This window comes from Sphaerodactylus townsendi, linkage group LG15, assembly GCF_021028975.2.
Source record: "Sphaerodactylus townsendi isolate TG3544 linkage group LG15, MPM_Stown_v2.3, whole genome shotgun sequence".
Taxonomy (NCBI): domain Eukaryota; kingdom Metazoa; phylum Chordata; class Lepidosauria; order Squamata; family Sphaerodactylidae; genus Sphaerodactylus; species Sphaerodactylus townsendi.
The window spans coordinates 28,739,033-28,879,945 of NC_059439.1; the positions used below are offsets into that span (position 1 = coordinate 28,739,033).

Below are 140,913 nucleotides of genomic sequence, written 5' to 3' on the forward strand. Positions count from 1 at the left end.
CTCTGTCCCAATCCATTACAACACACTGACATTTTTGTGGGGGCAGCATTCAAAATGGCATTCCCCCATCCGCAGTCTGAATGTCGCAAGTCTCAGTGCAGGATTCTACCACCCCATTCTGCTGCTTGTGCAGAGAAGAGGACCCAACAGGCTCCATCATTCCAGTGGGCTGCATTTCCAAGAAAGATGGTCAAGATTGGAATGGAAGTGAGATTTCCTGAATCCCACTGGAATGCTATTGATTCCCAGGGGATGACTCTGGCTGACCTCACTTCCTGTGGATGGCACATGGGAATGGGATTGGCTGGCTAGGATACTTCCATGATGGTGATGAGTTCTCTTGGTCATTGGAGACTGTGGTCAGGCGGTGGGATGGTCTTTTCATCCCCTAAGGGTGCCCTGCAGGGACAAACAGCAGCCCTTGTGGGTACAAAGGGCAGATGTGCCAAGTTTATCACCTCAACAATGGGTTGCTAAACAGCAAGTAGCCTGAGATCTATTCCTACGGTGTTGGATTTGGAGAGGTCAGAGTAAGGGACATGGAAAGGGAGAATGGGTTGAGGGGGAGAAGCAGTCAGTTTCAAGGAGGTTTGAAAAATCCAGACCGGTGTGGAGTTGCCCATGTCTCTGTGGGTCTTTTCGCACAGCGTTCCTGCAGTTCGGCTGCTAAACTGCAGCGTTTTGTTCTCTGAGCTTCCTCACTCCTCTGTCGTCCGTTGTCTTTCTGTGGTTTCCTTATCATTCTTAAGATTTTTTTTCCAGATTGGATCAAAGGTAGTTCGAGAAAGCACGGAGAAATGGCAGGAAGACACTGATGGAAAGCAAGTCAGCTCAGAGGGGAAAAGTGGGGAAATCTCTGTGTTAAAAGACCTCAAGTCGCTAGCTTAGAGCTGGTTCACAAATTCATCTGCATGGCTTGACTCTTGGATATGACATGACGTTTGAGGAATGGTAAATGACTGTGGAGAAGCTCCATTGAAAAGCCTTACCTGTGACCATTCATTTATATTTACAAGTCACATTGTCCTTCTTCAGTAATTAAACAAGCATGCGTGAACTTGGCCCCTTCCGTGCATGCAGAATAACGCACTTCCAATCCATTTTCACAATTGTTTGCAAGCGGATTTTGCTATCCCACACAGCAAAGTGCATTGAAAGTGGATTGAAAGTGCATTATTCTGCAGGTACGGAAGGGGCCTCAGCCTTTACTGACTTGGAGGTGAATGTGTGAATAGTCCCCGCTGAAAACGATTGTGTTTGAGGTTGTGTCGAAGGATAAGAAAAGCATTCTATTGGTGTATGATCCGCAATGGTTGTTTCACATGTTCGTGCCGTCACTTGCCACAGTCAGTGATGGACGTGGATGTGAAAACATGCTCTCAATTCCCTGTTAATGGGGTAACATGGGTTGAGGGAGGGGGGGCGGGACTTATAATTCTTAAATTCTTTGGGCATGCAATAGTTCCTGAAATATTGCTGTGGACTGCTGGTAGTCTACAAACTTCTCTGAAGACCCACACTTAGCATGTGGGGCTTCTTCCGGTCTTCTGTAGAAATGTCTACGTGGAAAGCGCAGTATTCACCTAACCCACTTCGATGCAACATAAGCCACAAATTTCGATCCTGGTTTACTTTGTAATTTATAGAGATCTTTTTTTTTGGTAGTGTATTTAACCAGAACCTTATTACTAGGTTATATGGTGGGCTATAAGAAATTTAGAGACTGCACTATGTCCCCAAATGTTGGGGAATGTGTAGCCCAATTGGTTATAGGCCGAAAAGCCAGGAGCCCGGATTCCTGCATCCTCTGGAAGGTAGCAGATTAGAGCAAAGCAGTTGATACGTTATACAGTAATTTGAGTTTGTTCATTTGTTTAATTTCAGTTGATGACGTCAGTAATTTTTTTAAAAGTGTCCTCGTTGGGTGGCAACCAAAACGCAGGCGTTTTGGTCAAAATCCCAAATTGAGTAATTCAGCTATAAAATCTCATCCTGAACAATGGAAATATTTTTTTCTCTTTGAGGAAAGGGCAGGCTGAGCCCCCTGCCTCCACTTTATCCCATCGTTCCCTGGAAGAAATAGCCCACCAATGAAAGTGTGGGGTTGCTTTCCCAGCTGGCACAATGTGCCATTATAAAGTCCTAGGCTAGTCCTGGTTGCACGGATTCTGGTTCTTGGCCTGGTTTTGAGTTGATTTTGTCCATGTTTTGGACAAATGAATCCAGAGGCTGAGGAGAGGTGACCCCCCCTCTAGGAATGAGTTGTAATTTGTATCTCGCCATCGTATGTCTTGGGATAACCAATCATAAAAGTGAGAACGGGGTTGTTACCTCTGTGTGCGGCTCTCGGACTTGTAGTAGAATGATTGCCAGCCAACTATTTAGTCCAAATTCTGTCCCCTCACCAACCCAGTCCACAGTTGTTTTTAGAGAACATGAATGACATCTAGAGATCCAATTGCAAAACCCTTGTAGGCAGTGGTGGGATCCAAAAATTTTAGTAACAGGTTCCCTCGCCAGCCCCTCCCCCCCTCAGCAAAGGGGGCAGAGGTGTACCTAGGCAAACCTGAGCCTTGGGCAAAACCTGAGTTGGATGCCCCCCCCATGGGCAGCCACCCCACCACGACCCCGAAAAATTTTTTTTGCACCAGGTCATTTCTAAATCATCATCACATTATAGAAAATGCCCCAAGTCACAAATCTGAACACAGCAATGGTGAAGCCCACAGGTTCTTTGATAGAGACTGGTGAGATAAAAGGTACGAAAGGCTGAGAATCAATGAATTGCAGTACCTGAAAGGGATTAACCCAGTTCAGGGAGTTCCATTATCAGTCGCAATTGCTATATGGAGCCTTCACGTTCAAAGGCAGGATGCCTCTCGGGGAGGCGAAGGCGTGGAGATGGAAAAGTGGACCCAATTAGTAATCCCCTCTCGGCACACACAAATAATTAGTAACCCACTCTTGGGAACTGGTGAGAACCTGCTGGATCCCACCTCTGCTTGTAGGTGCACCCTCAGTACAGAACGGACCCCATTGGACGATTGTCAGTTTGCAGGACAAAACTGATACTGGGCTTTGGAAGATCAAATACTGATGGAGGGGTAAAGTCCACTGTGCAATTTCATTGTGGGAATATGGCGGCAAACATTTTATATCAAATAACCAGTCACTGCATTTTCTGTAACAGGTTTTGATTGCAATCTCTCTAAACGTTTATGTGTGCCTTATTAACAGGAAAGCCTAATTGAACCATCCTTTAGGGGTGGTACTAAAGATATATATGCTTTGTATGCATTTCCTGCCAATTTGCTAGAGAGAAATGACCCCAACCGCCATGTGTACGTATGTGTCTTTATGTACGTGTGTGCTTTATGTCTGCAATGTGTCACAGCGGGAGGTAAATTTGGTGAAGCCCTGGAGAGCAATCCAACCAGTTTACTAACAGGGTGCTTAGTTAATTATCACTTAATAAATAGTTTTCTGTATTTATCCAGCAGCTACCGGCGTTCATGTGCATATTCCGAGGAGTATGTGCTACTGATCATACCCTGATGTTTTGATAGAGTTATGAGATTCATGGGACAAACAGACCGTATACACACCTGGGTGCAGACACACACACACACATTAGTGGGTTTATGCTTAAGACACAAAGCATCAATGCATAGGGACACAGGTATCTATGGAGGTATGGGGGAGTCTCATTAGCTATGTATATATCCATCTGTTGATACTTCCCAGTGCTAATATTAATAAAGTTTAATATAAACCTGTCTGGATTTTCTTAGATTATACTATACCAAATTTCACCAAGGTGAGCGAGATGGGGCATATAGGCTAGTCACAGTTCTTCGGAGCTCTCTCGGCTCCACCCACCTGACAGAGTGTTTGTTTTGGGGAGGGGAAGGAAAGGAGATTGTAAGCCCCTTTGAGCCTCCTTACAGGAGAGAAAGGGGGGATATAAATCCAAACTCTTCTTCTTCTTTCTTTTCCTTTCACACCCGTCAGAGGCAAAACCCGTCCTTCACAATTGGAAAATTAGGCAAATTAATTCAATGTATGCAAATATGCACAATTTATTCATTGTAGAATCTGGAGATGTTCTGATACGTAAGCACTCTCCCCATCCCAGCATTCACTCCCACAACCCCCTCCACTGACGCATTCCCCCTCCTTCCAGGAACATCTCTTGACCATCCATTCCCTCTGAGTTACCAACACCCACCGTCTCCAATAATACAGCCTTTCTCGTTCATTTTCTCTCCCCGCTTCCACATTTTAAAATATTCTTATTCCCTTTTCCTTCCACCCATCCACCTTCTGACCCCTTTCAGCTCCATCCAAAGAAATCTATATTGAAAATTTGGGAGTTTTTTTTTAAAAAAAAAACCCACTCTTTCCTTTTGGCAGATCAAAAGTTTGGCACAATTTCCCCTCTCTTTACGTGGCATTTATGTAGAGGGGTTATAACACAACACTCATAGTCTCTTGTGTCCCTCGCTGTTGTCCAAAAAGGAGATTTGAAACTAGCGTGTAAACCATTATCATTGAACAAGGGTTGATGACAGTTCCACCTCCATCTGCAAAAACCTTAAATACAATCCATAAGGGCTGCCCTAACTCGGTCTTAATGGATCAGAGGTCACATTCTCTGGGAGAGAGGGAAATGCCTCAGGTGACAGGCATCACACTAGTCAGTCAAGGTTCCTCACGGCATGAAGCAGGCAGCCCACTGGAGGCGTCTAAAAGTGCAGCTTGGAAAAGGAAACAGAAGACTAGCCCAGCTTTGTTTGTGACTTCACAATGAGAAGTCCCTTCGCCGGGCAACTTCTCGAAGTCTTGGGTGAGTATTGCCAAAGCTTTGCCTTTCTTTACAATTACTTCCACCCGGGACGGAGTGGCGCGGCTTAATGCCTTGTAAGCAATCTACAGGACCCAGGGAAATGAAACGTTGCAATGACAACTAGCCAAAATGCCTTTGAGCCAGAAGTAGCTAAAGTCAGGCATCAAGAAACCTTGTGTCAGGGATTCTGACACCCAGACTCCCCACGTGCCTTTATTCTTACTCCAACTGCGGGCCTGTTCTCCGCTGTACGTGAGCTCTACTACTGAAGATGGCCAGAAGGCCACTGGGTCACCATGGCTCAGGTCTCTCAAAGGACAAACAGTTGTATAGCATCAGTGGCGTACCGCCCATTGGGCAAAGTGGGCAGTTGCCCAAGGCGCAGAAATTTTCCATTACATGGGGGCGCCTGATTTATAAGCCCTGCTCACTCTGCCCAAGCCATGCCCGCTCTGTACGGTGGCCCACAAGCCACCAGAGGCAGAGCAGGAGGACAGGGAGCGCCTCCTCCGGTGAACTTGGGCTGCTGGGGCCGTCTGGGAAGGGTGAGTGCCGCAGCCAGGCTGCTCCACCCATGGGGAGGGCATCAAACTCAGGTTTTGCCCAGGGCGCCAGTTTGCTTAGGTACGCCACTGTATAGCATCGGGTATAGACGTTAATGGGATTGCACTTTCTCGTTTCCTTTCCTCTCCGCCACAATCTAGGGATAAACAAGGTGATATTCCCATCGTGCCTTGCTGGGGACATCTGAATGGTCACTATCATTAGCCACTGGCATGAGCTAGCATGGTAATATTTACATTCCTATTTGTATTGGGATACTAGTAGAAGCTGCCAGATGAGTACCTTTTTCTCTCTGACCTATACGCTGGCAGGTTCAAATGGTCTTTTGTTGATCAGAGGCAACGGAGTGGGGCAGAGACCCTAAACCGCCTACCTGGATGGACAACCTCTTGTCACACTAAGTTCAACCTTCTTATTTAAAGCCGACCTCTTGCATTGTCGATTCAGTACAAGTCAGTAATGTAGCAAAGGCAAGTAGAAACCTTGTGGAACCTTCAGGACAAACGGATTTATTGTGGCATTAAATCTGTAGACTGGAGTCCTCTTCTTTAGATGTACAAATTCTCAGGTTTCCGTGCAAAACTGCACGCCTTGCATTTTGCCGGCTTTTTGGCGACTGTTGCCAATCTTGTCCCTCTAAATCAACGGGATGCATCCGGAAACTGAGGATAACATTTCGTGTATCTGATGCCGTCAGCTCTAGTTCGCAAAAGTTTACGCCAGCGTCCGCCTTTGAGGCACCACAAGGTTCTCTTTTTCCTTTTTTAACGCAACCAGCTTACTTGGACGCCCCTCTGGAATTTGTGAAAAACATGCTCTTTGTAGACTGTTCAATATTTTCCGCAGATAACTGATGTGAGGAGGGATCAGGTGGTGACCAACGGGCCTATTCCCCTGCTTGCTGTCAGGCAAGATCATTCACATATCAGCCCCTCCTCCCCAAGATGAACCCACATTATATCCATACCCCAATGGTCTTTTTCTTCCTCTCCAAATCTGGCCACAGCGCTCCACACCCCCTGAAACCAGGAATGACCCAGACCCATCATCTTAGAACTCCTGCTAGAGTTGCCAACTCCGGGTTGGGAAATAACTGGAGATTTGGGGTGGGTGGGGGCTGGGGAGGCCAGGATTCGGGGAGGAGAGAGACCTCGTCAGGGTTGATACCTTAGAGGTTATCCCCCAAAGCACCCATAGTCTCCAGGGAACTATTGATTTCTGTAGTCTGGAGATCAGTTGTCATTTCAAGAGATCGCCAGGTCCCACTCAGAGGTTGGCAACCCTAACTCCCCTCCAGCCAACAACCAGCACAGGATTCCGACCGTTTCTAATCTCCCTGTTAGCATTCCCCAAACAACTTGCCTCCTTTTGTACTGTGCTTTGAGTACAGCTGATCCAGTTTCTGGGAAGGCCCATCTTTCCCAACTGTTACCCAAGGTTGACCCGGAAGCCTCTGCTAGCCTCCCAGAAGGGATTGGGAAGGTTACGACAGGTCAACCCCGTGAAAAGCCGTTCCTCCCGAGCCCCTCTCAGTATGAACAATGGTCAATCACCAAGTAGGACGCACCAACAAAGGGTGACAAAATTCAAGGCTTTCCCATGAACCACAGCTGCCCCAGGTAAGCCCCCCCCCCACGGACAAGTGAGATGACCCATTCAGCATTCTCCCATGACACTCCTGTCTGTCTACCAACAGATACCAACAAATTCATATCATTTCCGAAAAACGATGCTTGGCGTCAAGTAAAGATGCCCACCCAAACAAATCATATCACCTGACGGGTCGAGTTCAGTCATCCCCTACTAAATCCAGGGGAATGGATCCAACGAGGTTGTTCCATCTTGCCAGCGAAGTTCGGTCCAAAGTTTAAATCAGCAGTCTTTTTTAAAAAATACAATGCTGGTTAAAAAGGGGAGGGTCCCCAGCCCCATTCGGTTCCATTTGGCACAGACAAGGTTACATCGGCAGTTCTCTTTCACATTCTGGGATGCACTGATGAGGTTCGAGGAGGCGCAGAGGGGGCTGGTTGTTTCGGTTCCTGGGCGTTTTGGTTCCCCGCCCCCATCCCTACCCTCTCAATTTTGGCACAGAGGGTCCTTATAAGGGACAACTCAGAGAGCGGAAGGGAGGCAAGGAGGGACAGGGGGTTATACATTCAATAGCCAGTGCCAGGCAAGAGCCTCTAAAACTGAAGCGATGCCTCCCCCCATCACTCGGTGGCCCACGATTGTTCGTAGAAAAAGTTCCGCATCTCACCACCCCCAAGCGGGACGCGTCGACGGGCCGGAGAGAGCGGAGGGCAAATGGTCTCTGTATCTCAGGCTCCAGTTCGGGATGACAGCCCCTACCCCATGCACGCAAACGCACACCACACGCACACAAATGCTTCTGTCTGTCCATCTGCCACAGGAATGCGCGTGCGGTTTCCTGGCAAGTCAATTGGATGACTGGCCGTTGTCCTCGCATGTTGGAATGACAGGCAGAGCTATCGCACCCCGACGCCATCTCAGTTCTCAACGGGGTCTGGAAGGGAAAAGAGGGGAAGTGTCTTTTAACTGGGGGGTGGGGGTTGGGGACTCTCTTGAGGCCTGACAGCAGTTGCGATTGGAAAGGCAATTTAGAAATCGGAGAAAGAAACGGGAAGAAAATGAAGCATTGAGAACCGAGTCAGCATCGTGAAAAGGGAGAGATTTTGAGATCTGTGTGCATGCAAGATTATCTTTTAGATTAAAAGATTATATTTTAGATTGTGTGCACAGAAGATTGTCTTCTCCCCCCCCCCACACACACACACCATCCCATCTTCTTGGGAAATAACACTTTCCACAAACTCAACAACAGTGCAGTTCTACACGCACTTACTCAAATTTGAGTCCCAATTAATTCAGTGGGGCTTACTTCTTACTAAATGTAAGAACCACACTGTAAATTTCGAATCATTTTCCGAATCATTTTCAAGGTGCTGGTGTTGACCTTTAAGGCCTTACGCGGCCTGGGACCCTCGTATCTTCAAGACCGCATCACCCCATATGTCCCTATACGGCCTCTCCGTTCGGCGGAGGCCAATCTGTTGGTGGTCCCCGGCCCCTCAATGATGCGGCTGGCCTCCACGCGGGCCAGGGCCTTTACGGCTCTGGCCCTGGCCTGGTGGAACACTCTTCCTCCAACTGTCCGGGCCCTGCGGGATCTTGGTGAGTTCCGCAGGGCCTGTAAGACGGAGTTGTTCCGCCGGGCCTTTGGAGGGACCAGCCGCTGATGGCACCCCCACCCCTGTTCCAACTAATGGGACTCGCCGTCCCTCCCTCCTAGGGAGGATTTTTAAAAGTGGGGTTGCCGGACGCCTCTTATGATTATCGCTGCTTTAAATTGTTTTAACTAGTGTTTTAGCTGTATTTTATGTTATACACCGCCCTGAGCCCCTTGGGGATGGGGCGGTATAAAAATCTAAATAATAAACAAACAAACAAACAAATAAATAAATAAATTTACTTGTGGGGGAAGCTCCCTATAATTAGAGACAGGGGTGGGGGTGCATGCGTGTGTTCCCACATCTAGGGAGGGTAACCACCTCTGCCTGCCTTCAATTGATTTTTTAAAAAATCCCACGGCCTCCCTCTAAAATCAGTTCCTAGAAATACAGGCTTTGAAATCTCAGAGAAGTCTGTCCTTTAATTGGCCAGAGATTCACATCTGCTTACCAGCCGTGGTTCCCAATTCAGTGTCACAGGCCGGAGACAGATGTGGCTCCAGGGCAGGAGAGACGGTGAAGCGAGAAAATCTCAGGGCATCGACGATGCTGGGGTCGGCCCTCTTGGCTGTTGGCAACAATGTGGGGGCCATGGGCACTGGTGAGGACAAGAGAGTGTGGGTCTTGGCAGAATTGGGGTCAGACACCATGGAGACGTAGGACGGGTTCTGGGCCATCAAGGGGAAATCATCATCCCACTCAAAACTGCCACCTGAGTGGTGAAGGAAGAACAGGAAAAGTAAACAAGATGGCGGAATATCTGAGGCTTCAGTCAGGCCTTGACCTGAGGCACAGCTCAGCTCGTCTTCTCCTTCAGGGAAAGGATTCTGAGCCTCCCTAAATATTCTCCTCAGGTCTGCAAACCTCACCCTGGCAACCTTCAGAGAGCTTTCCGGGATCAGACCAAAGATTCCCCCAACCCAGCATCCATTTTCCCACAGTGGTTAACTCAGCAAAGGACACAAATGGCATGAAGAAAACAGCCCTGCTCTGCCTCTTGTGCCGCCAACTAGCAACCGGCCTTGTGAGATATGCTCCATTTAGCTGCCACCACAAAGGGCCACTGACCAACTGTCCTCGCTACATCCTTTCTGGTTAAGTTATTAATTCTTAAGCTACTTAGTTGAGCTTCCCCATTGGTCAATTCAAGACTTCTCAGAAGAGTTGGATGAGCCCCATTTATTCTTTCCTTCCGGTTCCAATACTCACTGAAGCCATCCGCTGTTGGGAAGCTATCAAGTCCAGGTTCGGTGATTGCGCCAGGAGAAGGGGATTCACCATCTGGAGCTCCCTGTGAACTCAACTCATTGGTGGGTGTCTCCTACATACAGGAAATGATGGAATAATGGTAAAGCCCCGCCCCTTCACTTTGGGTTCCTCCCCAACAGTTTAACCCAGCGTTGCTGTTGATTTGTGAAGTCCAGCTATTGCTTGTCAACTGTGGAGAAGACCTCCCAGTAGAAGTTTCAGCAGCTTGTTACCGTGGGATAATCACAAAATGTTCTAGCTTCTCAGGAGAAAACTGTCACCCTCAGAATCCTGGCAAACAGTTTCCATGAGGAAACGGGAGGTCTGGATATGGGTGGGAGTCAACCAAGTCTAGTAGCATCCGTGTGTTATGTGGGCAAGCAAGGAAGTTGAAGTCTGAATGTCTGAGGTAAAGAGGACAGCCCAAGATATGTGGAACTAGAGCTAAGGTAACTGCAATGAGGACAGAGCAGGCAGCTGGCTTTAAAAAAGGCCCTCAGAGAATCCTCCCTCCCCCAGTGGAAACCCTCAGTGGCCATACCCTCTACCCTCAGTGGCCATACCCTCAGAACTTACCTGATCAAAGAGGTAGACAGTGACATCATCAAAGAAGGAGACCATTTTCCGCTTGCGGTCAAGCTCGGCAGCCGCCTCCTCAGCCGAGCGGGGTGACTTGAGGAGGCCGCGCAGATTACGGGCGTCGTCACTTTCGCTCACCACAATCGGGACGGTCCTCCCTACGCCCCCTGCCAATCCTCCTTCCTCTTCCTCGTCAGCGTCTTCTTCCTCCTCCTCTTCGGCTGCTACAGCAGCCTCTCTCCCTCCCAAAGTTGGTCCCTCCCCCAAAGCAGCCCCTTCCCAAAATGGCCCTTTCCGGCCCCCACCAGGCGGAGGGAATGTCTGCAAGGCCAGAGGGGGAAGAGAGAGAGACAACCTAGACAGCTTGGCTGGAGGCAGTGGTCCAAAGCCAAAGGGCGGCAGTGGGGAGGGATGAAAAGAGGTTCAGGTGTGTGAGAAAGATGAATGTCATGGAAGCAAGGGAAAGAGGAAAGGGTTGGAGTGAAAGAGACAGAAGGAGAGTTATTTCACTAAAAACTTGCCCCTAATTTTCCTGCATAGTACCTCTCCTACCTATACCCCAAAACCTGATTAGCTTTAGGGCAGAAAGATATAACGAGGGCTCTAGAGAACTAGACCAAGGGTAGATCTAATCCAGAATCTCCTCTTCACTGTGGCCAGAAATATGAAGTCAACTTCCTTTCCCCATCAATCCGTGAATCTGTATAATTCCTTGTTAATGCTACCTAAACCAACAGCAACCAATTCCAGAAATCGATTATCCGTTGTGTAACAAGATCTGCCCTGAATTCGTTGCCAAGCAATTTCATCAGGTCACCTTGAGTCCTAGAATTATGAGAGCAAGAAAAACATCTCTGTGCCATTCATGATTTTATAAATCTGTAACATATGCTGCTCTCTGAGCCCCCACCAAACACCAAAGCCCCAAACACTTAATTTTCCCCGGCATGGAAGATGCCCCAACCCCTTCAATCCCCTCAATGGCTCTTTTCTGCACTTGGGAAATCGGACAACCAGAACTGTATGCAGAATTTCAAAAGTAGTTGCACCATAGGATTGTGGGCTGGTCTTGTAGGGAGGGACTGTGGTAGTGGCCATGGCAGAATGTTTTGTTTTGTTTCTACTATGGAGACATCTCTGTCCTTTTAATTCACCATATACAGAGATGGAGGCAAAGCAACCCCTATTTGCCTTCTTCCTCTGTCCTTTCCCTCCCCTTTCCCAACGCTTTCAATCACTAGTTCTGGATTAAGCAACAGGATGGTTCCTTTCCACTTGGCTGTTTACCACCACCACCCCGCCCATAACTCCATCTTAGATAAGATTCCTACCTTTGATATCTTCTCCAGCTTGGGTTACTGGGACAACAGCTTCCTGCTCCTTTCTGGGGGGTTCAGCCACCCTGTAATGGTCTTCTTGTGCATCCTGAACGTCTTCCATATCAGACACAGTCACACTGGGGGGACCCATCTGGACTAGCTCCTCCCCTTCTTTCTCTTGCTCTTCCTCCCAATCTGGTTGCACCTCTTCAGGTTCTTGGCTTCCCGCTGATTGCTGATGCTCCTGCCGCTCTTCTTCCTCCTTCACATTATTCTCCACGCTCTCCAGGTGTTGAAACTCCATGGAGTCTTCGTTGGGGCTTTCCTTGACTTCCTCCTCCACGTCTGTCTCCTGCCCCTCCTCTGGCTCCATTGACCACAGCTTGATAATGGCCTGATCTTTCAATGGGGCCATGGGAGAAGATGCTGAGGTTGGTATTCCCTGACCGGAGAGCAGGTTGCGAGTGACATTCTCTTGCAACGTGACCAACAGTTGTTCCTTGCACACCTGTACCACAAACCCTCCATCCACAATGGTCTTCTCGGTGGGGTCATCCTCCTTGTGTCCAGCAGCTGGCGCCACACTGGGCTCTGCCTCACCATCAGAGAAGTAGGCCGAGTCTCGGTGAGGTGTTGCTAGTCCTAAGCGCCTCCCTACCTCTTCCTCGAGCTCCACACCTTCCTCACTCACAGACAGGGTAAGGTCACTGGTGGATTGGGAGATTGGAGTTGCTGGAAGCTTGTCTGAACCTTCCAGGTCTATTTCTTCCTCCTCTCCAGGAGTTGGTGGGGGCGGCTCCTCTTTGAATATGAACTCTGGGGAGAAGGTGCTTTCTGTTTCATAACCGCTATCACCAAATTTTTGCCCTGGAGAGGAGTAATGAGATGCTGGACTGCAGACATCTGAGGAGCTGGTGTTTGAAGGAATATCCAAGGAATCCACTGAGTCTAGGGTTCCCCTTTGCCGCTCTGGTGCTGCTGGAGAGAGGCTAAGGGTTGGAGGACCAACAGAGAATCCATCAATGGCTTCTGGGAGAATAGCAATAGTTTCCTCGTCATTGGTCTCTGCCAGAGTAGACAATGGTGGTATTTCGATGGGAACAATCACATTGCAACATCCAGAGGACATAGCCGGGAAGGGCGATCCTGGTGGACGGGCACTTCCTCCGCCTCTCTGTTTTGGGTAGTCCTGGAGTTCATATGTCTTCACAGCAGCACCCATAAGCGGGTCATAGAATTCACTGCGTTCTCCGCCATCACCATCGCCATCTCTAGGGGGCAGCATGGGACAGTCCGAGAGCGAGCCTCGCTCCACTTTCAGTGAGGAGTCATCCTCATTGCCATAGCTGTCACGATGAGGGAGCTGTAGGGGCGGGCCATGGTTGCTCCAACCACTCACCACATCTCCCCGAGGAACGGCACATGTGCAACACACCCGGCTGCACAGCGGACATGGCAAGAGGTTACGGCGCCCACCCCCAACGCTGCTCCCGCCATCGTCAGTGCTGCTGCCGGAGCTTTGGTCCTCCATCAGCGAAGGTTCCTGCTCCCACGAGGGTGATCCCTGGAACTCTGATGGATCCCCAGCCAGTGTCTCCCCTGCCCCTCGATCTTCCATCATTTCAGCATCCCAGCTACGCTGTTGGTCCTCCAGTTCTCGATACACAGTGAGGAGGGACTCCGCTAGGAACGTGTCACCTCCAGCAGTCGGCGTCTCTGTTAGTGACGTCTCTTGGATCTCACCATCCACCCGGAACGGGTTGCTGTCGGCACCACTGCCAGCCAAGAAGGGGTTCGTATTGGACTGCTCCTGTGGCCGATAGGGGGCGCCGTGGCAGTCCCAGTCTGAAGGAAAGAGGGACTGGGGAGGGGAGCCGGGGCTGGGGGTGCAGACGGGTCCCTCACCACCACCATGGTCTTCCAGGCGAATGTAATATTCACTGCTGACTGAGGGGCTGCGGGCGCTGATCACGGGCACCACACTGGGAGTCTCTAGGCTGTGCCCGCGCTGTGATGTTTGTTCATAGAACGGATTGCTCCCTGGTACCGCTAACCCACCATTGCTGGAGGGGTACTCCGGCGGTGCCGAGGCAGGCCCTTTCCATCTTCCCAGGCGGGCCTTCTCCCACATGTATTCAAAGTTCAGGCCCCCGCTGCTTTCCGTCACTGTTAGGATGTCATCCATGTCAGCGCCGTTGAACCCGTCTAGTAGTGGGTAGGCTGAGATCTCTTCTGACGGACGCCGATGGCGTGCAGAGGAAGAGGAGGCAGGCGGCGGCGAGGAGGAGCGCTTGGGTTTCAGGGCACTCCAACGCCACTCAAAGCTCTCCTCTGCCTGAGCGTTGGAGCGCTCGTTCAACAGGTAGCTCACCTGCAGGTGCAGCTCTTCCATAGTCGGGCGATGGGAAGCTGGGAGCCAGCAAGATTGCATCACCTCATACCTACAGCAGGGCAGGGATGGAGGAAGGATAGAGGAACAGTCGGAAAAAAAACAGGCAGAAACAGGAGAAAAAAAAACAGCTGGGGTGGGAGAAACAGCCTGAAAGAACAGTAGGGGGAAGGGAGGGAGAACACTGGGACCTTGAAAACGAACAGACAGGAATTTCAGAATGGCAGTCAGAAGGGAAGAAGCAGCAGAGGCAACGCCTGCGATCCCTAAAAGGACCAGCGGAGACAGTAAACAGGTGGAAAATAAAACGAGCTTGAAGACATTAACAAAAAGGGCAAGGGCAGGAACTATGTGTGGGGGATGTTAAACTGAACAGCTGGAAAGTCAGTGGGAAGCCACACAATTGAAAGGACAAGCAGAGATGAAAACCCAGAATAAAGGAAGAATCGCTGGAGCGGTGGAAGGAGCAAAAAGGCACAAATTGGCCATGGTGGCAGGGGCTGATGGGAATCGTCGTCCATAACATCTGGAGTGCCACAGGTTCGCCACCCCGGCCTTAGAAGAATATTTGCAAGTTCAGAAAGGGCACCGATAGCCAAAAGAAAGGGACAGTTTGGAAAACACAACACCCAGCGAGAAAATTCACAGACCGCTGGCTCAGAAGAACGGGGCAGGAGAAGGTCAAAAGGCACATTGCCAAGATCTGTCAGAATGACAGCAGAGGCAGAGAAACGGGTGATTGGTCAGAGGAACAGCAGGAGGAACAGAGAGAGGGAAGAATGGAATAACGTTAGGAGAAACCGGGACAACCTTAATGCATATCCTGGAGAGAAAAGAGGATCAGGCTACTCAGGAGACCGTCACAGACGTCCCCAATAGAGGAGATCCAGGAGGAAGATGTCTCAGCTCGTGGGTTTCGCCTTCTTCGCACCAACAGACCCCAGCAAGAGGTGATGGTGATTTGCAAGACTCACCAGTAGTCCGAGTAGGGAAGCTTAAGGCGTGGCTTGGCTAGCTTCATCTGCTGCTCTTTGATGACAAAAGTCAACACCTCCTCATCAGAGAGGTGCCTGTAAGGCTGGGAACCAAACTCAAAAAGCTCCCAGATGGTCACCCCCATCGACCTGCCAATAAAACAAAGGAGAGAAAGAATTAAGGGTTGCTATGCAGAGGAAGGCAATCACAAACCACCTCTGTCCATCTCTTGCCTTGAAAACCCTCCTGGGTTGCCGTTAAGTTGGCTGCAACTCCAACAGCACTTTACACAACACACATATTATTTACTATGTTGCATGACAGTAGTCCCTTACACATCGAAACGTTCCCAATTGCGGTTTCAGCATATTGCAGGTCGGCATAAGAAAGCACTGTAAATGGGAATTTTAATGACACAACCGTTTAATAAAACAAATGAACAGCCACACAATTTTTTTCCTTCAAATTAAATGTGTGGTAAAAGAACTGCGATTCAAAGCACGTTTACGGCAATCTCTCACATGACATCTTGCAGCGATTTTGCAAAAATCTTTGCGTCTCAAGTTTTACACAATTTTCCAGATTGTGGGGGATGCTGGGCCCCTAACCCCTCAATGTAGGAGGAACAATTGTACGTTATAGTATACGAGACACTATTAAAAAATGAAATGTTGTTTAGTTAGTCAGATGTCAATATTAATGTTGGTAACCAAATTCAAACAACAAGTTGAGGATCTTAAAGCCACCTCAGCTTCACCTTTGGCTAGAGGCATATCTAGGGGAAATGTAGCCTGCTGCAAAATCTGAGTTTTCCACCCCCCGCCCCACCCACCCCATATGGGGGCCACCCTCCCCCCCCACGACCAAACAACGGTTTTTTTGCACCAGGTCTTGAAGTCAGTGCAGGGACAAGGGGGGGGAGGAGGAGGGGTTTGACTAAATGGCTGCAGCCCAGGGACATCTGACCCCATAGGTCCTCCTGGGTGGTATGCCCCTGCCTTTGGTCCAGCTGCCTAGGGTTGTGAGAATTCCAAACATCCACAGGTTCCTACCATCCCGCCATCCACAGGTTCCTACCAGACATTGCTCTCCTTGGTTTGATCCACCACAATGAGGTTGTCATGCAGCTCATCCAGCAGCTCCGGGGCGACCCAGCGCAGAGGGATCCAGAGCCGGTCGGGCGTGATGTAATAGTCTTCCTACAAAACCAAAATAAGAGTCAACAGTGGATCAGATGACCTCTCGAGGAGCAACGTGGTACATATTATCTACTCTGATCCCATGCTGGTCCAGAGGACAGAGAGACTTCTTTTCCTTGGCGTAGTGGTTAAGAGTAGATGCACTCTAATCTGGACAACCGGGTTTGATTCCCCGCTCTGCCACTTGAGCTGTGGGGGCTTATCTGGTGAACCAGATTAGCTTGTGCACTCCAACACATGCCAGATGGATGACCTTGGGCTAGTCACAGTTCTTCAGAGCTCTCTCAGCCCCATCCACCTCACAGGGTTGTGGGGGGGGGAAGGGAAAGGAGATTGTAAGCCCCTATGAGTCTCCTTACAGGAGAGAAAGGGGGGATATAAATCCAAACTACTACTACTACTACTACTACTACTACTACTACTACTACTACTACTACTACTACTCCTGCTCCTCCTCCTCCTCTTCTTCTTGTTCTTGCTGCAACCATTAAGGCTGAGACAGCCAGAATCAGCACTGGCATCAACACAGCTAACTATCTAGTGGCACCATAAAGAGCATTTCCCTAAAATTGTACCCCCATATTAGCAAACCCATCACATAATATATTTTTTGCGTATCCCCAAATTCTCTGGCACGCATACCCCGGGTTGGCAACTACTGCTCTAGCTTGTCCGACCATTTCAACCTTGCTAAACAATTCTAGATGCTTTGAAATCTTTCGTCCTGAAAGAAGAATAAACAACCCAAGTGTAGACCACTTGGTCACAGCAGTCGTAAAACGTAAGAAAACCACCTCGAACTGCCTTGAGGATAAAGTGGCCCGCCCCTCACCTTGTAGTTGTTGTGTGAGAGGCCGTAGTCACCAACCCGCACTGTAAGGTCTGAGGTCAGCAAGCAGTTTCGAAGTGCCAGATCGCTGCATAGGGATAAAAATTCCCCCAGTCAGTTACACTGGGAAATACTTAACTTGGGCAGGAGGGGGAATGGAGGACGGGCATTCTCTTGTACAAACTTCCCTTATTAAAAAAATACTTCAATGAACAAGGAAGAATAGAGAAATAGACAGGAAAATCAGGCTAAATCGGCCATAGCATTGAGGCTGAAGGGATAACAGAGTTGAAGAGGGATGTCTGACAGAGGCCCCTTCCGCACATGAAGAATTATGCACTTTCGATCCACTTTGGAGCTGTGCAGAATAGCAAAATCCACTTGCAAGCAATTGAGAAAGTAGATTGAAAGCGCATTATTCTGCATGTGCGGAAGGGGCCTAGGTGTTGTGGAAGACTTCTGTTGGAGGCCCTGGTGAGATACTACCAGTCTGAGCAAATAACTTTCATCTCGATGGAGCAGTGGTCTAATTCAGGACAAGGCAGTTTCAAGTGTGCAGATCCTATACCCGTGGTGGCGAACCTTTGGCACTCCAGATGTTATGGACTACAATTCCCATCAGCCCCTGCCAGCATGACCAATTGGCCATGCTGGCAGGGGAATGATAATCCATAACATCAAGAACGGGATACGCCACCACTGTCCTATACCCTCCTGAGTTTTCAGACTCGTCCGCATTTCCTTCCTACAGTACCCAGGAGCCTCGTGTTCCAGACTCCGCCCCTACCTGTGGATGTAGTTGTTTTTATGCAGGTGCAGCACTCCCAGCGTAATCTCATAGGCCATGCGCTGTAGTGTGCTGATATCACGGGTGAGCAGGTCAGGGGTCATCCCATCCGCTTTGCGCTGCGCTCGAAGGTAGCGTTTGAGATCTCCCTGGAGGGATGGGGGAAGGGAATTAGGTGAAGTCAGGAAAACTAATGCAAAGCCACCAGTAGGTCCAGGAAGTCCATCCAAAAAACTTATCACGTTATAGTTTCTACACAGCACAACAACAGTGATAAACAAGTAATGCATGTCTTGTACCACTGCCCGCTGTACAGTCGAGTTAGGGCAAATATATTACTCCCTCTACTTGTGGGCACTGATTGTCTAACAGGGCAGCAAAAGAGACTTTTTTTTTTTTACTGAACAATGACAATTGGCATATCCTAGAAAATAATTCAAAGGTCAGATCCTGATTGGGCCCATAGTACAATGCGCTGAGGAACTCTAGAGCCAGGACAGTGTAGTGGTTAAGAGCAGGTTGATTCTTTAATTAGCAAGCCTTTATTGGCATAGACAACAGTACAGCAATAATAAAAAACGGATTAAAAAGCATATACAATACAGGAAATAAATGTTAGGTCGAAGGAAATCTACTGGCGTTTAGTAATTTCCAGGATAAAGTCTGCCACTATCATACAGAGAGAAGGATCAGGATTGTCCAACAAGTAGTGTAATCTAATTTAATCGGGGAGATCGGGTAAATGTAAAGGAGTAAGATTCACATACTTGGATCTGATTTCCTTGAATCCAGAGATTCAACTGAGCCATCGTTACATGGGCACAATCTTTTAGACTTTTCTTGCTTATTAAATCTGCCATGTAACAAGGCAGAAGGCATAACATTAAGCCTGGCGAGCATTATAGCTCTCCTTTGAGCAGGGACAGGTTGTTTCTAATCTGGACAACTTGGTTTGATTCCCAACTCCACCTGAGTGGCAGAGGCTTATATGGTGAATCAGATGTGTTTCCACTCTCCTGCATTCCTGCTGGGTGACCCTTGGACTAGTCACAGTTTTCTCTGAACTCTCTCGGCCCCACCTTCTGTTGTGGGGAGAAGAAGGGAAAGGAGCTTGTAAGCCACCTTGAGTCTCCTTACAGGAGAGAAAGGTGGGGTATAAATGCAAACTCTTCTCCTTCTCTTCTCCCCACCCTGTGCCTTTTCAAGAGATGAAACTGACGCACTGGCGTACCGACCTAGGGGACAAGGGGTCCCCTTTGTCCCAGGCGCCAACAATTTTTGGTCCGCGATGGGGGAAGCCAGGCAAAATTTCCTCCCCCCACAGACTTCACCATCATCATTGCACCGGCAGCCTGCTTTACACAGCAGCCATTACTATCAGGCAGCTCAGGCTGCCTTCCGCCCACTCTGGGCCGAGGTGGCCCCACTGGAGCCAGTTCCACCTCTCAGTCTATTGCTTGTGGTGAGCTCCGCCCTCTTGGAACCAGCGTGCCTTGCCTCTCAGGGGTGTGGTCAGCAAACAAAACCTCCTCCCCTGCTCAGAAGGAAGGGCGCCCGGGGAGAAGCAAGCAGCAGTAGCACGGGCACAGGGGAAAGGCGGGCCCTGTCTTTTTGACTCCTGAGTTCTGCCTGCGCTGCCGACCACCTAACAGCTCGTGTCCCTGCTTGGCAGCCATGGTAGCCTCGTCAGAGGGACAGAGAGGTTTGTTGCCAGTCTATCCACTACCCCCACACCCACCGCGTTACCCGGTGGGAAGTTTTGTTTTCCTCCCCAGCCCATACGTTCCCCCCCTCCCCAACAGGTGGTTTCACCCGGTTCCTTTCTATGGGTAGCCTCCCGCTGCTGGCCTACCATGAGCACTCATGGAGAGAGAGGCAGCAGAAGAGCGTGCAGGAGAGGCAGCCTCACCAGGTGTGCACGCGGAAACAGGCAGCAAGTGGCCCACAGGCGCCCGAGGCTCTGCCCCTCAACTGCTATTGTGTGCCAAAGCAAAGAGCAGAGTTTGCAGCTCATGCCTTTGCAAGAGGGAGGAAAAAATCCCCTCGTTTTAGAGCCACCAAATCTCTCCCAATCTTGAAACGCGATTTGCTTCTCAAGGTTTCCCATCGTTTTTCCCTGTGCACTCAGCTAAACTGCGTTTTCTTGCCCCGCCTCCGGACCTGGGAGGTGCTGCCCAGGCAGCTTGGAGGCAACCACGGAGTAGAGATTTCCCCAGCACCTCCCAGGTCGAGGTAAGCAGAAGCGCGAGTTTAGCTGGAAAGTGCACAGGAAAGAGCCAGGTTTATTCCTTTAACTGGCTCCTAAAAGCGAGGGGATTTTTCCTCCCTCTTCTGCAAAGCCGAGCTGCAAACAAAGCCTGGGAGTTGGAGGGAGCAAGCCGGTGTTCCAGGCCCATCGTTCCCCCTCACAGCTTTGCTCCTCCAACCCCAGGCTTCTGTTTGCGAAGCTCACGCCTTTGCAAAGAGGGAGGAAAATCCCCACTCGTTTTAGAGCCAGGAAGCTAAACTGTCCCTCCCAATCTTGGCTTGTTGCTTCTCCAGGTTTTCTCGGAAAGAACTTCGCGTGCAGCTTGCTGCCCTCTCCTGAGTAGCACCCACCATCACCCGGGAAGAGGAACTCCCCAGCCCCTCAGCCTCTGCTGGACTTCCCCCCCACCCCGGCCTCAGATTCAGAAGTGTAACCATGCAGCCAACTGGAGGTAAAAGCACTTCCCTTCTTACCCCCCTGCAGCCTGCCCGCGTCTCAAGCAGTCCTGACACCCCCACCGCTTACCAACCCACGAGGCCCAGGAATCCCCTGGCCTCTCCTCTCCCCGCGCCTGAATAGTCTGGCACAATCCCCTCAACTCCTCCTCGAGTGCACATTATTCAGTAGCTACTTTTCCACCTCCCAGTCCTGTGTTTTTCAACAATGACTAAATATCCCCCTCGCGGCCAGGGCTTGTGGTAGATATGTTACTGCTTTCAACACCACATATATCTTCGTTCCCCCTTGCTCTTTAAAAACCCCTTACTCTGTTCTGCAGACACCATCATTTTGTCTGTACACCTGCTTGATACTCCAAGATTGTTCCCCTCTGTATTAGTTTGCCTATTCGTCACTTACAATTAGCCAATGCCATGGTTAAGAGCCCCACTTTCTGGGCATGTCAGTGTGGATTCTAATCTGCATGAATGACTGTGTCTGGAAACAAGATTGCTCAGACCTGGTCCTCTCTAGTTAGATCTCAGAGCTAAGCAGGGTTAGCTCTCATTGGTACTTGGATGGAACTCTGTTAAAGAAATCCAGGGGTCATTGGGCAGAGGCAGGCAATGGCAAACCACCTTTGAACATATCTTCTTCTTAAAACCCAACAGTGTCACCATATAAATTGGCCATGACTTGAGTGGCACTTTCACTACCACCACTGGAAACAGGTGTATGAATTATAGGATGGCAGAGTACAGGATTTGATTTTGGGTATGTGTGTCAGGGGATCTGCCAAATAGTTCATGTTCCTTGAATAGATCGCTGAAGTCCAGCATAAAACTTGCCTGAGATCCTTGTATTTGAGACTAAAGGCTGTCAGACAAAAGTCTAGATAAGTGCTCAAGACCTTGCTGGATTTAATCACTGTTGAAATAAGATGTATGCTCATGAGGGACTGCTGTTTAGATAACACTAGTTTGTGTAACTAAACATAATGTAGTAACTAAACATGAAATGTAGTTCTTTGGAAAGATTCAGGTTGATTTATTCAAGTGCTTCAGTCTCCTGCAATGTAAGAAAGGAAAAGTCATTCTTATTCAGGGAGATTTGGTAAATTGCATCTTTCAGAGGTTTGTTCCTTTTAAGCATGAGGCTGAAAACAGGCATTCCTGCCTTTTGCAGCCCGAGGCCAATGAGGGTGGGGTGGGATCTCTTTATATTATTCAATTATTCTTAAAACTAAATTCCATTATTAAAGAGGGATGTAAAATCTTAGCTAAGGTATAAGTAGACTTAAAACTAATTTCTTAACTGATGTGTTCACACTTAACTAGAACTTTTCTTATTGCAAGGAAAATTTACCAGTGACATCTTATTTTACAAAACAAATTTCTTTTGTATTGTCAAGGCTTCCTGGCTGGATTCAACTGGTTGTTGTGGGGTTTCCAGGCTGTGTGGCTGTGGTCTGGTAGATCTTGTTCCTAGTTTCCACCAGCATCTGTGGCTGGCATCTTCAGAGAGAGAAGTGTATTACCTCCTAAGCCCAGTATTAATGATTTCATGATTTTACCTTGTTCTACTGTTAGTTTAGGTTTGAAATTTCTCCCAGTTTGTCCCCACCCCTGCTTTGTGGCTAGGCTGTTACTTGCTAACTTGCTTTGGTTCTACTTTTTTAAGTTTGTTGTCTTAGCTTTAAAAAAAAGAAAACAACCTTTTCTTTAGAAGTGGGTTGTTTTCCTGTAGTTCTTGCCGTCCCCGGGGCAAACCTGTGGGTCTCCCCACTTCAGTTTTGGGGGGGGGGGGACTTGTGTTCTGCTGTGGAGTGTAGTGCTGTGTGGATTTGGTAGGAGATTCAGGAGAAACACCAAATGTACTTATGATGTCCATAGTTCATTTAGGTGTTGGTAGAGTGGCTTCATTTTAAAGGGAGGTGTGTGGAAGGCAGTAGGGGAAGGGGTGTGTGTGCCTCTGTTCTTCTGGAGGGAAAAAAATGCTGCTATTCTCTAACTTGGAAGCAGTGAGAGGTGTGGGATTGGGTGAGGCTTGCTTTCTGTTATGCCAAGCTGTCCCTTTGGTAGAGATTTCAATGGTGCTCTGCTGGGGTCTTGCTCTGGGTAGGGGCACCAGAACACCTCAAGAGACTGCTGCTGAGTGTCCTGACAGGAACCAGTCCAACTTTGCTGAAGTTTGCTTTGGAGGGGCAAATGCTATGGGGCACCCAGTTGAAGGTGATGAAGCTGCTGCCCACAGAATGGAGTGCCCCAGACATCCAAACTTCAGCAAGCTGGCTTACCTTATAGGCTTTAAACATATTTCAGATGAAAGTTATTCAGGGTTATTCTAAGACTATGTTTCCTAAGTTAAGTTATTTTCGAAGACTGAGTTCATGTCCAGTTAGTGCCTTTGTCAGTATTAAAATTCAATGTATTGTGCAACTACTGTGGAAAACATGACTTGAAATTTGTCCCTGTCCTCTCCCTCTCTCCCTCCCTCCCAGCACTGTGCTGTGTTTTAATGCTGGGGTCCAATTGGGGGTGCTGGATAGAGAACACCGTGCTTGATTTTCACAGCAGTGATAAAACATTTTAGAAGCATTTTGAAAAAAAATTGGCTAAAGGTTGATTTCTGCTGGAGTGGGTATGGACTATTGCTGCATTGAGGCATGTTCTATAATGTGATGGTGATTAGAAATGACCTGGTGCAAAAGAATCATTGTTTGGTCATGGGTCATGGTATGAAGCTTCAAGTTTTGTCCCCGGGCTACAGTTTGCCTAGGTACGCCCCTGAACTGACGTGGTTGTGTGCAGCCTTATCAGCACTTGAAAAAATATTTGGGTGGAGGGAAATTATAGGAGTGTCTTTACAGTTGCCAACCTCCAGGTGGGACCTGGAAGTCTCTTGGAATTACATCTCTTAACAGCAGAGATCAATTCCCCTGGAGGAAATGGCAGCTTTGGAGGGTAGACTCTAAAGCATGATACCTCCCTGAGCTCCAGCCTCTTTCCAGGTTCTATCCAGTGGTGGGATCCAAAAATTTTAGTAACAGGTTCCCATGGTGGTGGGATTCAAACAGTAGTGAAGCGCCAATGGGGCTGGGCGGGGCACGACGGGGGCATGGCCAGGCATCCTGGGGGAAGGGCATTGCTGGGTGGGGCTGTGGCAAGGACGCAGCCGCTGCGCCGGTCCTTGGGCAGGAAACGAATGCACGCAGGCGCAGGCTGCCACACACGCCGGTGCACCTCCTGCTAGACTGCTTCAAGTTCTGCGTGCTACTGCTGAGGAGCGGAGGAGTGGCGTAACTAAGGCCAAAATCACGTGGCAAAATCACCCATTAGTAACCCCCTCTCGGCACACACAAATAATTAGTAACCTACTCTCGGGAACCTGTGAGAACCTGCTGGATCCCACCTCTGGTTCTACCCCAAAAGTCTCAGGAATTTCCCAACCTAGAGCTGGCAACCCCAAACACCTCAGACCACAGAGAACCAGGCCTGGTCCACTTTAAAATGGCAGCAGCACCCTTAGGTCGGGCCTGTGGATGCCATCCCACCTAGCTTGGCTCAGTGGCGTGAATGAGACGGCCAGAGGGGATTTTTACCTGAGAGCCAAGAGCAGCTCTCAGCAGCCTTTTCCAGAGAGAGATTACTCGCTTTCCGGAACACTCTAGTATTTAGCAAATCACAAGCCAAATTGCCACAGCTCTGTTTCTCCTCAGGAACGAAACAGCTCAGAATATTTCACAAGAAGGACTGGATGATAGAGAGCCAGAAAGGGTGACAACGTGAATGAATGAAGAAACAATTCATTGCTCAATCTGATAACCACAACAATAATGAATATTCAAATGTAACACTCAAATAGACAGAAACAGAAACATGTTTCAAAAGCTAGCCAGGCTATAATTCAAAAATATCAACCAAATATGACTGATGTACACTCCAGCCTTTCTTTATTTCATAACCAATTTCTCTCTCACCACAAAACAGAAAACTCATCGAAAATTCAAATTCTTGCCTCAGGTCTCAGCATATTTTGCAATCAATATCCTCGGTCTCCAAATTCAACATACAATTGTCTGGCAAGGTCTTTTCATACATGTATTCAGAACCTGGAGACTTTGAAGTGAGGGTTTCCCACCAAGAAATTCCAAATCAATATTTGGGATTCAGAGGAATTTCTGCAACAAGACGGGAAATCTAGATTCTGAGATGCAGGGTTTCCTCACAGAAATTCGGTAGCAGGTGTGTCAGAGAGGTAGTGGGAAATAATTGCCTCATTATAAATTTGGATTCAAATGGATAAAGAAGCTAAGTTATAATGTTCTTTAAAAGCAGTGACATAACATTGAAGGCCAGTTTGGATATGGGTTGTGGCACTAGGCTGGGAAATTAATTTTTAGTCTTTCAAACACACCAGTGGCGTAGAGCCCACGGGACGGGGAGTGTGATGCCTCGGGCAGCACCACGGTGGGGGCGTGGCCGGGCCATGAAGGGGGCTTGGAAGGGGCATTCCGAGGCGTTCTGGGGGCATTCCGGGGCAGGGTAAGGGCCGGCGGCACCATGGCAGGGCCGCAGGGGGGGCGCCTGTCCCCCGGGCACAGTTCCCCCTCAATCCACCCCTTACACACACACATACACTGACACACACAGAGAGTGATAACTGAACAGAAACCTCTCCTGATCCTAGGGGCTTCCTCAACAGAATGAATCACCATGGGGCAGAGATTTCCATCCAGAAAACGGCATGAAGGGAAGATTCTCCCATTCCAGTGCCGGCACTACTCCAAATGCCCTCCACACGCTGTTAAAATAAGCTGACCAGCCGTCCCGCTTTTGGCGGGACATTCACGCCTTGAAAGAACTTGTCCCACGTCCCGCGGGTTTTCCCCAATGTCCTGGGTTTTGGAAGGCTGCCGCACTGCCTTCTGGGGCACAAGGCAGTGCGGCAGCCTCCCGCGTGGCCGCAGGAGCACACTGCCTTTTGGGGCGCTGCCGTTTCCCACCCTGTCACAGGGCGGGAAATGGCAGCGCCCTAGAAGGCTGTGCGCTCCTGCGGCCGCATGCGCACGCGGCCGCAGGGGCATGGCCTTCTGGGGCACTGCCATTTCCCGCCCTGTGACAGGGTGGGAAACGGCAGCGCCCCAGAAGGCAGTGCGTTCCTGCGGCTGCGCAAGTGTGTGTGTCCCGGTTCACGAAGGTGGCCATCTGGTCATCTTATGTTAAAAGAAAAACAATGCCATTTGGCAATCCCGTTATCGATAGCCAACCTCTTATAGAGCTGAGCCATAAGTTTTTTTCCAAATATCCCCATGCAAAATCGATATCTGAGTTAGGGAGAGAGGCACAAGATGATATCATTTGCCCCAAACAAATCTGAAATCAGGGAACTGGAGTGCAACTGGTTTTGCCAGCTCAGATTCATCTGAGGGGTTTTCGTTTACTCACCAACTGACAGAATTCCATGATAAGCAAGAAGGGGATAGTCTCCGTACACAGACCGAGGCATTGCAGAATGTTTGGATGTTGGAGGCTTCTTGGTAGCAAGGGACAGACGGCAATAGGGACAGAAAGAGGGGGAAAGGGGGGAAAATGCTTGTGACATCTTCATTTCGAGTTGGTTTGTGTCATTCTCAGACACCTCCCTCCTTCCTGACAGGCCCCGGGTGACTTTTAGGGCTTGTGTTTTTGTATGATCACAAAAACTACACCCGAGGGCGTTTCCCCACTTACTCATAGCCCCCTATGCCGCACGCTACTCTCAGCGTGTGTCGCGTGCCCGGGCTTCCCCACGACGTCATCAAAAGGCACCGTTTTGAAGAGTGCCAGGAATGACGCACGCTGAGGGGGCGCGACAGCGGCAGCGTCGGGGCGGCTGCGTTGTCACCACCCCTGTAGTGGGGAGTGCCAGGGGACCCCGCGCTACTTGGCTACAGTAGCGCGGGGCAGAAGGTAAGTGGGAAAACGCCCCAACTTAATTTCTTCCTTATACAGAACCCAAATCCTAGGAAAACCTAACTATCAAGCAAATAAAACGACTTCTTTTCTGCCAGCAAAACAGGCAGAATCTTAGTACTCAACAATAACAAAATATGCATTAAACCAGGATTTTTTAAAAAAAGTAGTCTTGTGGTAACTTAAAGACTAGAAGTTATTTTCGACATAAACAGTTATAGGCATAAAGGCAAACCTCCTCAGAGGTCAGAAGGGCTTCATCAGTGGTCCAACACTTCTTATATATAACAAAGTGGCCTCGCGTTAGTTTTTAAGGTGCCACTAAGCTCCGTTTTATCTTTGCTGCCGCAAACTAAAATAGCTACCCTTCTTAAATTTGTTGCAGTGAAAAAATCAGGTGCATTTGAAGCTTATGATACAGAAGGGGAAGGTGTAAGGAAAACAATCCATAATTCAGGCCCGTTCTGCACATGCAGAATAATGCACATTCAGTCCACTTTCACAATTGTTTGGAAGTGGATTTTGCTATTCCGCACAGTAAAATCCAGCTTCAAAGTGGATTAAAAGTGCATTATTCTGCATGTGCGGAAGGGGCCTCAGAGATCTCTCCTTCGCCATACCTCGCTTTATGTGTGAGGTATGGGCAAATATTCATATGGGCATCCCACGCTACTTTTTATTTCATTTTCTCCCTCTCCTTACCGATATGGCTGGGCCTCTGATAAGAATTTCCTCTGCTCCAACGGTCCTGCGTTCACCCGTAATTCTTTTACTACCACCTGCGCAGGGGTGAAATCTGAGAATATTTCACCCAGAATAACCTGTGAAACAGAAAGAGATCATTGGGCTTTCCATGTTCAACAAAAAAATCCAACACGCTGGATTTCAGCTATAATCAATTATTAAAATATTACTTTGACAAAATCACTGTACATTTATAAAGGACTGAACAGTCACCACCCTTGAACATGGTAGTAGTTAAAGAGATGTATGTCCATAAATACACACAATCAGAAGTCACAGCCAAAGTCTTCTGAGCTACGCTGATGAATTACAGTTGTCAACAGAGTTAAAATCCAGGATCAGAGTCCAAAGTCCAAAGTCAACAATCAAGTCTGGATTGTCCAGATCGAGACTCATGTCAGACAGAACTTTCCCAGAGGTCTTCTCCATCTTTTCCAGATTACTGCTCCATTATCAACTTTGCACTCCAGAACAGCCAGGTAGAAGCCTTGGTTCAGGAGCAGAAGTGGTGTGGGAGGTTAAGAGCTCGTGTATCTAATCTGGAGGAACCGGGTTTGATTCCCAGCTCTGCCGCCTGAGCTGTGGAGGCTTATCTGGGGAATTCAGATTAGCCTGCGCACTCCCACACACGCCAGCTGGGTGACCTTGGGCTAGTCACAGTTCTTCTGAGCTCTCTCAGCCCCACCTACCTCACAGGGTGTTTGTTGTGAGGGGGGAAGGGCAAGGAGATTGTAAGCCCCTTTGAGTCTCCTGCAGGAGAGAAAGGGGGGATATAAATCCAAACTCTTCTTCTTCTTCTTCTTCTTCTTCTTCTTCTTCTTCTTCTTCTTCTTCAACAGGAAATGTGTAGTTTATAGCATGTTGAAATATCTATGAACTATAAATTTCACATGGAATCAAGGATGCTACCTGGCGGTTCTGAAATGCAAGGTATATCTCTTTAGCAATTACCAGGTTCAAAAGTGGTGTTTGTTCAGGTTCTTGCAAATGTACAGTGATTTTGTCAATGTAATATTGTCACAGTTGATTACAGTCAAAACTCACAGTGTTTTGGTTTTTTGTAGACTGTGAACCCGTTCACTTAGCTTTCCATAGTTCCTTACCATGCTCAGAGTCAGCCAGTTCTGGGATAAATCCAGGTCTGGCCAGCAGAAAAAAAATTCTGGATGCCCCTCCTTCAGCCCTTCACCCAGGAAGATCTGAAGAAGTTCTCCCCACCTTTCCAAACCAGCCATTTCCAATCTCCTGCAGGTAACTGAGGTGTTGTCTGCTGAGCCCCAGGTGTTTCACCAGATCTGAAAGGATGACAAAAGTTTTCCAGTTAAAGGAGCGCTGAGGACACCCAGCAGAGTCCGAAGGGCTACTTCAGGCCAGCCCCGAGCCCGAAAGCTGGTGGAGAAAATAGGGTGGTGACATTTATGAGGAGATTTACGTAGACCTTGAGAACCAAGGCTGTTTCCACACAAAGGCATGAAAAGATGTCCTTGCTGTGGAAGAAGCAGCAAATGGATGCTCACCCTGATCTCTTCCCGTCCCTTTGCCACGCTGAAGCTGAAGCAAAGAGAGGGGAAGACCAACGTCCACAGATATCTGCCCCACCACAACCCCACTTTCCCTGCTCAGCCATAGAAAGAAAACGAAGCAAGTAAAAAAAGTCTGTCAAAGAGCTGAAGGGAGGAGAGGACATGCAGAGCCATTTTGAAGGCAGTTCTAAAGCTACCTACCTTCTCACACTGTTTACAGTCAGAGCTTTCACATCAGTAAAAAAAGGTACAGTTTCCCCTTCAGTCGTGTCCGACCCTGGGGTACCACTGCAAGCAGTGATTTCATAGGCAAGCCGTTTTTGTGGGGTAGTTTGCCATTGCTTTCCCCGGCTATTCTTTACCCCCTAGCTATGTGCTAGGTGAATTCCGCAGGGCCTGTAAAATTCACCTATGTGCTAGGTGAATTCTTGGTGAATTCCGCAGGGCCTGTAAAACAGTTCTGTTCCACCGGGCCTTTGGTGAGGCCAGCCACGGATTCCCCCTCTAGGATGCCCTTGTGTTGCGTGCCATCATTGGCACGCCTGATATACTATCTAGTCAGTACTGTCCCCTCCCGGCCTTGGGATCGGGCGCCATATATTATTGCTGCTGCTGTGATCTATGGTTATAGATTTGTAAATTGTTTTAAATTACCTTCGTTTTTATGTGTAAAATGTTGTTTTTAGCCTGCTGTGTTTAATGTTATTATGTATTGTTGTTGCAGCCCTGCTACACGCCGCCCAGAGCCCTTTGGGGATGGGCGGCTTAAAATATAATACATACATACATACATACATACATACATACATACATACATACATACATACATACATACATACATACATACATACATGGATGGATGGATGGATGGATGGATGGATGGATGGATGGATGGATGGATGGATGGATGGAGGGATGGATGGAGGGAGGAATGGATGGATGGATGGATGGATGGAAGATGGATGGATGGATGGAAGATGGATGGATGGATGGATGGATGGATGGATGGATGGATGGATGGATGGATGGATGGATGACATTTGGATGCATGAATGGATGGATGGATGGATGGATTGGATGGATGGATGGATGGATGGATGGATGGATGGATGGATGGATGGATGGATGGATGGATGGATGGATGGATGGATGGATGGATGGATGGATGGATAGATAGATAGATAGATAGATAGATAGATAGATAGATAGGCAGGCACATTTACCGACCAAGGAATGGATGGATGGCTGAGTTGACCATGAGCCAGCTGCCAGGATATCTGACCCACAGGGGGCTTGAACTCCTGACCGTGTGAGTGGCAGTGCAAGCACTTAACCACTATGCCACACGGCTTTCACATCAGTATCCCACATTAAACAAGAACCTGCCCATTCTCCCCCCAATGAATCATCTAAAATCACATTTCTACAGCTTCCTGTGCCCACGGGCTAGTTTATGACATGTGGGGTTGCTACCTGTGGGTTGGGAAACACCTGGAGATTTGGGGAGTAGAATCTGGGGAAGGTGGGGTTTGGAGAAGGGAAGGACCTCAGCAGGGTATAATGCAGTACACACAAGCAAGCCTTTATTGGCATAGAGCAGTACAACAATAATAAAAACAGATTAAAAAGTATATACAATACAGGATATACATGTTAGGACGAAGGAAATCTACTGGCATTTAGTAATTTCCAGGAGAAAGTCTGCCACTATCATACAGAGAGAAGGATCAACAAGTAGTGTAATCTAATTAAATCGGGGAGATCAGGTAAATGTAAAGGAGTGAGATTCACATACTTGGATCTGATTTCCTTGAATCTGAGACAGTGAAGTAATTGGTGGGCCAGAGATTCAACTGAGCCATCGTTACATGGGCACAATCTTTTAGCCTTTTCTTGCTTATTAAATCTGCCAGGTAGCAAGGCAGAAGGCATAACATTAAACCTGGCGAGCATTATGGCTCTCCTTTGAACAGGGTTTATTAAGCAATACAGGTAGTATGCCAAGTGGCCCCGTTCAAATGGGAGAGAAAAATACACTGGGGAGCACATTTTCTTGGCTGCGGTGAGTAGGGTAGAGAACTCTCTATCCAATAGTTGACCTTTTAATTTCCTATAAGCTTCTGAATAGGCAGGGTATAATGCCATACAGTCCACCCTCCAAAGCAGCCATTTTCCAGGGGAGCTGATCTGGGTCAGCAGGAGGTCAACTGTGATGGCAGAAGATCTCTAGATGCTACTAGGAGGTAGGAACCTTAAAGCCTCACAAAGAACCATGAGGGAAATGCTTATCAGTTGCTAAAAAAAAATTCCCTCAGCTGGGACATGAAAGCAGAAGAAGGAGCAGAATTGTCAGCTCTGGGTTGAGAAACTTCTGGAAGTTTGAGGGTAGAATCTGGGAAGGGAAGGGTTTGGGAAGAGGGACCTCAACCGAGTATAATAATATAGAGTTGATCCTCCAAGGAAGCCATCTGCTCCACCTTGGAGGTTGACGAAGCTGAAGAGGAGTCATGCTGGGGATGCAAAAGGGAAAGAACGGAAGGAGAAACCGAGGCAGTCCTAATAGGGAGGAAAGCGCCCAGGATGGAAAACGGCGGCAAAAAGAACAGGACAAGAAAGAATCTTTCCCACCAGCAAGCGAAGAAAGGCAGGGTGTGCAGAAGAAGCTAAAGATGGACAGATGCTGACCAAGTGTTGGACCACCATCCCACATACACATACACAAGAAATCTCACCAGTCTTGGGCATCTGTTGGTTGAAAGATGGGAGTGAGACCTCAGACAGCGGCAAAATATAGACATCTGGGATAGACTGAGAGGAAGAGGTCTCCTCCGCAGGTGGTGTGTACTCTCCAGAATATTCCTCTCCATCAGGGTTCTCGAACTCCTACCAAGTGGAGAGAAGGTGGTTGTGAGAACGTCTGAGGCCATAAAGGAGGCCGAAGTCATGTTCACACACGGCCGGTTACGTGTTTATACTATGTACATCCTCTCCTGCCGTTTGAGGGTTCACACTCCCAAATTACTTTGTTCAGTAATACCCACAAGCTTTGGAATATTCCAGAATGTCAGTAGGTATAGTTCACCTAGTAAACATTATTCCTTTTATTCATCAGCGCCTAGTAAAGGTCCAAAAACAAAAAATACCTCAACCTTCCTCAGGCCACTATAGACGACGCACAGTTCCCCCCCCCCACCCACCCACCCCCATCCTTCCAACATGGCTTACCTTGAAGCCCACATCCCCTCGCTTACAGCATAGGCAGGTGAGGAGGAGGAAGATAAACGCCAGCAAACCGGAGCAAGAGATCAGGACCACAGCGTACGGAGGGGCCAGCGGGCTCCGGCCTTGAGATAGACCATCTAGGGAAAAACAAAAGAAGAGTGGGAATTCTTAAGAAACAGCAGCTCCCTTTGAGGTCCTTCGACGGGGTCACGATACAGCGGATGGAGAGCAGATTTAAGGGGCATGAGTTGCTAGCCCCTGTGGTATTGGTAGCCTTTTAAAGGGAACGGATTTCTGAAAAATAGTGTCAATAGGAAAAACTGTGTGGGAGTGAAGGGTTAAAACCAGTGGTGGGATCCAAAAATGTTAGTAACAGGTTCCCATGGTGGTGGATTCAAACTGTGGCATAGCACCAATGGGGCTGGGCGGGGCATGACAGGGGCGGGGCATTCCTGGGCGGGGCTGTGGCAAGGATGCAGCCACTGCACTGGTCCTTGGGCGAGAAACAAATGCACGCAGGTGCAGGCTGCCACACACGCCGGTGCACCTCCTGCTAAACTGCTTCAAGTTCCACGCGCTACTGCTGAGAGGAGGGGCGTAACTAAGGCCAAAATCACGTGGCAAAATCACCCATTAGTAACCCCCTCTCGGCACACACAAATAATTAGTAACCTACTCTCGGGAACCTGTGAGAACCTGCTGGATCCCACCTTTGGTTAAAACGCCTGCTCTCTTCCCTGGGAAAACCTGGTCCTAACTGGGATAGAAGAATATTTATATTTAAAGAATAACTGAAGCCCCTTGATGGGTTTTTTGGGGGCACATCTGTTTTGACCTAAGAGAGGCCTGAGAAAATAGTCTATGGCATAGGTGTCAAACTCAAGCCCTTCAGATGTTCAGGGACTACAGTTCCCAGCAGCCCCTGCTAGCATGGCCAATTGGCTCTGCTGGCATGGGCTGATGGGAATCGTAGTCCATGAACATCTGGAGGGCCTGAGTTTGACCCCAAGGTCTATGGGAACCAGTAGACTGTCCAGCTCTGTCGCAGTTTTCTACTTCCTCCTCTTGACTGCAACCTCAGCCTCTTCTGACAAGTGGAGGGGCCTGATTGACACTGGACATTTTGCTACACCCCTTTATTTAAGAACATAAGAACATAAGAACAAGCCAGCTGGATCAGACCAGAGTCCATCTAGTCCAGCATTCTGCTACTCGCAGTGGCCCACCAGATGCCTTTGGGAGCTCACATGCAGGATGTGAAAGCAATGGCCTTCTGCTGCTGCTGCTGCTGCTGCTGCTCCTGAGCACCTGGTCTGTTAAGGCATTTGCAATCTGAGATCAATGAGGATCAAGCTTGGTAGCCATAAATCGACTTCTCCTCCATAAATCTGTCCAAGCCCCTTTTAAAGCTATCCAGGTTAGTGGCCATCACCACCTCCTGTGGCAGCATATTCCAAACATCAATCACACGTTGCGTGAAGAAGTGTTTCCTTTTATTAGTCCTAATTCTTCCCCCCAGCATTTTCAATGAATGCCCCCTGGTTCTACTTGCTCTGTCAGGAGAGCAAAGCATTAGGGCAAGAAAGGTTCAAGGCTCTGCGAGGCTCTGGCCCCTTCCGCACGTGCGGAATAACGCACTTTCAATCCACTTTCACAATTGTTCGCGAGCAGGTTTGGCTAGTCCGCACAGTCAAATCCAGCTGCAAAGTGCATTAAACGCGGATCGAAAGTGGATTATTCTGCATGTGCGGAAGGGGCCTCCCTTAGCTATAGTTGGCATCAAAGCAAATAAGCCAATAGCTGTTAGAGATCGGTGGCACTTTCGCAAGCCCAGGCCTCATGATTGCACTGGATCAAATAAGCCAAGGCTAGACCATATTGGCCATGCTGGAAGGGGCTGATGGGAGTTGTAGTCCATAACATCTGGAGTGCCAAAGGTTCGCCACCACAGCCATATACTCATGTTAGCGCTCATAGAAAAGGGAAAACAAGAAGAAAGAACAGTTTGGAAGGACTGCACGTAACAGAGAGCAAAAAACAACAACAAAGATAGCTCTGATTTTAGTTTTGGGAATACCTGTCCAGCTGTGCAAATATTTGGGAATAACAGACAGGGCTCCGAAGCCTCCAGCTGATAATGAAAAAGGACTCATTAGCTATCTTGTCAGAAATAGGTTCGCACTTCTTTCATCCGAGGGGACGCGGTTCTGACAGGCTTTGTGGCATATTTAGCAATTGGCAGTTCTCCTAATCCGATAATGCTGGGAGGAACTAACATTTGTGATTATTTACACAGCTTTCCCCCCCCCCCCCCAAAAAAGCGGTGATTCCCAGCCTTCATGTCAGGCACGCAAACACGCTCGTGGGCGGGACCTCGACCGTCCCCATTTTACAGGTAGAAAGCTCGACCTCGGAGATGTGGCATAGCACGAAAATGCCCACGAAAAGGTTAAGGTGGAGCATAGGTGTCAAACTAGCGGCCCTCCAGATGTTATGGACTACAGTTCCCATCATCCCATGCTGGCAGGGGATGATGGGAACTGTAGCCCATAACATCTGGAGGGCCACAGGAAGTGACATTTTCAGAACCACCTCTGAGGCTGTGTCTAGCAGATGAGGTCACATTGCTTACTTTCGCCCATTTGTTCTCCCCAGTGTTTATACATTCATCTCCGCTTGTATGCATGCCGACATCTATTTGAGGACTGCCACGTCCCCCTGACTGCTGGAGCGGGGTAGGGTGGCCATATACAAGTTGGGAAACTCCTGGGGATCTGGAGGTGGGGGTTAGGCACTTCAGTGGGGTACAGTGGCACACGGCCCCCCATCCAAAGCATCCATTTTCTCTGTGAGGTGAGCTATAATTCCAGAGGATTCCCCAGGTCTCGCCAGGAGGCTGGCACCCTGAGCTCTTCTCCACACGCACACGCGTTTCACACCTTCTTTCTTGTTTTCACCCACCTCCAAACACCCTTCCACCCACCCAACCTTTTCCCCCCACCCGCCTCATCAAGCCACTTGCCTTCTCCCTCTCACACCCCGGCCTTCCCCGAGGCCTTGTACACACCCCTTCACGCACCCACAACATTCTCCCACCGCACCTCACGCAAATTGAGTCACGCCACTCTCCCCAGATGGCTGTCAGACCAAACACGGCTTCGTTGCTGTGTTTGGGATGCCACCAACCTCCCTCACACCCACAAGCACATTACGCACAATATTTAGAATACATCATCATCAATAACACACACACACCTGGCTTTCTTCACACACACACACGAGTATGAATTCCACAGATCTGAGTTCATGTGCTAATTATAGACCGTACCACATAGGAAAAATCCCCCCAAATCTTCGCCCCACCCATAACTTCTATTTTTGTTTCCCCTTTGGGTTCCAGGCTCCTAACCCTGCAGAGGGGAGAGTCGTAAAAGACCCCCGCCCGCCTGCCACCCTGGTTGCTGGCTCACACGTCTGATGCAAGCCAGCAATGATTTGCTCTGTACAGGAATCCCACCCTCCCAACCTCACCCCTTAAGGATGGAGTTTATAGCCCAGGCGCTGCCACTAATGTCTGGAAAGACCCCCGCCCCAAAGTCTACCACCGTACCCACATAAAAGTGATGTGGGGGGAAAGGGTGTCAGGTTTGGGCAGGTAACCCACACATCCACAAACAGGTGGTCACAGATGGAGGAGAGGTTGGCAGATGACGAGAGAAGGCAGAGGGATGGAAGGTGGTCCCCGGGCAGGCGGGAGGCCACGCCAGCTGCCAAGACTCACCGTTTTCCGAAGGCGCTGCCAAAGCTTTCTCCGGGTTGAAATACGACATGGACGCAGCCAGGAGGAGGAAGGGGCCTGGCCTTAGCATCTTAGGGGGAGTCTGGAATCATGGATGGGGGGAAGGCGGGGAGGGAGGCGGAGAGAGGGTTCGGATCAAGGATCGAGGCGCAGGTGTGGGGCTGGTGGGGAGAGGGGGGGGGAACAGCCACCCACCAAAGCGAGGAAAAGGAGAATCACGGTGGGCTTCAGTCACCAGAAATGATGGGATGGAGCAGGAGACGCGGAGAACAATGGTAGCCGGCACATCGGGGGCCCTGCATCCTTCAGAGGATGTGCAGCCGCTCGGCTAGAGGCTACCTGGGTGTCACTGCCTGGCATCTTCTGGCATTGCCCTGGGAAAAAGCAGGGTGAGCAAATAAAACCAATAATGCAGGGAGAGGGCAGATAGCAAAGGGGGCTCATGCAAAAACTGGCGAGAAGGAATGGGGGGGGGGGAGAGACAGAGATTGCAACAATAGGTGATCTCACATGGGGAGGGGGGAGGGAATGGAAAGCAAATATGGGGGGGACAGAGGGAGGGGTGGGAAAAGGATGAAGGAGAAGAAAACCTAAAAGCCCAATTGAAAGAAGGAAGGAAGGAAGGAGAGAAAAAAAGGGGGAAGAGAGAAATGGGAGGGAAAGGAGGCTGGGTTTTCTCTCCCCCCCAAGATCCTTGCTCTCTGGGTAGCAGGGAAATTGATGGAGAGAAAAGCCCGCCCACCCGAGCCGGGCTGCTGATTGGACAAAGGGCATGCCACTTAGGCTGAAGGGAGGAGGATGCAGGAATGGATGGAGGGGGGTGTTATCACCATGGAGACTGCTCCTGGGTAGCAGCAGCAGCAGCAATAGGGGGAGCTGGACAGAGAAGGTGGGGTGCAGGGAAAGATGGGGTGATTTGAGAGAGGGGTTTAGGGCAGAGAGCAGGATCGGCAGGAAGGAAGCTGTGCATTTGACGCACAGCGTCGCCCGGATTCGGCATTGTGTGGACACACACACGCATCAACAGAATCTTCCACACACACAAACATGTCTCGTAATAGGTCATGCACAATGGAAGCATCCTATACAGGCACACACTGTTTTGCCATTCAGCTGGTTCTGGGAACGCGATATGGTGGGTTTTATGCCACACTCTTTCATACTGTCGCTCAGAAGCCGTCCCTCAGGTACCCCAGAGAGCATATTTGAAGCTGAGAAGCCCGGATTTGGATCCCCACTCAGTCAAGGAGATGATATTGGGACGGCCTTTCATCGGTCGCATATTCTCAGCCCATAAGTATGTCACACGATTTTCTGAGCATAAAAGGTCATGCTAAGCCTCTTCTCTGTGTTTATATTTTGCTCGAGGTTTTCACACTGGTGGTTTCCATATGATAGAGGTTGTCCCTTCCCTTTTGGGGGGGGGGGGTTCCTAATAGTTCTCCTCTTTTTTAATACAACAACAACAACAACAACAACAACAACAACAACAACAACAACAACCTTTATTTGGCATCTAAAAATAGGTTCTAGAGCAGTGGTAATTTCGGTGACTCCAGATACTACATCAGTCTCTGCCAGCATGGCTCAATGGTCGTGCTGGGAGGGGCAAATGATGGGAATTGTGGGTCCATAACATCTGGAGTGCCAAAAGTTTGCCACCACGGTTCTAGAGCATTGCCAGACATTTTTGAAATACAAATCAAGAGTACAGTCAAAGCGCAGACAGGGAAGATCGTATAAGGAGCAGTATACATTACTTAGAAAGTTCTGTCACTTGTAAAAGAAATTTTGCTACTTTTTCCAAGAGCCTGACATCTGTGTTGTTTAACAGAAGCTCCACAACAGAACAGTCAGAGTCACTTTCAGATTTGTCTAGGGCCAGCCTGGGAGAGAAATTCCTAATGCCCACATATCTCAGACAGTCAAGAATAATGTGAGCAAGAGTCTCCACTTGATTTTTACAGTGTGGACAAACGCACTGGAAAGGGGGAAAATGTGATTACTGTCACGTGTGCCTTCATCAACTCCTCGGAGGCAGGATGAGGTACAGAGATGGCAGATAAACAAATACACACAAAAAGGCCAACAGCTTCTCAAGAGTATACAAATATTGTTCACATGTGACCTGTCTGGTGCAACTTTCTCAGAGTCCTCTTCAAATTGTTATTGATGACAACAGACACAGCAGGGAAGGAAGGCAGCATACTGTAGCCTGGGCTTGTCAGATCTCGGAAGCTGAGCAGGTTAGGTGCTTTGGAAGAGAGACCACCAAGGAAGGCTTTGCAGAGGAAAGCAATGGTGAACCAACCTCTGCTTAATTGCTTGCCTTGAAAGCCCTCTACTGGGGCCGCCATACATTGTTGTGACTTGACAGCATTTTACATACACGTACCAGGTTATGTTATTTCACACGGAGGCCCCTTCCGCACATGCAGAATAATGCATTTTCAATGCACTTTGAAGCTGGATTTTAGAAGAAGAGTTGGATTTATATCCCCCCTTTCTCTCCTGTAGGAGACTCAAAGGGGCTTACAATCTCCTTGCCCTTCCCCCTCACAACAAACACCCTGTGAGGTAGGTGGGGCTGAGAGAGCTCCGAAAAGCTGTGACTAGCCCAAGGTCACCCAGCTGGCATGTGTTGGAATGTTACAGGCTAATCTGAATTCCCCAGATAAGCCTCCACAGCTCAGGCGGCAGAGCGGGGAATCAAACCCGGTTCCTCCAGATTAGAATGCATCTGCTCTTAACAACTACGCCACTACTGTGCAGAATAGCAAGATCCACTTTCAAACAATTGTGAAAGTGGATTGGATGTGCATTATTCTGCATGTGCACCAGAGACACATGTAATGGTATTTCACAGAAGACTGTCTGAAGGTAGTTGGTCACTGCAAGCCAAGTACATCCACTGCCTTCTCCTACACCCCTGCTTGGGTTCCAGGTGAGCCCATGAGGCCATGGGTTTCCTCAGCCATGACGATTAAGGAGGGGACATTTGTCACTCCTGGCACCATCCATAGCTGGAAGTGAGCTGATCCCCTCTGGCAAATTGTGGTTTGACTCTAGAACCAGCCCTGATTTTTCACAGAAAAGACAACACACCGATACCCACTGCCAAGACTTGCACTGTTTGAAGCATGAACATACCCAGAGTGTAGCTTTAGAATACAAGATTCAGGGGACGTTCGATTTAGTGTTACCATCCACTACATGGGGCCTGGAGTTCTCCCAGAATACCATAGATGCTGAAAGAAGCAGAAGTCCTAGAGTGACATTAAATGCCTGCTGAGTTCCCCGCCCTCTACAAACTCTGCTAAGCCCCATCCCCAAACCTCTTGAAGCTGGCAACGTTGTATTCCATGGGGCCCGAATTGTGGACTTTCCACAGGAATTTCTTGTGGGCCATTTTTGGAAACAGGAAGTTGGACTAGGTGGAACCTTTAATCTAATTCTGCAAGGCATTTTGTACACTCGTAACTCGCATCTGTTCTCACACATGCGAAACGCCTCAAGGAGTCATCCATGCTCTGACACGTGTGCAGAAACAGAGATGGTGCTGAAACAACCGGAATGACTTGGCAAAACGTCTCAGGTGACACAGATTCTAGGCCACAAAAACACACTAGAGTAAGAATGTGCTCATATTTGAAGGTTGTTTTTTTAATTTCACCAACACACACATCACGTTGACAACGTCATCAGAAACTGCAGCATTTCAGATGCAAAGCCACCAAGCTAATATCTATACAGCAGGCTTTAACTGGTTTGAAACTGGCTGAACTCCCACAGTTTCCTTCAGTGAGCGGAGGGAATTATAATTGTGATGAGGCTGAGGAAATAGCACTCTGAATCCCTAACTCTTGTATGAAACTACAATACCCAGCATGCCTTGCCATGAGTCCTCAGCCAACTTAATAGTGCATTTGCCCTGATTCTTTTTCGATCGCCTATGTTTTTTGGAACTACTGCGAGCAGGTATTTGAAATGCCATGTGGCAAGCGAGGGCCGTGGAGTCCATAAAATCGCTTCCCTTTCCATTTCTCCACTGCCAATCACATCACACCCTCCTGAAGCTGTTTTTCTTTCCTTAAACAAACGACAGCCACCTGAACTCGGGTTGCCAGATCTGGGTGGGAAATCCTGGAGCTTTTGAGGATGGGGCTTTAAGAGGAAGGGGATTAGGAGATCAGGGACTTCGATAGGGTATGACGCCATTTTCCCCCAGGCGATCTATTTCTGCTGCCTGTAGATTAGTAGAAATCTCAGATCTACAGCCACCACCTGGAGGCTGGCAACCCAAATCTGGGCTCATATCCATACATGTGGCTTGTTGGGTATAGCAAGCCCTAAAGTAGCAAACAGGTTTGCTTTTCTGTACTGTGCGCAAAAGGGGTTGAGAGCCTAAGAATGCCTGAAGGCTTTGGAAAGGAACAAAATGTGGAATCAAAGGCCCCTTCCGCACATGCAGAATAATACACTTTCAAACTGTTTTCAGTGCTCTTTGAAGCTGCGCGGAATAGCAAAATCCACGTGCAAACAGTTGTGAAAGTGGATTGAAAACACATTATTCTGCGTGTGCGGAAGGGGCCAAAATGAAGGGAAAGACTTGAAGCCCAAACTAATGCTTATATTAAGGTTCCCAACCTCCAGGTGGCACCTGGAGATCTCCCGCTATTACGATTGATCTCTAGGAAGCCAAGAGCTGTAGAAAATGCCAGCTTTGGAGGGGGGGGGGGGCACTACAGAATTATAACATGTTGATGTTCTTCCCCTCCTGAAAACCTGCTTTCCTCAGCCCCCTCCCCTCCAGATCTCCAGATCTGAAAACTGTAGTTTACACAGACCCAGCTTTTTTCCACTTTAGAAGACACCCGGTAAATTAGAAGCTTCATTTAGCCAGCATTTTCTATGCTTTGGCACTTTATTGCTTACCAAATTAAAGTGTCTAGTGAAAAGGAGGTGATTTACAGGCCTTCTGCCTCCCCGAGCCAGGAGCGATTATCTGCATGCAAGAACGCAAAGCAGAAGAAAAGGAAATTCATGCCTGAGTCAAATTCAGCCACCCACAGACTGAAATGGGGGATTAATAAAACAGTGGATTTTGGTGTTGTCTAGCGTGAGGTTTGCGTTTTTGCACTGAACAGGGGTGGGATACTTCATGAGCTCAGGCCTGGAATGGAGAAGTTGTTTTCTATCCCGAAAGTATCCAAGGTTGATTCCATACAGAGGCGTTGCTCCAGTTTAGCATCCAAACCAAAGCAGGATTATTTAAGCGTATCCCCACTATGTTCCCTAGTCATCTCCTCCTTGTGTTCCCCCCTCCCCATTCGCTACCATCTTTCCCAAACCTGGTTTGTTGTGTTTGTTTGTTTGTTTGTTTATTTAAACATTTGTTAGCTGCAGAACTCAAAGTGGTTCACAATGTCAATAAAACAGCAATAATAAATAATACAGAGAAGAACACAATTTGAAATCACCAGTTAGGACTGCCAATAAATTGGGCAAATGCAGCCCTGTCTTAGAATCATAGAGTTGGAAGAGACTCCAAGGGCCATCAAGTCCAACCCCCTGCAATGCAGGAACACATAATCAAGGCACTCTTGACAGATGGCCACCCAGCCTCTGTTTAGAAACCTCCAAAGAAGGAGACTTTATCATATTATAGCCTTCAACTTCCTCCTGAAGATCGAAAGTGAGAGAGTGCTCTATAACCGTCGGCCTACCACCATATGCCCACCAGACGAAAAGTTTACAACCATGGTACGGAAAGATCACAACCATAGCACGCAAGTCCCCATGTATGAACAGAAAGTTGCACATTTTTGCCACCAGAGGGCTTTAAATTGTTTTAAATTAGAAAGTGACATATCCCGTGGGATTCAAATAATTTAACAACCGGTTCCGATGGTGGGATTCAAATCATTTAACAACTGGTTGTTTGCAAGCACCATTTTAACAACCGGTTCTGCCAAAGTGGTGCAAACCGGCTGAATCCCACACCTGATCATAGTGTCATTATAGTATACCTATTTTTTGCCATCAAATCACAGCTGATTATGACCACCCTGAAGGATTTTCAAAGCAAGGGATCTGGAAGTAGTTTGTCGTCGCCTGCCTTTACATCACACCCTGGTAGTCCTCGGTGGCCTCCCTTCCAAATATGGATCAGGGGTGACCCTGCAGGGCTCCTGAAATCTAATACGATCAGGCTAGCCTAGGGCTAACCAGACCAGGATCTCAACTACTAGCACTTCCTCTAAATTCCCAACTTTATTTTATATTTTAAGGCAAATATCTTTTCCCTTTCATTACAGAGATAAGGTGCCCCCAACAAACACTTTAAAAAAATACAAGCCAGTTATTATAATGTTATAAAGTGAGAAAAATATGTTTAATTTCCAGTGTTTTTTAAGCCCAAAGAATCCCTCCAGGATCAAGTAAGAGAAACCGTGGCCAGGATGGAAAGAAGGGGTAGGGGAAACTGCTCTGTGGTGCTCCGTTACCTCTAAAAATACCTCTGCCATTCTCCAGGTACCAGTCATGGGGGCAATTTTCCACACAAACTGTTTACAACATATCTTGAGGTCAAATGCTATGTTTTTCTCTTTTAATTCTACACATTTTTTTCCTATGTTTGATCTGGAAATGTTTTCCCTTCATTTTTCCTCCACTGTTTTCCCACGCACTGGCCTATTCTGCATGCACAACTTACCACAGATTTTTCCCAGTGGGCAAATCTTGTGTTTTGGAGATGTTTTCTGTGAAAACATTCCATAGACCTCCTTTCCCCCTGCCGTTTTAGGTTTCTCTCCCTTGTCTCTTCAGTTGCTTTTATTCCACATGCTACTACTGAAAAAATATTAATCCTGATGGTGGTGGGAAGTCATCTGTGACGCAGAAGAACTTGTATCGATTTTGCTCAGGCGCTCTAGCCTTACTGCACAGTTATACTTTGCAGCAGCAATTCAAGAATGTCTCAGCCTCTGTTTCTACCACTGAAAACTACCAACCCAAAATGAATGCCAAAACACTCTTGGAGCAGGGACCATTACCTGAAGGAACAGAAATCTCTCTCTCTCTCTCTCTCTCTCTCTCTCTCTCTCTCTCTCTCTCTCTCTCTCTCTCACACACACACACACACACACACACACACACAGAACCACATTTTTCTGCCACATTATAGCTTTAGTAACACGTGATAATTACAGCAGTACATGCAACGATTACTCTAAGTACTCTTTTCAATCACCCCTCACAACTGACTTATGCTGACCCCAGTAAGGGGCATTCAAGCCAAGGAAACAGAAGTAGTTTGTCACTGCCTTTCTCTGGAAAGCTTTCCTGATGGTCTCCCAACCAAGTACTTCACCTGCTCTGATGCGATCAGCGTACACTGAGCCACCTTGCTTCCCAAACAAACAATTACCTCGACCCATGTATCTTTGCAGTATTCCTCACTGTCAAACGTGTAGCCATCTTGCAAAGGCTACAGTGTGTTTGCTGTTGACTCAGACACACACAGATTTTTCTCTGCACAGACAGCAGGAAGTCCCTGCAGCAGAGTGTCCAAACGATATTGTGCCCAAACTGTATACTACTGTTCTGATCCGTCACCCTGCTTTCTCTGGAGAAAATATAAGCCTCGTTTTTTTCCTAAGAGTAACTGTGGGGCAGTTGTGGATGGAGCACCTGTGTTGTTGCAGAAATGCAACAGAAGAAGACAGAGAAGCAAGTGGGGGTAGGCAGCAGCAAGCTGCTCAAGAACAGAGGAGTGGGTGCTATTTCCATGCCCCTTGTTATTGCTGCTGTGGTGGAGTCACTTCCATGTGCCCATCCAGGAAATCCATATTTTGCCTCTTTTATACTATGGTAAATGCGGCAATCATTAATAAGGTCTGGAGGGGAATATTGTGCAGAAAGCCCAAAAATATTCTTGAAAAGCTGCGCTTCACTGTTGACTTTTTACTATTGATTTGGACCATTTTCCAAAAAGGCAAAGTCTTTAGAATAAGAGCAGCATTTCTCGAATCATATTGGCTGGAGACCCTGAGGGGAGAGGATGCTGACCTGTGGCTGGACAGTCTGAGGCTTCCAGCACCTTCCTGCGGTGTAATGCACACTTGCATTGAGCCAGATTAGCACGTTCCTCTGCACAGGGAGAAACAGTCAAACTAGACATAGGGCAGCAGAAAGGAAAGAGTAGAAGGGCAATTTCTAGTAAAAATCAAACACCACCATTGATTCTGCATAAGGGGGGGGGGACCCCTGTAACCTACGGAAAGCCAAAACTCTGTAGTGAAACTGTGGAGAAAAGCACTCAATAATTTTGCATGGCGGGGGGAACAAACTGGAAGTAAGGCTACTGTGTGCCACTCTAGGCTTTTTTATATTCTTTGCGATACAGAAGGCTAGGACAGTCAGGGCAATTTGGCGGAGGACAACTCTATGATTGTGAAAGTAAACGCTTCCAGGAACAGGGGAGGCAGCTGCTCCCAAAACAAAGCAGTGGAGCTGCCTGTCTTCTCGCCAGCACTAAACCACGGATGAGAGGGGGGGTGCGACAAACGCCATATTTCCCCCATTACAGCTCCGCAATGGCGACTTCCGTACAAGCCACATGAAGACGCCTTGACGGCTCTCTATTCCTCCGGAGCAAACGCTCATTGGCTGTCTCCATGCAAGAGGAGCCGGCATCTATAGGTCGGCGGCAAAGCGTCGTCATTCTATTGGCTTCGGTGGATGGAAGGCGGGACTATGCCAGGTTCTATATAAGCCGAGTTTGCGGATCGCTGCTCTCCTTTTCGGCCGCGGTAGCCGGTGCCGGTGTGAGGTACGGGTGTTATGTGGGGCGGGCCTGAGGCGTGAGCGTGGGGAAGTCCGTGTGGGTCAGCCGGGGGCCGAAGAAGACTTAACGGTCTTGCGGGGTGCGGTTGATAGATAGCCGTTGCAACCGGTTGGCGCTTTCGAGGCTTCAGGCCTGCCAAGCCTTTCCGTTGTGTGCGCAAGCGCGGGGACCCATACCTTGGTCATTTGCGCATGCGTAGCTTTCGAATCCCGTCGCGTGGCCCATGTGGGGCTCGTGCTTCTGGCTGGGTTTGAAGTGAGGGTTGCCCCGGGAAAGGCGCGCCTGGTTATGCTTTGCTCATGTCCCTAAAGGGACGACTTTTTGTTCCTTTTAGAAGCAAACACCCTTTTAAAATTCACGTTATATTGTGCTAGAAGGGCATTAGGATTTGGTCCTTGCAGACCCCACAGTTTCGTGTTTAGCCTTCGGAGGACCCTTCTGTCTTTCTTGCAAGATAAGTTGTTAGGATTTAGCCCTTTTAAAAACAAGCACTTTTTTTCATTCACGTTGTATTATGATAGAAGGACATTAAGACTTGTTCCTTACATGGCTTTTGCTGCTGCAGACCCCACATTTCCGTGTATAGCGTTGGGGGGACCCTTAAACTGGTAGGCTCCGACCCTAAGGTTAAAACAACAACTGATTTGCCATACTTTAAAAGCTTGTTTGTTGAAAAGGCTGCCTTGTGCCTATGTGGAAGGGGTGCATTGCTTGAATTAATTTTTTTTGTCCCTTGATTATTAAGTTTGTCTGATTATTTACGTAAGGGACTGCTATCAGCATAAGTTCTGGGGTATCTGGTTGTTGTGGGTTTTCCGGGCCGTGGTCTAGTAGATCTTGTTCCTAAAGTTTTGCCTGCATCTGTGGCTGGCATCTTCAGAGGTATATCACAGAGAGAAATCTGTTAACATCCCGTATCAGTGTGTAACAGACTTCTCTCTGTGATACACCTCTGAAGATGCCAGCCACAGATGCAGGCAAAACGTTAGGAACAAGATCTACCAGACCACCGCCACGCAGCCCGGAAAACCCACAATAACCAGTTGAATCTGGCTGTGAAAGCCTTCTGGGGTATCTCTTAAGCTTTCCTTGCAAAATCACATATAGGATATGTTTCTTGACTTTGGTGGTCGGGGTACTGAGGTTTCCCGTCTTTTTAATACTCAACTCACTGCTTGGTAGCTGGGAATGTTTTGGCTGTGTGAGAGTGAGAAACTGGGAAATTTTCTTATAGGAGTAGCAAGCTTGCTTTTGTTATAAAACGGTTGAGTATATAGATGAACATAGCGAAATATGGATTCTTGCTTGTTTTCCCATCCACAACTGTTCCAGCTTAAGATGTGTGTAGATCAGTGGTGGCGAACCTTTGGCACTCCAGAAGGTTTGGACTACAATTCCCATCAGCCCCTTCCAGCATGGCCAATTGGCCATGCTGGAAGGGGCTGATGGGAAGGTGTAGATCATTTAACTATTTTGCAGGACTGGGCTCAGTCTCCAGGCCAGAATGCCCGTTGCAAGGAGTTGGGTGTGTCGGAAGACGTACGTCACCCCCAGGAGGCCCTTTGAGAAATCACGACTTGATCAGGAATTGAAACTGATTGGTGAGTTTTCTGCTTTGAGGAGCAGGGTCCTTGTTTTAATCAAGTAAATTCTGGGTAAACGCCGTTTTTCAATCCTTCCCTCCCTGCCTCCTGTTAGGTGAATATGGACTGCGGAACAAGCGGGAAGTTTGGCGAGTGAAGTTCACCTTGGCCAAGATCCGTAAAGCTGCCCGGGAGCTGCTCACCCTGGATGAGAAGGATCAGAGGCGCCTTTTTGAGGGTAAGCAGTTTATTAGAACAAGGAATGAGTTGTGTATACTTATGACTCCCAATACCCACTGTCAGTTAGCTAAACCTACAACAGCTTTGTGATTTCAGTTCCCTTCATTTATGACTCTTAAAAGTCTGCATAGTGAACAGGAATCTCGAGTCTAGGCCACCTCAGTCATTATTTCAGTAATTCTGTTCTATTCTGAGTATGCCTGTGACATCCTTTTGCTTCTTGTGAGAGTGGTCTGGGCCACTATTTTGGAATTTTAGGTAGGCAAATTAGCATAGAGAGCACTTTTTGTGATAGAGACTACCACATTTTCTGAGCCAGTGTGGTGTAGTGGCTAAGAGTGCAGGTGCACTCTAATCTGGAGAACCGGGTTTGATTCCCCGCTCTGCCACTTGAACTGTAGAGGCTTATCTGGTGAACTAGATTAGCTTGTGCAGTCCAACATACGCCAGCTGTGTGACCTTGGGCTAGTCACAGTTCCTCGGAGCTCTCTCAGTTCCGCCCGCCTCACAGGGTGTTTGTTGTTGGGGAAGAGGAGATTGTAAACCCCTTTGAGTCTCCTTAGGGGAGAGAAAGGGGGATATAAATCCAAACTTCTCTTCTTTTCTGTGGTGGGATTTGAATGCTTGCGGTCCATTCCCAGACACACCAAATAATAGTGATGGTAGCAGCTGGGTACTCATAGCAGACTTTCAGTTGGAAGTTTTAGCATCCCAGCAACGTATTTTTTGTGTGCTTACTATACTTTATGCTCAGTCGCTCCTGAAAGGATGTCCCATGTCTTTCACCTGGTTAAGTAATCCTTCAAAACAAAATTAGATTTTTCCATTTACACCCAGCCTCTTACCCTGTGCAGAAATGAGTTTATGGGTGCCTTCAGTTTGCTTAAATATCCTCGACACAGGCAATGCCTTGCTACGTCGTCTCGTCAGAATCGGGGTGCTGGATGAGGGCAAGATGAAGCTGGATTACATCCTGGGCCTGAAAATCGAAGATTTCCTGGAGCGGCGTCTCCAAACCCAGGTCTTCAAGCTGGGCTTAGCCAAATCCATCCATCACGCTCGGGTGCTCATCCGCCAACGACACATCCGGTACGCCACTTTGTGTGTGTGTGAGACTGAAGCGGAATGATGTTGGAAAGCAGGGGGTCAGCCATTTGGGTCACGAGGACAGGATTTGCCCCTGAACCTTTGCCCTTTGGTCTCTCTTTGTATGTAGCTTGCGCAAGGATGCCCGTGTCCTGGGCCCAAACTCCTCCTCTGGCCAGGATCCTGGATAGCCTGATAGCAGCTCACTAACTCAGCCGATGAGTCTGTGTGCAAAAACAAAAAAGCTTTTCGGCAAGGCTCACTGCGGCTCAGCCGTACACCTTGCGAAGCTCTTGGCGCTCAGGCAAGAGAGGTAACTACTCGCTGGCCGCTAGCCTTTGCATCACAGAGCATTTCAGGACTGGCAAGTGGGAAAGCTTGTTCGACGCAGAACCTTAAAGCCAGGCTTTGATCTCCTTGGGTGTTGAGGCGTTTGGCGCTGAAGGCACTAGCACAGTGGTGGCGAACCTATGGCACGGGTGCCAGAGGTGGCACTCAGAGCCCTCTCTGTGGGCATGCGCAAACAGAGTCCCCCCCACACACATCTAGGCTGGCCTGGGCTCGATTATTAGCTTTAAAGACCTAGTTTTGGGGAAGCAGTGTAGGTAACCCTGTTAAGTGCTGTTAAATCTCACTGATTTTCATGCGAAGAACTAAAGCATGATCCTTTACCTGGGAGTAAGCTCAGTTGCTGGCAATGGGGCTTGCTTCTGAGAAAACCCTCCTAGGGTTGTGATTCACCTGTTGGAAGAGTTGCACGGTTGCTTCAAAGCAAAGCCACCAACTACCACCAAGCTTACTCCCGAGTAACACAGGCCTTGGAGCCAACCGTTTTTTCTAAACTAAAACCTCAGTATTCAGGTTAAATTGCCGGGTTGGCACTTTGCAATAAATAAGTGGGTTTTGGGTTGCAATTTGGGCACTCGGTCTCTAAAAGGTTTGCCATCACTGCACTAGCATGTTGGTGCTTTGGAAGGAACAAAAGTAACACTGACAACATATCATCTCTGTGAGACAATAGGATCTGAGTGGCGGCCCATCTAGTCAAGCATCTTGTCTCACACAGTGGTCATGCAGTGTCTTTGGAGGTCCAGGACAGGGCATAAAGGCAGAGGCTGTCCTGATGGTGCCTTCTACCACTTGTATTCCGTGGCTTTCTGCCAGTGAATAGAGGGAGGTTTCCTTCAGTTACCACGGCTAGTAGTCACTGGTTTATCTTTCCCGTAGGTGCACTCTAATCTGGAGGACCGGGTTTGATTCCCCACTCCACCTGAGTGGCGGAGGCTTATCTGGTGAACCAGATTAGCCTGTGCACTCCAAACACATGCCAGCCAGGTGACCTTGGGCTAGTCACGGCTCTTCCTAACTCTCAGCCCCACCCACCTTACAGGGTGTTTGTTGGGGTCGGGGGAAGGGAAGGGAAAGGAGATTGTAAGCTTCTTTGAGTCTCTTTACAGGAGATAAATCCAAACTCTTCTTTCTGATTCCCCCTTGGAGCAGTTCCCACAGCTTTTCATCATTCTGAAAATGGGAGAAGGAAAAATATAAAGTGGGGCATAATGGAAAAGCCCCCACTCTGCAAATGGGGGTGCTTCAGATGGCATGCAGGAAGTGTTAACTAGAGCTAAGTTGTGCTAATTACAAAAATGCCCCCAGTGCCAATTGTTGCACTGAAGGATGAGCAGCAGCTGTTGTTCCGTTGGGCGTACAAAGGTCATCTGTGATTTAGCTCTCCCAAGTGTTAATTGGAACACACACGTCCCTTGTAAGCAGCAATAAAAGCAGTGAGCCTGTCTATTGGCTGCGTAAATAGAGACCCAGTTGGGTGGTGTTGCATAACAACTAGAGGGCAAGTAAAGTTCTCTCCCTGTCAGCAGATACAGACGCAGTAAGCTTAGTTCCTTCTGTGGGTGGGTTTAGCGGGAAATTCTCAGGAACACAGAAAACCAAAACCTGATTCGCCTCCTGTGTCGTTCTCTCCATCCAGCGTGAGGAAACAGGTAGTGAACATCCCTTCGTTCATCGTCCGCCTGGATTCTCAGAAGCACATTGACTTCTCCCTCCGCTCACCCTACGGCGGGGGCCGTCCAGGTCGCGTCAAGAGGAAGAATGCCAAGAAGGGCCAGGGCGGGGCCGGCGGTGGGGACGATGAGGAGGAGGATTAAGCTGTGGGGCAGAGGAAGGGGGCCAATCATGCCTGCCTTACTGTACGATTACACAATAAAAAATATTTGTGGGAGAGAATTCCAGGCAATGCAGCGTCAAGGGAATGCCGAGAATGTGGGATGGTGGGCGAGTGGTCTCACGGGGCCTGCTCGGTGGCCGCGCTTTGCAGGAATCAGCTCGGTTGTGTTTCAGCAGTCCTAAGGAAGGAGCCGCGTGGCGTAGTGGTTGAGTGCTTGCACTGCCACTCACACAGTCAGGAGTTCGATCCCCCTGTGGGTCAGATATCCTGGCAGCTGGCTCATGGTCAGCTCAGCCATCCATCCATTCCTTGGTTGATAAATGAGTACCTAGCACAGTGGTGGCGAACCTATGGCACGGGTGCCAGAGGTGGCACTCAGAACCCTCTCTGTGGGCACACGTGCACAGAGTTCATCGTTGGGGGGGGGAATTGCCCCCCCCCCCACATCTAGGCTGGCCTGGGCCGCTGGACTTGATGTGTGTGCACTTCAGCGAGCAGGGAGGACTCGGCTGGCAGGCCTGGTGCCTATGCTGCAGGTGACTGCTGCTGGGGGGGGGTGGGCAGAGGCGGCAGAGATGCTAGAGAGGCGCAAAGCGGCACATGTGGGACTTGCTGGAGGCTACATCAGGCTGACCCCTACTTGAGGGGGTTATTCAGGTTAAATTGCCGTGTTGGCACTTTGCAATAAATAAGTGGGTTTTGGGTTGCAATTTGGGCACTCGGTCTTGAAAAGGTTCGACATCACTGACCTAGCACATAGTTAGGGGGTAAAGAATAGCCGGGGAAAGCAATGGCAAACTACCCCACAAAAACGGTTTGCCGATGAAATCACTGCTTGCAGTGGTACCCCAGGGTTGGATACAAATGAAAGGGGAAACTACCTTTAACTTTCAGGAAGAGTCGCTTGTCACAGCGGAGGAGTTTCCTTGGTGAACATAAAGGAAGGATCAGAAACTACTGGGTGGGGCTGGTGGGAGAAGGCCCAAAAGGAAGCGAAAGAAGCTGGTCACCTGAGGCCAGTCTGCCACGTGTCACACTTTCTGTTGCAGCCGGGGGTTGAATCACTCAAGACGTCCATGTGTAAATACTTTGCAAACACATTCTTTTCACCTAGCAAAGGGTTAATTTGTGGGGGGGGGGTCTGTTCTGCCCACTTCCCTCACTTTTTGTCTGCCGGGCCAAGTCAGAACAAATGGGATAGGCCACCCCCAATTCCCTCTTGAGCCGTTAATGCACCCCTTCCCCCCCCTTTTTTTTTAAAGCAGGATCCCAAGTGGAATTGAATATGTGTGCAGTGGTTGGGCCTCTTGCACAGCTTCGGGGGGGGGGGGGCGTGGGCGGGGAAGGGCTGGAGCTCTCTCTCTGGATGCTTATCTGTGTTTACGCCCCAGAAGAGCCGGTTGCTTTCAAGAAGCCTTGTGTGTGTATTTTACTGGAAGTGAGAGTCGAAGGGAAATCGACCTTCCTGTTTTATCAGAGCCACTTAAAGCCCTGGGTCACCTAGCTCCGGAGAGGGATTGGCAGACAAGGCATTTCCAGTAAGGGAGATCTGGCTTACCAGCAGAACAAACAAAGCCAAAAAACAAATCTGGCACCTTTGGTCACGGGCAGCGCAACAGATGAAAACCCAAGCCTTAGTATGAGTGAGACAATAAGGCTGCGGGGCCACGGGATGAAAGGCTTCGACGTGTGTTGGGGCTTTGTGAGGTTAAATGCCATATAATTATTTGTGTGGGGGCTGTTTCTTGAGTGTTCACAGTGCTCATTTTCAGCGGTATGAGGTAGGAAATTCAGCCCCCCCCCCCGCCCCCATTGCTCCAATCAGGAATGCACCCATATATATAATGGCTGTTGTGAAATCCCTACAGCGTTTTCATTTCTTTGCACAGGGCAAACAACTATAGTAAAATAATGCAAGAGGGTTACTGAATACAACAAACCAGCTGAGTTTGCAGGATTCTGCCTCAAAAACCCCCCCCCCCCCCCCCCATAACTGGCTTCCGGAATAAGCGACCAATAGAGATGACTAGCTGAGGCCAGAGAAAAACGCAATCATGAAGTGTCCAAAAATACGATGCAATGGTGTTGTGTATCGTACATTAACTCGGCACTGAAAATAACGTTTCTTTGGGGTTCAGCAGTGCTGCGGCTGGCCCTACAACTTGGTTGCAGATTTCCCCCCCCCCCCTCCGGAATGCTGTTCTAGCCAGCAAATATCTCGGCCTGCCCCTCAGCACCTGGTTTTAGAAACCAGTGTTCCTTCCAACAAGGATTCAGTCTGTCACTGGTTTTAGAATTTAAAACAAATAGCAAGGGTCTGTGGCATGCATATACAACACCCAAATCTCAACTGCAACTAGGGGCCTCCATCTGTATTTTTTAGGGGGTAAGGGGGTGTCTCAGCACATGCACGTCATTAATGGCCATCACTTGCTTTTCATTATGCCATTCCTTTCCCTGACAAGTGCTTTGGTTTGCTTAAGTAGGGGCCGATTAAATGGGGCAAATGAAGACACATACACACGCCCTTGCAGACCCTAGCTTTCTGCTTTGGGTGTTGGGATCAGAGGCAATAGGAGAATGAAAATGAGGGTGGTTTTTTTTTGTTTTGGATGAATAAAGGGCTGGACACGGTTTATTCCACGAAGGTAATAATGTACAGGCACCTTTGGCACAACCCCCTTCGGCTCGCAGCCAGTTCTGTTCGCGTACTGTACAAGGAATGTTTGAAAGGAAAAGCATTGCGGGCATTTAAAGGCGACGACATCCTTGTCCCTCTTAGCTGCACAGCGAGTTCAGTAATCCCCGGGGCATCGGGAGGTCCTGTAGCTGTGCCCTGGCATCCCCTCTGCCCTGCACGCTGGCCCGCACCGCCCGCCGGCACAGCTCTTGCAGCGTGGGCACCTTGCAGCGGAGCGGATGCGTGAGGGCCAAGGGCACCGGAGGCTGCCCTTCCTTCTCCAGGTAACAAGGCCCCCCTTCCACCGTCCCAAGGCACAGATAATGCTCCACTAGTTGGACCACACACCTAAAAGTTGGGGGGTGGCCAGCGCCGGGCAGGGCCTCCAGGTGGAAAGCCGAACTCTGCTGCTGGATGCGCAGGTTGGTGATGCCCGTGCTCGTGCGGACGCTGAGGGTGAACAGGTGGTGGTGGTCAGAGGAGTCTCGCACCAGGAAGACTCCGGGCGGCTGGGAGGTCAAGAGCCGCTTCGCTTCAGTCCCCGACAGGCTGCCCCAGTAGAAACCGCTGGCCTCCAGGCGTTCCAAGGCACTCTCCACCCGCTCAAACTCCCCACAGAAACTCTTGAAGTGGTAGGAAGGTGTGACTGTGCTGTTCATGGCTGCCGTGGGTTGGGCAGGTGCTGTCGGCCAGCACCAGCAGAGGGGGACCATCGCACCTCCGGCTGGCTGAAAGGAATCTCAGTTATCGCAGAGGCATCTAAGAGGGAAACCAGAGACAGGTCACGCGCACAGAGAGGAACCCAAACACATACAACCCATCTTTCCTAGCTGGTGAATTCTAGAAGAGATTTAGAAGAAGAGTTTGGATTTACACCTCGCCTTTCTCTCCTGTAAGGAGACTCCAGGAGGCTTACAAACTCCTTTCCCTTCCTCTCTCCACAACGGACCCCTTGTGAGGTTCTGAGAGAACTGTGACTAGCCCAAGATCACCCGTCAGGAATGTAGGAATGCGGCAACACATCTGGTTCACCAGATAAGCCTCTGCCACTCGGGTGGAGGAGTGGGGAATCAAACCTGATTCGCCAGATTAGAATCCACCTGCTCTTAACCAATACACCATGCTGGCTCTCTTTAGGGTCCTTCAAGTCCAAAGTACCCATTCCTTCTCTTGAGCCAAAGAGCAGCAGTGGCGTAGGAGGTTAAGAGCTCATGTATCTAATCTGGAGGAACCGGGTTTGATTCCCCGCTCTGCCGCCTGAGCTGTGGCGGCTTATCTGGGGGATTCAGATTAGCCTGTACACTCCCACACACACCAGCTGGGTGACCTTGGGCTAGTCACAGCTTCTCGGAGCTCTCTCAGCCCCACCTACCTCACAGGGTGTTTGTTGTGAGGGGGGAAGGGCAAGGAGATCGTAAGCCCCTTTGAGTCTCCTGCAGGAGAGGGGGGGGGGGTATAAGTCCAAACTCCTCCTCTTCTTCTACCCCTGATCTTTTTGTCTAAATTTCTGAATATTTACACAACTGCAGATGTATTACCTCCAACTAAAAATACACAAAATGTTCCACGTTGTGCTAAATTTGAGCATCTCTCGGACAACCTGCAAGGCCTTGCCCGAGCCAGCTCAGTTTCAGCCAGGCTCGTTTGAAAAGTCGCTCCTTTGAAGAGCTCCGATTGGGATGCGGTGGGCTTTATTTTTCTCTGAACTTGGCGAAGGGCTCGCAGAAGGTCTGAGCTCCGTTGTGCAACGTCTTGCTTTGATTTCGCTGGGTCAGCAGGCCGGAGCCAGTGAGGATGTTTAAGGAACAGTGAGGAAGGGCGCACGCTACCAAAACAAAGCCAACATTTCGGGGGGGGGGGGGTGTCAGAGAGTTCAAAACGGGAAGGAAATCAAGCCCTGGAACTGATGGGTCTTCCGATCAAGGCCTGCAACATCTCTCCTTTGACTTTGGCTCTGCCCGGGCAGCTGCCAGGACCAGAAACTTGAGAAAGGAAGAAGTCAATTTCAGGATGCGGTCTCTGATGGGAAATGGTGCTGTTTGTACAAGCGCAATTGCAAAGAAAACAACACAGCCGTCATAATAAATGAAAGAGGGCAGAGAAAGGGAGAAACTCCCTCTCGCCTGTCTTGATCCATGAAGGTATGTTTATAATCGTGGTCTGAGGGGAGGGGGGGGGCCAGCAACGTCCAGAATAAACTTTTCTCTACCCGCTGCTGGCGTCTTGCCAGAAAGGCTTGCCTCTGAGCTTGGGAGTTCATAGCAAAGACCCTTCCTGCCGTCCCAGCTCTGGGGGTCTCCCAGCTGCAGGCCTGCAAAAAAAACTGTTCAGTGGTTCAGGAATTTTACTGGTTTGGATCCTACCAGTATTTCTGCTTGATCTTACCCAATTCCTTCTAACTGGAAGTCCTATTCAGTTCTCCAAGAAGAAGAGTTTGGATTTATATCCCCCCTTTCTCTCCTGCAGGAGACTCAAAGGGGCTTACAATCTCCTTGCCCTTCCCCCCCTCACAACAAACACCCTGTGAGGTAGGTGGGGCTGAGAGAGCTCCGAGAAGCTGTGACTAGCCCAAGGTCACCCAGCTGGCGTGTGTGGGAGTGCACAGGCTAATCTGAATTCCCCAGATAAGCCGCCACAGCTCAGGCGGCAGAGCTGGGAATCAAACCCGGTTCCTCCAGATTAGATACACGAGCTCTTAACCTCCTACGCCACTGCTGCTCCAAGGATGAGGAGGGAGCTGGTATGGCAGAAAATATCATTGAGAGGCTCTGGCAGGGCAGAAAATACCTAAGGCCGGTCGTAATCTCTCAACGTCACCTGCTCCGCAGGGCTGTTGTAAGGACTAAATGAGGGGAGAACCATCTATGCTACTCTGAGCTCTTTGGAGGACGAGCAGGATAAATATGCATGTGTAGCTGCGGACTTGGATCCCACCTACAATTTCTGCAGAGAGCCAACGTGGCATTGTGATCAGAGTGACGGATCAGGAGTTGAGAGATCCAGGTTCGAATTCCCCACAAGGAAGCTTAAGTGGCGACCTTGGCTTAGTCACATACTCTGAGCCTCACCTGCCTTTTGCAGGGTTGTTGTGAGAATAAAATGGAGGACAAGAGAACGAGGCCACTGAGAGAAATGTTGGGTTTAAATCAAGTAAATAAAATAACGGCCATTCGTGGAAGTTTCCCTGACTGTTCCTTTTCCCTCAGCCTGAAACGCCCCCGGATTATTGCTCCTGAGGGACGGCCAACCCCTAGGAATAGCCTCGGGGAGGAAGCGGAAGTCTGCCGTGAGGGGGATTAACATCCCCACGCAGCCACTTGAACAAGCAAAACATGTTGGTGGGCTCCGACCCACTGTTCCGTGGATGGTTTTCTGGATTATTATGTTAATGGGCACCGGAGGGCAGATAAAAGTCCTGTGGTTTTTAATGGAGGGAACGGTCTTTCCAGCCATCAGACCTGGAGAGGAGGGAAGACCCGCAGCTACGCACAGGATCACACGTAGGTCTGCCCACGCCACCTTGGCTGCAGGATGCCACGGTTCCTGCTGGTTTTCCGTTCAGAATCCGAGGCAAGCTTCAGCAGTCTCTGCTAACACCCCACATGTGTGAAAGTAAACACAGGCCATTCAGCCAACCGTTAAGCCTCTCTTGTGCTTTCTTGTCACAGAACCTATAAAAGGTCACTCCGGGAGCTTTCTGCAGCTTGGGGAACTGAAGCCCTTTTCTGTGCCGATTGTGGTGGTGGTTTTGGTAATTTTTTTAAAAAATTAGGGCTTTTAAAAAGAGACAGACGTAAACAACAACAAACCGGGAAAGGAAAGGCTCCCGATGTCCTCTGTGCCAAATGTAATCACGGTTTGAAAATTTAGCCCTTGCTCTCTAGTTATAATTATGAAAGTATAATTTAGTTGATTCTTAAATTAGTGTTACTATTAAGATTCACGCTTTTCTCTGTTATATCAGTTTCCTTATTTCCCTCATTCTCAAATCCACACACCATCGGTTCGTTTTTTTAAAACCAAAAAAGTCTATAGGGGTTACCAGTTAGCAATAAACTTTGAGAAGTTCTTTTCTCTAATCAATGAAGCAAGTTTAGCCATCATGACCAATTCCAGTTTCTTCACAAGCCATTCTTCTATTGCAGGCGTAGATGAAGTTTTCCATTTTTGTGCATATAATATTCTCGCCGAGGATGTCATATATAAAAACAAAACTTCAGATCTTTTTTTCAAACTGCCTGCTCGTAAAACCCAGAAGATAAACCTCTGGTTTCATTTCTATATTAGTCTTTAAAATCTTCTGAACTGTCAAATAAATTTATATCCCAAAAAAAATGTTGGCTTTAGTACAAGCCCACCATAAATGGGGTTGTGGTAGTTTGAGGTTCAAGCAGATTTGATTTTAGAAGGAAAACTATTCCAGCGGTTTGAAATATTCAACTCCATGACTGTTTTGTCCCCAAGACTTCTCAATAACATTTTTTTTTAAATCAAGCAGACTTTTGACCATCCTATTTTTTGACTAGCACAATATTTCATCAGATCTCGGCTACCAAGCTGGGTCACCCTGGTTAGTATTTGGGTGGAAGTCCAGATAACTAGGAGCCGCGTGGTGTAGTGGTTAAGTGCTTGCACTGCCACTCACACGGTCAGGAGTTCGAGCCCCCTGGGGGTCAGATATCCTGGCAGCTGGCTCATGGTCAACTCATCCATTTCTTGGTTGGTAAATGAGTATCTCGCTCATAGGTAGGGGGTAAAGAATAGCCGGGGAAAGCAATGGCAAACTACCCCACAAAGAGGCTTACCTATAAAATCACTGCTCGCCGTGGTACCCCAGGGTCGGACACGACTGAAGGGGAAACGTTATCTTTTTACCAGGTAACTATGCAGAGACAGGCAATAGCAAACCGCCCCTGAATATCTCTTGCCTTGAAACCTCTTCGGGGATCACCATAAGTTTGAGCAAAGTATTTTGGGGGCAGGAAAAAATTGGCCATAGAAACTGTCACTTGGGTTACAATTCAAGTGACATTTCCAAGATGCCTCCTGTCTAGAGCAACCATCCTAGGAAACAGTGCGGAGGCAAATAAAGTCTCGGGAGGAGTTTCTCACCCATCACATTCATTTTGAAAGACCAAGAGGAGACACTAGGTGTGAGAAGACACTAAATGGGAAGGGGTATGGGGGACATTTTCCACCACCGTAGTGACTTACAGCGTGATCCAGATTGGGGGGTCTGATGCGGCAGCTGGAGTGGTGTGGCACAAAAGTGTGGTGTAAATCTGCGGGCCTGGAGGGGAGCGTTTCTGGGTTGGAACTCCAGCGCAAGCCAACTAACATCAGCTCCACTGTTGGGAAAGGCCCCAACACCACGTCTGCTCAGACGCCGGTGTAGCTCTGCAGTGACTTCTATTTGCAGACTTGCCTGCCGCGGAGCTCGGGAGCAGCCGGATGCCAACATGTTTGTTCCCTCCGCTGGTGGCGGTGCCCTCACTCTGGCAGAGGGAACAAACATGTCGACCCATCCTCCGCCATTTCCTAAGGCCACCCACTCATCTGGATTAAGCTGCCCTCTAAACGTGTGCCACTTGAGAGGTCGTGTATCTGACATTTCTCACGGATCAAATATGCCCTGTGTATTAAAAAAAATCTGGCATTTCTCCTTCAAGCTTCTCCAAATGCTTGCCACGTCCAACTGTTAAACGTGGCTACAATTTATTCTTTAAATATGCTGAATTCCGCTCTTATTCTTTCCTGGCTTGACTTTCTACTGTTCTCTTCGTTGCTTCACCCTTGACCTCTTAACTCTGCTACTTATCCAGTTTTTACTGCATCTTCTTTGACTCACATTTCTCTCCTCTTAACACCCCTTTCCTATCAGCTGAGGTAGAAACTACTACGCTTTCCTTATCAGTTCTTTTCCCCGCTTTGGCCCCTTATCATCTGTTTTCTTTCTCTGTGTTTACCATCTCATCTTTCCTTTTGGCCAAGCCTCAAGTGACTTTGTCCACCCCCTTTCTGCTGCCTCACCCCCCCCCACCCCACCCCCGGTATGCAAATGTTTAATCAATATCCCCAAAACGTTCCTTTCTTGGAAACCTCTAGCCTGGGCTTCTCAGTTTTCTTCTGATCTCAAAATTTAGATTAGAAACCTGGACCCAGGATTGGTACTTTTTAACATGCTCACAGTACACTGCCTGGCTTTGAAAACCTTTATAAATAATAAATAGTGTTATTAGTAAGCTTTTCCTATTGTTGCATGGAAGGAAAAGAGGGAGGAAGGAAGGGAGGAGGGAAGGGAGGAAAGAAGGAAAGAAAGAAGGAAGGAAAGAAAGAAAGAAGGAAGGAAAGAAAGAAGGAAAGAAGGAAAGAAAGAAGGAAGGAAAGAGATTGGTCTTTGCGTGTGCATTTTTATTTTTTAAATTTTTGTCATAGAAGGCCATTTGAATTCTTTCCCATTGCTCCGAAATTAAATAACAAGTAGTACTTTTCAGGGGGGATTTGTAAGTGATATTTTAGGATTTTTTTCAGAACAGTATTATGTTAGTTCACCCAGAAGGGTTCAAATGCCCGACTTTGGATCCAGCAGGCTTCTAGTATACACACGGAACTGCGCTATTCTGAATCAGAGTTGTGGTCCCTCTAAGTCAGTACTGTCTGGCAGTGACTGTCCAAGTTCTCGTTAGAGGTCCTCCCATCATCTCCTACCGGATTTTTTTTAAACTAGAGGGGCTGGGAATTGGACCCGGGATGTTCTGCAAGCCAAACTGATGTTCTGCCACTGAGCCAAAGGCTTCCTGATCCCAGATTCCTTCTGTAGGATCCAGGAATGCTGTATGGCTGTATCCCTCCAGCAGGATTCTTTTCAAACAGGCTGGAAAGTATTACATCCGAAGGGGGGGGGGGGGGAAGGGCAGCAAACACTAAAAACCAAACCCAGTTTTTTTGTGGTGCAGACAGTGGGCAGCCGCTTCAACTCTGTGCTTCACAAGAGTACAGGTAGTGAGTAGAAAGAAAGAGGGAGCTCCCCGCTGCATCTCTGCATGAATCTCCGGTCTGGTCTGCCTCTTTTCAGTCTATGTCAACTGAGGGCGGTTGGGCGAACTCTACCTCATCTCTGCAACAGATGTGATGGCGTCATTCATTCCAGGGACCATTGGCTCACACACACCCCTTCCAGGAGACTCTTGCCCACTGGATCTCTGTATGAGTCTGTGCAACGGCTGCCTGTCTAAGAACCTGCCTGAAGCTCAACACTTGGACTTGTTCTTTTCCACGGTTGTTTGGTATTTGGGGCCAAGCCTTCCCAGCAGCCGTGCCCCACCCTCCTCCTCCCCCGGGAATCCTGCCAAGTCACTTCATTCTGGAGCAACTTGTCAAGATCTTTCTCTTTGGGAAGAAAGTGGAGTTTTAATCAAACCAGGCATGCTGCGGCCAAGACATTTAAGCACTGTGATTTCAACGAGACAGTTAAGCATGCACTTAACGTTCTCATTTCAAGCAGTGAGATTTTAACATTCCCTGGGTCCTGTTTTTTCCTTTTGTTATTATTTAATACACAGGTATTCAGATTTTTTTAGCAGCCTGTTCACCGTCCTGAGTATTTTCTTAAGCAAAGGTTAATACCGATAATCTGATATTCTGTTACAAAGGTTAATAACAATCATTTGGCATTCTATTCAAGAGCAAAGACATCGCATATGTCAACAAGGGTCGGGAGAAATATCTTGGGTGCTCAGCAAGACAATTCTGCTCTGCTTCTAATCTGAAGTACGGAAGGAACTTTCTACCAGGTTGGATTAATTAAAAGTCTATTTTTTAATTCCCCCACCCAGCGCTCCCGGCTGCGGGCCTCACTGAAGGTGCTTGAGGGGGGGAATCCACAGTGTGAAATTTGTGGAAGCAAGTAAAAGTTGGCATTCAGCATCCCCAAACAGATTTCGGTCACCCTCAAGAAGTTTCCAAAGCGACAAAAGCAGGAATGGTTTTGAAATTCCGAAACTTGCGTCAGAAATACTGAAACGGTGCCAAATCTCAAATTTGTCTAAGAGCTAAAATCGATTTTTTAAAAAAGCGTCCAAGGAGCGTCTTCCGTCTTCTCCCTCCGACAAGTCCACAGTGGCATTCGATTTGTCCCCTTTCCCATCCTGTACCATCGTACTGCTGTGGGCAGACCACTTCACAGCCAATCCGCAATCCAAATCCAGGGTCTCCCAAAAGCTGAAGTCAACAGATCTGGACTGTGCTGGCTAGCTGGAATGGTCCTGGTGGCCAGACTAAAGGGGGTCAGCAAACTGATGGGATCCCCTCACTGACACACACAGACACACTTCTCCAGTTTGCCCAGCTTTAAAAACCTCTCCCTTCCCCTGAACCCAAAACACAGCCTGACCAACTAACCCACAAACGCACAACTCACCCACCTTGAGGGGGCAACGCAAGCCCAGATGCCTGGATTCTCCCCGCGCAGAGGAGACAGCTGGGATACAAACCGGATCGAAAGCGGAGTTCCTCTTCAGTGGCCCCACCGCACGTCTTTCCCCATAACCTCCAAAGCCGCGGATCCGGAGGGACCCCGGCGCAGCGGGACGCCAAGTCGGCGCGGAAGGCTGTCCCTCCCTCAATTCGGATTGTCTTCGGGTTTTCCCGGAGCAGAGCCCCCCCCAGAAAAGGTGGAAGTTGCTGTGAGGGTGGGGAGGGGATGGGATGGGGGGCGGCAGGATCGTTTCCAGCCGCCCCAGGAATCGCAGCGCCTTCCCGGGAATTCCTGGCAGCGCGTGTGAACGCGCGCGCGCGCCAATTCGGATCAAACGCGCTTTCCCGGTAAGGGGACCGGGGAGAAAAGAGAGAGGAAAAGAGAGACCCCCCCCCCCCAGAAGTCCAGCCCCACGAATGGGGCAGCGACGTGCACAGGGGGAGAGCGAGCGAGAGAGCAGGGCTTGGCACACGTGAACTGCTTCGGGGTCGCCAACGGGGCCGGGGCGGGGCGCAGCGCGGCGGAGTATTTATTTTTATGAATGGCCGCCGCTCGCCTCGGCCGCCTCTGATTGGCTGGGAGCGGCGGCGCGATCCCCAATAGGCGCCCTCCCCCGCCCGCCTTCTTTTCTCTCTGTGTGTTGTTTTTTTTTCTCCGGGTGATTCCTGGAAGTGTGGAGGGGACTGTTGGTAAGAGGGAGGGGAAGCCGAGCCGGTCCCCGCCTCCCTCCCTCTGCCGCAGGAGAAGAGGGAAGGGAGAGGTTGGGTGAGGTGATCCGGCCTTGCCAAGGGAGATCCCTTGCCAGGCCTAACCCTCTAGTGGGAGGAGGGGTCGTCCCCCCCCCCCCCGACCAAGCCCCCAAGCATGCAGGGAAGCAGGCACGTGCAAATGTGGTTCATCACACACACAGACACACACACAGGAGGAGGAGGAATTTATATCTCCCCTTTCTCTCTTGTAAGGAGACTCAAAGGGGCTTACAATCTCCTTTCCCTTCCCCCACCCACAACAAACACCCTGTGAGGTGGGTGGGGCTGAGAGAGCTCCGAAGAACTGTGACTAGCCCAAGGTCAATCGTAAACAGCAAGTCCCCTGTCTGGCTCTAATACAGAATTAAGAACTCCATTTTAATGTAAACATTTCAAAATACATCAATGAACATATAAATTATACATACAATGGACAACAACAATAATTCGAAACCCCACATAACACTCATGCACAAAAAAAAGGGGAGAGAGATTCTCTGGATTCTCTGTATACACAACAAGTCTCTACCGTGAGGACATCATGTTCAATGAATTGCGCACGGTTGTGAGGTGGACAAATTGGCTGGTGGTCAATCTCCGATGGAGGTGGATGAATGCATGTGGGGTTCAAATTATTGTTGTTGTCCAACACTGCTTGTTGTACTTTTCTAATTTGTGGTGATCCTGGATCTACTGAGATATGAGATCCCTCGTGCTATTCAATTATGTCGCTTTACAATATGTATCCACCTTGAGTCTCAGGTGCAAAATTGGTAAATACGTAATAGAGCATGCATGAATGAATAAATAGAAAGAAAGAAAGAAAGAAAGAAAGAAAGAAAGAAAGAAAGAAAGAAAGAAAGAAAGAAAGAAAGAATGAATGGTGGCAAGACCACCACCAGCGTGGTGTAGTGGTTAAGAGCAGGGGCACTCTAATCTGGAGAACCGGGTTTGATTCCCTGCTCTGCCACTTGAGCTGTGGAGGCTGACCTGGTGAACCAGATTAGCTTGTGCACTCCAACACATGCCTGCTGGGTGACCTTGGGCTAGCCACAGTTCTTCGGAGCTCTCTCAGCCCCACCCACCTCACAGGGTGTTTTGTTGTGAGAGGGGAAGGGAAAGGAGATTATAAACCCCTTTGAGTCTCCTTAAAGGAAAGGAAGGGGGGATATAAATCCAAACTCTTCTATCTTCTCATTCCCCCGCCCATGAATTTTTTTCTGTCTAGGGACCTGCACACAACCTGGGAAACCCACCACAACCAAAACACAAAGCCTTTCCAAAGCTGACCAGTGGGTGAGACTCCACTCCCCGACCTTTCCCTCTTCATGCAAGAGCTTCCTTTGTAGCTACACCACAATAGCAGGGTGCATAAGGGTGGGCTTGTGTGTGTCTCTAGCGCACTGCTGGTGCCAGAACGCCACAAACTGTGCGTGTGGTTTGTGCATCTCTGTGCAATGTGGGTATCAGCCTGTGCGGTGCACGAGTGCATACCTTTGCTTTACATAAACACACACACACCTGCTTTGGGGCTTTTTTTAATGGATTGAGGATTCTATTAACTGAAAGCTTTTGGTGGAAGTCAGTTAGAACTGAAACCAGAGTGTATGGGTGGTCTTTATATATATGCATATATACTGTGTACATTTGTTGGCAGTGCTGGCAAATATAAAATGCACATGCGTTTGAACGCTGGAAGTGGAAGTGGAAAATTCAAATGAGGCCCCCACGGGAGCAGGAAACATAACAACAGATAACACTGACGGATTGCCAGTAAGTGTTAAACTGAGGTTGCCAATCCATGTAGAATATCTCCATGGCGGCTTCCAGTCTTAAAAAACAAACAAACCCTGCGACAAAGTCCTTTTCCGCACAGAGCGCTTCCCCCAAATTATATATAGCATTGATCTCGGAGACTTCGGATTGCTTTCCACTACTTTTGGCTGCGCGCCGCCACCCCCTCGCAATGCTGTTTTTCATCTGTTTAGTCGAGTTTCATCTTGTCTGCAAGGGAAGCGATTTTTTCGGTGGGTGGGGGACCGGGGGGGGGGGCGTCACAGCAGTCATGATGTGGGCAGAGGCGTATCTACAGAAAATGTAGCCCGGTGCAAAATCTGAGTTTTCTGCCTCCCCCACATCCCATATGGGTGGCCTCCCCCCCAATGATGATGATGATGATGATGATGATGATGATGATGATGAAGAAGAAGAAGAAGAAGAAGAAGAAGAAGAAGAAGAAGAAGAAGAAGAAGAAGAAGAAGAAGAAGAAGAAGAAGAAGAAGAAGAAGAAGAAGAAGAAGAAGAAGAAGAAGAAGAAGAAGAAGAAGAAGAAGAAGAAGAAGAAGAAGAAGAAGAAGAAGAAGAAGAAGAAGAAGAAGAAGAAGAAGAAGAAGAAGAAGAAGAAGAAGAAGAAGAAGAAGAAGAAGAAGAAGAAGAAGAAGAAGAAGAAGAAGAAGAAGAAGAAGAAGAAGAAGAAGAAGAAGAAGAAGAAGAAGAAGAAGAAGAAGAAGAAGAAGAAGAAGAAGAAGAAGAAGAAGAAGAAGAAGAAGAAGAAGAAGAAGAAGAAGAAGAAGAAGAAGAAGAAGAAGAAGAAGAAGAAGAAGAAGAAGAAGAAGAAGAAGAAGAAGAAGAAGAAGAAGAAGAAGAAGAAGAAGAAGAAGAAGAAGAAGAAGAAGAAGAAGAAGAAGAAGAAGAAGAAGAAGAAGAAGAAGAAGAAGAAGAGGAGGAGGAGGAGGAGGAGTTTGGATTTATATCCCCCCTTTTTCTCCTGCAGGAGACTCAAAGGGGCTTACAATCTCCCTGCCCTCCCCCCTGAACAACAAACACCCTGTGAGGTAGGTGGGGCTGAGAGAGCTCCGAGAAGCTGTGACTAGCCCAAGGTCACCCGGCTGGCGTGTGTGGGAGTGCACAGGCTCATCTGAATCCCCCAGATAAGCCTCCACAGCTCAGGCGGCAGAGCGGGGAATCAAACCCGGTTCCTCCAGATTAGATACACGAGCTCTTAACCTCCTACGCCACTGCTGCTCCAAACAACAGTTTTTTGCACCAGGTCTTGAAGTCAGCGTATGGACCCAGAGGGGAGGAGGAGGGGTGTGGGGGCCGATTTTCCACACACACACACCCACGTGACTAAATGGCCGCAACCTGGAAACATTTGACCCCCTATATGCCCCTGGGCGGTATGCCACTCGAGCTGACGTTTAATGAGCTGAAATGGTTTCTGTTCTCAGGAAGGTGCATGCATTGGGAAGCCAACACAAAGGAAGGGTTGAAGTACCCCCGCCCCCGGTGTGTTTGCTGGGTTTATAGGTCTCCAAACTGCATATACGCTATGGGGCACAGGCCTGGGCGTGGGCCTTTGGCACAGAACACTGAAATCTCCCCCTATCTGTGAGGTGCGATCTGTTTCTTTGAGCAAGTGGCTCTCTGAGTCTGACTTACCCCCCAGGGTTGTTATGAAGTTAATATAAGAAGACAAGACTCGCTGGAAAAGACAATAATGCAAGGAAAAGTTGGAAAAGGCAGCTGGAAAGGAGGAAAGCCCAACATGAGATGGATTGGCTCTGTAAAGAAAGCCACGGCTCTCGGTTTACAAGAGACCCGAGCAAGGCTGTTGATGAGAGGACATTTTGGAAGACATTGGCCCCCCTTCCGCACCTGCAGAATAATGCGCTTTCAATCCACTTTCAATGCACTTTGCAGCTGGAGTTTACTGTGCGGAAGAGCAAAATCCACTTTCAAACAATCGTGAAAGTGGATTGAATGTGCACTTGTTTTCTTGAAGCTATATGTTGCACATGTGTACATATGTGGTTTAGTGCATGTAACCCAATCCAAAGCACACTTGGAGTGTACAAGTGCCAAAATAGTCTCATGTTTGCATGTATCTAGTGGCGTGGGAGGTTAAGAGCTCATGAATCTAATCTGGAGGAACCGGGTTTGATTCCCAGCTCTGCCGCCTGAGCTGTGGAGGCTTATCTGGGGAAGTCAGATTAGCCTGTACCCTCCCACACACGCCAGCTGGGTGACCTTGGGCTAGTCACAGCTTTCCAGAGCTCTCTCAGCCCCACCTACCTCACAGGGTGTTTGTTGTGAGGGGGGAAGGGCAAGGAGATTGTAAGCCCCTTTGAGTCTCCTGCAGGAGAGAAAGGGGGGATATAGAAAACCAAACTCTTCTTCTTCTTCTTCCTTCTTGCTTCTCCTCTTCCTCCTTCTTTAGCCTTCTTCTCTTCTCTTCTTCTTCTTCTTCTTCTTCTTCTTCTTCTTCTTCTTCTTCTTCTTCTTCTTCTTCTTCTTCTTCTTCTTCTTCTTCTTCTATACGTATACTATAATGGAACTAAAAAGCATGCACAAATATAACATGCTTGCTTACTAAGCGTGGCACCTGTGTACATTTTTTGGCAGGGCATCCTTCTGAATGGAGCATATGGAATGATGGTGTGCAAGCGAGCAATTCATGCTGCATTTGGGATTGGTGTGTGCAACATTAAGTGTATGCAAAGGTGTACGTGACCGGGCATATTAAAGTCCAACACAACACCTCTTACCTGGAACACCCTAGTGATTCCGGCCGTGAAAGCCTTCGACAGTACTAATCCAGACTCTCTTACAACAAATTATTATTTACGATGCACAAAGCATCTTTTCAGGTGAAAAACAGGTGAGCCAACTTGTTCTTCTCCTGAAACATGAACTCAGTTACCAGTGAACGTTGCAGGCATTCACAGATTCTTATCCTGTCTTTTAACATGTCCTGTTCAAAGTGGCACATGGTGTTTGCATCAAGCAGAGGTAGTAGACATGCACATAGTTTCAACGAGAAAGATAAGCGTTGTTTATTCCAATAACCTCTGGGTTCATCCGGTGCATCTGGGTGTGTTTATGCATGGACCTGTGGCACGGAGTGTGCAATGCATCCAGAGCATCCAATATGAAATCTGCGAAAGGGGTGAGTGTGTGTGTGTGTGTCCCTTCTCCCTTTGTGCAGTTTATAACCATGCAACCCTCCCCACACACTCAAGGCACGTTTGCCAAAGAGGATCACAGACCCACCGATGAATCCCCTCTCCCGGCTCAGCTTCCTCGCCTGCTGCTCTCTCCTCTTGGCCCCCTGCTCTCTGGCCCAGGAACCCGGGCATCCTGGCACCCCGCTCGCTCCTCTTCCTGGCCTGGGTGGCGTTTATGAGCTAATCATGCGCAGTCAGGGCTGTTAGCTGTTCCTGGCAGGTCTGAAGTTGCCGGTAAAGGCACCGGTTTCCTAGCAGTGATTAGGGGGGAAGCGAGCGCCTGATGGAATGCTAAGCAGCCATCAGTACACACAGCAGCCTTCTCGGGACTCCCGGGAGAGTGTGGGCAACGAGGAGGGAGGCGGGGAGGCGGGGCAGAGGGCAGAGTGTGGCCACTGAGCTCCCCCCACAGCCCACCCCCTTGGCCCTTGGAAGGTAGCGATCAGCATTTTCCCTTCCAGGGATCTTCCCCTCTGTAAGACTTACAATCACAAGGTGCCTCTGGGCATAAGCAAAATATTTTTTGCCGCTGTGCAACCGTACACCATCGTTCACATCTAGGAGAGGGTTCAGATCTGCGCCGCGCCACAAAAGCTTGGGGGCCAGTCACGCACCATCCATCTGACCTACCTCGCAGGGTTGTTGTGAGGATAAAACGGAAGCGAGAAGGAGGACGTAAACTGCTTTGGGCTCCCATAGAGGAGAAAGTGGGGTGTAAATGAAGTAGTAGAAGAAGAGTTTGGATTTATATCCCCCCTTTCTCTCCTGCAAGGAGACTCAAAGGGGCTTACAATCTCCTTCCCCCCCCCCAACAAACACCCTGTGAGGTGGGTGGGGCTGAGAGAGCACCAAAGAGCTGTGACCAAGCTCACCCAGCTGGCGTGTGCTGGAGTGCACAAGCTAATCTAGTTCACCAGATAAGCCTCCACAGCTCAGGTGGCAGAGCGGGGAATCAAACCCGGTTCTCCGGATCAGAGTGCACCTGATCTCAACCACTACACCGCGCCGGCTCCCCGTAAAATATAATGAAAATATTTCCGGATGTGACTTCCAGATAGCCTGGAGCCCCTGTTGCTTTAGATATCGGGTGTGTCTCGTTCATCTGGCTAAGGGGTGATCTGAACAAAGTGGCAGACAGCAATCCCTACAATGTCAACCTTAAAGCTGCTGTCCGTTCTTTGGGGATACCTGAAGTCCTAAAACTTCAGCTGAGGGTGTGATGGGAAACAGTCACCCAGCCCGCAGTCTCTGGGAGCATGCAGCAGAACCTCCAGGTAGCCGTTCCTTACTGAACGAGTTTGGACCCGTCCCTTTGCCTGTTAGGTGTGTGACTGCAGGGCCATTGACAAGCAGCTGTGCTGGTCGGCATGACGACAAGAATGCGGTTTCAGATCCTTTCCCAGCCACAAATCTGGCTGTGTGACCTTGAGTCCAACCCACTCTGACAGCCTCACCTACCTCGAAGAATTGCCTCAAGGATAAACATATCCATTTATTTATACCTCTCGCCATTTTCTTCCCAGAGGGGAACCTGAACGACTTATCCCGTTTTCCTTCCCGACTACGTTTCAGCCTCACAACAATCTTACGAGGTAGATCAGGCTGAGAGACAGAAAGGACCTAAGGTGACACACTCAGCTTCTCAGCGGAGGATGGATTCAGAGACCTTGCATTTCCAAGATTCTAGTGCAGTGACGGCGAACCTTTTCGAGACCGAGTGCCCAAATGGCAACCCAAAACCCACTTATTGATCGCAAAGGGCCAACATGGCAATTTAACCCGAATACTGAGGTTTTAGTTTAGAAAAAACGATTGGCTCCGAGGCGTACGTTACTCAGGAGTAAGCTTGGTGGTAGTCGGTGGCTTTGCTTTGAAGCAACCGTGCAACTCTTCCAATGGGTGAATCATGACCCTAGGAGGGTTTACTCAGAAGCAAGCCCCATTGCCAGCAACCAACCTTACTCTCAGGTAAAGGATCGTGCTTTAGTTCTTCGCATGAAAATCAGGGGGTTTAACAGCTCTTAACAGGGTTACCTACACTGCTTCCCCAAAACTAGTTCTTAGTTTTAATGCTAATAATCGAGCCCAGCGGCCCAGGCCAGTCTAGATGTGGGGGGGGGGGGCACTCTGTTTGTGCGTGCCCACAGAGAGGGCTCTGAGTGCCACCTCTGGCACCCGTGCCATAGGTTCGCCACCACTGTTCTAGTGGGACACTCTGACCTTTATGCCATGGAAGAAGGGAAAAACAGGCAGGCTGCCCTAAACTCCTCAGAGGAAGGGTGGGATTAAAATGTAATAAATCCAGACTCTAGGATGTTGTGGTTTTTCTGGGTTGTATGGCCGTGTTCCACAGGACGTAGGTAAGGGGGGTTTCCCTCGGGTTCAAACCCCCCCCCCCCATTGCATGTCCGAAGCTCCGCTTTTTTGTACTTTTTACTGTTTTTTGGTTTTTGGCCTGCAGGGGGCGAATTCTTTAGGTTAGCAACACCAAAATTTCAGGGATTTGTTTGGAGACTCTCCTGACGATACTACCCAGGTTTGGTGAGTTTTGGTTCAGGGGGTCCAAAGTTATTGACTCCCAAACTGGGTGCCCCCATCTCCCATTGTTTCCAATGGGAGCTAATAGAAGATGGGGGCTACACCTTTGACGGTCCATCACTTTGGACCCCCTGAACCAAACTTCACCATACCTGGAACACCCTAGTGATTCCGGCTGTGAAAGCCGTCGACAATACAAATCCAGACTCTCTTTTAAAAAAAATTTTCCCATCAAGTCACAGTTGACTTTCAGTGACCTCGTAGGGTTTTCAAGGCGAGAGGCAAATGGAGGTAGCCCTGTCTCGATGCAGTAACCCTGGGCTTCCTTCATGGTCTCCCATTCAGATACTTCCCAGAACTGACCCCGTTTAACCTGACCTAGGGGTTAAGGACTCCTCCAACTTCTTGTTAGTTCAAGAAACTCTGAACATGCTCCAAGAAACCCACTGCAGCCTAGGTAGTAGCAGTGGCGTAGGAGGTTAAGAGCTCGTGTATCTAATCTGGAGGAACCGGGTTTGATTCCCAGCTCTGCCGCCTGAGCTGCGGAGGCTTCTCTGGGGAATTCAGATTAGCCTGTGCACTCCCACACACGCCAGCTGGGTGACCCTGGGCTAGTCACAGCTTCTCGGAGCTCTCTCAGCCCCGCCTACCTCACAGGGGGTTTGTTGTGAGGGGGGAAGGGCAAGGAGATTGTCAGCCCCTTTGAGTCTCCTGCAGGAGAGAAAGGGGGAATATAAATCCAAACTCCTCCTCTCCTCCTCCCCCTCTTCTTCCTCTTCTTCCTCTTCTTCTTCTTCTTCTTCTTCTTCTTCTTCTTCTTCTTCTTCTTCTTCTTCTTCTTCAGTTTAGTTCAACTGTATTGCCTTTCCCTTGAATATCTCTGCGCTGTTGTGGTGGTGTGCATTTTGTGGTTTCCTGCATTTTGTTCGTATCCTTTCCCACCACATTTTTTTTTTTAATCCAACTACCCTTTCTCCTCCCCCCCCCCTCCCCCATCTCATTCATAATAAACCTTTTTATAACAGCGTGTTATTGGCTTCACTGAGTACAATTATTGCTCTGGGACACTTCTCAGAATCTATTCCCTGCATCCTAGGCTGCAAGAGCACTACGTAATGTGTTATAAAGTATTTTCGAGTGTTTCTACCCAGTCCCTTTGTTACTGCTCCAGTAATGCAGTAGGAGAGAACCCTCCCAGTGGGTCAGTCTAGATGTTCTCAGGAGTTCCTGAATGGTGTGTGTGGGGGGGGCTTGCCAGTGTGTTTTCTAGGGAAACCGTGATCGAAGAGCTCCCCAGCAAGAAAAGACACCACTCCCCCCTCCTCCGACTGTAACAATTCACTGCAAATCAGAAAACCCTCAGTTTGAATGTTAGGCCCCTTCCTTATACGCAGAATATTGCACATTCAATCCACTTTTACAACTGCTTGAAAGTGGATTTTGCTGTTCCACACAGTAAAATCCAGCTTCAAAGTGCGTTGAAAGTGGATTGAAAGTGAATTATTCTGCATGTGCGGAAAGGGCCTTACCGCTGCGATGAACACAATGGCTGGGTTTAAGCAAACTGCTTAGCCTCCGTTCCCCCTCCTGCCCACCCCATTCACAATATGGAGTAGTCCTGAACTGCGACAAGGTGACGTATGGGAAAGCCCCTTGAATTCCTAAAAGCACTATAAACATGCTCGATATTATTACTACATAGGGACAGAGTTCAGCCACCTGAGCTCCAAAGTCTGTGGCCGTGCATTAATTAATGCTTCACGTGGAAACAAAGCCGGGGGCGGGGGGGGGGGGACATCCTAAGCAGCCAAGGGGTTACAAGCATGACTGGTTATTTAAGGGAAGAGCTTTGTCCAACCCTATAATTGTGGGAGACACACAGGCACATGGGCAATGCTGCCCCCCACTGGAGAACATGAGCAGTGCAGAAGAGAAAAACAACAGATGAGGAAATGTGGCTGCTAGGACTCCGTATATTAAGGCAAGAAGGTGGATTTATACCCCACCTTTCTCTTCTGTAAGGAGACTCAAGGTGGCCTACAAGCTCCTTTCCCTTCCTCTTCCCACAACAGACACCTGGTGAGGTAGGGGGGGCTGAGAGAGAGAACCGGGACTGGCCCAAGGTCACGCAGCAGGAATGTAGGAGTGCGGAAACACATCTGGTTCACCAGGTAAGCCTCTCAGGTGGAGTGGGGAATCAAGCCCAGTTCTCAAGATTAGAGTGCACCTGCTGTTCACCACTACACCACGCTGGCTCCCCGGTAGATAGAGTTTTGTTTGTTGTTCCTGTTGTTAAACACTGGCTAGCCTGAGCCATCCAGGTCAGGAGAACCAAAGGAATACATGATCCATCTTAAATGGAGACAGTTCTGAATATCCAACCGAGACTATCTCAGATCGCCATTTGGCTCTCGGAACTTTCTCTCCCTTCCAACACCTGTATCAAGAACTCATTAATCATTCTATTTCCAGTAGCACAGAGAGATGGAGGCTTCTTGGCGGGAATTCAAATGTCAGCGTGGGCGAACCTTTCACCTGCTTCGTGGTTTTTGCATTCCCCTTGTTCGAGACGAGAGAACAGCACTTCGTTACGAGAGGTCGTCCTTGGGCGTTCAGACTGTGTTTCCTCAGCTGCTGGCAATAAGCTCTTGTGCGCATGGTTTGTGTGGGAATGCAGGATAGTAAGGAACACGCAGAGGTGGGATCCAGCAGGTTCTCACAGGTTCCCGAGAGTAGGTGACTAATTATTTGTGTGTGCCGAGAGGGGGTTACTAATGGGTGATTTTGCCACGTGATTTTTGCCTCAGTTATGCCCCTCCTCTCAGCAGTAGCGCGCAGAACTTGAAGCAGTCTAGCAGGAGGTGCACCGGCGTGCATGGCAGCCTGCGCCTGCGCGCATTCGTTTCCCGCCCAAGGACCGGCACAGCGGCTGCGTCCTTGCCACAGCCCTGCCCAGGAATGCCCCGCCCCTGGAATGCCCAGCCACACCCCCGTCATGCCCCGCCCAGCCCCATTGGCGCTACGCCGTAGTTTGAATCCCACCACCATGGGAACCTGTTACTAAATTTTTTGGATCCCACCACTGGAACACGTGATCTGCTTCGGCCATCTAGATCAGGGCAAGCCAGGATATGCCTCCGTCTTAAACCAAGACAGTTTGGAATATCCAACCAAAATCCTTCAACTATCTTGAATCATGAATGCAGGACATGAAGTCCGCACTCGGCGAGCCTCTTGAATCAATTGGGAATTATAGCCTGTTGTGTAGCGACGCACAAATGATGGGAAAACACGGCGTAATGTGAGCAAAACAAGAAAGGAGGAGTCCCGTATAACAAAGAAGAGGAGGAGTTCGAATTTATACCCCAACTTTCTTTCCTGTAAGGAGACTCAAGGTGCTTTGCGGTAACTATCAGAAAGTTATTTTTTAAAAAATCTTAAAAGAATGGAAAAAGTACTGTTCCTTAAGTATGCAAGGAAGACAGAAAATAGGCTTTATCTCCAATCCCACCCCCCTCAATCATTTCTTGTTTGGTTTGCCCAGAATGGTTTCTTAGGGTCACACGAGGTCCGGCCTGGGAATTCAAGGCAAAAATCACGAGGAAGAGGAAGAGGAGGAGGAGGAGGAGGAGGAGGAGGAGGAGGAGTCGTAGTAGCAGTAGTTTGGATTTATACCCCACCTTTCTCTCCTGTGAGGAGACTCCAGGTGGCTTGCAAGCTCCTTTCCCTTCCTCTCCCCACAACAGACATCTTGTGAGGTAGGTGGGGCTGAGAAAGTCCTAAGAGAACTGTGACCAGCCCAAGGTCACCCCGCAGGAATGTAGGAATGCAGAAACACATCTGGTTCACCAGATAAGCCTCCGCCACTCGGGTGGAGGAGTGGGGAATCAAACCCGGTTCTCCAGATTAGCATCCACCTGCTCTTAACCACTACACCACGCTGGCTCTTTTTAGTGATCCTCGGGGGGTGGGGGGGACGCAAAACACTGTTGTTTGCAATGCCATTTTTCTGCTAAGTTGAGGGTAATACTATGGGCTGGTCGGGGTTTTTTTCCTCACTGTTATCTGGTTGCTACATAAGGGCTTTTCATACTCCTTAGGCCCTCCAGGGGAAAGGCAAAATATAAATAGTATAAGAACGCCGAAGGTAGATTCCTGCCGGGCCATTTTCTGGCTGCCGGGATTCTAGTCGAGAGTGCCACCCTAGGTGGTTGCTGATTTCATCCGGCAAAGTGCTTCTTGCGCTCTTGAACACGAGTGTATATACTCAGAAATACTTAACAGACATTAGTTATGCCGGCTGTCAAGAGGTCCTTGTGAAAAGGTACTCGTGCTTTGTAAATTTGCGAAACACCCACGGATGACAGGGCATTCGGGGTGTTTTTTTAAAAAGGGAGGGTAGATAATTCCCGTTTCCTCTAACAAGCGACAGCTCTCCGTTAGGGAGAAAAATGCTTTTCCCAGTACCGCTACTGGGAACCCTTTACCTGGAAGCGTGCGGAGCAGAGGTGTTCCTCCCATTGGGCAAAGTGGGCAGTTGCCCAGGGCGCCCCCTTATGGGGGGCGCCAAAAATGCAGGTGGGATTTTTTTTGAATTTTCAGTGTTTTTCCGTTTGTGGCCTTCAGGGGGTGCAGTTTTTAGGCTAGCAGCACCAAAATTTCAGGGGTTTTTCAGGAGTCTATCCTGATGATATCACCCAGGTTTGGTGAGGTTTGGTTCAGGGAGTCCAAAGTTATGGACTCCCATAGGGAGTGTCCCCATCCCCCATTGTTTCCAATAGGAGCTAATAGGAGATGGGGGCTACACCTTTGAGGGTCCATAACTTTGGACCCCCTGAACCAAACTTCACCAAACCTGGGTGGTATCATCAGTAGGGGCTCATGAAGATACTCTGAAATTTTGGTGCTGCTATCTTAATAATTGCACCCCTGACAGCAGGCACACCCTAAATTTCCCCATATTCTCCTTTTAAATCCCCCCCCTTCCTGTTAATGCTTGTTTTCTTTCTTTCTTTTATTCTTTCAATGCCTAATAAAGGTTGTTGTTGTTTTTGCGGGGGCATCAAACTCAGGTTTTGCCCAGGGCTCCAGTTTTCCTAGGTATGCCACTGGTGCGGAGGATACCTGGATACGAAGCATGCGCTTGCCAGGGAACTGAGCCCCACCCAAGCAGCAAGTATTATTGGTGCACATAAGAACAGGGCAGTTGGAGGTCGCTCTGTGGAAATAGGATGGCATTTAGAAGGGTGCGCTCATATCTGGTGGGAATTCCTTAGTAGTAATGGGATCTGAGGACAGGATATCCCTTCTGCCTTTCAAACCTTGTAAAAGAATCAAACTTCCATGGTGAAGAACATTAAGGGTAAAATAAATGTCACGTGTGCTTTCCAACTGCCGTGACAGACATACGTGGTGTAGTGGGTTAAGAACAGCAGGTGGATTCTAATCTGGAGAACTGGGTTTGATTCCCCACTCCTCCGCCTGAGTGGCAGAGGCTTAGCTGGTGAACCGGATGTGTTTCCGCACTCCGACATTCCTGATGGGTGATCTTGGACAAGTCGCAGTTCTTTCAGATCTCTTTCAGCCCCACCTACCTCACCAGGTGTGGGGAAAGGAAGGGAAAGGAGCTTGTAAGCCACCTTGAGTCTCCTTACAGAAGAGAAAGGTGGGGTATAATCCAAATTATTATTATTGTTGTTGTTGTTGTTGTTGTTGTTATTGTTATTCGACGACGGCGACGACGAATTGCTAACAGGTCAAAATTCCTGAATTGTGCCCTTTCAGCCTACTTTAGTTAGGCGACTTGTTGCTTTTGAAAGTGGCCGGTGTATGTTTATGCATTTCTATGTTCATTCTTCAAAAGTTATTCTCCTCTCCCTTAAAAAATAATGGTTGCCAACTGCTCCAGGGATTTGGGGCTGTGTGTATCTTGGTGGTGTTACAGGTTCTAGCCAATCAGTACCAACCATACCTGTCTTTTGCAGTAAACTTGCAGATGTAAAAAAACAACAACATAGCTTGATCCTGGAGAGTAAAAGGTATTCAACATAGTGAAGGGGTTTCCAAACCAGCTTAACTGTTCGTCCAATGTTGCATCTTTGACCAGCTCAAAATGAGAATCGCGTCTTTTAAGAAATAGCACTGAATGATGATGAAGAAGAAGAAGTTGGATTGCTTTTCTCAACTGTAAGGAATATCAGAGAAGCTTACAAACTCATTCCCTTCCTCTCCCCACCACAACAAACACTTTGTGAGGTAAGTGGGGCTGAGAGAGTTCTGAGAGAACTGTGACTAGCCCAAGGTCACCCAGCAGGAAGGCAGGAGCAGGGAAACAAATCTGGTTCACCGTATAAGAGTCCGCTGCTCATGTGGAGGAGGGGGGAATCAAACCAGGCTGTCCACTTTTTAACTGTCTCCACTTTTAACCACTACACCTTGATGTGTTTCCCCCTAGATGCAGTTAAGAGAAATAGCCACAAGGTGGCAAAGTAAGACTATTGGCAAGCTCTCAAAGCCAACCCTGAAGACACATTTTTGTGCTACTGCACAAAAAGATGGCACACGCCAGTCCTGCGCTGCCTTTTCGGCACCTACCACCACAAACCCCAGATTCAAGCCCAATGCTGTTAACATGGATTAAAAAAAACAAAACCCTTCCAGCCGTTAGCATGCAGGAGAAAAGGATATGGTATCTTTTGCCATTCTGCAGCGGCCATAATTTTGAAAATATGTGAGTCTCATTTAAAGGGATCACAGGGACGTTCATTTTCAGTAAGCAAACCCAAGTAGAAAACCTTTTTTTAAATAACAGGCTCATGTCCCAAGAAGAAGAAGAAGAAGAAGAAGAAGAGGAAGAAGAGGAGGAAGAGGAGGAGGAGGAGGAGGAGGAGTTTGGATTTATATCCCCCCTTTCTCTCCTGTAGGAGACTCAAAGGGGCTTACAATCTCCTTGCCCTTCCCCCCTCACAACAAAGACCCTGAGAGGTAGGTGGGGCTGAGAGAGCTCAGAGAAGCTGTGACTAGCCCAAGGTCACCCAGCTGGTGTGTGTGGGAGTGTACAGACTAATCTAAATCCCCCAGATAAGCCTCCACAGCTCAGGTGGCAGAGCTGGGAATCAAACCTGGTTCCTCCAGATTAGATACACGAGCTCTTAACCTCCTACGCCATTGCTGCTCCAAGAGACAGAAGAGGTATTGGAAGGAGGAGGAGGAGGAGGAGATTGGATTTATATCCCCCTTTCTCTCCTATAAGGAGACTCAAAGGGGCTTACAGTCTCCTTTCCCTTCTCCCCCCCCCCACAACAAACACCCTGTGAGGTGGGTGAGGCTGAGAGAGCTCCGAAGAACTGTGACTTGCCCAGGGTCACCTAGCTGGCATGTGTTGGAGTGCACACGCTAATCTGGTTCACCAGATAAGCCTCCAAAGCTCAAGTGGCAAAGCTCAGCGGCAAACCCGGTTCTCTAGCTTAGAGTGCACCTGCTCTTAACCACTCCACCACACTGAGAGTCAACAGAAGGAGCTGTGGTCACTGCAGAGAAGCCCACGCAAGTACAGGATGGTCCCTAGATTGAGGCCGCGAGTGGTGAGGCAGGTGGAAGATGTAGAGGGGCGAAAGGAACAAAGAAGGGCAAAGAATGGGAATGGCAAAGGTAGCAGAGGAAAGCCAATGGCTGAAGATACGAGAACGCCATACTTTAAAGTTTGAAAACTGCTATTTAAGTCACTGAGTTTGGAACCACATCTGCCTCATGAAGGGTGAAACCTGGCTGTAAGTCGCCACTCTGCGTAGGCCGAACAGCCTTTTTTATGCCCATCAGGAATGCGATTCTTGGACACTGAAGACATTTCTATGCTGGGTTTTGTTCCCTCGCACACATAGGCCGACTGAGGCTGGAATGCTGACTATCACTTTAAGAGACACATGCGAATTTGGCCTTTAAAGCATTTGAAGCCTGCCTTCAGGCAGTGCCTCAGGTGAGCACAGAAAGCTGCTATGCTCTGCTTTGCGGGCACTGCAGGTTTCCAGCAACCTGTTCTGACTCAATTGACCCCCAGTGGCAGGCTGCCCAGTTCCAGGTTGAGACATTCCTGGAGGCGCCAAACTACAAACTAATATGACCCAACTTCCAAATGTGGAGCTTTGAAATCATGGATAGGAATTGCTCCAGCCCCACACGTAGTAAATCTCACCTTTCCAAAATATTGATGGGCCTTCTCTAGGGCCTGCTTCCATGCATTTCCATCAGCCCTATTAATAGGAAGGTTTCAAGAGTGGCCCCGGGGGAATACGCTCATGCCCACGTACTAGTAATGAGATAGAGGCAATTGCTCATATATTATCGCACTGCCGATTTTATGCAGATGTTAGGAAAAGCCTTGTACTACCCTTGCTGTTTCGACGCTCCGGTCATTCTTTGTCCTCGTAATTGCCCAAAAGAACTTTTCGTTAATATCTTGTTGCAGGATAAAGTCCCCGGCATTTCTTTATATTCCCCCAAGATCATGTCAACCTAAGGTTTTACGCACTTAGATCTTTTAAGGAGGAGGAGGAGGAGGAATGTAGGAGTGCGAGAACACATCTGGTTCACCAGATACGCCTCTGCCGCTCAGGCGGAGGAGTGGGGAATCAAACCCGGTTCTCCTGATTAGAATCCACCTGCTCTTAACCACTACGCCACGCTGGCTCTCTTTAGGTTCCTCCTTCAAGTCCGAAGTACCCATTCCTTCGCTTGAGCCAAGGGGAGCCTCCACGCCACCCTGACGTGTCCCCTTGGAGAGGGAATCATTGTGTAATTCTGATTTTTTCAACGCTTATTTATTGTTATGTTCTTTTTTGACCTGGTCAAAGACCGAATAAACATCTGACTGACCGACCGACCGACCATAGAGAAGGCCAGGTTTGGAGGGGAAAGACCTTAGTAGAGTATAATGCCATACTATTGCGGTGTCAATTGCAGTTAGGTGGACTTAAATTTCATCATCCCCTGCCAGCTGGCAGGGGATGATGGGAACTGTAGTCCATAACATCTGGAGGGCTGCGAGTTTGACACCTATGCTCCAGAGCGACCATTATTTCCAGGGGAGGTGATCTGGAGATCGGTTGTAACTCTGGGAAATCTCCAGGCTTCAATTGGAATCGAAACAGAAAAGAATCCGCAGATCTGGAAAAGGCCGACGGCTGTGATACTTGGGTAGTGAGTGAAAACAGTGGGTCAGGATCGTGGGTCCAGGTAAAACTGGACCGAAGGGGGAGTTAAACTTTGTGAACGAACCTAAGGGGCACAGAGGGGCATTGGGGGATGCCCCCCCTCTCTCTTTCCTTCCTCGCATCCGCTGCCAAACTGCCTGTTCAATAAATAATGTCGTGTTTCCGAGCGGTGTCTTTGAAGGGGACACGAGCCGCGAGAGCTGAGGCAAGGGAAACATGAAGCGACTCGAGAAGGAAAACGTACTTGGGAGCAGAGAGGGCACACGGAGAGAGAAGACAATTTAGCGCTTCGAGACGGAGGTGCTGAGTTCAGTGTTATCTAACACTACCCTTGTGCTTTCCCCCCTGTTCTTCTTTCCAAAAAACTGACAATTCAGAGCTTCTTTGCGATCACAGCTTCACTCTTCTCCAGTTTAAAGAGAGAAATGGGCAGGTTGGACGTTGGGCCCAGGAAGCGTGGTGCAGTGGTAGAGCAGGTGGATTTTAATCTGGAGAACCGGGTTTGATTCCCCACTCCTCTACCTGAGTGGTTGAGGCTTATTTGGTGAACCAGATTTCTTTCCGCACTCCTACATTCCTGCTGGGTGTCCTTGGGCTACTCACAGTTCTCTCTGAACTCTCTCAGCCCCACCTACCTCACGAGGTGTCTGTTGTGGGGCGAGGAAGGGAAAGGAGCTTGTAGGCCACCTTGAGTCTTCTTAGAGGAGAGAAAGGTGGGGTATAAATCCAAACTCTTCTTCTTGTTAAAAACCACAATAAAAAAGCCTGCTGGTGAGAAACTGGGTTCTATCTAGCACCTTCTCTTTGTTTTGGTTTCATTTGCAAGGAGTCTTTTGACAGGGACAGAATTCAAAAATCGACAGGCTGAAAAATCCAGTCACTTCTATCGCCTCCCACGTCTTTTTGCTCCGTGGGAAAACCAGGCTCCAGTTTTATTTCTCCCTGCTGACATCTCTACACGGCAGACATATTGGCTTAACTCCCTTTCCTTCTCCCCAGAGAACTCTGGGAATTGTAGTTCTGTGCGGAAGGGCCTTAGAGTACACTAACAGGATTTTTAATATCTGTGAATGGGGGGGGGGATGGGGGGGGGACCCCACTTATTATGATACAGTTGATTTTAAAATGCCGTCTGAAGTGATTTGACGGAAAATGAAATAAATGCAGAAAAATATTCTGCGGTAATGAAAGGAGCTGTCCGTCTGCTGAGGGAAAACCCTTCAAAAAATGAAGCTGGCAGTCTCAGAATGGGCCACTTGCTTCAGGATGGTGATGGGAATTGCAGTGCCAAACATGAAGGGAATCATAACATCCAGGCCTTGTGTTCTTGCCACAAACTCCCACCCCCACGTTTTTGCATTGGAATTTGTCTCTGAAAGGCCAAGTTCCTGCAAAATGTAGACATCCGGTTTAGGCTCGTGATGGGAGCAACACTGCTAAGGAAAGAGATCAAGATGATGAAGAAGAGTTTGGATTTATACCCCACCTTTCTCTCTTGGAAGGAGACTCAAGGGGGCCTACAAACTCCTTTCCCCACAACAGACACCTTGTGAGGTAGGCGAGATTATTGTTGCATCTTTGAGCTGGTCAAAGAATAATCGAGAAAGAAGAAGGGGGGAAGGGAGCAATGTACAGTTTGATTAAATGCATTGTACGTATCTGTTATCGCTTCTCGGTCTTTTGGCTAAAATCAAGTGTAGTGTGGTATGCATCTGTTACATAATTATACTATACAATAAAAATGTATTTTTAAAAAGGAATCTCAAAGCAGCTTACAAACTCCTCTCCCTTCCTCTCCCCACAACAAACACTTTGTGAGGTAGGTGAGGATGAGAGAGTTCTGAGAGAACTGTGACTAGCCCAAGGTCACCCAGCAGGAATGTAGGAGTGCGGAAATGCATCTGGTTCGCCAGATAAGCCTCCATCACTCATGTGGAGGAGTGGGGAATCAAACCCGGTTCTCCAGATTAGAATCCACCTGCTCTTAACCACTACACCATGCTGGCCTTATTCCTTGTATTATGTGCAGAAGCCCCTACCCCCCCCCCCCCGCTGTTGGCAATAGAAGCTATGATTGTCTTTTGCAAACATAACATATCTGAAAATAAAAGTTAGGAGCCTCAAAATTGGCCACAGACTGGGAGTTGCTGCGCCAAATATGGAGGGAATTGGAATATTTTGGGGTGCACCATAACCACAAACCTCCACTTTCCTGCTATTTGCTTTGGAAGTTATGGTTGTCTTCAGTGGGTGCAACTCCTCCAAAACTAAAGCTATGTGCCTCAAAATTGCCCTTTGGTTTCAGGATGATAATGGTAGTTCTTGTGCCCAGGATTAAGGGAATCAGACCACCCTGGCCCAGGTTATCTCTGGACACACACACACACACACACACATACACACACACACACACTGCTGCTATTTGCTCCGGAAGCTCTGGTTGACTGTGACAGGTGCAACACATCCAAAAAACAAAGCTAGGAGCCTCAAAATTGGCCACTGACTTCTAAATATTCGATGTAGTTGCAGTGCCAAACATGATAGGAATTGGAACCTCCTAGCCCAGTGATGGCGAACCTTTTTGAGACCGAGTGCCCAAATTGCAACTCAAAACCCACTTATTTTTCGCAAAGTGCCAACACAGCAATTTAACCTGAATACTGAAGTTTTAGTTTATAAAAAATGGTTGACTTCAAGGCGTACGTTACTCAGGAGTAAGCTTGGTGGTAGTCGGTGGCTTTGCTTTGAAGCAACCGTGCATCTCTTCCAATGGGTGAATCACGACCCTAGGAGGGTTTGCTCAGAAGCAAGCCCCATTGACAGCAACCGAGCTTACTCCCAGGTAAAGGATCGCACTGTAGTTCTTTGCATGGAAATCAGTGGGGTTTAACAGCGCTTAACAGGGTTACCTACACTGCTTCCCCAAAACTAGGTCTTAAGTTTAATGCTAATAATCGAGCCCAGTGACCCAGGCCAGCCTAGATGTGTGTGTGGGAGGGGTGATCCCCCCCCAATGACGAACTCTATTTGTGTGTGCCCACAGAGAGGGCTCTGAGTGCCACCTCTGGCACCCGTGCCATAGGTTCGCCATCACTGTCCTAGCCCATAGGTGTCAAACTCATGGCCCTCCAGATGTTATGGACTACAGTTCTCATCATCCCCTGCCAGCATTATGCTGGCAGGGAGTGATGGGAACTGTAGTCCATAACATCTGGAGGGCCGTGAGTTTGACACCTGTGTCCTAGCCCATCCACAGACACCCCTGCATTTTTGCACTGGGCACTATTGTTACCTGTGGCGGGCAAAAAATAAAGCTGTATGTAGAATGCCATCAAGTCACAGCTGACTTACGGCAATCCCATTGGGTTTTCAATGCAAAAAGCCTTGAAATCATCGCCTGTCTCCATTGCATGCCCCTGGTATTCTTTGAACATCTCCTATCCAAATCCTAGCCATGTAGTGGATTCACCTTTCTTGAGGGTCGGGAGAGCAGCCCTGGGTTTTATAGTGTACCCTGTGTGTGTGGGGGGGGGGGGGACATTGAAATTTCTTTTTGTGAAACTTGAAAAAGATCAGTTTGAAATACCTACCCTACCTGGAGGTAGTATTATGTCTGATGTGTGTGTTAAAAATTGACACATTTGAATTACTTTCTATTGCTGAGATAACCTGCGAACGTGTATGGCACGTCCTTTCTGTCGTACCTTTCTGCCCAGGTTTATGTAGAGGCAGTTTTGAAATGATTTGTGTTTTGATCTAAGGCGTGGTGTCGTGGTTAAGAGCAGGTGGATTCTAATCTGGAGAACCAGGTTTGATTCCCCACTCCTCCACCTGAGTGAAAGAAGCTTATCTGGTGAACCAGATGTGTTTCTGCATTCCTACATTCCTGCTGGGTGACCTTGGGCTAGTCACAGTTCTCTCCAAACTCTCTCAGCCCCACCTACCTCACAAGGTGTCTGCTGTGGGGAGAAGAAGGGAAAGGAGTCTCCTTACAGGAAAGGTAGGATATAAATCCAAAATCCTCCTCCTCCTCCTCCTCCTCCTCTTCTTCTTCTTCTTCTTCTTCTTCTTCTTCTTCTTCTTCTTCTTCTTCTTCTTCTTCTTCTTCTTCTTCTTCTTCTTCTTCTTCTTCTTCTTCTTCTTCTTCTTCTTCTTCTTCTTCTTCTACGCAGTGGCGTAGGAGGTTAAGAGCTCGTGTATCTAATCTGGAGGAACCGGGTTTGATTCTCCGCTTTGCCACCTGAGCTGTGGAGGCTTATCTGGGCAATTCAGATTAGCCTGTACACTCCCACACACGCCAGCTGGGTGACCTTGGGCTAGTCACAGCTTCTCGGAGCTCTCTCAGCCCCACCCACCTCACAGGGTGTTTGTTGTGAGGGGGGAAGGGCAAGGAGATTGAGTCTCCTATAGGAGAGAAAGGGGGGATATAAATCCAAACTCTTCTTCTTCTTTTCCTCCTCCTCCTCCTCCTCCTCCTCCTCCTCCTCCTCCTCCTCCTCCTCCAATTGTTCCGAGACTGCTTCTAAGCTGACCCTCAATGGTTGGAGGTTGCATTTGGTGCAGAATTGTTCTAGGTTCATCTCCCACATACTGCAGTTGGCACGAAGTGGAGCTGAGTCTGGGGAAAGTTTGTGTTTGGGTTAAGCTTCCTTGCGCCTGGCTGGTGATTTCTGCCTTCCGATCCTCAGTTCCTAGACCCTGGCTCTCACTCCACTGCAAGGATAGATTCTGTGAGAAATGCGGTGGTGCCTGAATAGCCCCTGGTGCTCAGGAACGATAGGTGACGGAGTATGACAATCTCTGCATTTAAACAACACACACACACACACACACACACACACACACACACGATCACTTTGGCTAACCTACTGCAAGAAAGGATGGAGAAGAAAAGGGGGTGGGGAGCATCTGTAAGAACACTGCATGCAAAATGCTTGCTGTTTTCTCTCTTTATTTTGAACGGCCGTACTCTTTGGTCTTTGCCAGGTCGGTGTCTCGGATTTCTCTCCATCTTTTCCCTCACTGGAGCAGAGCAAAACTGTGTTGCGGGAGAAGGGGGCGGGTGGGGGGGGGGGGGGGATAAAAGGCACCTTATGCTCCCTCACTGTCTGATGATAAATATATCTCCACATTCACCCACTCAAAATGCCTCCAGGCAGGGAATTGATGCCATTTGGTGTTTCTGCAGCAACCAGTGAAAACAGAGCCCCAGATTTTGGATGAGATGGGGGGAAATCAGCATGTGTGTGTGGGGGGGTGATGGTTGGAATAGTTGCCCCCCCCAATCACTGGGCATGCGTGGCAGTTAAGTATCTCTGACCAAGATTAGACCGCCAGATTTTTTTTTTCCTTCTCAGCCGGCCTCCTCTGTCTTTAATGTGCAGAAAAGCAGCAGGTCTCTGCCCCAGATCAAATCAAGTGATGGTGGCAGCGTTGGACTTAGGAGACTTCTCAGAGACCCAGGTTCAAATCTCTGCTCGGCCACAGAAACTTGCTGGGTGGTGGCCATGAGCCAGTGATACAGCCAACTCTTCTCCGCTCTGACGCCTGAGCTGTGGAGGCTTATCTGGGGAATTCAGATTAGCCTGTACACTCCCACACACGCCAGCTGGGTGACCTTGGGCTAGTCACAGTTCTTTGGAGCTCTCTCAGCCCCACCCACCTCACAGGGTGTTTGTTGTGAGGGGGGAAGGGAAAGGAGTTTGTAAAAGGGACAGAGAAAAGTGAAGTCTAAACAAAGAAGAGGAGAAGAGTTCAGATTTATATCTGCCTCCTTTCTCCTCTGTAAGGAGACTCTTCTCTTCTGTAAGGAGACTCAAATCTCCTCTTCCTCCCCCCCCCCCAACAAACACCCTGTGAGGTGGGTGGGCATGAGAGAGCTCCAAATAATTGTGACTAGCCCAAGGTCACCCAGATGGCATGCGTTGGAGTGCACAAGCTAATCTGGTTCCCCAGGTAAGCCTCCGCAGCTCAAGTGGCAGAGCGGGGAATCAAACCCGGTTCTCCAGATTAGAGTGCGCCTGCTCTTAACCACTACACCACGCTAAAGAAATCAATATTAAGGGTGACTGCCTCTGCGTATGTCCAGAGTGCACCCTTCGTGACTGAATAATCACTGTAAGATCCCTCCACCCTGGGATTAAGAGTCAGGGATCTCACTTGGGCATGACTCTCATACTAGTCTTCTCCCCACACTTTTGAATGTCTTACTTCATCAAGAGCACACAGGGCCATTAAAACATGCAAAGAACAAGTCAAGCCGAGCAGCAAAGACAGGCAGGTTTTACTTCCTGAGGTGATTACTGAGGACGCAGCCAAGGTCTGGTCGAAGATAGCCCATTAATAATACACATATTGTACAAATGAAGGACACGGAGGCTGAGAGTCGGTGATCAGCTCAAAGCCAGACTGCAAAAAAATTCTTTTTTCAAAGCTTGCCGTTTTTAAGGAACCGTATGAGAAAGAAAAAGAAAACCAGCACAATTATTTGCGAGACTCGGTATCAAAAGATTTCTCTCGCTCCAGACGTCCCTACAATCTTGCTTTGTTAAAAAAAAAGCTCTAGGATTTGAGGATCTCTTAAAAAAATATTTGACAAGAGATCTGACTTAACAGGGGTAAACTTTTGTTCACGTACCTAACAAAAGGCCTTGACTGGAGAATCTGAGGGGAAGGAATTTATGTGTGTGAAAAGCAGCTGCAAAGGTGGGAAAGCGCTGAACGGTGACAAGAATTGTGCAGAGAATGGAACCAGAGAAATGGAGGCATTTCACCCATTAGAGTGGGATCTTTTCTGTACCATAGTACCAAAAGGCTCCCGGGGGGCTGACCGCTGCAGGCCCAGATTTGGGGAAAAGAAAACAAGGCCAGGCAGCTGTATCTTTGCTGATCACTTCACCAGGAAGCTGCAGTTTGGCTCCTCCCCCTGCTGTTAGGGCATGTCTCTGAGCATGGGCAGAGTGCCTATTAGGTTAATAAGGGGACCCATTGGGGTGCTGTGTGGTTTCCGGGCTGTATGGCCGTGTTCTAGCAGCATTCTCGCCTAACGTTTCGCCTGCATCTGTGGATCTGAAGATGCCACACAGACGCAGGTGAAACGTCAGGAGAGAATGCTGCTAGAACACGGCCATACAGCCCAGAAACCGCACAGCACCCAAGTGATTCCGGCTGTGAAAGCCTTCGACAATACAAGGGGGCCATTCTTAAGGGGACTTGCAAAACAATTGGGGGTGATGACTCACACAGATACGCCAACATCTATTTTTACTTTCAAACTTTCAAATGGATGCAGGGGGGAGCAAGTCTGGGTAGGCACTGGGACCCAGGCAGAGCATTCTAGAACAAAGAAGGCGGAGCGATATACAATCTACTAACATCTTTATGTGGAACAGAGTTATAGTAAACCTGGAGGTGGCCAGCAACAGTCACACCTAAGGAGCTGCTTCCGTTCTGTTATTTTCCGTCCCATTGTGCTATTTTCCACTCTGCTCCAGACCAGCATTTGCAACTCACCTCTTGCTGCTACCTAAGGGGTCCAGTTCAGGACTTTTGGGGGTTTGGTCACCAGACTGGCTGCAGTTTCTCCAGCAGCTCTCACCAGTAGGCCGCCTCAGCCAGGCAAAAGGCACGCTGCTGCCGGGTTCCTCTGGTGCGATGGAGAGTGTGCGGGGCTGCTACTGCTACCCACTGCGTATTGTGCCTTGTGGCATTTACAGGGCCCTCCTGTCCTGGCCCCTGGAAACTGAGGCTTGTAAATTCTCCCCAGCGCTGTCCATGGTGCTGAGGTCAAAACAGTGTTGACCTCAGCACCACGGACAGTGCTGCAGAGAACTTACAAGCCTCAGTTTTCAGGGGCCAGGACAGGAGGGGCGTGAGAAGGAGATGGAACCTACTCCCGCATGGTGTAGTGGTTAAGAGCAGGTGGGTTTTAATCTGGAGAACTGGGTTTGATTCCCCACTCCTCCACCTGAGTGGCAGAGGCTTGTCTGGTGAACCAGATGTGTTTCTGCACTCCTACATTCCTGCTGGGTGACCTTGGGCTAGTCACAGTTCTCTCAGGACTTTCTGAGCCCCACCTGCCTCACAAGATGTCTGTTGTGGGGGGAGGAAGGGAAAGGAGCTTGCAAGCCATGTTGAGTCTCCTTACAGGAGAGAAAGATCCAAATTCCTCCTCCTTCTGCTTCCTCTTCCGCTTCTTTGCCCTAGTGATTTTTGCCTTGAATGCCCAGGCCTGGCCTAGGCGTAGCCCTAAGAAACCATTCAGGGCAAACCAAACAAGAAATAATTTGGGGGACTGGAGATAAAGCCTATTTTCCATCTTCCATGCACACTTAAGGAGCAATACTTTTCCCATTCTTTTAAGATTTTTTTAAAAATAACTATTTCTGATCGTACCGTATTCAGAGGTCTGGAGCCACTGTGAAGGGCCTTCTTGGTGATGGTCCCCAAATTCGAATGCCAATTATTTATCTCCAGATTTAGAGTCCTGTTTCTTTTAAGCTAACTTGAAGAACAAATGCATTGCTATTGTTATTACCATTATTCTCAGTTACCCTCCTCTGCAAAGAATCAAGGCTTGGCTGTTACCTCTGCAGCCCACTGACAACAAATGCTACTCCCCTGTCTTTGGATAATGCTCCTCGGACAGAAAACACAGCTGTGCTTGTGTCCAAATAGCCAAACCTCTGGGTAAGACACTGCCTGATTTCCTCACTTTGCCAACCCAGCTTCCACTATCCTTCCAGGGAACCCATGTGCCCTATTCAAACTCCCCCCCCCACACACACACACATTTTAAGACTGCCCTTCCTCCAAGATGCTGGGAGCTACATCTCCCCCAAAACCCAGGAGTCCAATTTTTTCCAACCCTAGACCCCATTCTCTTAAATTTCCTTTCCGTTGCTGATGTTATTATTTTGGTAGTGTTTACTGTATTATTGCAAAGTTATTCAGCTAACATTAGGGTTAGTTAGTTCAGTTTAGCTTAGGTGTGGGATAGTTTAGTGATATGTTCTTGCATTTAGACTTGTTATTAAGCTAGGCTTTTGTTCTGACGTAGCTGTAGTTTATCTTGGAAGTTAGTTCTTGGGTCGTTGTGTTTTTTGTAGTCTGTTATTGAACAGAGTCACCATCTACCTTTTTGTTGTTTGTTTCTGCTGCTAGTGATGTTTGTTGTTATGAATACTATTGTTTTATATAATTTGTGATGTTATGTTACGATGACTGATGCCACTATTATGTTACATTATGACCATGATTAGTAATATTATGTTATGATTCCTGGGGCTTCTGTCGTTATAATGCTATGTTTAAAAGGCTATGTTCATTGTTGTTCCGAATATGTTCTAATGTTTATTGATTCCATGTTGTTGGTGTTATGTTTTTTTGATGGCTGCTATTTAATGTTCTGATTATTGATATTGTCATTTTGCAGCTGTTGTTCACCGCCCCGAGCCTTCCGGGGGAGGGCGGCATATAAATCTAATAAACCAAACCAAACCAACTCCCGGCTCCCATTCCTTGAAGCCCAAGCTGTGGGAGTCTTGATGCAAAGATTATCCGTCACTCTCGCCCTCTGCTCGCTCTCTCCCGCTCCGCACAGACACCCTGGCGTATGTGTGTGAATTTATGTGTAATCCATAGAGGTGTGGAGCTCAGAAGGGGGAGGGGGGGTGATTGCTCCAAGCCAGCCGTCCAAGCACCTTCTGGTTTTCTTTCTTGTGCCATTGCTATTGGCATTTTTCATTAACAGCGTTTAGCAGGCAGCATCGAGGGATGATAATTCTGAGGGTTATGATACCCAACACACACACACGCACACACAGACAACACCTGGCATACATTGCCCCCAAATTGCTCCAAATGTTCCAAGCCAGCTCTGCAAGCATCAACACTTCTGGCTTTCTTTCTTGTGCCAGGGCTATTGATATTTTTCATGAGCAAGGTTTAGCAGGCAGCATGGAGGGATGATAATATTGAGGGTTGTGATACCCAACACACACACACACACACACACACACACCCCACCCACCCCCCCCTGGCATGCATTGCCCCCAAATGTCCCCCAAGCCGGAGCATGTTTGTGTATCTGCTGACCCTCAGTGTGTTGTGTTGCTGACCCTCAGATGTGTCTGCTGACCCTCGGTTCGGACATCTCCCAGCGGACTTGCAGGTGCCCGTGGGAAGGTGTCTGGACATTCTCCAACATGTCCCGGGGATTGTCGCGCGCGGGTGCAGTGCGGAAGCCTGGCGGTCCGTGGCCGGCCTGTGCCTTTAAGAGTTGGTCCCTCTGACATCACGGCCAGCTGCAGGGAGCCGGGCTGGCGGATGCGGGGCGAGGGCGATCGGGAATCCTCCTGGCGCCCCTCGGGTCCCAGCCCAGCGGATCCCGTGATCGAGCGGGATCCGGCAGCGGGGGCGCCCTGCGCGTGCCAGCCGTGGGGTGTGTGTGAGTGACACTGTGTGTGTGTGTGTGTGTGAGTGTGAGAGAGAAAGAGGGGAGGGGGGGTCGGACCGACAGAGAGAGACAGACAGCCGCCTCTCGGCATCTGACTGCGGCATCGCAGCCGGATCGAAGCCCCCCCCAGGACAAAATCGGTAGCAGCCTCGCGCTCGCCCCTCCACCGCATCCCACTCACTTTGACACCAACCCCCCCCCCGCAGCCCCCCTCCCGGATCCCTGCTGGGAACCAGAGAGATCAACGCCCCTGCAACCCCCCTCCCCCCCAGATCGATTGATTCCCCTCCCCCTTGTCTGCTGCGCCTTGCCTCGGGACTGGGCTTCTCCCGCCCGGCCCCCTGGGTTTGTGTGTCTGTGCGTGTGTGTGTTTGCGCTGTGCCTCCTCTCCTTCTTGCCTGCTGCTGCTGCTGCATCCCCCCCCCCAATTGCTCGCCGTTGCGCCGCTTTTTCCAGCCCTCCCGCATCCATCCTTCTCCCCATCCCTCTCTCTCTCTCTCCCCCCTGCTGCAGCCGGGATCCCTGATCGCGAGGAATCCACCCCCTCTGCTGCATCCCTCCTCTCCCCTCTCTGCTCCATTCCCTCGCTTTTCCGCTCTCCTGCACCCGCCCCCCCTCCCACCGCCTCATTCCACTGCTGCTCTTCTCTGCCTTCCTTCCTTCCTCTTCTCTCTCTCTCTCTGCTGCATCTCTTCTCTTCTTCCCCTCCATTCTGTCCTTTCCCCCCTCCCTGCTGCATCCGCCTGTCCAGAGCCCAGCGCCGTATTTCCCCACCCGCTCCCCTGCTGCATTGGGGTCCCTCTTTCCCCCCTGCCCCTTTCCCCTGGTCCCCCCTCCCTCCCTCCCTCCTGCAACACTGCATCCCTCCCCCCTTCCACTTCTGGACAGAGCAAACTTCTGGATGGGGCCTTCTGCCCTAGAGCCCCTGTGGTCTGGGGTCGCCTAGTCTCCAGCCGGGGACCGGGTAAAAAGAGGGGCTCCCTATCTTCCCCGCTTAGGAAAGAGGGGGTCTTGCCCCTGCCCGGCTCTGGAACCTTGGCGCAAGGGACAGGAGGAACCCCAAGCAGAAAGCGATGCAGGTGCGGTGGAAGAGCAAGGCACTTCAGGTCCCGGTCGGCATCTAACAGCAAGGTGAGCAAATCAGCCCGGTCTGGTTGGTCGATGTGGCTTTCTCCTGGATGTCCACCCTTGGACCATTTCTCCCTCTGAATTAGAAACAGAGAGGCGGTAAAAGCAGCGCTCACACCTGCTATGAGCCGCCGGCTGGCCCAGGAAGCCGCGTAGATCTGGGTCACTTCTGCTGGTTTTCCCAGGTTGTCTGGCTTGCCCACGTCTGGGAGTGTTAACTTTGCGCAACTTCGGCCTGGGTGAGTGTGTGGCCTTTCGTTGAGGGCCAGCTGGACGGGCGGTCCAGCAGCATCTCTGCACACTGCAGATGTTCTACTGTGAGGTTGCTGTTATAGATGAATTCCTGTAGACAGACTCGGAAAGGGCCGTGTGATGCCCAATAAATGTGGCAGTGGACTCAACTTGCTTCTGTGGGAGTCTCTTATGGGGGGGGGGGGCATACTATAAGTAATTTGAACTGGCTTAGCTCTTATCCCTCCCCCCCCCATCCCCACCCCAGGATTGTGGGGTTTGCGCAGGTAACAACTTTCCCTGATAGTGTGCATATGAGCTATGTGTATACAAGATACGGGATGCCTATTCTTTTGGAGAACTTGTTTTGCCTTGGTCGTGCCTTCCGTGGAGGTGTGTGGTTCCCGTTACACTTTGTGGGAACGCGTTTTCGAGTATCCTACTGCATATATTTTTCCCGGAGTTGATTTGTAGGTGACAGGCGGCCAGATTGCACAACAATTGGCTGATTGTGGTAGAGGGTTTGTGTGTGCAGCTGACTCCGCTCCACACGAACGGCTGCACAATTTTCGGCGATGCGGTATGCCCTTAACGCCTTTGTAACGCTTTGTCGTGCTGATGGAGGGCTTGGATGTGGTGTACCTGGTTTCCCGTGAACGCCGTTTTTCATGTTGCATTCCAAACGGGATAGTATTATGGGGTGGTGCTCCATCAGCATGCAGTGCTACATCAGCATGCGTGTATCTGGCTACATGTGAATTCCTTCAGCACCTTTCTCTGTGCATTCCAGAAGCCTGCAGGCTGTGTGTGGTTCTCACTGAAAGCAATACAGACTTCGTGTACTGGCTGTTTCCTTTAGCATACGTTATGTTGCTGTTGGCACGCTGACCTTCTTTAATTCCTGCAAAAAATAAAAGCGCCGTTAACGAAGGATATCGCATTTTGAACACTTTGCTCCAGGTGTTGAACTAGTTTGCCGCGTTTGTGTGCCCTGCATATTTGTGTTTCCTCCCCCCCCCCCTTTAACTCCATTCTGTCTAGATTATAGTATTAAAAGGAAAACGGGGCCGTATGCTTCATTTCTTGTGTTTTTCGTGCATGTACCCTATTTACTCTTGTCTCTCCATACTGGATTAACACACCGTGCGCGGCAAACAGCGTTGTCAACAGAATTTTTAATGGCTTTCTTTCCCAGTGCAAGCTCACACCGGGCATGTGATTTCGTGAGTGGCGGTTCGTTCGACGCCTCTCTTCCACGGTGCATAAAAATGATGTATTATTCTCTAGCGGCGAAGACCGCCTTATGCATTGGTCTGAGTGAGCACGGTGGGTATATTCCATACCTGGATGACACTAGATTTATTGTTTGTGTTTTCCCATTAATGATTTGCTGATTGCCCTCTACGGCAGAGTAATGTGTTGTGGGTCTAAAGCATATTCCTTTAACACTGGCGTGTGTGTATATTCAGCACTGGGGATGTGTTGTGTATGTGAGAGAGGACTTCTCAGTGCTGGTGCATGTGTGCACCCAAAGATGGATTTCTGGAATAGCTTTTCTTTTGGTGTAATTTCTGAGGGCGAAGGGTGTACCTATAAGCTACATCCCTCCTCCTGTGTTTTTGCACCGAGTGGGTCAGAAGGGGGAGATTTTTGACTGCAAACGAGACGTTGCGCTCCCCAACGTTGATTCCATGCCCATAAACACCACCATCTCATGTCGTCCCAGATGATGACGTTGCTACGAGATTGTATTCCCCGCCACAACTGAGAATGGTACACTGATTGCTGGAGGGAGGGTGTGCGGATATGGGAGGGGGGAGGGACTTGGGGTGGATCTAAGCCGAGTGTTATGCTAATGGGTGAGATTTAATGCAGCGTATGGAGGCAACAGCTATGGAGAGGTCAATTAGGCTGGACATGGTAGGGCTGCTGTTTTGGTTGCCACTGTGTGCGAGAGAGACACAGCCTCATTTTACAGCATCGTGGGCTCATCTGCATGGTGAGAGTAGAGGGCAAGACCTGTATTTATCTCCTTCGGGAGTATTCTAATGGGAGCGAGCATCCCCTCCGTTTGTCGTTTTCGTTGCCCTAATTCTTCGGGCACAGAGGACCAAAAAGTGAGGTCTGGCCTGGTTGGCTCTGGAGGCCTGCGTGAGAGGTGAGGTTTTGTAAACAAGTCTGTGAAACTGTCCTGGAGTCTTTGGGTTCTTCCCAGTAGTTTTCATAGATTTAATTTAAGAAGGGTCCTACACATTTACTTGGTGTTTCACTTGAAATGAGGTGTCAGCAATAGTCTTTCAGTTCTTTGGAACTCCCTCAGCCCCACAAGGCTCCTCACAAGGTGTCTCCTCACATGTGGCTCCTCAGAGGTGTCTGTTGTGGGTAGAGGAAGGGAAAGGAGCTTGTAAGCCACCTTGAGTCTGCTTACAGGAGAGAAAGGTAGGATATAAATTCAAACTCCTCCTCCTCCTCCTCCTCTTCTTCTTCTTCTTCTTCTTCTTCTTCTTCTTCTTCTTCTTCTTCTTCTTCTTCTTCTTCTTCTTCTTCTTCTTCTTCTTCCTCTTCCTCTTCCTCTTCCTCTTCCTCTTCCTCCTCCTCCTCCTCCTCCTCCTCCTCCTCCTCCTTGGTGGTGGTGAAAAGTGTCCACTGACTTAAGGCAACCCAGTAGGGCCATCAAAGCAGGAGAAGTTCAGAGATGGTTTTCGAGTGGCAGCCTCTTTGTGACAATCCTGGACTTTCTTGGTGGTCTCCCGTCCAAGTGCTAACCAGGATCGACCCTGCTGAGCTTCAAAGGCAGGGGTGTCCAACTCGCGGCCCTCCAGATGTCCATGAACTTCAATTCCCATCAGCCCCTCCCAACACGAGCATTAGCGATACTGGCAAGGGCTGATGGGAATTGTAGTTCGTGAACCTCTGGAGGGCCGCGAGTTTGACACCTGTGTTCTAAGATCTGATGAGATCCGACTAGCCTGGGCCATCCAGGCCAGGGCCATTTCTTAATCACACTTAAAACCCACTCTCCAAAGAGCCCAGGGTAGCGCTTTATCTCATGTTATCCAACCAAGGCTGCAGAGAAGCAGAGCTACCTCCCTGTGACTGACACTGTTCCTGGTATTTCAAGCAGCCCCCTGTCATCCACCAGAAGCTTTACCTGGTATGGAGGTAAGAGTTGGCAAAAGCTTCCACCTGTTAAATTTGGGTGTGTCAGGATGCTGCAAATGACACAGGAGCAGGGCCAAGCAGAAGAAGGTGACAACCTTCATTGTATCCCTTGGTCCCAGTCTGAAACTCCTATCCACTATACCACATGGGCCTTTGTCCCAGAGACGCTGTCCTAGCTAGGAATGTGGCCCCCGATGTTTCTTTACCAAATATCAAGCCAACAGAAGAGAGTTTTAAGTGGCTTCATTTGCAAAGAAAGGGGAACTGTCCTTACATGGGCAGACTCCACCGAAACAACACATCCACAGCATATTTATTCCCTTCTCCCCGTTTCGTCACACCCTCTCCATTCCCCCATTGGCTAAGGGTACTTGGAGTTACAGCTTTCCGATCCACCTATTTACATGTTGCTCCTTGATATGTTTCCCCCTCCAAAATTATTCCTGTGTGTTCATTATCGACACCCCTTAGTCAAGCTGGGGTGTGAAAGTTAATATGCATTAGCTAATTACGCATGCCTCCTTTAATCGACCTCTTGCCATTTGCTTGCGGTTTATGTCTACTCAGCTTTGTGGCTTTCATAGCGCATATACTTATTTTTGCCCATACACTTCCTCTGTGTCATTTGTTTTTATCTTGTGATTGGTACTTTCCACCCCATAATTCTGAACAAACATCTTTATATCATCTGTTTTCATCTTGCAGCTGATAAACTCTTCTGAACACACATGATTCTCTTTATCCTCTTATCCCACGGTTGGAAACTCTTGCACAAACATCAGTCTGTTAAAAACCTTTAACCCTTTTAGTTTACCCACTCCTCTTCTCCTCGTAGAAAACACATTTCTCCTATTTCACAGGGGCACATCCTCAAAATAAGATTACACGGTTTGGGGGCCACGTAACACCAAACTTAATTGTCTTATGGCAGGGGTAGGGAACCTGCGGCTCTTCAGATGTTCAGGAACTACAATTCCCATCAGCCCCTACCAGCATGGCCAATTGGCCATGCTGACAGAGGCTGATGGGAATTGTAGTTCCTGAACATCTGGAGAGCCGCAGGTTCCCTACCCCTGTCTTATGGCATCCGCAAACTGGATGTCCAGTATGGCAAAAAGGTAGGCAAAGGGTCAAGTTAGCATTAGTGACTGTAAGCGCAAAGCTTGACAGTTATTCTGGATCAGTTAATCAAGCACAGGATTGGACTAGTTCTGCATGCACACCTAGGCTTGTTGTGAGATTGAAACATTGCATGCAACCACACAATTATTTGAATAGGGCAAGAGGTGATATTTTTGCATTAGCACTTTCTTCAGTGTCTACATCAGTGTTTTCCAACCTTTTCGGTCACAGTACCCTTGACCTCACTCTTCATATCTCACGGTGCCCCTCCCACATTCTCCTTCCAGTTCTCCTGCTTGCCACCCCCCCCCCCACCTTCTCCTCCTAGGGTGAAGGGAAGCATGGGGGTGGGAAATAGCTGCTGACCTTGCGGCAGGCCCTGCCTCCTGGGCCAGCTCCATATCCTTGCTGGTGCTGGCAGGAGACACTGCAAAAGTGAGGGGGGCTGGTAGTGTTGCCGTGGTACCCCTTGGACATGCTCACGGCACCCCAGGGTACCACGGAAACCTGGTTGGGAATCGCTGGTCTACATATTCTGACATTCCTGGCCCAAGCATCACCGCTTGCTCATGCACCTATTCCTCGTAGCACGTGACACTTTTGCGGGTGTCTCTCAAGGAAAGAGCACTCCAAGGGGATCGGCTTTGGTTTCCCCATCCTTCCCACTCTAACGACCATGTACTCAACAACGTGCAACCAAAAGCGCAGCGTACACATAAATGACTCCATTCTTATTTCATTAACTCAGGCAACAGAGGAGTCATTCACCCGTGTCAGACACACTTATCTAAGCATCCATTGTTCCCATTACTGTCTGCCAATCCTCTGGCCGCCCATCCTTTCCCCTTCTTTCTTGTCCATATCCAGACATCCATCCGGTCTGATCTGCAGGCAGGCACCAAAGGTGTCTTTCAACTTCCGGAGATGCCCTTGCGGCTCAAGTTTCCACTCACAGAAAAAGTCAGCGTGGAGTAGCAGTAGAGAAGGTGGATTCTAATCTGGAGAACTGGGTTTGATTCCACACACCTCCATCTGAGTGGTGGAGGCTTATCTGGTGAACCAGATGTGTTTCTGCATTCCTACATTCCTGCTGGGTGACCTTGGGCTAGTCACAGTTCTTTGGAACTCTCTCAACCCCACCTTCCTCACCAGAGGTGTCTGTTGTGGGGAGAGGAAGGGAAAGGAGCTTGTAAGCCACCTTGAGTCTCCTAACAGGAGAGGAAGGTGGGGTATAAATCCAAACTCCTGCTTTTCTTCTTCTTCTTCTTCTTCTTCTTCTTCTTCTTCTTCTTCTTCTTCTTCTTCTTCTTCTTCTTCTTCTTCTTCTTCTTCTTCTTCTTCTTCTTCTTCTTCTGTGAGCAGACAGCAGCTTCCATGAGGTCTCCCGTGAGTGGACCTTTGGCCCCTCAGCATCTGTTGCGTCTAATCAATCATTGGAAATAATCTCTGGGGAAATTCCATCCATCCGTTTTTAGGTAGAACGCATACAGCTCAACAACTTTGCCTTCCTTAAGACACGGTCACCTGAGCATTGGTCAACCACATCTCCAAAATTGCAGCTGCTCACCAATTCCAATGTTCTGTCTGTGAACAGAGAAGCAGCTGCAAAAAACAACGAAAAACTCATCTGGAGAATCATTGAAGTCAAGTATTACAGTTGTTTGTGGGGTGTACAAACTGAGTGCCTTCGCTGAAGAACGTTTGCTTCCCCACAGTCAGATACGTGCTACCTACATACATGCCGTCAGTACTTGGATGGATGGGAGACCACCAAGGAAGGCTCTGCAGAGGAAGGTAATGACAAACCATCTCTGTTTCTCACTTGCTTTGAAAGCCCCTTGCTGGGTCCAGCAAGGGGCTTTCAAAGCAAGTGTGAAACAGAGATGGTTTGACATTACTTTCCTCTACAGAGTCTTCCTTGGTGGTCTCCCATCCATCCAAGCACTGACTCTGCTTAGCTTCTGAGATCTGTTGAAACTGGGCTATGCCCTGCTGCCTTTTCTCCTAGGCCAGGGGTCCGCAACCTGTGGCTCTCCAGATGTTGGCAGGGGCTGATGGGAATTGTAGTCCATGAACATCTGGAGAGCCACAGGTTGCAAACCCCTGGCCTGGGCAGATACATGCAGTGGTTGGGAAAAGAATGCCAACCATCGACACTGTTAGTGGTTAATAATGGTAGATGTTTCCCTTTAAAGTTTGTCTTGGTTTTCTAACATCTTGGGTTCAAATCTGGGGAATTGTCAAACACTGGCACGTGCTGCAATGAACGCAGACGTGCCTGCGGGCCACAGGCATTTGGACATTTGCTCGGGGTAGTAAATATACCCCCAGTTCTACGTTTGCACACTTCCCCCCACGGGATTCCCAGATAAAACATCGTTCTGCCCGTGTGATCTTGTTTCCCCTGCTATCTTTACCTTTGCCTTTGTCCTCATACATACCCGTCCCTCTCTCCTCCTATCCGTTCCCATAAATATCTATATTCTCGTTCCTCACACATGGGTGCACACAATGCTTGCGCGCCGCCCCTCCTTGCGCTGTGTATGTATACACAGATCTGGAACAGGAAGAGGAATGTGTGTGAAGTCGGGTGACCATATTGCGCCGCTTCTGTCGTCCCCAGAGCTGCCTTCTGTAACTGAAATAAAATAATTACAGATGGGAGAAATCAAATAAAGGTTCTCGACCAAGAGTGTGTGTGTGGGGGGTGGGGAAGATGGGGGAATACTAGGTTAATCGGCAACTTTAATGATGGGGGCAGGCAATTGGGGGTGTTGCTACTCTGGGGTGGGGGGAATGGCCAAAATTAAAGCAAAAGGGGTATATATTTTGGTTTAGGCCGTCTGTCTTCCCAGCACTCTTCAGCATCCTCTGCTTGACCCCTTTGCCTCCCCCACACCCGCGCCACACTCGGTTTTAGCCTACAGATACTTTCCTGTCCTTTGCCAACACACACACATAAACACACACACACACACACACATACTTCAGGTCTTTTTTTGGGCCCTCTGTTCTGCACAGATGCAGTCAAGAAGGGCATAAATAGAAACCCCTGGAGATACAAGCCGGGGAAAAAAAAGTGCTTGAAAATCTATTGTGAGGGGGATGAGGCAAAACTCAGAAACACAGACATCTCTTGGAAAAAACTCTACATGATTGGACAGGTTACGGAGTTTGTGAGAACGCAGTTGGCTGGAGGGGCAGGATCATGGAGGTCTGGGGTTCCCAACCCCCAGGTGAGGCCTGGAGTTCTCCAGGAATGTCAACTCATTTCCAAGCTATAAACCTCAGAGCAAAAGGCATCTTTGGAGGGCAGGCTCTGTGGTATACCATCGAGTCTAAGAGAAACTGAAGCCTCTTCCCAGGCACCGCCTCCGAACCTCCAAGAATTAGCTGGCAACCCTATGGAGGCCCATATTCTCGGAAGAGGGAAGGCAGCCCATGTGCCGGAAGCAGTGCGCCCCCCAGCCTCTGAAGCCACGGTCCCCAACCTTTTTGAGCCTGGGGGCATCTTTGGGATTGTGACAGGGTCAGGGACTGTGGTTACGGGTAACTTCTGTAGTAACTCTACAACAGTGATGGCGAACCTTTTCGAGACCGAGTGCCCAAATCGCAACCCAAAACCCACTTATTTATTGCAAAGTGCCAACGCGGCAATTTAACCTGAATAACCCCCTCGAGCAGGGGCCAGCCTGCTGTAGCCCCAAGCAAGTCCCACATCTGCCACTCTGAGCCTCTCTGGCATCTCTGCCGCCTCTGCCCCCCCCCCCCCCGGGTAGCAGCTACCTGGAGCACAGGTACCAGGCCCACCAGCCGAGTCCTCTCTGCTCGCTGAGGTGCATGCACATCAAGTCCAGCGGCCCTCGCCAGCCTAGATGTGTGTGTGTGGGGGGGGGGGGTGACTCTGTTTGCGCATGCCCACAGAGAGGACTCTGAGTGCCACCTCTGGCACCCGTGCCATAGGTTCGCCATCACTGCTCTACAACAACATTTTAGGCAGAAGCTCTGCTTGACTAGATAATCCGTACAGTCAATCGGATCTCCAGTGGCCAATCAGAAGACCTGCTAGGCATCAGTCTCTCCTCAACCCGCCCACTTTCTTAAAAAAAAAAAAACACTTGACAGGCACCAAGAAAGGTATTAATGGGCACCAGGTTGGCTCCAAAATCTCTCCCATGCAGGGCTGTACCGCCCAAGGGAACATATGGGATCAAATGTCCCCAGGCTGTGGCCATTTAGTCACGAGGGGGGGCCCCCAGAAAATCGCCCCCACACCCCTCCTCCTTTCCCCTGGGTTCATAAACTGACCTGGTGCAAATAAACTTTTTTTGGCATGGTGGGGGAGGGCGGCCGACCATACGGGGGGGGGGGGGGACCAGATTTTGCACCAAGCTACATTTTCTCTAGATACGCCTCTGCTCCCATGTGACTCCCATCGGCTGCCCTGGGTCTTAGAGGGCTGGGGTAACCTCCAGTGGCGTATCTGCCTAGGGACAAGGGGTACCCCTTGTCCCCGGGCGCCACTCTTCTGGTCACATGGGGGCGCAAAATCAGCCCCCCACGTGACCAGGAAGTCCTGCTATCTCCTTGTTTTCGGGTGCCTCGACTCCGTCCAAGGCACACAAAAACGATGAGGCAGCAGGACTTGCCTCCAAGCACCCTCAATCCCACCCTGGACACCCCCTCCCTTCCTCCCCCCCTGCCAGCTGGGCTCCCAGCTGGCAGGGGGAGTCTGGGGGGAGGTGGGCACCCTAGACCTTTCCCATGTCCATGGTGACATGGGGCTGAGGGAGTCCGAGAGGAGCAGTGGGGTGGTGAGCCTGGGGGGGCATCAGGGGCAGAAGGGAGACTTCAGAGGGCTGGGGAAGTCCCTGGAGACAATTTGTCTCCGAGCGCCATTTACCCCTGGAACGCCTCTGGTAACCTCTATCTGTGGGTTCTGTGGGGCATAACTTGGAATGATTTTGCAACAACAAATTAAAAAACAAACAAAATGGTTTACTTTCTTAACATATTAACATCAAACATCAACATTTAACATCACACTTCAAGGTCCTGTCCAGGTTCCATTTCAAGTCCTTACAGTCTTCTGATATTGCCAAGTCCAATTCTTCCTGCAAGTGGGTTGGCTCCTGAAGACTCCAAGGGCTTGGTGAACAGGATTCAACATGGTGAAGGTTTCCAGGAGAACTCTCACCCATTACAACCACAAAAAGAAACCCTGAAACAATAAACTCCAACATTTACAACACAGCAAAAATAAACTACCACCTTCCCAGTAGTTCCAAACAACGTTGCAGTTACCTTAACAAGGTGTTAAGGGCTTATACAAATCAAGGTCCGAGTCTGGTAGCCTTGTCTCCTCCAAACTACATGAGCTCTGCAGCCTCTTGCTTCTTTGAGATTCCACCCCCTTTCTGGGTCAACCCATTCTGAGCATGGGGGTTACACTGGCACCTTTTCCTTTTGTGCCTTTAACATCTGCAGGAGCGGGAGAGAAATCGAAGGGGAGGTTTTTTCAGGTGGGCTGCAGCACAGATGGGGAAAGCTGCCCCTGCTGAAAATCTGCCTGACCTACAACTGCTAAGGCAAAGGGGAAGGCAATTGGCCTAGCTGTGGTGACCACGGGATGGGCGTGGCCAGAGATGGCCTTTCCCTTTCCCTCTCCCTACAGAGACCACTGCAAGAAATGGGGCTGGTGACTTGCTGACGGACAGAAAGCCCAAGACAAAAAGTTTCCTGCCCTTTCCGCACATGCAGAATAATGCACTTTCAGTTCACTTCCAATGCACTTTGCAGCTGTGCGGAATAGCAAAATCCATTTGCAAACAGTGGTGAAAGTGGATTGAAAGTGCATTATTATGCATGTGCGGGAGGGGCCTTGAAAGAGTTAAATCTCTTCTTTCATTGCACCCATAGCCTTAACTTGAATCCCTTCTCCTGTCCCCTCATGCTTTTTTAGGGTTAAAAAAACCCATATTGATAAATCTGACCAGCATGACACACAGTTTGGCTGCTTGACTCGGCCTAACAATGCCTCATTCTTAAAAACGGAGGAGAACTGTGATCACACTGCTTGGAAGGGAAGTGTGAGGTATGTGAGGTACAATAGGAAACTGGGAAGGAAGCTCAGAATTAAGAGAAGGTGGGCTATCCTTTTTCCATATTGTAGTTCACCTTCACAGTGAGTTAAATACCAATAATTACTCTGGACAGGCAGAGTTCCACATCCTCTTCACTGAATTAATGGCCACGACTTAGCTAGACCCATCTGTGATTCAGGCACATGGATTCTAGTTCAGACAGTTTGACTTATGGACAGTTCAATTCCAGCTTCTTTGAAAAAAGGAATTAACCAGGGGAGGGGGGATAGAGAAGGAGAAGGAGAAGGAGGAGAAGGAGGAGGAGTTTGGATTTATATCCCCCCTTTCTCTCCTGCAGGAGACTCAAAGGGGCTTACAATCTCCTTGCCCTTCCCTTCTCACAACAAACACCCTGTGAGGTAGGTGGGGCTGAGAGAGCTCCTTAGAGCTGTGACTAGCCCAAGGTCACCCAGCTGGCGTGTGTTGGAGTGCACAGGCTAATCTGAATTCCCCAGATAAGCCTCCCCAGCTCAGGCCGCAGAGTGGGGAATCAAACCCGGTTCCTCCAGATTTGATACACGAGCTCTTAACCTCTTACGCCACTGCTGCTCCTTATGGACAGTTCAATTCCAGTTCAATTGACTTATGGACAGTTCAATTCCAGCTTCTTTTAAAAAAGAAATTAACCGGGGGAGGGGGGATAGAGGAGGAGGAGGAGTAGTTTGGATTTATATCCCCCCTTTCTCTTCTGAAAGGAGACTCAAAGGGGCTTACAATCTCCTTTCCCTTCCCCCACAACAAACACCCTGCGAGGTGGGGGGGGGGGGGCTGAGAGGCATGTGTTGGGAGTGCACAAGTTAATCTGATTCACCAGATAAGCCTCCACAGCTCAAGCGGCAGAGCTGAGAATCAAACCCGGTTCTCCAGATTAGAGTGCGCCCGCTCTTAACCACTACACCACACCGGAAGGAAGAGTGGGGATAGAGGCAGAGTGTAACTCAGTTGATTCTCCTGGGCTGCTCAGTGGCTTTCATGGTATCTTCTTGAACCATCTTTCTGGCTGGGATTTGGAGGCACCTTTTTTCCAGTCTTTCCAGCCCAGAAAGTGCTGCCGCCCAGTGTTTTAATGGTTGTTTTTATGCTTTGCGGTATATTTGTGCTCTGCTTTTAATTGTTATAACCACGTGCTTCGGTTGTTTTTTTATGATACACTTGTATTTTGTGCACGCTTTCATTTGTTAGCCGCTTCAGCAGCCCACGTTGGGGGGGGGGGGGCAGGAAAGCGGGGTATAAATTTTGTAAAATAAAAACAAATCGACTTGTGTCTGCTCATTCTGTGTGTGTGTGTTGTGAAGAGGTTGACAGAGAGAAATTTTTCTCTCTTTCTCACAAGACTAGAACCAGGGGGCATACATTGAAAATGCTGGGGGGAAGAATTAGGACTAATAAAAGGAAACACTTCTTCACGCAACGTGTGATTGGTGTTTGGAATATGCTGCCACAGGAGGTGGTGATGGTAACTAACCTGGATAGCTTTAAAAAGGGCTTGGACAGATTTATGGAGGAGAAGTCGATCTCTGGCTACCTATCTTGATCCTCCTTGATCTCAGATTGCAAATGCCTTGGCAAACCAGGTGCTCGGGATCAGCAGCAGCAGGAGGCCATTGCTTTCACCTCCTGCAGGTGAGCTCCCAAAGGCACCTGGTGGGCCACTGCGAGTAGCAGAGAGCTGGACTAGATGGACTCTGGTCTGATCCAGCAGGCTAGTTCTTATGACGTGTTTCAAGTCCACGCTAAGGACTGCAGGTTGTGGGGAGGGTGGGGGGAGGCAATTGTGGTGGCATCTTTGCATGTTCATTGGAGATGATGGATATAAATTACATGCATGCCCAGAGCGGCATACAGTCAGGAACCCTATAAGCAGAGTTCTGACTGCGTCTCTTATGCGCCTACATGTGTGAGCACATAGACTCTGGCCATGCATTTCAATGAATTCCACAGCTTCCTGCTGCGATAACGTGTACATTAATTCTCTCCCTTTGAAAAGGGTTTCAGTTCCTCCCACTCTGGCAGATCCTCTCTCTATGATCCGGACCGCTCCGTCCCGGTCCCCTTTTTAATTGCATTTGTTTAAAACACCATCATGGGGCCTCACCATGAGGACTTCAAAGTATCTGTCACTCCAAGAGAAAACAGACAGCAGATAACATTGACTCCATTTAACCCCATCCGAGTAAAAAAACACGCAAGACAGGATCAGCATTACTTGCAGTTAAATAGGTGGGTGACTCAGTAGCACACGCCTGAGACAATCAAGTGGGTGTTTAAACTTGGGGCCTAAAATTCATGGAGCATCATATGCTTTTGGGAAATTTTTTTCCATAATCGTAGTTCCACTAAAAAGAGGGTTTGCTTTGTCATCCCAGGGGCGTACTGCCCAGGGGGACATATGGGGTCAAATGTCCTCGGGCTGCAACCATTTAGTCATGTGGGGAGGCGGAAAATTGCCCCCCCTCCTTAAGAACATAAGAACATAAGAACATAAGAACAAGCCAGCTGGATCAGACCAAAGTCCATCTAGTCCAGCTCTCTGCTACTCGCAGTGGCCCACCAGGTGCCTTTGGGAGCTCACATGTAGGATGTGAACGCAATGGCCTTCTGCGGCTGTTGCTCCCGATCACCTGGACTGTTAAGGCATTTGCAATCTGAGATCAAGGAGGATCAAGATTGGTAGCCATAAATCGACTTCTCCTCCATAAAACTGTCCAAGCCCCTTTTAAAGCTATCCAGGTTAGTGGCCATCACCACCTCCTGTGGCAGCATGTTCCAAACACCAATCACACGTTGCGTGAAGAAGTGTTTCCTTTTATTAGTCCTAATTCTTCCCCCCAGCATTTTCAATGAATGCCCCCTGGTTCTAGTATTGTGAGAAAGAGAGAAAAATTTCCCCCGGGGTCCATACACTGACTTTAAGACCTGGTGCAAAACAAAAATGTTGTTTGGTCATGGTGGGGGAGGGCAGCCGCCCATACGAGGGGGGGGGGTCGGAAAACTCAGATTTTGCACCGGGCTACATTTACCCTCTGACTGGCAACCTCTACTCCCCACAAATGCCCAATAACAAAGCATTTACTATAATATTTTTTTCTGTTTTACCTACCTTGTCTGTGGGTGACTGTTTCACTGCCCCTAGTAATGGGGACACAGCCACCAAGTTTACTGTTTGCAAGAATGATGGTAATTTAGAGGTAGTGGTATGTTTGAGTTTACGTGCAGCCTGAACTCCTATGTTTCAAAGCTGAACCCCAAAAAACCTGCGAAGTGTAGAGCTATCAATAACCAGAGCTCACACAATGACCGGTATAGTATAGTACAGTGGTGGGATCCAAAATTTTTATTAACAGGTTCCCATGGTGGTGGGATTCCAACTGTGGCGTAGCGCCAATGGGGCTGGGCGGGGCACGACGGGGGCATGGCCGGGCATTCCGGGGCGGGGCATTCCTGGGAGGGCTGTGGCAAGGACGCAGCCGCTGCGCCGGTCCTTGGGCGGGAAACGAATGCACGCAGGCACAGGCTGCCACGCACGCCGGTGCACCTCCTGCTAGACTGCTTCAAGTTCTGCGCGCTACTGCTGAGAGGAGGGGCGTAACTAAGGCAAAAATCACGGGGCAAAATCACCCATTAGTAACCCCCTCTCGGCACACACAAATAATTAGTAACCTACTCTCGGGAACCTGCGAGAACCTGCTGGATCCCACCTCTGGTATGGTATAGAAAAATATTATCGTGGTGCTTCCACAGTTCTCTACTTCCTACTGTCCCAAGTCTGCCTTCCTGTGTACTGAGACATTCGTGCAGGTCAGCCAATTGCTACCAGAGGGTTCCTCAACAAACCCCTCAGTGCAATGGTCTTCAACTCATGGGTCGTGACCTTCAGGGGGATTGCCGAGGCCCACCTGTTGGGTTATGCGCTCTTATAGAGCCACTGTTTTTGGTAACCTTTCGGAAAGACCAACCGCTGAGACGCATGAATCGAGAACAAGGAAGCACCATCTCTGTCTCTTTGTTCGCATGCTGAGAAGAGCCACAGGACATCAAGGTGAGGTGACTCAGCGCTGAGAACGGATTCCTTATTAGCACATTCGGGCTCAGAGATGTCAGCTCTTCGTCTTGTCATCTAGCTGTGATGTCATGTGCGTGCAGTTCAGTGGGTCACAAGTGCCTGGGGGTAAAGGGTGGGTTTCAGCTCTGGAAAGGCTAATGATCTCGTCCATTGTGCGTTGCAGAGCCAGCGGGGTGCAGTGGTAAGAGCAGGTGGACTCTAATCCAGAGAACTGGATTTGATTCTCCACTCCTCCACACGAGTGGCAGATTCTTACCTGGTGAAATGGATTTGTTTCCCCACTCCTGAACATGAATTGCTGGGTGACCTTGGGCTGGTCTCAGTTCTGTCTGAACTCTCTCAGCCCCACCTACCCCACAAGGTGTCTGTTCTGTGGAGGAAGGAAAAGGCGTTTGTAAGCCACCTTGAGTCTCCTTACTGAAGAGAAAGGTGGGGTACAAATCTGAACTCCTACTCCTCCACCTCCTCCACCTCCTCTTCTTGTTCTTCTTGTTGTTCTTGTTGTTCTTGTTCTTGTTCTTCTTGTTGTTGTTCTTCTTGTTGTTGTTCTTGTTCTTCTTGTTGTTCTTCTTGTTGTTCTTCTTGTTGTTCTTGTTCTTCTTCTTGTTCTTCTTCTTCTTCTTCTTCTTGTTCTCGTTCTTCTTGTTCTTGTTCTTCTTGTTCTTCTTCTTCTTGTTGTTCTTCTTGTTCTTCTTGTTCTTGTTCTTGTTCTTCTTGTTGTTCTTCTTGTTGTTCTTGTTCTTGTTCTTCTTCTTCTTCAGTACAGCCCAGACCAGGGGTCCCCAACTTTTTTGAACCTGTGAGCACCTGTGGAATTCTGACAAAGTGTGGTGGTGAGCTCAGTCGCAAAATGGCTGCCATACCCTACCTTCAGACACCCAGCGAAGATCTTTGCACTGTGGCGGCAGTTGCTTCCAAAGCAACATTTTTCAAATCTGCAACAACCAATCAGAACTCCAATGACCTATCCGGAGCTGTTGCCGGGCAAAGCCCCACCTACTCCTGTTCACTTTCTAAAAACACTTGATGGGCCTCAGGATAGGTGTAGTGGGCACTGTGGCCTCCACGGGCACCCTGTCGGGGACCACTGGAGTGTTGACTGTCCCCCATTTCCGACTGTTTAAATTTCGACCGATAAAGTTCAGCATACTGCAGAATAGAAATGAATGAAATTATCTGCAAACATTTCAAGGCGGGATGCATCTAAAATCTACTATTCAGGTTACATGATAATCTTTTCTAAGCCACCCTTCATGTGTGTGTGCATGCGTGTGCCTGTTGAAATCAGCTTTACCTGTAGCATTCAACACAGTGTTTTTTCGGCATTGATTTGGGTCAACATTGACTGTTTAGCGTCAACAGCCGGAACAAACAGAGCAAACGCGGTTCTGCGTACGATCATTCTGCTCCGTTATTTTGCCCAAAAGACGTTTGCCGTTACCCACCTTTCCCCATAACTTGCAGCTGCCAGGAAATCGTGATCACGTTATTACCCTGTTTCCCCGAATATAAGACATCCCCCCAAAATAAGACATAGTAGAGGTTTTGCTGAAGTGCAAAATATAAGGCATCCCCCGAAAGTAAGACATAGCAAAGTTTTTGTTTGGAAGTATGCCCGACGAACAGAACACAGAAAAATAAGACATCCCCTGAAAATAAGACATAGCACATCTTTGGGAGCAAAAATTAATATAAGACACTGTCTTATATTCGGGGAAACACGGTAGTTCCTAAAACACAAGAAGTTTGGGTTAACCCCCCCCCCCCCGCTTTTATCAACGATAAGGAGTCTCAAAGCGGCTTAGAACCACCTTCCCTTCTTCTCCCCGCAGCAGACTCCTTGTGAGGTAGGTGGGGCTGAGAGAGTTCGGAGAGAACTACGACTAGCCCAAGGTCACCTGGAAGGCTTCGTGTGTAGGATTGGGGAAATAAACCTGGTTCACTAGATTAGAATCCTCTGCTCATGTGGAGAAATGGGGAATCAAAGTTGGTTCTCCAGATTAGAGTCCCCCACTCTTAACCACTAACCCACCTTGGACAGCTTGGAAAGGCACCCTGGACAAACTGAGAGCCCATCCTACAATATTCCCCAGAATCCTCTGCAACGCACAGGGATTCCTTGGCTAACTTGCAGTGGTTCCTCACTGGAAAAAAAAATCCATGTAGAAAGGATCTAAGAGAGGTTTAAAATCCACTTGGCTTAGAGGTAACCAGAAGAGTAATTGGTGAGGTTTTAGTGGCTTGGGATGAAGCTTAAAGCCAACATTTCATTTCACGGTTCTCCTCGGACGTGAGATCATACAAGCCGTATCACCAAAATCTTGACCCGTATACACTGGTGCCCAATTTGTTTCCAATCACATTTCAGGGTCCTGGTCTTGACCTACAGAGCCCTAAATGTTTTGGGTTCAACACACCTGGAGGACCACCTAATCCCTTATGAATCTGTCCAAAGTCTGGCCTTCTTGTCATGGCCCCAGAGCCTTCTTGGTCATGGCCCCAAAGCTTTGGAACTCTCATCTGTCTCATTGTGTTGCCATCTCCTGTCAGCAGGTGAAGACATTTTTGTTTTGTTTGGCCTTCATTCATCCGTCCCTCCTTCCCACTCAATATTTTAATTGCTGTTTGTATCTTTTGTGTGTATTTTATCCCTGTATTGTCAAAGGCTTTCACGGTTGGAATCAACTGGCTGTTGTGGGTTTTCTGGGCTGTGTGGCCATGGTCTGGTAGTTTTTGCTCCTTACCTTTTGCCCACATCTATGGCTGGCATCTCCAGAGGCAGGTCATGGGAAGCTGTGTTTCTCTCCATGGCATACACATCTCTCCATGACAAGCCGCTGAAGATACCAGCCAGAGAGCCAGCGTGGTGTAGTGGTGAAGAGCAGGTGGATTCTAATCTGGAGGACTGGGTTTGATTCCCCACTCCTCCACCTGAGTGGTGGAGGCTTATCTGGTGAACCAGGTGTGTTTCCGTACTCCTACATTCCTGCTGGGTGACCTTGGGTTAGTCACTGTTCTTGGGAACTCTCTCAGCCCTACCTACCTCACAAGGTGTCTGTTGTGGGGAGAGGAAGGGAAAAAGAGCTTCTAGGCCACCTTGAGTCTCCTTATAGGAGAGAAAGGTGGGTATAAATCCAAACTACTGCTCCTCCTCCTCTTCTTTGATGCTGGCAAAACCTTAAAAGCAAAAGCTGCTAGACTACAGCCACACAGCCCAGAAAACTCAAAACAGCCAGCATTTTATCTCTGTTTTTAGCTGTTTTAATGATAAATGTTTGGAGGGGGATTGATTTTAATCGTTTTTAAAATGTGGTTTTTGTCATGGATGGTTTTAAATTGTTGGCTGCTTTGGCGGCCCTTGTAAGAGCAGAAAGGTGGGGCGCCTTTTTTAAAAAAATAAATAAAACAGGAGAATCTGGTGGCCAGCAGTCTGAAATTGTGTGCATCGTGGAATGCTGCTGTAAATTTCGTTGTGCATGCACAATGACAATAAATGCTTATGCTTATGCTTAATAGGTTTGACCGTGGAGAGGATTCTTGAAATATCGTTTTTTGTGTTTAGGAAGGGAAATGGGGTAAAATCGCAAGAATTAAGTCTCATGGATGGCTTTGTTGTTTGTTCCCTCTGCAGGTCCTTGCGCTGTGTGTGGCCAGTGGCTCCCTCTGTGACCTAGGATGAGTAACTGCAGCAGCCGCGCCCTGACCCTGCTGTCTAGCGTTTTTGGAGCGTGCGGGTTGCTCCTGGTGGGCATCGCTGTCAGCACCGACTACTGGCTGTTCATGGAGGAAGGGATCGTGTTTCCGCAGAACCAAACCACCGAGATCGTCATGGCACTCCACGCTGGCCTCTGGAGGGTCTGCTTCTTTGCAGGTAACGGCCCTGGCCCGGACCAGAGTTCCCTGCGAATAGTCTTCTTTCAGGGGAGTGGTTTCGCGCAGAGGTCCCCAACCCATTTGAGCACGTGGGCACAGTGGTGGGATCCAAAAATTTTAGTAACAGGTTCCCCTGGTGGTGGGATTCAAACTGTGGCGTAGCGCCAATGGGGCTGGGCAGAATACCGCGGCGGGGTGTGGCCGGGCATTTCAGAGGCGGGGCGCGCGGTATTTCTATGGGTGAGAGGCTGGCGGCAAGGATGCAGCCACTGTGCCGGTCCTTGGGCAGGAAATGAATGCACACAGGCTGCCATGGATGCCGGTGCACCTCCTGCTAGACTGCTTCAAGTTCTGCACGCTACTGCTGAGAGGAGGGGCTTAACTAAGGCAAAAATCACGTGGCAAAATCACCAATTAGTAACCCCCTCTCGGCACACACAAATAATTAGTAACCTATTCTTGGGAACCTGTGAGAACCTGCTCTATGTGGGCACCTTTGACAAACTGTGATAGCTGCAACAGAGAAATGGCTGCCGTGGCTTATCTTCAATGACAGAACGGAGATCCTTATATTGGTTTGGCTTATTTATATGCCGCCCTCCCTCGAAGGGCTCAGGGCGGTGAAAAACAGCTGCAAAATGACAATATCAATAATCATAGCATTAAATAACAACCGTCAAAGCATCACATCAATAACAGAATCAATAAACACGTTATAACATATTCTAAGCAACAGTGAGCATAGCCCAGTGGGGGCGAACCTATGGCACTCCAGATGTTCATGGACTACAATTCCCATCAGCCCCTGCCAGCATGGCCAATTGGCTGATGGGAATTGTAGTCAATGAACATCTGGAGTGCCATAGGTTCGCCACCACGGGCATAGCCTTTCAAACATAGCATTGTAACAACAAAAGCATCCGTAATCATAACGGTAGTAATCATCGCCATAACATAATAATAACATAGCATAATATTATGGTGGCAGGTGCTGTCAATCAAATCTCCAAAGGCCAATCAGACGCTTTGCTGGACAGAACCCCACCTGGGCCCATCTATTTAAAAAAAATGCTTGGCAGCTGCCAGGACAAATGATTAAAGGCTAGAAGAAGAAGAAGAGGAGGAGGAGGAGTTTGGATTAAAAAGGCTAGAAGAAGAAGAAGAAGAAGAGGAGGAGGAGGAGGAGGAGGAGGAGGAGGAGGAGGAGGAGGAGTTTGGATTTATATCCCCCCTTTCTCTCCTATAGGAGATTCAAAGGGGCTTACAATCTCCTTGCCCTTCCCCCCTCACAACAAACACCCTGTGAGGTAGGTGGGGCTGAGAGAGCTCCAAGAAGCTGTGACTAGCCCAAGGTCACCCAGCTGGAGTGAGTGGGAGTGCACAGGCTAATCTGAATTCCCCAGATAAGCCTCCACTACTCAAGTGGCAGAGCTGGGAATCAAACCGAGTTCCTCCAGATCAGAGTGCACCTGCTCTTAGCCACTACGCCACTGCTGCTCCTGTGAAAGACTGTGAACTCCAAGCCAGATCTGCTCTGCACACAATAATTGCTTCTACTGCCTGTGATCCCAATATTAAAGGCAGCTGGATGTGTTTGGGACTGAGAGAGCCACGTGCTGAGTGAGATACATGTGTGAGTTTTGCTGTGTTTGTAAACGTTGTTGCAGCTGAGCTCTGGCTAGGTTCAGGCTGCTGTTCGCAACGGGCTTGCTGAGAAGCTGTAGTCTTTTGCAGGAAGTATAGCTTCTGGACCCTCGGGGAGGATATTCTCCGAACAGCCATCATCCAGGAAACCACAAATGGTGGCTGAAATGTTTGAGGCTCAGCTGCCCATAAGGAAACCCCAATTCAAAAGGGAGAGGAGGAGGGAATGCATTGGCAGAAACAGAAGAGACCTGGGAGACTTCCAACTTCCCAGAATTATTGCTTACTGGAAAGCCGTCCTCTTCTAATTCAAAACCATGACAGTTTTGCATGCAAAGCTTTGGAGAGTTCATAGAATCATAGAGTCGGAAGAGACCCCAAGGGCCATCCAGTCCAACCCCCTGCCATGCAGGGACACACAATCAAAGCACTCCCAACATATGGCCGTCCAGCACAGGCGTACCTAGGCAAACTGGAGCCCTGGGCAAAACCTGAGTTTGATGCCCCCCCCCATGGGCAGCCACCCTCCCCCACCGTGACCAAACAATGATTTTTTTCCACCAGGTCGTTTCAAAGTCACCATCACATTATAGAACATGCCCCAACTCACAAATCTGAACACAGCAATGGGCCATGCCACACAGCAGAAATAATTTTTTGGAAAACATTTTCAAAATGCTTTCAAAATGTTTTATTACTGCTCTGGAAACATTTTATGGTGTTGTATCCAGTCCCCCCAATTGGGGGAAACAGCATCACTTTCAATGTTATTGAAACTCGGGACCCCAGATTCTCCCTTTAAGGTGGATTTAAAAGGAGAAACCACCTTTATTAGGCATTGAGAGAATAAAAGAAAGAAAGAAAACAAACATTGGCAGGAAGGGAGTGGATTTAAAAAGAGAATCTGGGGAAATTTAGGGGGTGCCTGTTGTCAGGGGTGCAATTATTAAGATAGCAGCACCAAAATTTCAGAGTATATTCTTGAGACCCTACTGATGATACCACCCAGGTTTGGTGAAGTTTGGTTCAGGGGGTCCAAAGTTAGGGACCCTCAAAGTTGTAGCCCCCATCTCCTATTAGCTCCCATTGGAAACAATGGGGGATAGGGGCACTCCTTTGGGAGTCCATAACTTTGGATTCCCTAAACCAAACCTTACCAAACCCATGTCATATCATCAGGAGAGTCTCCCAAAAAATCCCTGAAATTTTGGTGCTGCTAGCCTAAAATCTGCAGGCCAAAAATGGAAAAAGCACTGAAAATACAAAATCCCCCACAAACGAACCTGCAATTTTGTTGCCCACCACAAGGTGGCGCCCTGGGCAGCTGCCCACTTTGCCCAATGGGAGGAACGCCTCTGCCATCCAGCCTCTGTTTAAAAACCTCCAAAGAAGAGACTCCACCATTCTCCGAGGCAGTGAATTTGACTCTCGAACAGCCCTGACAGTCAGAAAGTTCTTCCTAATGTTTAGGTGGAATCTCTTTTCCTGCACCTTGATTCCCTTAACTCCGTATCCTAGTCTCTGAGGCAGCAGAAAACCAGCTTGCTCCCTCTTCGACATGACATCCCTTCAACTATTTAAACGTAGCTTTCATGCCCCTTCTTAACCTTCGCTTCTCCAGACGAAACATCCCTTCTCTCTAAGCCTCTCTTCGTAGGGCGCGTGCTGGTGCGGGGTCATGGCGTGGCATGGCGTGGGCATTCCGGGGCGTGGCGTGGTGGGAGGGGGCATGATAGGAGCACAAGGCGCATGCATGCCCTGGATGCAGCTCTCCCTCGCTCCGGCCCTGCCCTTCCCTGCCAACATTGCACAGGCTTTCTGCTCCTTGGGCCCTTTTTGTCTTCCAGACAAACAAACTTCCCATCATCCCTCTTCCAACATTTTGAATGGTCTGTTTCAGTGACGTGACTCCAGTGTGTTTTCTTCTCTCTGGCAGGTCAGAAAAAAGGTAGCTGCGTCGCTTCTGAGTACTTCCTGGAACCTCGGCCCGACCCAGACCCTGAGGGGCCCCTAGTTACGGAGAATACAGAAAACATCCTCAGTAAGTGGGTGAACATCCTCATCTGCGAGCCAGTCGCTTGGTGGGCCTCCGTTTCATTGGGTCCTCCTGTATTACTGTACAGGCCCTTTCTTCACATGCAGAATAATGCACATTCAGTCCACTTTCTCAATTGTTTGACAGGGGATTCTGCTATTCCACGCAGTAAAATCCAGCTTCGAAGTGCATTGAAAGTGGATTGTTCTGCATGTGCGGAAGGGACCTGTTAGGAGCTGTTCTTCCAGTGGCGTATCAGCCTAGGGACAAGGGGTACCCTAGACCTTGCCCATGTCCATGGTAACTTGGGTGGGTCGAGGGCAGTGGGGGGCGGAGCCGGGGTGGGGTGGGGCAGAGCCTGGGGTGGGGGGGCAGAGCCTGGGGGGCTCCTGGAGATAATTTGTCTGCGGGCGCCATTTACCCCAGATACGCCTCTGTGTTCTTCCCAATGCAGCACATCCCCAGAGACTTCTTCTCCCTCACCCTCGGCCTTTCCTTTCCTTGCAGCCCATTCGCCAGCACTGCATGTCTTTAGACAGCTATGGCCAAGTTAAGCACGGCTCAGGGAGATCCACAGTCGGAACGCCTGCAGGTTTTGTTTCGTTTTGAAAGTTCAAGGCAGCCGCGGTAGAACTTGGAGGAGGAATGCCTGACCTTTTCCTCGGCATCGTTTTTCTGACCTGGATGGGCCAGGCTAGCCTGACCTTGAAACATCCTGGAAACTAAGGAGGGGCCAGCCACAGTTTGTACTTAGATGGGAGACCACGAATGAGGTTCAGGGTTGCAGCAGTGGCATAGGAGGTTAAGAGCTCGTGTATCTAATCTGGAGGAACCGGGTTTGATTCCCAGCTCTGCCGCCTGAGCTGTGGAGGCTTATCTGGGGAATTCAGATTAGCTTGTGCACTCCCACACACGCCAGCTGGGTGACCTTGGGCTCGTCACAGCTTCTCAGAGCTCTCTCAGCCCCACCTACCTCATAGGGTGTTTGTTGTGAGGGGGGAAGGGCAAGGAGATTGTAAGCCCCTTTGAGTCTCCTGCAGGAGAGAAATGGGGGATATAAATCCAAACTCTTCTTCTTCTTCTTCTCTGTGGAGGCAGGCAAACCACCTCTCCAAAGGTGGCAAACCACCTCTGTTGGTTTCAGGCCTTGAAACTGGGCTCCTTCCTACCCATTTTCCCCCACAGGGCAGGCAGCAGCTTTGGGGGCTCTGGATCAGGAAAATGACCAAGGGGAATGGCTACCTGATTATAAAGGCCCGCCCACCACGGCTGCTCCGCCCATTAAAAAAACCAAGAGATCCAATCCCAGACCTCCTTGCATATGAGATAATTTGGCCTTCTGCTATCTCTTGCTCTGAATTAAAACTGGAATGTTTCCTAATCCTGCGCATACTTACCTGGAAAGTAAATCCCACTTTGTTTAATGAGACTTATTTATAAGTCAGGGTACGGGACTTGTGCGCGGGCATTTGAGTTCAAGAGCAGCGCTAAAAACCCATCTCACCCTGCACTGCTGGTCCCAATTTGAATCCGGGTCCTGCGCAGCTGCTGTTCAATAGAGAAAAATGCTAGGGATGCTCCATACATGGCACATCCCAGCATCTTGTCGTATCTTGAAACCTCAGTGGAGGCAGCCCTGGTTAGTACTTGGGCAGAAGACCACCAAGGAAGACCTGGGTTTCTGGGCAGAGGCAGGTAATGGCAAACCTATTTACAGGGGTCTGCAGCCTGCGGCTGTCCAGATGTTCATGGACTACAATTCCCATCAACCCCTGCCAGCATGGCCAATTGGGATTTCGATTTCGAATACCTTTAATGGCATATAAATAGTTTCACATTAACATTGCAAGATAATAACAGCCTTTACAACTTCTGGCGAGTTAAAATGACACCATTTAAAAATTCAGCCACCGCTTCCAACAACTCGTGGTTGTGGCTGTTTAAAAGATATATAACCTTCTGTTCATCTGTAGTGCCTTCACTTCCATGCAGGAAGGGGATTATGTGCTTCTTCCTATCTATCTCATAAAAAGGACAATTCAACAGCATATGAGATACTGTTTCCACAGAACCCATGCCACACGGGCATTTCCTTTCTTTATGTGGAATGCCAAGGTGGCGTCCAAGGCTAAAGGAAGAAGGCAGGGCATTACACCTAGCTAAGGTGATTGCTCTACGCCACCGGGCCTCAACCAGGAGATAAAGGTACCGGGCTGCAATTAATCTATCCACAGGTATTCCCAGAGAGATCGGGGAACAGGTTTTATTAGCTTCCTTTAGCATCTGTTGAAACTCTCTATCAAAAAGTCTCTTCTTGATAGCCCCATAGACCTCCTGCTCTGTTAACATTAGCAGGTCCTCCAAGGAAATGCCCAACTCATTAAGTTTGGCTTCGATTCAATTGGGATTTGTAGTCCATGAACATCTGGAGAGCCGCAGGTTGCAGACCCCTAAGGCTTTCATGGCCGGAATCCACTGGTTATTGTGGGTTTTCCGGGCTGTGTGGTCGTGGCCTGGTAAGTTTTTGCTCCTAACTTGTTGCCTGTGAAATATGAGGAGCAAAAACTACCAGACCATGGCCACACACCCTGGAAAACCCAGAGCAGCTGATGGCAAACCACCTCTGTTTGTCTCTTGCCTTGCAAACTCTGTGGGATTGCTACTGTAACCTCTATCTGTGGGTTCTGTGGGGCAGAACTTGGAATGAGTTTGCAACAGCAATTTTTAAAAACAAAATGGTTTACTTTCTTAACATATAACATTAAAAACCAACTTTTAACATCACACTTCAAGGTCCTGTTCAGATTTCATTTCAAGTCCTTCTAGTTACAGTCTTCTGATATTGCCAAGTCCCATTCTTCCTGCAAGTGGGTTGGCTCCTGAAGACTCCAAGGGCTTGGTGAACAGGATTCAACATGGTGAAGGTTTCCAGGAGAACTCTCACCCATTACAAACATAAAAAACCCTTAACCAGGTGATAAGGACTAATACAAATCTAGGTCCGAGTCTGGTAGCCTTGTCTCCTCCAAACTACATGAGCTCTGCAGCCTCTTGCTGCTTTGAGTCTCCACCCCTTTCTCGGTCAGCCCATTCTGAGCATGGGGGTTACACTATCAGTAGCCTTGATTTTCTGGTAGTGGGCAGTTGTTTGTATACTACAATACACTATAACCCTCAGCCTGGGCTCCACAGCTGATTGAACCTGCCGGTGCATGTGATGAATGTCAGGAGCCCCCTCCTGACATCAAAACATATTCTAATTTCTGTCATGTTAATGTACCTTTTACTCTACTTTCAATTTCTCACAGACTCTTTAGTTTGTAACATGCAGTGAACTAGGGCACCCCAACGCCAACGCCCCGTTAACTTTTCACATGGCCTTTAAAAAAAAAAACAGCTTCGACATTCCTAGACTGTCCTATTATACTTTGATATCTGGTGTGAAAGAGGGAGGGTGGGAGCCTTTGGGGATAAAGAAGAAGAAGAAGAGTTTGGATTTATATCCCCCATTTCTCTCCTGCAGGAGACTCAAAGGGGCTGACAACCTCCTTGCCCTTCCCCCCTCACAACAAACACCCTGTGAGGTGAGTGGGGCTGAGCGAGCTCCGAGAAGCTGTGACTAGCCCAAGGTCACCCAGCTGGCGTGTGTGGGAGTGCACAAGCTAATCTGAATTCCCCAGATAAGCCTCCACAGCTCAGGTGGCAGAGCTGGGAATCAAACCCGGTTCCTCCAGATTAGATACATGAGCTCTTAACCTCCTACGCCACTGCTGCGTAAAGACATTTCTCAGAACTAGCTTCTTTTAGCCTCGCCGTTGTCTGTCAATAAAGACTTCTAATTCAAATCACTGAGTCCGATATTGGTTACAGATCCAAGGCTTAACATGGTCCGCTAGGAGCTCAGCAAAACTCTGGGGCTGTTTTGGGTTTGCTTGTTGGTTTTGTTATCGGCCTGGGTCTGCAAATGGACTGTGTGTGGGAGAGAAAGAGGAATGCCTGGCAGACTCCCTTAAGTGTCTGTTTGGCCTGGTGTGGTGATCATTCCTATGGATCTTGAAGTTAATATGTTGGCAGCTGCTATAACTTTGCACTGCTATATCCTCTGCTGAAAAATGGGTTGTGCATTATGGCCTTGTGCCCTGGCTGTAAAGAGCTAGGAAAGATGATGGGGGAGTTCTGCAACCTTGGACAAAGAAAAGGATGTGATAGAAAGTTGGTGAGGCTCAGTCACTTGAAGTAGTCAACCAACTCTGTATTGTTGATCAGTAGCATTTATTGATAGGCATCAAAGCACCCAGCTTGAAAAAGGCAGTTGTGGCGAATCTGGCTTTTGCTATCCCCTTTATTCTGATGTTAGTCCCCCCCTCCCATGTTCCCAAGAAATGTGAGAAAGAGTTAGTTTGGAGCTGAGGCACCCCAAAGTCGGCGACAGATAGAGATAGAGAGCTACTTGGCATCCTGCCTCCACGAGATAATGGAAACAATCCCGGTTCTCATGAGACCGAAATGTCAGGGGAAAGCCTAGTTATCTGCTCAGTTGTGTGAAGCCATAAAGTAAAGATCAAGGAAAGAATGCTCCAGAATGGCAGGGGTGACATATAGCAAGCAGGTTACATATATCTTGTAGAAATCACATTGAGTTAGGAATGCATCTCAATCGCTTAGATACAATCCCCCTGACTGTAACCCACCGCCTGTAGAGCACAGAAGAAAACGGGCTCCAAGCTAAAAATAATAATACATCCTTCCTGGACTTTTCAGATCTTGGCTTGACGGCTGCCAGCTATCCAGCTAACCTCTAATGCCTTTATCAGGAGCTTGATGTTTATTTCCAAGCCGTGAAAAAAAATTGTCTTCCTGATTTCTGGATATCAAATCGCTTTTAAAAGCATGATCGGGCCAGGCTGTTATTTCAGCTCAGCTGGCGATCATATTTGGTTTATTACAATTGTGATCACATTCTTTGGAACAGAATGCAGCAGGGAGAGAATCTCTCTCTCTCTCTCTCTCTCTCTCTCTCTCTCTCTCTCTCTCTCTCTCTCTCTCTCTCTCTCTCTCTCTGTGTGTGTGTGTGTGTGTGTGTGTGTGTGTGTGTGTGTGTGAGAGAGAGAGAGAGAGAGAGAGAGAGAGAGAGAGAGAGAGAGAATGACTGCCCCCTGCTGGATAGAACAAGGAATGACCCAGTTCTGTAAAGCTGAAAAATATTTTACATTTCCAAAAGATAGCACAGGTCACAAAATGGTGCAGTCACGAAGTGGAGTGGGAAGACATCTGCAGCTCATCAGTAGTGATCTCACAAACAATACCCGGACCTGTACATGACATTCATGTAACCTAAGGTTGCCAACTGCCTGGCGGGGGAAAGAAAGTCCTGACCCTTTAATCTAGGCTCGATGTGTGATAATGGGCAGCTGAGGTTTTCCAGAGGTAAATACCATCCCCATTATATCCCTGTTAAGAAGGCAAGATATGTTTATTGCAGTGGCATAGTGGTTAAGAATAGGTGCATTCTAATCTGGAGGAACCGGGTTTGATTCCCACCTCTGCCACTTGAGCTGTGGAGGCTTATCTGGGGAATTCAGATTAGTCTGTGCACTCCAGCACCTGCCAGCTGGGTGACCTTGGGCTAGTCACAGCTTTTCGGAGCTCTCTCAGCCCCACCTACCTCACAGGGTGTTTATTGTGAGGGGGGAAGGGCAAGGAGATTGTAAACCCCTTTGAGTCCCCTATAGGAGAGAAAGGGGGGATATAAATCCAAACTCCTCCTCCTCCTCCTCCTCCTCCTCCTCCTCCTCCTCCTCTTCTTCTTCTTCTTCTTCTTCTTCTTCTTCTTCTTCTTCTTCTTCTTCTTCTTCTTCTTCTTCTTCTTCTTCTTCTTCTCCTTCTTCTTCTTGTACCGGTCTTTTGGCAACAGTAATGCAACCACGTTCCCCACATTAATACCAAAACGAATGGATATGACTGGGGAGAAATAAACCTTTCCCTTTCATTAATGGGAAAATAAAATATCCTTACGACAGAAGTATAACCCTAAAAGAATAGTCACATGTAGATGCTGCATTCTGAACAAAGAGCAACTATAAATAATAATTATGTGCCGTCAAGTCACAACCAACTTACCACAAACCCTCATGGGATTTCAAAGCAACTGATGAGCAGAGGCCACCGCCTTCCTCTGCGTAGCCACCCAATCTTCCAAATACTAACTTGGGCCCATCCTGCGTAGCTTCCGAGTTCTAAATAGCTCGAGCTAGTCAGGGGTACTCAATGTGATTGGATACAAAAAGGAAAACTTGGGCATGTGAAAAAGCCCTAGCAGGCTAGAAGTAGCACTTACTAGGGTTGCCAATTGCCAGGAAAAAACTGTCCTCTTAGGTAAAGGGCGAGCACTGGGTCATTACAGACCCATGATGTTACATCATGACTTTTACTAGGCAAGCTGAGTTTACAGTGTGGTTTGCCGTGCCTTCCCCAGTCCTCCACAATTTACCTCCAGGAAGCTGAGAGCCAGCGTGGATTCTGGTTAAGAGCAGGTGGATTCTAATCTGGAGAACTGGGTTTGATCCCCCACTCCTCCACCTGAGTGGCAGAGGCTTATCTGGTGAACCAGGTGTGTTCCCGCACTCCTACATTCCTGATGGGTGACCTTGGGCTAGTCACACTTCTCTCAGAACTCTCTTAGCCCCACCGACCTCACAAGGTGTCTGTTGTGGGGAGAGGAACGGAAAGGAGCTTTTAAGTCACCTTGAGTCTCCTTAAAGAAGAGAAAGAGGGGATATAAATCCAAACTCTTCTTCTTCTAACTCATTTTACTGACCTTGTAAGGGTGGAAGGCAGAGTCAGTCTTTAGCCGGCCACCTGAAACTGACTTCCGTTGGGATCGAACCGTCTGCACTCTGGTAAAACTGGCTTATATTTACTTAAGTTCTATATATCTGATTCCCCTGCTTCTTTATCCACCCCCCCCGCCCAATCTCTTTGCAGAAACCATCCGCACGGCCACTCCTTTCCCCATGGTCAGTCTCTTTCTCGTCTTCACCGCGTTTGTCATTAGCAACATCGGACATATCCGCCCACAGAGAACCATCCTGGCGTTCGTCTCCGGAATCTTCTTCATCCTCTCCGGTGAGGCATGGAGGCGGGGCGCTCAATAGAGGGCGCTGGTGGCCTCAGCATCGGCTGGCTGTGGCACCTGGGCAGAGGTGCGCCATACCTGGGCTGAGGTGTGGCCATCTGAAGCAGAGGATGATTATTCGGGGTTCTGTATTTCCTTGTAGTGCAACAGAAGATTCTTTTAATGAGTGATGGGCTCTAGGAGGTTTTCTTTCAAGTGGGACATATTTATTAAAGGGAACAGGGATGCTGATAGCTTTTAGACAAAACAAGAATAACTGATTAGACGCAAGCTGGCAAAAGTAGATGACCCTTCTGTGGTTGCTCCGGTTTCTCAACCTCAGCCTGGTAACGTCAGCTTCAGAAAGCAGGTGACTGGGCCTTGCTGCCAACCCACTCTGTATAGAAAGGAAGCAGAGAGCAAGTGGGAGGGAGCACACTGCCAGCAACTTCTCCTCACTGTTCTTACTGCAGCTACTTCTCCACTTCCATCACTTTATAAATATTTTCTCCTCACTGCCAGATACTTCGGCTCACCGTTCTCCTCACTGCTGCCAGTTCTCCACTTCCATCGCTGTTTACATATTTTCTCCTAACTGCCAGTTACTTCTCCGTTTCCATCGCTGTATAACTATTTTCTTCTCACTGCCAGCTACTTCTCCTCACTGTTCTCCTCACTGCCATCAGTTCTCCACTTCCATCGCTGTATAAATATTTTCTCCTCACTGCTGGCTACTTCTTCACCTCCATCACTGTATAAATATTTTCTCCTCACTGCCAGCTACTTCTCCTCACTGTTCTCTCCTCACTGCCACCAGTTCTCCACTTCCATCGCTGTGTAAATATTTTCTCCTCACTGCCGGATACTTCTCCACCTCCATCGCTGTATAAATATTTTTTCCTCACTGCTGGCTACTTCTCCTCACTGTTCTCCTCACTGCCACCAGTTCTCCACTTCCATCGCTGTATAAACATTTTCTACTTACTGCCAGCTACTTCTCTTCACTGTTCTCCTCACTGCCACCAGTTCTCCACTTCCATCGCTGTGTAAACATTTTCTACTTACTGCCAGCTACTTCTCCTCACTGTTCTCCTCACTGCCACCAGTTCTCCACGTCCATCGCTGTATAACTATTTTCTCCTCACTGCCAGATACTTCTCCACCTCCATCGCTGTATAAATATTTTCTCCTCACTGCCAGCTACTTCTCTGCACTGTTCTCCTCACTGCCACCAGTTCTCCACTTCCATCACTGTATAAATATTTTCTCCTCACTGCTGGCTACTTCTCCGCACTGTTCTCCTCACTGCCACCAGTTCTCCACTTCCATCGCTGCATAAATATTTTCACCTCACTGCCGGCTACTTCTCCGCATTGTTCTCCTTACTGCCACCAGTTCACCCTGCCACTTCCATGCGGCTGCGCCGTATATTTTCTCCTCACTGCCAGCTACTTCTCCTCACAGTTCTCCTCCCTGCCACCAGTTCTCCACCTCCATCACTGTATAAATATTTTCTCCTCACTGCCGGCTACTTCTCCTCACTGTTCTCCTCACTGCCACTAGTTCTCCACTTCCATCTCTGTATAAATATTTTCTCCTTACTGCCTGCTACTTCTCTGCACTTTTCTCCTCACTGCCACCAGTTCTCCACCTCCATCACTGTATAAATATTTTCTCCTTCCACCTCCATCTTCCTGCCATTCCTCCACCACCACCAATTCCACCCTTCCTTCCTTCCATTCCTGTTCCTTCCATGTTCCTCCTTCCTTCCTTCCTTCCTTCCTTCCATTCCTCCTCCACTTCCCTTCCTCCACTTCCTCCATTCCTCCACCATTCTCCACTTCCTTATCCATATTTCCTCCTTCTCCTTCATTTCTTTCTTCCTTCCTTCCTCCTTCCTTATATTTCCTCCACTTCCTCCTCATTCCTCCACTGATTTTTCTTCCTCCTCACTGCTTCCTTTTCTCCTTCAGTCCATCCTTTCTTCCTTCCTTCCTTCCTTCCTCCTCCACCACTGATTCCATTATTTTCCTCCTTTCTTTCATTCTCCTCCTTCCTTCCTCCTTCCTTCCTTTCTCCATATTTCCTTTCCTTGGTCCTTCTCCTTTTCTCCTTCCTCATCTTCCTCCTTTTTCTTCCATATTCTCCTTTTCAGTTCTCCTTCCATCCACTTTCCTCCTTCCTCCTGGTTACCAGTTCCTTCCATTTTCCTCCTTCTTCCTCCTTCCATGTATTTCCTCCTTCCTCCTCCTCCTTTCCTTCCATGTGCTCCTCTTCCTTGGTCCTTCATTCTCCTTTCTCCTTCCATTTTCCTTCCTCCTTCCTGGTTCACTGTGTCTTTTCCTTCTCCTGGTCTTCCTCCTCCTTGTGTCTTCCTCCTTGTTCCTCTGCTGTTCCTGGTCCTCCATTTCTTCCTCCTTCTCCATGCCTCCAGTTCCTTGTGTCTTTTTCTCATTTTCCTCCTTGTTCTGGTTGTGTCCTCCTTGTGTTCTTCTCGTGTGTCGGCTGTGGTCTTGTTCAGTTGTGTGTCGTGTTCAGTTCAGTTCTCCTTGTCCTTCTCCTGGTCGTGGCTGTGTGTCTCCTTCCTCCTGGTCCTTGTGCTGGTTGTGCCTTCTCCTCAGTTGTCCATTTTTCCTGTGCGTTCAGTTGTCGGTTGTGTTCCTCCAGTTGTCCGTCCTTGTCTGTTGTATTTTATTTTCTCCATTCCTTGTGTCCTCCTTGTCGTGCTGTTCTCCTTCCTGGTCCGTTGTGTGGTCGTATTTTCCTTGTATTTTCTCGTTCTGGCTCAGTGTTGGTCCTTTCCTGTTCGTCCATAAGCAGAATAACTGTGAGCGGAATGTAGCTTCGGTCCGTGCGTTGCTGTCTTTCAATTTAAATAAGAACAGTTATCTTGGCAAAGACCAGCCTTTTTACCTCAGAAATCATAAACAAAAGAACTTTATTTATACTAAGAACATATAGACAAAGTAACACTTATATGTCGATGCATTTGCAGTTCATCCTTTTGTTACAATTTGATTACCAATAATAAGAAAAGTTTACAGGATTAAACTTTCAGTCAGAGGCTTTTACATAGCTTTAGTTAACATAAAACTGAACAACAACCTTCCTCAGAGACAGAGAGCTACAGTCTCCAACTGTCACTTTTAGAATGTTCCCTGAGCTCTCCCAGAATTCTGTGCCTGCTGCATGCAAGGTTGTCAAATCTAACACAGTAGAGGCAGCGGCAGGGAGAACTGACTAGAATCCTGCTTTCCCATTCATGTGGGCAACTGGAGAAATGGAAAGCAGAGACGAAGCTGAGGCCAAATGGTTGCAGTTCTGCTGTTTGAACCTGAAAAAAGAGCAAGCTCAGGGGTCCAAGCTGGATTTCTTTGGGGTCATGAGATAATCGAGAATGCTGGGCGAGTGATGGCTGCAAGGCATCCATGGGAAAAAAAATTTCCCCATCAGCCGTCCAAAATTGAGCATTAGAGCTGTGATGCGGTGTGCTGCCCAAGCATAGACCATTCCGTGGCACCACAGCACAGCGTGCCACACAGAGCCAGATGTATCCAACAGCATGCCTGCACATCATAACCAAAGACACTGGTGTAATGCCCATTGAGCAAGGTGGGCAGCTGCCCAGGGCATCACCTTGTGGGGGGCATCAAAATGCTGGGTTCATTTTTGGGTATTTTAGTGGTTTTCCATTTTTGGCCGAAATTTGCCCAAGAATCTTTGTTCTGCATTGAGTTTTCTGCATTGCTGTCAATGGGGGTTGCAAGCTGGGGGGGGGGCACATTTCTGAAGGCACAGTCTCAAAACTTTCAGGGTCTCATCAGGAGACTGCCCTAGTGATACCCCCCAGGTTTGGTGCAGTTTGATTCAGGGGGGCCAAAGTTATGGACCCTCAAAACTGTAGCCCCCATCTCCTATTAGCTCCCATTGGAAACAATGGGGGATGGGGCACCCCTTTTGGGAGTCCATAACTTTGGACTCCTTGAACCAAACCTCACCAAACTCGGGGGATAGCATAAGGACAGTCTCCTGATGATACGCTGAAATTTTAGTGCTGATGTGTCTAAAAATGCATCCCCTGCACGCACCAATGTCCTGGTGCAAAATAAATTTGGTCATGGTGAAGTGGCCGACCATGGGGGGGGGCATCCAACTCAGGTTTTGCCCAGGGCTACAGTTTGCCTCGTTACGCCCCTGACCAAAGAACTAAATGAACTGAAGGTTGGGGGTGTGCAGATGAAGGAGTTGGGTTAGGCAGGTGAGAGCAGGCTTCTATTATCAATGGTTTCCATTAAGTTTGGTAAGACAGACTTCAGTTTGGGAACACTGTCACCATGGGCAAGACAACCCCTCAGCTGCTACATTGCCTAGGGCAGTGGTGGCGAACCTATGGCACGTGTGCCAGAGGTGGCAGAGCTCTCTTTGTGGGCATGCATGCCGTCGCCCCAGTTTGGGCATTTGACAGTGGCATAGTACCAAGGGAGCGAGGGGGGTGCAATGCACTGGGCATGCTCCCCTGTGGGGGCATGGCAAGAGGTCCTGGGGGCGTGGCAGTGGTGTTTCAGGGTGTTTCAGGGCAGGGCGGGGCAGACAGGGGGATGGCAGGGGTGTGGGGCGCATGCGTGCCCTGGGTGCAGCTTCCCCTTGCTCCGCCCCTGGCACTTGGTCTCTAAAAGGTTCACCATCACTGGGCTAGGGGCATGGGGTGGTGGGAAGAATCAACAGCAGCAGCAGCAGCACCTTCTATTGGCACGTAAATAAGTTAAATTAGGCATAAAACTACCCTCATAGTCAATGTAGGCAGGAAGAAGAAAATCAAAAGACCGTTTGTAATTGATTGTCCATATAATCAATCAGACGTGACTTGGAGGTTTCGAATCTTCATCGCCCTTATTAAAAAGGCAGCAACATCTGTAGTTATCTGGGAGTTTTTGTCACGGAGTAAGAATTTAACTTTTTTCCTTTGGCAGAAGTCAGCAGAGTTTCGTTCAAATGGGGTTTTAGGAAGATGTCTCTTAAGGATGTATAAAATTTACAGTGTAAGAATACATAAGAACATAAGAACAAGCCAGCTGGATCAGACCAGAGTCCATCTAGTCCAGCTCTCTGCTACTCGCAGTAGCCCACCAGGTGCCTTTGGGAGCTCACATGCAGGAGATGAAAGCAATGGCCTTCTGCGGCATGTTAGATGGTCTCTATATCCCCCTCCGAACAAGGGCAGAGCCGCTCGCTGTATGGGATATTTGTGAATCAGGAAGAATCATGCTATGTCTCAACGTGCTCAGAAGCAGCTGCATTTGATAACTGAGCTAAGTGGGAAGGATCCATTTTCCACCAGAAGGTTTGGAAGGCAAGCAAAGCTAATGGGAGGAAGGAGGGAGGTAACACCCAGTTCTCTTTTCTTTTTCTTTCCATCCTTCTCATTTCTGTGCTTTTTTTTTGTAGGGCTCTCTCTTGTGGTGGGCTTGGTCTTGTACATCTCCAGCATCAACGACGAGGTGATGAACCGCCCCAGCGGCTCGGAGCAATACTTCCAGTACCGCTACGGGTGGTCGTTCGCCTTTGCAGCTTCTTCCTTCTTGCTGAAAGAGGTACGGTACTGATGACTGCCCCCTTTGAGAGCCAGAGTGGTGTAGTGGTTGAGAGCAGGTGGATTCTAATCTGGAGAACCGGGTTTGATTCCCCACTCCTCCACCTGAGCGGCAGAGGCTTATCTGGGGAACCAGATGTGTTTTCGCACTCCAACATCCCAGCTGGGTGACCTTGGGCTGCTCACAGTTCTCTCAGAACTCTCTCAGCCCCACCTACTTCACAAGGTATCTGCTGTGAGGAGAGGAAGGGAAAGGAGCTTGGAAGCCACCTTGAGTCTTCTTATAGGAGACAAAGGTGGGATATAAATCCAAAATCCTCCTCCTCCTCCTCTTCTACTTCTCCTCCTCCTCCTCTACTCCAGCGGGGTCTTGAATGGCAGATCTGGATTTGGATTATATGAGTTGAGACTCTTGCCAGCCTGAAAGGCCACAAGAGTCACCAGTCATTTTGCTGTTTGTAGCCATCCACCATTCGGGCTGTCATGGAATGCGAGCTAGCCTTACAAACTGTTCACAGATATGGTGGGGAGGCACATAGAGCATACACCCTGCATGCCCCAAAGTCTCAGGTTCGGCCCTTCGCATCTCCGCAAGAGTGTGGAAGGTAGCAGGTGATTTGACTAGGTAGCTCCATATAGGACATTTAAAAAAAAACCCTAGTTTTAATTATCAGCAGCTCAGGACACGGGTACTATGAAGTAATCAGAACCATACAGTGATGATGGTTGGGGTTGCAATGATCACATGACACATCCTAAAATAACAGAGCTCCACACTACAAGATAGAGAAACAGCCATGGGCTTAGAGGGCTAACAAAAAATAGAACGATCCATAGAGATTTGTTCGGTACCCAAATATACAATCTAGTTCCATGTAGGAGACTGCTTTTGCCTTCATGCCCTGGTGTAAGTTTTTGAGGAGCAGTTGGTAGGAGGATAATGCTACAGTTAAGGCAGTGGTTCTCAACCTGGGGGTCGCGACCCTTTCGAATGGGCCTTACACAGGGGTCGCCTAAGACTCTCTGCATCAGTGTTCTCCATCTGTAAAATGGATAAATGTTAGGGTTGGGGGGTCACCATAACATGAGGAACTGTATTAAAGGGTCGCGGCATTAGGAAGGTTGAGAACCACTGAGCTAAGGTTTTATGGAAAGTTCAGTACCAGTTTTTCATCACACTACTGTTGACAGCTCCCGGTTAGGAAATTCCTGGAGTTTTGGAGCTGTCCACTGTACTGGTGCTGAACCTTCCCGTACCACCATTTTTTGGCTTCCAGTTCCTAGCAAAGACCAATCTGACTGCGGTAATGATATGTAAAGATACTATTATTTTAGTTATGTCAACTGTACAGTAAAATTTCTGTAAAGAATCTGTCTACCCGGTACTTGTTTCCAGTAATCTGAAGTCTATTTACGCATATACCACATGCAAAAAAAAAAGTCTTCATTTTCTACCTTCCCAAATCAGCACTTACTACTTCCAGTTCTATAGGTCTTGCTAGCAAGATAAAAGCTAGATGCAAAAGCCTGTAATTGTGTCTGATAAGTGTGTTGGGGTCAGGGAGGTAGAATCAGGAATCTCTGAAGAAGGGAGACTTGCCAGGCTGCAGTTAAAACTGGAAGTCACGTAGTGGACGCTCTTGTCATTTTGCAAAAAATATTTTTACCATAGAGATTTTGTGAAATGCTAGAGCGTCCCTATGCCACTTTCTGGTTTACTGGTTTGCTGCTGGTATGCATTTCTCCCTTTCATTTCCTCTCACCAGTGTCTGAAGCACCAGGGAGCAACGAAAGGGGTTACCATGCGGACTCCCATTACAGAAAGCAAGCCTAACATCTCTAGGGGAAAGGGTGGAATGTGAAATGCATCTTGGGTACAGAAAGGGATGTATTGTGTATACACACACACACACCCTGTAGGGTTTCCATCACATCTACATAAGAACATAAGAACTAGCCTGCTTGATCAGACCAGAGTCCATCTAGTCCAGCACTCTGCTACTCACAGTGGCCCACCAGGTGCCTTTGGGAGCTCACGTGCAGGATGTGAAAGCAAGGGCCTGCTGCTGCTGCTGCTCCTGAGCGCCTGGTCTGGTAAGGCATTTGCAATCTGAGATCAAGGAGGATCATGATTGGTAGCCATAGATCGACTTCTCCTCCATAAATCTGTCCAAGCCCTTTTTAAAGCTATCCAGGTTAGCGGCCGTCACCACCTCCTGTGGCAGCATATTCCAAACACCAATCACACGTTGCATGAAGAAATGTTTCCTTTTATTAGTCCTAATTCTTCCCCCCAGCATTTTCAATGAATGCCCCCTAGTTCTAGTATTGTGAGAAAGAGAGAAAAATTTCTCTCTGTCAACATTTTCTACCCCCTGCATAATGTTATAGACTTCAATCATATCCCCCCTCAGACGTCTCCTCTCCAAACTAAAGAGTCCCAAACGCTGCAGCCTCTCCTCATAAAGAAGCTCCAACTACTTTCGTTAAATTATGGCCATAATGTATCCCTTCCAATACCAGGATTCAGTAGTTTCTTGTTTGTGTAAACTTTGACCCATCGGGGCTTCTTTTAAATTGTGTTCCTTCTCGGTGCCATTGTTCCTCCAGGGCGCAGGCGTGATGTCTGTCTACCTCTTCACGAAGCGCTACGCCGAGGAGGAAATGTACCGCCCCCACCCCGCTTTCTACCGCCCGCGCCTGAGCGACTGTTCTGACTACTCCGGCCAGTTCTTGCACCCGGAGGTGTGGCACCGTGGACGCAGCCCCTCAGATATCTCCAGCGACGTTTCCATCCAGATGACTCAGAACTACCCACCGGCCATCAAGTACCCTGAACACATGCACATATCCACCTCACCTTGCTAAACGCGCCAGAGAACGCGCTGGACAAGGAAGCCGGCATTGCTTGCAGACTGTACCTGCCCCTCCCTGCCTTTGGAGACACCCCTGCCAATGGGGTCCCGTCTTCCCCCCTCTCTGAAGACTCATACCACCTGCTCTGCTAGAAATTGTCCTCTCTCTTTCTCTCCAGCCGGTGGGAACCATTCAACCAACCTTTGAGATTGCCGGATGTCCCTCTCCCACCACCCCACTGGGAAACTGTTCTAATTTTCTCGTTCCCATTAGCTATCAAATTTTAAAAGTCCAGCCAACACACGAACCTCACACATATGCAGTAAATGACCACATCTGCCCTATCCCATCCTCTACAAAGCGGTGGAAGAAATATAGCTAAGGAATACGTCCTCCCGTTTTCAATTCCACTGCTTCAAAATACCTCTCCTCTCACTCAGGTGGTTAGGAAGCCTAGCAGGAAGGGGGGCTCATCTAGCATGTTCTCCCAACCCCCCAACCCCCCAAAAAAACCAGTCTGACAAAAAGTAGCTTTCAAAAACGATTGACATTGTTCGCATCTTGACAGAAAGATCCCCATCAGGACTTTTCTCGCCCCATCAAATCCAAGTCCTGACAGGAAATGGCCTCTTGCCATCGCCTCCTTCTGTCAAACCTCGCTCCCCTCACAAGACTCGAATGACCTTGAAATGAAATAATTTGTATTGATCTTCTATTTTTCCAACTGTAAGTGACACCTTCTTGCACCAGAAGGTTCCATTTAATGGGTCACTCACCCGGAAACAACCATTCTTCTAGCCCATTTTTCTTTAAGTTACAGCAGGAAGTGCATTTTCCTTTTCGCCACTTCGTTTTGTGACAGGCATCTGTTAGGACTGCGCCGTTTACCGGTCCTGAAATATCTCATCCAGACAGAAACGCTTCCCTCAATTTAATCTCTCTCAATATCTCAGTCACCCAAATACAATACTCTAGCATAAGATTCTTCCTCTGATATTTTGCTGTGGCCACAGATGACCGATTCTGTTAAAAGTTGAGGTCCCCCCCTCCCCTTCCAGTTCGTGGCAGGAAACGACTAGGCCACCATTTTGGTAATTCTACCATCGTCCAATTCCAACACTTATCTGTTATGTATTTTTAACTGCCTCCAAGCCAAACTACATGTTTGGGTTTTTAACGAGTTGGGTCCAGGTTCCCCACAACCACACAGCAGCAGCAAGAAATGGCTTTTGAAAAATAAAACAGATCCCATAGGGGCTTGAAACAGCTCTGTTATTTCCCAGTTTGTGCTGCTCCTCAGGCGTGTACCACCTATGGTGACATGGGGTAACCTATGTCCCCGGGCTCACATAGTCCTGGGTGCTGGCACCAGCTCCAGGTGGTTGACCTGGATGCAGGCATCGGCTCCAAGCAGTAGACCTGGACGCCGGCACAAGCTCCAGGCAATAGACCTGGACTCCAGGTGGTAGGTATGGCTAAAAATGCAGATTTTGTCTCCAAGCTCTATTTTTCCTAGATACGCCTCTGTTGCCCTTTACGGAGTATTCCGTGCATGTGGAGCTGCTATAACAGAGCAAAGCTCTCCCCTAACGCTGGTTCTGCACAGGAAAAGCGTTTGGTCCCTGGCCCCCAAAACTTGGCATGGTTCTGAACCCATTAAGTCTCTCCTGTGCAACTATGGGAAACCCAAGTCGGGCTCTAGTTGACTAAAAACCCGAACGCATGGTGTGGCTCTGGGGCTTTGTTGAATCCCAGCGGCAAAGTCCTACGCCACCGGCCGTTTCCAACCCGAAACATCCTGTCGTTATTGTTATTGCAGCAGTGGCGTAGGAGGTTAAGAGCTTGTGTATCTAATCTGGAGGAACCAGGTTTGATTCCCAGCTCTGCCGCCTGAGCTGTGGAGGCTTATCTGGGGAATTCACATTAGCCTGTACACTCCCATACACGCCAGCTGGGTGACCTTGGGCTAGTCACAGCTTCTCGGAGCTCTCTCAGCCCCACCTACCTCACAGGGTGTTTGTTGTGAGGGGGGAAGGGCAAGGAGATTGTAAGCCCCTTTGAGTCTCGTACAGGAGAGAAAGGGGGGATATAAATCCAAACTCTTCTTCTTCTTCTTCTTTTCGGTCTCTGTTCCTATCCTAGAAAGAAAACAGCTTCATTTCTGACATTTTCCCCCAAGGCCTGACACCATCCACCTCTTCCACCATCGTTGTTTTCTACAAGCATTTTGACAAAGAACCCACCGTATTGTTTGAAGAGACCGTTTTTATTTGGTGACCCACCGACGAAAGACAACACTTACGACAGAGGGGTGAGGAAACAATTGTGTCTTCCAGCCGTCAATGCCTCAAAAGATTCCTACCCTACCATTCGATTTTCCATCAGCAGGTGTCACAGCCATGTCTTGGCACCAAAGGAAACTTGAGAACTCCAGACTCTTTTTCAAGCATGCTTCCTTCGGCCACCGATGCCGCTTGAGGCCATCGAGGCAAAGACTGAAGAAGAAGAAAGAAGAGAGAGCGAAACGCAGAGAACGGATCGGTTATTATCCAGCTGCTATGTCAGCTACTGCGGGCAACGGATTTTGTTCTCTTTCTGTTCCTTTCATACAGTTCTCAGATGTTGGTATTTCCCCTCTTCCGTTTTGTTTTAAAGCTATTCAGAGTCCTTCCTCCTCTGCTTCAATTTCTTCCCGTTTAGTTTTTACCCTTTTTGTTTGTTTGTTCGCCTGTCAGCTGTTTCGGTTTCCTCTCTTCATTCTTCCTGTTATTTTTTACAGTCGCGTCGTTTTTTGTTTGTTTGCCGGCTCCCTTGTTTTGTTTCACGTTTTACCTCAGCCTCGTCTTCCTGTCGCTTTACTTTATCACGAGCCACCCTCCTCTAAGGACTCAGGACTCTTTTTCCCTTTCTTTGCCGTGCATCGTTCTTTGACAGCTTCCCATTTTTAATTCTTCTTAAATATATTTTGTAAGCCTCGTCCCATTTACTCCGTCTTTTTTTTATAGTTTATCCTCTCCCATTTCTTCCTTCCCTTTTCTCAACTGCTCTTTTGCCACTCCAGCTCCTATACATGGATGTTTCTGTACTTTGCCCAAGGAACAGAGGACAGAAAAGGGGGGGGGGAGGGCATTTTTGAGAAAGAAAAAGACACTCGCAGGACACAATGTGGTTCTGGGAGGGGCTGACGGATTGTGGAACACTGGACTGAAAGATTATTGGAGAGGGGAAGTTGGGGAATAAAACGAAGACATATATTGCATGTATTGGAGAAGTTATAGGGTGAGATGATCAAAGAAAAGGAAACGTTGCTTTGGATGGGATATTATTGGGGGGGGGGCTTTATTCTTCGCTGAGTTTCTGGCTGTTCAGCGATAGCCAATCCCAGGGCCAAATCAAACTATTTTACTGTCCTGGATGAAAATTAAAATTGTGGGCCCCCCCTCCTCATCTTGTTCTGTGCACAGCAGAAAGACAAATGCATTTCCTTCTGTAGTGCAGGTTTGTTTCCATTCTGTCCAAGCAACTGAAGTTAAAGGGATGAGCTTTTTACTTTATCTCCTTGTACGGAATAAGGAAAGATGGGAACGCGGCTGCCCAGGCAAGAGCCACTGCGGATTCTTGGACTGGGCTGGCTGTGTCTGTTTCCCAAGGGTTAACCAGAAGGGACATCCTGTAGAAAGAGAAGGACGGTCATTGGATTTTCAACCGGCATCGATTGCCGTGCGTCCCCAAATTCGGATGCCAAAGCTACCAACTTCTTTTCTTTCCCGGGTTCTAAGCCTCTGTGCACCTTGCTGGGTTCGAATTCTGAATCCCGACAGCTTTCCAAAGATTCCAGAAGGTGTCTACGTTGGAAGTGCGAGATGCCGTAGGAAATGGGGAGGAGAAGGCAGGCAAGGGCCTTTGAAGGAGAAAGAACAGATGCATGCACTTTGCTGCCGCCACAGCTATGAAAGGGATGGGGGGGGGGGGAGAGATAGCGCTGATTCAGCTTTCGACAAAACTCTGATTCCCTTTTTCCGCACGTCGTCTTCTCCTCCTCCTGCCGCTGAGTCAGCCCCAGCTGCAGTCAAGTTCACCTTCCAGCACTGTCCCCATTTTGTGTGGGCGCTTCCCTGTCATCTACCGCCTAAAAGCATCGCCATTTGCCATTTTCTTCCCAGCTGCTTATTAAGGATAATCAAAGGCTCATTCCGCACATGCAGAATAATGCACTTTCAAACTGCTTTCAATGCTCTTTGAAGCTGTGCGGAATGGCAAAATCCACTTGCAAACCGTTGTGAAAGTGGTTTGAAAATGCATTATTTTGCGTGTGCGGATGGGGCCAAAGTTTGACAAACGTTGCTGGTTGCAAGTGAGTGGGCCTTGTTTTTGTTTTTTTAATCAAGCAGCCCACCTGAGGGTCCAAATCCCCACCCAAGGAGAATCATGGGCAAAAGGAGAGGTCGGGGCTGTCTCAGAGCTAGGGAACTCTTCCCACCTTCAAGGAAGTCTGTAGCTCCCGCAGGGTCTGCCCACAGCATCACATGTAATCCTGAGGACTTTCCCCTCAAAGGACAAGTTTCTAGTCCTCTTGACTTCCTAGAGCTGTGAGCAAACTAATGGCATAAAACCCTCACTTCTGGCTCCATTTGAAAATCACCATTCGGGTGGCGGGACCATGACAGAAGCGTCGCCAGTCGCACCACCCACATGGTCGCGTTCAAACTTGGAAGTTGCCAATCAGGTCAAATTGGGCCCTGTGCTTTATCGTTTTGGAGAGAACTTGGTTGTGAGCCATCCACAGGTACAACATGGCGGCTTGGTGGTGTAGTGGTCAAGAGCAGGTGCACTCTAATCTGGGGAACTGGGTTTGATTCCCCGCTCTGCCACTTGAGCTGTGGAGCCTTATCTGGTGAATCAGATTAGCTTGTGCACTTCGACACTTGCCAGCTGGGTGACCTTGGGCGAGTCACAGTTCTCCCTGAACTCTCTCATCCTCACCTACCTCACAAGGTGTCTGTTGAGGAGCTTGTAAGCCACCTTGAGTCTCCTTACAGGAGAGAAAGATGGGATATAAATCCAAACTCTTAGCATCAGAACTATGTGAAAGCAATAATGCTGAGAACCGCCCAACAGGGTAATTCCGGTGCTGCTATGGCAGACGGGTTTTCCCCTTCTCCTGCTGAACTGTTAGCCCTACTTGCAATGTCTGGGCAAGGGGTAACAGGAAATGCACAGTAGCCCTGAGTTGGCCCCCATACCTGAAGTTCCCCCATTCCCAGTCTCCAAAATTGCACAGGTTATAAATATGTATATTTAAAAAGCAGGGGGCTTAGACATGCTGAGTGAAAAAGAATCCTACTTCCTTGTCCCTCCTCCAAGAAAGTAATTCATAAAAGTTTCTATTCAAAACGTTCTAGTTTTAAAAAGGGGGGGGGTGATTTTTGTACTGTGGAACAATTGAAGTCTGAGCAAAAAACAGACGGATGCATGAGAATATAACGAAGAATCATAAAAGTCCCTAGGCTGTTTGAATGTAGGATCACATCTTGCTACAAAAAAAGATAGGGTGACTATTTCAAGTTGTTTATGAATTATTATAAGATTAAAAATACAAACAGTGTCGCCAAAGGCTTTCATGGCCCAAATCAATGGGCTGTTGTGGGTTTTCGGGCAATGTGGCCATGGTTTAGTAGTGTTTGCGCCAAACATTTCACCCGCCTCTGTGGCGGGCATCTTCAGAGGTATGTCATGGTAAACTTTGCCACGGAGAGAAGATGCCAACAACGAATGCGGGTGAACCGTTAGGAGCTAAAACTACCGAACTATGGCCACCCGGCCCAAAAAAATCCATGACAGTGTTCTTGAACTTGAAAGCAATTCTTGGGATCTGAAGAGGAAACCAAGTCCCCTTCCCCCAACACACACACAAACATACATGTTTCCTCCAGGATTATTTTTGACATGCATAGCGCAGCTATGTGTTGCATGAAGGCCAAAAACAAATGCAACAATTAATCCAGTTCCTGGCACGGGATGCTGCGCATTCCTAACTGCCCTGAATCTCTTAGAGACGTAGGAGCTGGTCCAGTCAAAATGGTGGCAAGACCTAATTTTCTTAGGCGGCTGTTGCACTGCCTGCAGAATTCATATATACTCCTGAGACAATCCCTTAGATGCGGTCATTTACTCCTCGACTCAGTATCGCCTTTGCATGTTTCAGATACAGATAAGTCTCACTTCACCCATTACTTGGCTTTGGCGTATAAACTATCTAGGATGCTGGATGCATATAATGCGGCTCGTTCATGTAGAGAAGGGATGATTTGACTCCGTTGTCATGGAAGGATGGAGTTGCATGTATACATCTGGAAAGGACTCGCCTTCTTCTCCTCTCCATCTGTTCATGAGTGCACGAACACCTGTTTGCATGAACTGAGGCCGTTCAGGGCAGGGGGAAAAGCCCACACAAAGAGAGCAGATTATCTTTATCAGGAGGGGTCCCGGGCCTTTAAAACTGCATAGAATGAAAAATTCTATGAAGTGCAAAATGCAAACGGCAAGACGTTTTCTCCCATGCATCTTTCTAAGGTTATGGGCAGTCTCTCTTTGATCTAGATGCCCACCACTGTGAAATGCACAGTTTGGCTAGAAACCAGGAAGTGCTGAATGAAAGCAGTCGCGAAAAAAATATAGCTTTGTTTTTTTATTGTACATCCGTCATCTTTTGTTTCCGCTAGGGCTTGTATGCGTTTCCCAAGCAAACACCCGACAGGTGAAGTTTTCACACGCGGCGTTTTTATGCCAACCCGCACCTGTTCGACTTCCATGCCATATTAACGGCTCAGGAGCCCGACCAGAAAAGAAAGAAAGCTGGTACCTCTCTATGGTGTGCATCTGTACATGAAGTTTCATGCATTTTGGTAGTGAAAGCATTTTTTTTAAAAAAGGGACCCCATTTCCTTCACGCACGGACACAAAACACCCTTTGGGGGTGAAAGTCTTCTAAGGGCTAAAAGCCATCGTGTACCATTTACACACACAAAAAGAGACAGGGGTTTGGGACATCTCTTTTGCATTACATTTACAGGGAGTGTTCGGGCTACGTTGTTCCCAATGGCAAAATGTTCCTTTTTATAGCAATGAAAATGTTAAAAACGGTCTCTACCACACCACAGGAGGAGGAGCGGGGACACGTTGGTGGTGCTGGAAGAGTTGCATTTGCGCACACATACATACACGCACACTTGGTAGCCGCTGAGAAGTTGATTCTCAACAAACAGTTCAGAAGTTAAAACAAAGAATGTAACTTTGAGGGGCGGGGGGGGGGAGAGAAGAGCAATACCTGTAATCATAGAGAGGCAAAGCCGAGTTGCTGGTTTGGGGTTGGGGCGCCGACGGACAATTCTATTTTCTTAGTCTGCATCCTAGAATTTTGGGGTGAATGGGTTTAGGAAACGGGGAATCTAAGGGGCGGGGGCGGGGTTTAATTAGCCGACAAAGGAACCTGGGTTTTTTAAAAAATGAATTACAAGGAAATGGTTATTCATGATTATTAATTATTATGACAATTAATAAAAAGTCCCAACCCCAGCTGCCCCTCCTTGCCACGGAGGAGGAGATGCTGAAAAAGTTCCATTATTTACTCTGTACTATAATGTAAATAAGACTTCAATAAACTTTATTTCAAACAAAAATGTCGCTGCGTCATGATCGTGGGACCTCTTATGAAAGGCGTTGAATGCCTGAAGGATAGTCAGGGTTTTTGGGTATAGAGACATGCCTAGCTTCTATATTGATGGAGTCTGGAATACAAACTAACCTAAAATCTACCTTCTCTGGCTTTCAAGGGTAGACCACAGTTTATCAAGTTGGTAGGGAAAGGCACTCTGCCTGTATTCAGAGGCACTCATCTTTACTCATGGGGTAGTAGTTAAGAGCAGGTGGATTCTAATCTGGAGAACTGGGTTTGATTCCTCACTCCTCCACCTGAGTGGTGGAGGCTTATCTGGTGAACTAGATGTGTTTCCGCACTCCTACATTCCTCACGGGTGACCTTGGGCTAGTCCCAGTTCTTTGGAGCTCTCTCTGCTCCACCTACCTCACAAGGTGTCTGTTGTGGAGCTTGTAAGGAGCTTGTAAGCCACTTTGAGCATCCTTACAGGAAAGAAAGGCGGGGTATAAATCCAAACTCTTCTTCTACTACCTTCTCATGAATTCCAGGGTTCAGGAGCTATGTTAAGAACTGTGTCCAGGCTCACCAACTCTGTGCTTGGGAAATTCCTAGACATTTTGCAGGTGGAGTTGGGGAAGGCAAGGTTTCGGAAAGGGGGGGATCTCAGTGGAGTAGAAGAAGAGGAAGAGGAAGAGGAAGAGGAAGAGGAAGAGGAGGAGGAGGAGGAGGAGTTTGGATTTATATCCCCCCTTTCTCTCCTGCAGGAGACTCAAAGGGGCTTACAATCTCCTTGCCCTTCCCCCCTCACAACAAACACCCTGTGAGGTGGGTGGGGCTGAGAGAGCTCCGAGAAGCTGTGACTAGCCCAACGTACTCTTGACATTGAAGGGCAGCTTCTCACAGCTGGAGCCTGCAGAACTTGTTCTCCCACATTTTATGGCATTTCACCACCATTGCCGGGTTTTATGGCTAAATATCTGAGTAATTTAATCAATCCACATCTCCGTAGATATTTTATGCTTGCTCGGCTTAATGTGCTACCGACTGCCCAAACAAGAGGCAGATATCATGGCATCCCACAGGAGAACAGGACTTGTTCCTGCGCAGCGGGCCTACCCGAAACAACTGAACACGTGCTCCTTCATTGTAAAGATTTGGCAGTCTATCGGTTGCTTTTTCTCGAGGCCATCTTGAAGAAATTTTCAGTGAGATCAGACAAGGAAATAGTTTCATACTTGCTTAGTGACCATCATCCCCACACTACTGAATCAGTTGCCAGGTTTTTAACAAAGGCACTTGGATCAAGGGTGAAACCTTTGTGTAAATTTTAGTCAATTGGTTTTAACATAATTTGCATTTTACCACTTTTTATATGCCATTAAAGGTATTGTATTTGTATTTGTATTTGACTAGCCCAAGGTCACCCAGCTGGCGTGTGTGGGAGCGCCCAGGCTAATCTGAATTCCCCAGATAAGCCTCCACAGCTCAGGCGGCAGAGCTGGGAATCAAACCCGGTTCCTCCAGATTAGATACACGAGCTCTTAACCTCCTACGCCACTGCTGCTCCTAAGTCTGCATAATGTACCCTCCAGATTGGTCATTTTCTCCAGGGGTGCTGATCTTGGTTGTAATTCCTCAAGATCTCCAGGACCAACATGGAGGTCGGCAACCCAATCATTGCGTGAGAAGTGTACAAAATATCTTGGAGGAGGCAGGGAGGTTAGGTTTCTGGGGTTGCCAGAGGCATGGGAGAGGGTACTAGAAGTTTTCATGAAGAGGGGAGTTGGGAAGGAAAGGATGGGGGGGCTAGAGCTGCCGGGTGATTGAGGAGAGAAGAGAAAGAGAAGGATGAGAGACAGACAGGGCTCCAGTTCTTTCCCCTTGCCTTGGACACGGCCATCTCTGTCAATCGATTTCCTCAGCCCCCGTCAAAAACCAATTAGGCGAGCAGAAATGCTGCACGAACCAATGACCCGCCGGTTCCGAGAAAGAGAGGGAGGGATGAGCGACAATTGCAGCATCCCCGCAAAAGCGCGGAAGGGGTTAACGGTCGCCATGGCAACGAGCTGGAATGTGGTACCTTGGCTGCACACGTGGCAACCGAAGGAACTGGCAGAATCTGTGCCGCAGAGAGGAGCCGGGGAGGGGGCGGGATCAGGCAGGATGCAGTGATAGTGGGGAAAGAGGGAAAGATGCTTTTCGTGGAGGGGGGGAAGGGGAAGAGGAAAAAGATGGGGATGGATGGGTGGAAAAGAACAGAGGGAGAGAGAAGAGCAGTGGCAGACGGATTTGGCTGAGGGAGGCTTTTGGAGGAGAGTCGGCCTTGGGGGTGGACTTGGGGGAACCGGTTAAGGAGAAGGGGAACGGATGAAAAGGCCGCTGGGATGGCAGCAATGACTGTGCAGCCAAGATTCATAGGAGGCAAAATTAAAAGGGGAAAGGGGAAAGCGCTGAGAGGAGGGAGAAAACCAACAGAAGCCGCTGGGAGGAAGAAACATGGCAGGGAGTATAGGAGGGATGGAGGGGGGAGTTTGAGACATGACAGAGTGCGGGGAGGGAGGGGGGAAGATGGCATTTGGGTTCTGCAGGAGAAGAGACTGGCGGGGGGGGGGGATGCCAAGCTGCAGAGATGCAAGGAAGGAGAGAGGGGACTGAAGCAGGGATTTGGCTGAGCAGGGGCAGGGTTGGAAGAGGAGGGGTTTTTTGGGGGGGGGGCAGTACCACAGGCAGCGTTTATTGGAGAGGGGGAAGTGGGAAGCATGGGAGAACGAATCTGGGGGAAGAGATTAAGAGGAGAGGATGCGGGGGAGGAAAGGGAGGGGAACGAAGGAAGAAAGAGGAAGAGGAGGCGAAATTGCCTGCCTGAAAGACAGTGGCGGGAGGGGGTGAGGACTGAGTGGGTGTTGGGTGCAGGAAGAAAGATGGGAGAAGCCGAGGAGCAAGTGAAGGAGGGTGGTTGGCGGGGGTGGGGGGAGAGAAGATCAGCAGGTGAAAGAGTGCTGGAAAGGACCAGAGAGGACCACTTTCGCCACCTGTCAGTTGCCTGAACTACCTTGCCGAGTGTCCCCGCTTTTTCAGCTCTCAGGCCCAAACTAGACATGACAGTGTCCTTGGGGCCGCCACGAGGACACCAACGCCACAATTTAAGACAGGTTTTTAAAATGTCTCAAGCCCACCCCATGGCCCGATTGTCCCCTCACAAACCTGTCCAAGTGCCCAAGCACAGCCGCAGCTGTTGTCCTTCGCCTAAGTGCCGATGACCCAAAAAACAGTTGCAATCTAAAATAATATAACTATAAAGCTCATTTAAAAATCCATGAAACCTATTAAAAAATTCATAAAACTTGCTGTTGTCATAATTTAAGTTTTATGAGAAATACTGTCCTAAGACAATAGAAACTTCACAAGAATGACAGATCACAGACCAGAAAGGGGGGGGGGGGGACCAGTTAGCCTGGGCCTATGATTGGGGGGGGCCCTCAAACAGAGGCAAAGGGGACCCTTTGTTAATTAATATTGATCTTGTAAAGAGAGTCAAGAGGGATGCTTTAGCCCAAAACAGTAATATTTGAAAGAAGGTTCATAATCACAAAAGATGAATACAGATTGGATATTGATGAATAACTGCAGATAACTGATACCAATTTTAGGGGGTTGTGGGTTTTCCGGGCTGTATGGCCGTGTTCCCGCAGCATTTTCTCCTGACGTTTCGCCTGCATCTGTGGCTGCCATCTTCAGAGGATCTGATACCAATTTTATTTTTCAGATCAGTTCTGTGGGACTTAACAACAACAACAACAACAACAACAACAAAAGCCTTTAGTGGCATATTAAAAACATTACAGTTATGAAACCAACCAATTTAGTGAAACACATCCAATGCTAGTCCATATGGATATCAATCCATGTTCACCGGTTCAAGTGAAAAAGAAATTACTCGTTCACATACTGCCAGATATATCCAGAAGGTTGCAAATACTATCTCATCAGATTGACCAAAAACATTTTCAGAACTGGGTGGCTATATTTTACTTTTGCCTTTATATAATACACATCTGTGGGACTTAATAAGCAGTTTGAAATAGGGTCTACATTTCCTATCTAGGCTATGACCGGCTTTGCGCAGGCCCGATCACAGCCGGGGTATTCAACGTTTTGACAAAACTGTCTTGACGTCTTCTCTCTGTTGTCATTTACTGCTATTTACACCATTGTCTGTACATGCCCCTCTGACACACTTGTGTTTAGGGGGAAATGTCCTTCCAAGGCGGGTGAGTCCTGACACTGAAGCAAGTGAAGCCCCCGGTGAGAACAGTGGAGGGGAGAGAGGGTAATCTCCATCAAGATAGTATCAGAATCCCCTCCGGGGCTGGATTTCTGGGGGCGAAGTGAGGGAGTTCTTAGTGCTGGCATCTGCTGAACAGAGATACAGCATTCTCCGTTGGCATGGCAACCAGAGCAGGCGGGAGGGGAAAAGAGATGCTTGCTTCCCGGCCGTGTCTGGAGCCCACATGCAGAGACATATGCCGAAAGGACAGGAGCAACCCACCGCATGCCGCAATCCACGGCTCGCACCGGCACACCACACACAATCGGGCAGCGCTCATTGATGCACAGAGGTCCCCGGTGCTACGCAATGCGGCAACGACAGTGTGCACAACTTCGACGAGCCACGGCAAGGGCAAGACGCAACGCGATCGGCCGTGACAATGCGGTTTGCACGGTCGCACTGCACGTTGTTCACGGAACATCGCTACGAGCAGTGAAGTGTGAATACTAGGCACGAGGTTCTGCAACATCCAACACTGTTTCATGCCCAGCCAATGACAAATGCACAAATAGGGTGCACACACGGCAATTTCCAATATGCCAGTAATGGAATGCTATGGCAACAAAATGCACAGTTTGACACACAGCTCACCTCTGCTATGCTGGTCTCCGGTAATTTCCTGGGCACCACACAATTCAGCAATGGTTATAAGATAGTATACAACCATAGCCAGCGTGGTGCAGTGGTTAAGAGCAGGTGAACTCTAATCCGGAGAACTGGGTTTGATTCCCCACTCTGCCACTTGAGCTGTGGAGGCTTAGCTGGTGAACCAGATTAGCTTGTAGCACAAGCTACCAGATTCGCTTGTGCTGCAACACATGCCAGCTGGGTGACCTTGAGCTAGTCACAGCTTTTCGGAGCTACCTTAGCCCCACCCATCTCCCAGCTGTCGGGGGGGGGGGAGGGGCGGAGAAGGGAAAGGAGATTGTAAGTCCACTTCTCGCCAACTGCAGTATGTGGGAGGTGAACCTAGAACACTTCTGCACCAAATGCGACCT

At 48.7% G+C, this 140,913-nt stretch overlaps 4 protein-coding genes across 10 annotated transcripts; 2 read left to right on the top strand and 2 right to left on the bottom strand.

Moving 5' to 3' along the window:
* Positions 1–4,386: 4,386 nt before the first annotated feature.
* Positions 4,387–36,612, bottom strand: LMTK3 (lemur tyrosine kinase 3). 3 transcript variants are annotated; one of them, XM_048517372.1, is made up of 15 exons: positions 35,894–36,611; positions 32,116–32,249; positions 31,623–31,773; positions 28,586–28,662; positions 27,326–27,444; positions 26,117–26,201; positions 17,984–18,132; positions 17,200–17,284; positions 16,246–16,367; positions 15,168–15,317; positions 11,817–14,245; positions 10,483–10,853; positions 9,868–9,979; positions 9,110–9,256; positions 4,387–7,934 (listed from the first exon to the last, which is right to left on the bottom strand). In XM_048517372.1, exons 1-15 carry the CDS (start codon positions 35,979–35,981, stop codon positions 7,918–7,920), a joined length of 4,236 nt encoding a protein of 1,411 aa, XP_048373329.1. In that variant the 5' UTR covers positions 35,982–36,611; the 3' UTR covers positions 4,387–7,917. The 3 variants fall into 3 exon arrangements, with proteins under 3 accessions (XP_048373329.1, XP_048373328.1, XP_048373331.1); XM_048517371.1 differs by having other exon boundaries at positions 9,110–9,370; positions 35,894–36,609; XM_048517374.1 differs by lacking the exons at positions 4,387–7,934; positions 9,110–9,256; positions 9,868–9,979 and having other exon boundaries at positions 10,766–11,310; positions 35,894–36,612.
* Positions 36,613–44,597: 7,985 nt separating this feature from the next.
* Positions 44,598–49,912, top strand: RPS9 (ribosomal protein S9). Of its 2 annotated transcripts, none has more exons than XM_048518125.1 (5): positions 44,598–44,744; positions 46,239–46,360; positions 46,458–46,580; positions 47,485–47,671; positions 47,799–47,946. In XM_048518125.1, the coding sequence occupies exons 2-5, from the start codon at positions 46,264–46,266 to the stop codon at positions 47,857–47,859; spliced, it is 468 nt and encodes a 155-aa protein (XP_048374082.1). In that variant the 5' UTR covers positions 44,598–44,744; positions 46,239–46,263; the 3' UTR covers positions 47,860–47,946. The 2 variants fall into 2 exon arrangements, with proteins under 2 accessions (XP_048374082.1, XP_048374081.1); XM_048518124.1 differs by lacking the exon at positions 47,799–47,946 and adding an exon at positions 49,656–49,912 and having other exon boundaries at positions 44,599–44,744.
* A 2,529-nt stretch (positions 49,913–52,441) lies between these two features.
* On the bottom strand, positions 52,442–61,502 carry LOC125445263 (suppressor of cytokine signaling 3-like). Of its 2 annotated transcripts, none has more exons than XM_048518229.1 (2): positions 60,957–61,502; positions 52,442–53,292 (listed from the first exon to the last, which is right to left on the bottom strand). In XM_048518229.1, exon 2 carries the CDS (start codon positions 53,244–53,246, stop codon positions 52,632–52,634), a length of 615 nt encoding a protein of 204 aa, XP_048374186.1. In that variant the 5' UTR covers positions 53,247–53,292; positions 60,957–61,502; the 3' UTR covers positions 52,442–52,631. The 2 variants fall into 2 exon arrangements, with proteins under 2 accessions (XP_048374186.1, XP_048374187.1); XM_048518230.1 differs by having other exon boundaries at positions 60,953–61,502.
* A 27,326-nt stretch (positions 61,503–88,828) lies between these two features.
* On the top strand, positions 88,829–138,053 carry CACNG7 (calcium voltage-gated channel auxiliary subunit gamma 7). 3 transcript variants are annotated; one of them, XR_007246237.1, is made up of 8 exons: positions 88,835–90,098; positions 108,448–108,687; positions 112,270–112,374; positions 119,353–119,493; positions 124,928–125,073; positions 127,683–129,199; positions 136,411–136,414; positions 138,041–138,053. XR_007246237.1 is itself a non-coding variant. In XM_048517150.1 (7 exons), the coding sequence occupies exons 3-7, from the start codon at positions 108,492–108,494 to the stop codon at positions 127,938–127,940; spliced, it is 846 nt and encodes a 281-aa protein (XP_048373107.1). In that variant the 5' UTR covers positions 88,829–88,952; positions 89,966–90,098; positions 108,448–108,491; the 3' UTR covers positions 127,941–129,737. The 3 variants fall into 3 exon arrangements, 2 of the variants coding, with proteins under 2 accessions (XP_048373107.1, XP_048373106.1); XM_048517150.1 differs by lacking the exons at positions 136,411–136,414; positions 138,041–138,053 and having other exon boundaries at positions 88,829–88,952; positions 89,966–90,098; positions 127,683–129,737; XM_048517149.1 differs by lacking the exons at positions 136,411–136,414; positions 138,041–138,053 and having other exon boundaries at positions 127,683–129,737.
* The last annotated feature ends 2,860 nt before the right edge of the window (positions 138,054–140,913 follow it).

Excerpts from the sequence above, each read along its gene's own strand:
- CACNG7 (XM_048517150.1), top strand. The coding sequence starts at position 108,492 with ATGAGTAACTGCAGCAGCCGCGCCCTGACCCTGCTGTCTAGCGTTTTT. Across the intron at positions 108,688-112,269 it reads GAGGGTCTGCTTCTTTGCAG|GTCAGAAAAAAGGTAGCTGC; the intron begins GTAACGGCCCTG and ends TCTCTCTGGCAG. Across the intron at positions 119,494-124,927 it reads AATCTTCTTCATCCTCTCCG|GGCTCTCTCTTGTGGTGGGC; the intron begins GTGAGGCATGGA and ends TTTTTTTTGTAG.
- LMTK3 (XM_048517371.1), bottom strand. The coding sequence starts at position 35,981 with ATGCTAAGGCCAGGCCCCTTCCTCCTCCTGGCTGCGTCCATGTCGTAT. Across the intron at positions 18,133-26,116 it reads TCATGGAATTCTGTCAGTTG|GGAGATCTCAAACGCTACCT; the intron begins GTGAGTAAACGA and ends CCATCCCTCCAG. Across the intron at positions 17,285-17,983 it reads AAAAACAACTACATCCACAG|CGATCTGGCACTTCGAAACT; the intron begins GTAGGGGCGGAG and ends ATCCCTATGCAG.
- RPS9 (XM_048518124.1), top strand. The coding sequence starts at position 46,264 with ATGCCCGTTGCAAGGAGTTGGGTGTGTCGGAAGACGTACGTCACCCCC. Across the intron at positions 46,361-46,457 it reads TCAGGAATTGAAACTGATTG|GTGAATATGGACTGCGGAAC; the intron begins GTGAGTTTTCTG and ends GCCTCCTGTTAG. Across the intron at positions 46,581-47,484 it reads TCAGAGGCGCCTTTTTGAGG|GCAATGCCTTGCTACGTCGT; the intron begins GTAAGCAGTTTA and ends TCCTCGACACAG.
- LOC125445263 (XM_048518229.1), bottom strand. The coding sequence starts at position 53,246 with ATGGTCCCCCTCTGCTGGTGCTGGCCGACAGCACCTGCCCAACCCACG.